The sequence below is a fragment of the Pleurodeles waltl genome, chromosome 3_1, assembly GCF_031143425.1.
Source record: "Pleurodeles waltl isolate 20211129_DDA chromosome 3_1, aPleWal1.hap1.20221129, whole genome shotgun sequence".
NCBI classification, from domain to species: domain Eukaryota; kingdom Metazoa; phylum Chordata; class Amphibia; order Caudata; family Salamandridae; genus Pleurodeles; species Pleurodeles waltl.
Window position 1 is genome coordinate 862,115 of NC_090440.1, and position 144,179 is coordinate 1,006,293.

Genomic DNA, 144,179 nt, shown 5'->3' on the forward strand with positions numbered 1-144,179 from the left:
GCTATTTAGGGTCTCTTCTCTGGGTGTTTTCTCAGATTCAGCTTGCAAGACTCCTCAAGGCATCCTCTGCTTCAGCTTCAGACTGTCGGATCAACCGCAGACTGCTCCAGGAACCGCTATAACTTCAACAAAGTATCCAGGACGACTCCTGTGACCTGCAACTTCAGCTCCAGCCAGCATTTGCAACAGTTTCCAAGGTGTGCACGCTCTGAGGACTTCCTGTCTTCACCCTGCACCAAAAGAACCGAAGGAACCTTCCGTGGAGTGACAGAGTCACTTCCCTGCTCGTGCAGGCACCCTTATGCGAAGATAACTGGTTCTCTGGGACTCCTCTCCTGACGATGAGCGTGCTCCCTGGAACACTGGTGGTGGACCAACGTGACCCACACTGACCTAAGGTCCAGCTGTCCAACTTTGGTGGAGGTAAGAGCTTGCCTTCCTGTGTTGCGACATTACCCCGGTGAACTGCGTCATCTCCAGCTCCTTGGGCTTCTGTGCACTTCTTCCAAGAATCCTTTGTGCACAGTGTATCCCAGGTCTCTGGCACTCCATCCTGTGATGCCCAACTCGCTGAGTTGTCCTCCATCGGCATGGGACCTTCTTTTGTAGTGCTGCAGCAACCGCATTCTGCATCCTGTTTGTTCCCATGGCCTGGGACTCCCGTGGGTGCTACCTGGTTAGGTGGCCAATCCTCCTCTTAGGGCTATTTAGGGTCTCTCCTTTGTGTTTCACGTCAGATAACGAATGCAAGAGCTCACTGAGCGTTCCTCTGCATCTCCCTCTTTGAGTTCTGCCAAGGATCAACCGCTGACTGCTCCAGGACGCCTGCAAGACGACTACCAGCAACATTGTAGCGCCTAATCCTGCCAGCTTTCTTGACTGTTTCCTGGTGTTGCATGCTCTGAGGGCTGTCTGCCTTCACCCTGCACTGGAAGCTAAGAAGAAATCTCCCCTGGGTCGACGGAATCTTCCCCCTACAAACGCAGGCACCAAACATCTGCTTCACTGGTCTTCTGGGTCTCCCCTCATCTCGACGAGCATGGTCCCTGGAACACAGGAGCTGGATCCAAGTGACTCTGATAGTTCAGTGGTCCTTCTGTCCAAATTTGGTGGAGGTAAGTCCTTGCCTCCCCACGCCAGACAGTAATCCTCTGTACTGCATGAACTGCAGCTGCTAGGGCTTCTGTGCACTTTTGCAAGGACTCCTTCATGCACAGCATAGCCCAGGTCCCCAGCACTCCATCCTGCATTGCTCAATGCGCTGAGTGGACCACTGACTTCATGGGACCCTCTTTTGTAGTGTTGAGACGACCGCTATGCTCAGATTTCTTGAACGCGTGGTCAAGTGCTTCTGTGGGTGCTGTCTGCTTCTGCATGGGCTCTCTGTACTGCTGAGTACCCCCTCTGCCTCCTCCTCCAAGGGGCGACCCCCTGATACTTCCTGGGCCCGGGCAGCATCCATTTTCTTCAACCGCAACTCTTGCAGCTAGCAAGGCTTGTTTGTGGTCTTTCTGCATGGAAATAACTCTGCATCCTCCAGCACACCGTCTGTGCAAAGGAGAAGTTCCTGGCATCTTTCGTTGTTGCATAATCTTCAGCTTCTTCCACCCGGAGGCAGCCCTTTTGCACCTTAATCCGGGATTTAGTGGGCTCCTGCCCCCCGGACACTTGCGTGACTCTTGGACTTGGTCCTCTACCTTTACAGGTCCTCAGGTCCAGGAATCCGTCTTCAGTGCTTTGCAGTCAGTTGTTGCATTTTCAGAACTTTAGTGTGTTTCTGGGAAAGTAGGGTAACTTTACTCCTACTTTTCAGGGTCTTGGGTGGGGTATCTTGGACACCCTTAGTGTTTTCTTACACTCCCAGCGACCCTCTACACACTACATTAGGCCTGGGGTCCATTCGTGGTTCGCATTCCACTTTTAGAGTATATGGTTTATGTTGCCCCTAGGCCTACTACATCCTATTGTGTTCTACAGGGTTTGCACTCATTTTCTAACTGTTTACTTACCTGATTTTGGTTCGTGTTTATATTTTGTGTATTTTACTTACCTCTTAAGGGAGTATATCCTCTGAGATATTTTTGGCACATTGCCACTAAAATAAAGTACTTTTATTTTTAGTAACACTGAGTATTGGGATTCTTATGACATAGTGCTATATGATATAAGTGGTATAGTAGGAGCTTTGCATGTCTCCTAGTTCAGCCTAAGCGGCTCTGCTATAGCAACCTCTATCAACCTAAGCTGCTAGAACACTACTAATCTACTAATAAGGGATAACTGGACCTGGCACAAGGTGTAAGTACCATCAGGTACCCACTGTAAGCCAGGCCAGCCTCCTACACTCACTGGACAACTCTACTGTATGCTGTTATTTCATCTCTTTGTTTGGATTTAGTGTGGATCCGGTCAAGCGTCAAAGCCATCAGTGCAGGAGGGTGTCTCTACTTTGTAATTCTCCTAAGACCCCTTTAAAGACATCATACCTAGATTACTTAAAGAGGGTGGCTGATGGTGAACCTGGCACATGTGATGATCATTCCATGAAGAGTGAGTGGCCCTACCTTCCGTCTTCACGCATGGTCAGACAATGTCAAAGGAGGAGTGAGGGAGTACTATGCAAGCCACAAAGCACATCATGAAATAACTATGTAAACAAGAACAACATCTGAAGTTAGAGAGAGCACAGCTACACAACCACACCTTTCACACTCAGGGACTCCGTGCTTCTAAAAACACTGAACATCAAGGACTCAGGGAGTCGAATGAGCATTTTAAAACCTCCATGTTTGAAGTTATTGTCATGAGTATAGTTTGCATGTAAAACTGTATAACAATATCCTGGTTCATGGCTTACCAGATTTATAGTCCCAGTGCAAGAATTTAGGCAAATGGAAACAGGACTTACCACAACAGGAGCACCAGCCTATGAGTGACGTAGAAGAGAGAAAGAAAAAGAAAAATGGGTAAGTCTATGACAAGTGTACTTTAAAGTTCATTGATTTCTAACCAGAAACACCAGGTCTGACAAGCTGTTTAACTACTCCCCAGGATGTCTGCACAATAGACGCTTCACTGCATGATTCTACTACCAGATGGATGGGGGCCCGGTGGACGCTTCACCCCATGACTTTACTACCAGATCGACGGGTGCCCGGTGTATGCTGCGCTGCATGACTGCACTAACAGATGGATGGGTGCCCGGTGTATGCTTCACTGCATGACTGCAAGATGGACAGGTGCCCGGTGGATGCTTCGCTGCATGACTCTACTACCAGATGGATGGGTGCCCGGTGGATGCTTCGCTGCATGACTGTACTACCAGATGGACAGGTGCCCGGTGGATGCTTCGCTGCATGACTGTACTACAAGATGGACGGGTGCCCAGTGGATGCTTCATTGCATGACTGTACTACCAGATGGACGGGTTCCCGGTGGATGCTTCGCTGCATAACTGTACTACCAGATGGACGGGTTCCCGGTGTATGCTTCGCTGCATGACTGCACTACCAGATGGATGGGTGCCCGGTGTATGCTTCACTGCATGACTGCACTACCAGATCGATGGGTGCCCGGTGGATGCTTCGCTGCATGACTGCACTACCAGATGGATGGGTGCCCAGTGTGTGCTTCACTGCATGATTATACTACCAGATGGACGGGTGCCCAGTGGATGCTTCACTGCATGATTATACTACCAGATGGATGGGTGCCCGGTGGATGCTTCGATGCAAGACTGTACTACCAGATGGATGGGTGCCCGGTGGATGCGTCACTACATGACTCTACTACCAGATGGATGGGTGCCCGTGGATGCTTCGCTGCATAACTGCACTACCAGATGGATTGGTGTCCGGTGGATGCTTCGATGCATGACTGTACTACCAGATGGATGGGTGCCCGGTAGATGCTTCGCTCCATGACTCTACTACCAGATAGACAGGTGCCCAGTGTGTGCTTCGCTGCATGCTGCACTACCAGACGGATGGGTGCCCGGTAGATGTTTCACTGCATGACTGCACTACCAGATGGATGGGTGCCCGGTGTATGCTTCGCTGCATGACTGCACTACCAGATGGACGGGTGCCCGGTGTATGCTTCACTGCATGACTGCACTAACAGATCGATGGGTGCCTGGTGTACGCTTCGCTGCATGACTGCACTACCAGATGGATGGGTGCCCGGTGGATGCTTCACTGCATGACTGTACTATCAGATGGATGGGTGCCCGGTGGATGCTTCGATGCATGACTGTACTACCAGATGGACGGGTGCCCCGTGGATGCTTCGCTCCGTGACTGCACTACCAGATGGATGGGTGTCCGGTGGGTGCTTCGCTGCATGACTGTACTAACAGATGGACGGGTGCCCGGTGGATGCTTCGCTGCATGACTGTATTAACAGATCGATGGGTGCCCGGTGGATGCTTCGCTCCATGACTGTACTACCAGATGGATGGGTGCCCGGTGGATGCTTCGCTGCATGACTGCACTACCAGATGGATGGGTGCCCGGTGTATGCTTCACTGCATGACTCTACTACCAGATGGACGGGTGCCCAGTGGATGCTTCATTGCATGACTGTACTACCAGATGGACGGGTTCCCGGTGGATGCTTCGCTGCATAACTGTACTACCAGATGGACGGGTTCCCGGTGTATGCTTCGCTGCATGACTGCACTACCAGATGGATGGGTGCCCAGTGTATGCTTCACTGCATGACTGCACTACCAGATCGATGGGTGCCCGGTGGATGCTTCGCTGCATGACTGCACTACCAGATGGATGGGTGCCCAGTGTGTGCTTTACTGCATGATTATACTACCAGATGGACGGGTGCCCAGTGGATGCTTCACTGCATGATTATACTACCAGATGGATGGGTGCCCGGTGGATGCTTCGATGCAAGACTGTACTACCAGATGGATGGGTGCCCGGTGGATGCGTCACTACATGACTCTACTACCAGATGGATGGGTGCCCGTGGATGCTTCGCTGCATAACTGCACTACCAGATGGATTGGTGTCCGGTGGATGCTTCGATGCATGACTGTACTACCAGATGGATGGGTGCCCGGTAGATGCTTCGCTCCATGACTGTACTACCTGATAGACAGGTGCCCAGTGTGTGCTTCGCTGCATGCTGCACTACCAGACGGATGGGTGCCCGGTAGATGTTTCACTGCATGACTGCACTACCAGATGGATGGGTGCCCGGTGTATGCTTCGCTGCATGACTGCACTACCAGATGGACGGGTGCCCGGTGTATGCTTCACTGCATGACTGCACTAACAGATCGATGGGTGCCTGGTGTACGCTTCGCTGCATGACTGCACTACCAGATGGATGGGTGCCCGGTGGATGCTTCACTGCATGACTGTACTATCAGATGGATGGGTGCCCGGTGGATGCTTCGATGCATGACTGTACTACCAGATGGACGGGTGCCCCGTGGATGCGTCACTGCATGACTGCACTACCAGATGGATGGGTGCCCGCGGATGCTTCGCTGCATAACTGTACTACCAGATGGATTGGTGTCCGGTGGATGCTTCGTTGCATGACTGTACTACCAGATGGATGGGGGCCCGGTGGATGCTTCGCTCCATGACTGTACTACCAGATGGACGGGTGCCCGGGGGATGCTTCACTGCATGACTGCACTACCAGATGGACGGGTGCCCGGTGTATGCTTCGCTGCATGACTGCACTACCAGATGGACGGGTGCCCGGTGTATGCTTCACTGCATGACTGCACTAACAGATCGATGGGTGCCCGGTGGATGCTTCGCTGCATGACTGCACTACCAGATGGACGGGTGCCCGGTGTATGCTTCGTTGCATGACTGTACTACCAGATGGATGGGTGCCCGGTAAATGCTTCACTGCATGACTGCACGACCAGATAGACGGGTGCCCAGTGTGTGCTTCACTGCATGACTGTACTACCAGATGGATGGCAGCACGATGGATTCTTCACTGCATGACTGCACTACCAGATGGAGGGGTGCCCAGTGTGTGCTTCACTGCATGACTGCACTACCAGATGGACGGGTGCCCGGTGGATGCTTCGCTCCATGGCTGTACTACCAGATGGACGGGTGCCCGGTGTATGCTTCGCTCCATGGCTGTACTACCAGATGGATGGGTGCCCAGTGTGTGCTTCACTGCATGATTATACTACCAGATGGACAGGTGCCCGGTGGATGCTTCGATGCATGACTGTACTACCAGATGGACGGGTGCCCAGTGGATGCTTTGTTGCATGACTGTACTACCAGATGGACGGGTTCCCGGTGGATGCTTCGCTCCATGACTGTACTACCAGATGGATGGGTGCCCGGTGGATGCTTCGCTCCATGACTGTACTACCAGATGGACGGGTGCCCAGTGGATGCTTTGCTGCATGACTGTACTACCAGATGATTGGGTGCCCGGTGGATGCGTCACTGCATGACTCTATTACCAGATGGATGGGCAAGCTCCTACTATACCACTTATATCATATAGCACTGTATCATACGAATCACAATACTCAGTTACTAAAAATAAATATCTCAGAGGATATACTCCCCTAGGAGGTAAGTAAAATACACAAAATATACACACAAACCAAAATCAGGTAAGTAAACAGTTAGAAAAATAGTGCAAACACTGTAGAATACAATAGGATGCAATAGGACACAATAGGCCTAGGGGCAACACAAACCATATACTCCAAAAGTGGAATTGCAGGAGGCTGGCCTGGCTTTTAGTGTGTACCAAGGGGTACTTATACTCTGTGCCAGGTCCAGTTATCCCTTATTAGTGTAGAAGAGGTGTTTCTAGCAGCTTAGGCTGATAGGAGGTAGCTATAGCAGAGCAGCTTAGGCTGAACTAGGAGACATGCAAAGCTCCTATTATACCACTGGTGTCATATGCACAATAGCATAAGAAACCACAATACACAGATATACTAAAAATAAAGGTACTTTATTTTTATGACAATATGCCAAAAGTATCTCAGTGAGTACCCTCAGTATGAGGATGCCAAATATACACAAGATATATGTACACAATACCAAAAATATGCAGTAATAGCAAAAGGAAGTAATGCAAGCAATGTAAAGATACAGTAGATTGCAATAGGAGCACATAGGTATAGGGGCAACACAACCCATATACTCCAAAAGTGAAATGCGAACCACGAATGGACCCCAAACCTATGTGAGCTTGAAGAGGGTCGCTGGGACTGTAAGAAAACAGTGAGGGTTAGAAAACTAGCCCACCCCAAGACCCTGAACAGTAGGTGTAAAGTGCACCTATAACCCCCAGAGAACACAGAAGTCATGATAGGGGGTTTCTGCAAGGAAGACCAACACCAGCAAAGCAACAACAGTGGATTTCCAGACCTGAGTACCTGGGAAGCAAGGGGACCAAGTCCAAGAGTCGCGACAATGTCGAGAGTGGGCAGATGCCCAGGAAATGACAGCTGAGGGTGCAAAGAAGCTGCCACCGGATGGACGAAGCTTTGGTTTCTGCAAGAACGAAGAGGACTAGGAACTTCCCCTTTGGAGGATGGATGTCCCACGTCGTGAAGAAGCTTGCAGAGGTCTTCCCACACAGAAAGACCGCAAACAAGCCTTGCTAGCTGCAAGGGTCGCGGTTAGGGTTTTTGGATGCTGCTGTGGCCCTGGAGGGACCAGGATGTCGCCACTTGGATAAGGAGACAGAGGGAGTGCCCAGCAAGTCTAGGAGCCCTCACAGAAGCAGGCAACACCCGCAGAAGTACCGGAACAGGCACTTTGAAGAAGAGTGAACTGGAGTCCACCCGAAGTCAGAAAAGGGAGTCCCACGACGCTGGAGGACAACTCAGGAGGTCGTGCTCTGCAGGTTAGAGTGTCGGGGACCCAGGCTTGGCTGTGCACGAAGGAAATCCTGGAAGAGTGCACAGGAGCCGGAGCAGCTGCAAATCACGCAGTACCCAGCAATGGAGTCTAGCGTGGGGAAGCAAGGACTTACCTCCACCAAACTTGGACTGAAAAGTCACTGGACTGTGGGAGTCACTTGGACAGAGTTGCTGAGTTCCAGGGACCACGCTCGTCGTGCTGAGAGGGGACCCAGAGGACCGGTGATGCAGTCTTTTGGTGCCTGCGGTTGCAGGGGGACGATTCAGTCGACCCACAGGAGATTTCTTTGGAGCTTCTAGTGCAGAGAGGAGGCAGACTACCCCCACAGCATGCACCACCAGGAAAACAGTCAAGAAGGCCCCAGGATCAGCGATACAAGGTTGCAGTAGTCGTCTTTGCTACTTTGTTGCGGTTTTGCAGGCGTCCAGAGCAGTCAGCGGTCGATTCCTTGGCAGAAGGTGAAGAGAGAGATGCAGAGGAACTCTGATGAGCTCTTGCATTCGTTATCTCAAGAATTCCCCAAAGCAGGGACCCTAAATAGCCAGAAAAGGTGGTTTGGCTACCTAGGAAGGAGGATAGGCTAGCAACACAGGTAAGAGCCTATCAGAAGGAGTCTCTGACGTCACCTGCTGGCCCTGGCCACTCAGAGCAGTCCAGTGTGCCAGCAGCACCTCTGTTTCCAAGATGGCAGAGGTCTGGAGCACACTGGAGGAGCTCTGGGCACCTCCCAGGGGAGGTGCAGGTCAGGGGAGTGGTCACTCCCCTTTCCTTTGTCCAGTTTCACGCCAGAGCAGGTCTGGGGGATCCCTGAACTGGTGTAGACTGGCTTATGCAGAATTGGGCACATCTGTGCCCAACAAAGCATTTCCAGAGGCTGGGGGAGGCTACTCCTCCCAAGCCCTGACACCTTTTTCCAAAGGGAGAGGGTGTAACACCCTCTCTCTGAGGAAGTCCTTTGTTCTGCCTTCCTGGGCCAAGCCTGGCTGGACCCCAGAAGGGGTTGGCAGCAGCAGCTGCAGTGAAACCCTGGGAAAGGTAGTTTGGCAGTACCAAGGTCTGTGCTAGAGACTCGGAGGATCATGGAATTGTCTCCCCAATGCCAGAATGGCATTGGGATGACAATTCCATGATCTTAGACATGTTACATGGCCATGTTCGGAGTTACCATTGTGACACTATACATAGGTACTGACCTATGTATAGTGCACGCGTGTAATGGTGTCCCCGCACTCACAAAGTCCAGGGAATTTGTCCTGAACGATGTGGGGGCACCTTGGCTAGTGCCAGGGTGCCCACACACTAAGTAACTTAGCACCCAACCTTTACCAGGTAAAGGTTAGACATATAGGTGACTTATAAGTTACTTAAGTGCAGTGGTAAAGTCTGCAGTGGCAGGCCTGTGTAAGAATTGTCAGAGCTCCCTATGGGTGGAAAAAGAAATGCTGCAGCCCATAGGGATCTCCTGGAACCCCAATACCCTGGGTACCTCAGTACCATATACTAGGGAATTTTAAGGGTGTTCCAGTATGCCAATGTAAATTGGTGAAATTGGTCACTAGCCTGTTAGTGACAATTTGGAAAGCAAAGAGAGAGCATAACCACTGAGGTTCTGGTTAGCAGAGCCTCAGTGAGACAGTTAGTCATCACACAGGGAACACATACAGGGCACACTTATGAGCACTGAGGCCCTGGCTGGCAGGGTCCCAGTGACACATACAACTAAAACAACATATATACAGTGAAATATGGGGGTAACATGCCAGGCAAGATGGTACTTTCCTACAACAGGTTTGAGAATATATATGCATGTATATTCATTAAAAACCCAAAGATTACAGGAAAGTTATAGTTACGTTCAGATTTTACTCGCACAAAACCAGAAATAGAAATTCAACAGTTATAGATATACTTTGCTCAAGAAACTAAAACTCTTACCCTAAGAAAGCTATATCTCGTACTATAGCTATAACTGTTGAATTTCTATGATTTTGTGTGTGTATCATTCCTGTAACTTTTGTTTTTTTTTAGTGAATTTCTAGTTTTTTTTAAACATTAAGTTATAATTAATTATCTTTGTTAATCCAACCCTCACTGTGCACAGCCTTCGGCCGGGCATGTCAGGAGGTTGGCCGCAGGGCCTATTCTTTTGCCAGACCCTGCAGCCAACCCCAGTAGGCACCCAAACCCACACCATGCATGACCTTTAGCCATGTGCAACAGGGGGTCAACTGCAGGGCTGCTACAGCCAGGCTCTGCAGCCAAACCACCGTAAGCACCCAACCCTTCAGCTGTGCGCGGTGGGGGTTGGTCACAGGCACCCAACCAAGTGCCTGAAATAGCCTTTGGGCATACTCTGGTGGGGGGCGGCCTGCAACCCAGCCCTGTGGCCCACCCACCACATGCAGGCAACCTGGCAGGGAAGCATGGAGCCCCCCGTTCCCAGGTCAATTACTTCCCCAGGGACCCCATCCCCCCGGGCACATCCATATAGCAAATTGAGAGGGAGGCATACTCCCTCATTCCCGGTCTGATTGTGGCCCTGGGGAACCCCTCTACCTGGGCCCAGCCATAAAAAATGAAAAGGAGGGGGACATGTGGTCTCCCCTCCCCAGGCCAATGTGCACCCAGGGACCCCATTACCCCTGGGGCTTTTTTAAATTCATCATTCATCCTAAAATGGTTAGCACCACTTCCTGGTTCAGGTGGTGGCAGCCAATCATGTCTCAGATTGAGATCTGTCGAGATCTGCGGAAGCTCTGTGTCCCTAGATATACAAGGTTTTTGAGCATTATTAAAAAGACATGAGGGGACAGGGTTGCAATACCTTGACCTCTAGGCCTGGTGGGGTCAAAAATGTTTTTGCTCCCACGTTTGTTTTTCAAAAACGTCCACAGAGTGGGCCACATTCCAGGGGGAGAAATCATTTATTTTTAGTGGGAGGGTGGATGTGTGCCCCCCCAGGCGGATTTCTGCCCTAGTGGCCTCACCCCCTACTTGGCCTGGCAAGTGGAGAGGGTCACACAGCCCCCTTACCAGGGCTGATTTGTGACTCCATCCCCCCAGCCCAGTGCATTTTTCAAGGGGAGGAGGCATGCAGCCACCCTATTTGGGCCATTTGTGCCCCGGGGACTCCATCCCCTGGGGTCTGTTGAGTTTTGGAGGGTTAGGGGGCATGCAGTGTCCTTCCATGAGCCACCGTTGGCCCCATCCCCAGGGGTCTGGTGTATTTCTTAAGGGGAGTTCCCCCTCCCTGAGCATGTAAAGGTCCCAGGGGCCACGAGAATACAGTGAAAGAGAGGGGGTGACGCAGCCCATTATTTGCCCTAGGTACCCCATTCCCAGGTGCCAGGTCACATATAGAAAGACGAAAACACCTCTTGTGATTGCTTTTGTGCAGGAATGTTTTGCTGCCTGCACCATGGTGCACGGATGCCTGCGTTGGCACCAAGCAGCGGTGTGGGCGCTAGGGCAGGGGGAGAGGGCATGAATGTGCTGTACCTTGTAGATATGGCACATTTCTGCCCTTCCCCAGTGGCGCAGGGTGCGCAACGAGCCACTTGAGGCGCCGTCCTGTGCCAAGGTCTTGTAAACGAGGCCGTTATTGTTTTTACCCCACTCCCTCCTCAGGTACGTCTTAGTTTGTGCCTTGCATTTGCATCCTGCCAGAAAGTTCCTGCTGTCCGGACCCAGCTGGAGACATCCTCTGCTTCCTTGTTTGAATCTTGCCGGAACGCGAGAGGTGAGGGCGTTCCCTGGATGTGGCTAAGAACTCTACAATGTCACATGACCAGTGCCTTAATTTTCTGTCCTCTTACCTCTTTATTCCTCTCCTCTTGCGGTGGCCATGTAGCAACCGAAAGTACGGCCCGTGGGCGCTTGCGGCTCTCCTGGCCTATAGTACGGCCCGTGGGCGCTTGCGGCTCTCCTGGCCTATAGTACGGCCCGGGGGGCGCTTGCGGCTTTCCTGACCTATAGTACGGCCCGGGGGGCGCTTGCGGCTTTCCTGACCTATAGTACGGCCCGGGGGGCGCTTGCGGCTCTCCTGGCCTATAGTACGGCCCGGGGGGGCGCTTGCGGCTCTCCTGACCTATAGTACGGCCCGGGGGCGCTTGCGGCTTTCCTGACCTAGAGTACGGCCCGTGGGCGCTTGCGGCTCTCCTGGCCTATAGTACGGCCCGGGGGGCGCTTGCGGCTCTCCTGGCCTATAGTACGGCCCGTGGGCGCTTGCGGCTCTCCTGACCTATAGTACGGCCCGTGGGCGCTTGCGGCTCTCCTGGCCTATAGTACGGCCCGGGGGGCGCTTGCGGCTCTCCTGGCCTATAGTACGGCCCGCGGGCGCTTGCGGCTCTCCTGGCCTATAGTACGGCCCGGGGGCGCTTGCGGCTCTCCTGACCTATAGTACGGCCCGTGGGCGCTTGCGGCTCTCCTGGCCTATAGTACGGCCCGGGGGGCGCTTGCGGCTCTCCTGGCCTATAGTACGGCCCGTGGGCGCTTGCGGCTCTCCTGGCCTATAGTACGGCCCGGGGGCGCTTGCGGCTCTCCTGGCCTATAGTACGGCCCGGGGGCGCTTGCGGTTCTCCTGACCTATAGTACGGCCCGGGGGGCGCTTGCGGCTCTCCTGACCTATAGTACGGCCCGGGGCGCTTGCGGCTCTCCTGGCCTATAGTACGGCCCGGGGGGCGCTTGCGGCTCTCCTGGCCTATAGTACGGCCCGGGGGGCGCTTGCGGCTCTCCTGGCCTATAGTACGGCCCGGGGGCGCTTGCGGCTCTCCTGACCTATAGTACGGCCCGGGGGGCGCTTGCGGCTCTCCTGACCTATAGTACGGCCCGGGGGCGCTTGCAGCTTTCCTGAACTATATGTGCGGCCCCTGGTCAGCAGCAGCACTGGGCTGCTTGTTACTCGACTCAGTGTTAAATACATGCACAAGCATTTATTTAAAGTTACTTGCAGTTAAAGAAAGGAAGTAACTAGGGTATCCGGCACCACCTAACTTCAGGAGCTCTTTCATTTACAAAGAAACCTTGCAGCAAACCTGTAAAATGAAGATAGTCTCTTCACAATTCAAAAGTGTATTTCATTAAAATGCAGAAACCTTTCACCTTAGTAAATCAGATTATATCAGTGCATTGAAAAGTATATTTTTTTAAAGAGACAGTTTTCACACACGAATTTAGAAACATTCATGGTCATGCCCCCCGCCCATGCCCCCCGCCCTGACAACACTGCCGATAGTGAACTAAGAGGCAAGTCCATTGTTATGTGCACCCTCTGGGGGCCGGGGTTGCTATTACACACAAACATTATAGTTTTTTTAAATGAAACACAAGAGAAGGTTTTCTAAAGTTCAAGTCCTGAAGTCACGTATTTACAGGTCCTCGTGTTTGATAATGAAGAAAAAGAAGGGAAAGTGAATTAAACAATTGCCGAGGATCGTACAATTTGACCAAGTGGGGAAGCCAGGAATTATTCCAGATTTTCTGGTTCCACATTGTTTAGTTCATTTCAGCCACTAGATACACAAGCTTTCCTTCCCCTACACCTGCTGTACCCCTCCACCCCCTGGTCTCCCCCATCCCTTCGAGGCCCCCCTCCCACTGGCATGAGGTCGCCCCTCGCTCACACTACAACGCAGACATCTTAGCCCCTTGGAACATGACTGTGAGTACCCATGCTCTACAAAGTCCCTTGTTTCATTCCGCTGTTCCCACAGAGTCCATGACACCCCGTATTGTCCATAACAGACCCAGGACGGAGGAAAACTGGAGGCAGAGGTGAGGTCAGTGCCTGTCCGCTCTCTCAGACCGAACTAAACCCAGCCCGTTTAAACTCAGAAAGCTTCTTAAAACTTGGTTGTTCTTTCATTAGTTTCTGTCTTACCTCAGAAGTCTCTGCAGCCTGTCTAAGGTTCGTTCTGCTGTTTATCTTTGTAACTTTCTAGTTTATGTGAGGTCCTCCCTGCAAAGCCAGGGGACTCTAAAATATGTGTAACAGTTGCTTTATAAGGAATCTAAATATATAAATAGCTAAGTCTTTCAGAAATTAGACTCATTGGCTTTGTCAATGCTTTGTTTTTTGGTTTTATGTCTTTTTTTCCTGACAGGCTTTTCTCTTCATGCTCCATCTCTGTGAGATGTGTCTGAAATCCATGGACTATGCCTCGGCGGGCCAGGAGTTGACTCAAGAGGTCCTTGTGATGAAGATTTCTTCCAGGATGTTACATACATGAATATGAGTTTGTGAAGGGAATCCCAACACAGCCACCTTCATTTTGTGAGCCCAGATTTTTCCCTGTGCCCTAATACAGCCCAGCGATCAAAGATTCCTAGGAGGGAGACCTAGGTAAGGAGCCCCAGACTTTTCTGGGAAATCTTATTATTTGTTTAAATGTGTTTTCTACTGCTACCCGTGCCTGTTTACTGTAGACTCTCTGTGTTTCAGGCAACTTGGCCTTTTTAAAGTGCTGTTTTTAAGCCGGGACTGTTTGAATTTTCCCTCCTAGTCTGTGGCAAAAGACTGCATAAAGCGCCCCACCTCCCCCTTTTTTAAGTAAAAAGGCTACATACACCCCAGTGGCTCAGGAGACTGCTTAATCTGTTTCTGTGATTTAAATTGTGTTTAGAAACTGTCTGCATGACCTGTTTTTGCCTTGAAAAAGCCAAATTCATGAATGGCAACAGGCAGTATTTCAGGACCTGGAAAGTAGACCCTGCTAGCTCGGAAGAGTGGATTCAGCCTGTTTGTATCCAAGGAGATTCAGAATAGAGCAGCAGCTCCCTCCTCTCCTCCCACAGGGGCCTGCTGATTGGCTCTCTGTGATGCAGGCAACCTGAGCCCTCCTCCCACACCTGCTCTGGCCCTTTAAAGTTTGTGGAGAGAACCCAAACACAGCCACCTCCATTTTGTTAGCCCAGCTTTTTCCCTGTGCCCCAATATAGCCCAGTGATCAATGATTCCTAGGAGACCTCAGACTTTTCTGGGAAATCTTATTATTTGTTTAAGTGTTTTCTGCTGCTACTCGTGCCTATTTACTGTAGACTCTGTGTCTTAGTCTCTCAGCCACCAAGTCCACCACCGACACACAAACACCCAACAAAATGCCCCCTAAGCCTGCTAGAAGTGGAACACTATATGGAAAAACAGAACTATTGTGACCCTCATACACAGTTATCACAACTAACAACACACCTGCTACAAGCTCAACATATACTGCTCACCCTTCTAAACAAAACAACACCGCCACTAACACACTTTTTCTAAAATGCCAGCTCATAAATGCTTGATCACTCTAAAAAAAACAAGCACCACATCTACGGCCTGCTCACACACACACAACCTGACTTACTATTCATAACAGAATCATGGTTGGAAGATGTCATGGCCCCACTGTTGCATGAAGCCGTTCCTCTGGGCTATCAAACCATCACACAAAGCCGGGCAATAGGCAAGAGAGGAGGAGGACTAGCTATTATATTCAAACAAGCAATAAATCTCAGTAAAACAGACAACATTTTTATACAAGATTCTGAAGTCCTCCTCACCAGATGCCTCCCTACTCCAGCTTCCTCCTGTAACTTTCTCCTCCTTTACAGACCTCCACCCAACAACTCAGCACTCCCAGATGCTTTTCTAGATACAGTCTCAAACCTTATTACATTATACTCAAACCTATGCATTCTTGGGGCCTAAATATTTGGTTTGACAGCCCCAATATGCCCCATCCAAAAGCTATCACCACTGGCCTAGTCGCATTGAACATCCATCAGATTGTACACAATCCCACACACATTGCTGGACACATCATATATGTCATTTTTGCTAAGCCTGAACTAGTTACCATTCATAGCATCATGCCAATCACATGGTTAGACCACCATTGATACCTTTCTGGCATAAAACACCACAAATCAACACACCCCACTGCTACTTACATATATGCACCTATCGACCATTGAGCAAACTCAATTTTGATGACTTAGAAACACAACTAACAGCCATCACAAATCTAGATACAATTAATTGTATTCCAAAACTTTATGAGTGGCTACAGGAAGCTTTTGATACATAAAACTAAACAAGACAGAAGAAAACCAACGCCTTGGAGAAACACAGAACTTAAAAAGATAAAGCAACAAATCAGAAGGTTGCAGCGGACCGGGCCCAAAACAAACAACATTCAAAACAAACTGCAGCTACACAAACTTAACAGAATATACAAATCATCATTCAAAAAAGCTAAAAAAAAAAGGTACTACTCAGACAGAATTCAAAATGCCAAATCTGCAACCAAAGAATATTATAAAATTCTCAATGAATTTCAAACACCTGAATACATGATGGAAGTCATCCCACTACTCAAGATTTCACAAACAAACTGGCAACTCATTACACAACCAAGGCAGACACATTGGACTCCTTTTTAAAACAGAAGAAAACCATCAGCACCAACCCCTTTCCTACCATCCCCTCTAAGAATAAACTAACCCAGCTTCTACAGTCCTTCAAACAAATATCACAAAGTGAATTTATGGATTTGGTCAAAGCAAGCAGGCTTCCGGTTGCCTTTTTGACCCTCGTCCACCACACATCTTCAAGAACATTCTTTTATCTACTTCTGCTGTCATACCTGTAAGAAGAATCATCAACAACTCTTTAACTACAGAAACTTTTCCTGTAGACCAAAAAAAGGCATACATACGACTGTTATTAAAGAAAACAAACCTAGACCCGCAGGACCCCAACAACTACAGACCAATCACAAATGGACCTCTCCTGGGCAAACTGATACAAAGAGCAGCATTCGCCCAAATGTCACATTTCATTGAAGACAATTCCATACTTTCAGACTTCCAAACTGGATTCCGCCCAGGAAGAGGCACTGAATCGGCACTGATAGCAATCTGGGATGATCTTAAAAAGACAGTCGACCGCAATGGAGTTGCTGCACTAATTCTCTTGGACCTCTCAGCTGCCTTTAATACAGTTGACCATGGCACCCTAATTCAAAGACTCCATTTAGCTGGCATTGAAGGGACTGCTCTTGACTAGATTACATCCTACCTTCAAAACAGAACTAACATTATCTATTCTCCCCCCTTCTCGTCCAAACCGTACCTCACAAAAGCAGCGGTCCCCCAAGGATCAATCATCTCACCTTTGCTTTTCAACATCTACATGATATCATTACCAGAACTGATCAATGACTTTCAACTCACATGCTACAACTATGCAGATGACACACAAATATAACTTAAATTGGAATGCCCCAAAGACATTGAAAAGTCACAAATCTTCAGTTGCCTCAGAGCCATTCATCAGTGGATGACTTGGAGCCATCTCAAACAAAATGCTCCCAAAAGGGAAATACTCATATGTGGTGACTGGAAAAATAATGACCCACTGTGCACCTGGCCTGATGATCTCAGACCACCTCCTCAACTATCCAAGGAAGTTAAAAACCTTGGAATTACCACAGACTCCAAGTTAACAATGAATGCCCAAGTGGACAAATTAGCACAATCAAGTTTTAACACCTTGAAGACTCTGCAATGCATCTTCCCCCACCTCAGATTTCTACACAAGGTACAGACTACTAACTCTCTTGTACTATCCAAACTGGATTATGCCAATAGCCTCTGCCATGGATCATCTCTTATGAAAAAACTACAACGCATTCAGAACTCTGCCAGGATACTATTACAGGTAAAGCCCACATCTCCCCTGCCTTGAGAGCACTACACTGGTTACCCGTTGCCAGAAGATCCACCTTCAAGCTGCTTTGTATCACCCACAAAGCTATACATGGAACAGGACCACGTTTTATCAGAAACAAAATAACCAAATACATTCAACAAAGAAACCTCCGCTCAAGATTGGCACCCTGCCTTAAGACACTAGGTGGTACATCCTTCCCTGTGCAAGCAGCCAAACTATGAAATTCATTATCCACAAATATAAGTTCATAACCACCATATTTAAACAGCAATGATCTGCATATGCCTGTGTTGATAAATATTTATAATCTAATTATGTGTTTATTCTAGATATGTATAGTTCTTTAGGAAAGATGTATTGTTATTATACACATATACTTTAAACCTGTTTAACATATGTATATTTACTCACGGATAGATAGATATATATATATATATATTTATGTGTGTGTATATGTGTGTGTATGCATGTGTGTGTGTGTGTGTGTATTTACATATATATGTGTATGTTATTCTGTGCTTAACATGTTCATAGGTCATTGCATAGCTCATAGATAAGTTGTAATATTAGATACTTATGAATCCCGGCTCTCGTTTTATATCACAATGATCAAATGTTTTATTATCATAAGCATTTCCCTATTCATAAATTGAGGAAAGATAAATAAATATTAGAAAAGTGCACTTATTAATTAACTTCAATCTTGAAAGTCTGTGTTTATACAATACTCTTTTTCTTCTCATATCATAATACCCGTTATTATATTCCTTGAACATATATTCCCTTACTATGTCTTTACATATCTATTTATTTATTACTCTAGTCCTACTGTACTAGAGAATCAATTTAATAAAAATAAATAAAATAAAACCTATAAATAAAATTCAAATTATAAATAAGTAAATTCAAGTAAAAAAAATAATAATGAATAAATACATTAAAGAAAAAGAAAAATAATGATTACAAAATGTATACATATATATATATATATATATATATATATATATATATATATATATATATATATAAAACAAAAATTAAAAATAATTTAAAAAATAATATAAATGTACTCTCTTGTAAGCTTTACTTTGTCTACCCATCACCATGTGTCATGTATGTATCAATCTATCCTCCATCCCCACTCTGACTCATCCCAAACCCATTCTACTATTTTCATCTCCACAATAACCCTGCCGAAGCTGAGGGACCACCTGCCAGCAAGAGTGGGCTATGAGTTGTGTTTCCTCCCAGACTCATCCCAGAGTGACCATCTGACACCCCAAGAGTGGGCCATGAGTTGTGTCTCCTGCTAGGCTTATCCCAGAGTGACCATCTGACATCAGGTCTAGAATAAAGTCCAAGAGGACACTACAGAACACAGTGACCACTTCATGATGACTCAAGGTAACATATAAATGAGATGGAAGCAAAGAGGATTGTACTGAGGAGACACCACCTGGAGCTCCCTGCAAGATCTCACCGGGGCACCCTCATGTGACATGAAATGTGACTGCACATGTGAAGACCACAGGTTTTTTTTAGTTATCTGGGTCAATTCACTGTTAATGATACATAATCAGGGATACTTTAATATTCCTTCCTTCAGTCTATTCATTTATATTTTGACTGGATTGTAAATTGATTGATATATTTATCAAGATGGCAGTCCTTTGTCTATGGTATGTCTATTTATCTGTAATTTTCCTAATTTGTTTAGATTACTTTCAGTCTCTTGAATGGTGTAGTACTCAAAACCTCAATAAACATCATGAAGTTAAACGTGCAGTCAGAGCGGCTGGTGCTGTCCTCAGGGTCTCAGTGCTCACGTCTTGTACTTACCCCACCAAGCAGAGGAAGCGTTGCCGCCAGAGCTGGATGGGAAGAGAGGAAACAGAAGGTCGGTTAGGAAAATGCACAAGCAAACCTGCTCAACCTCAACTTGCCCCTTAAATCTTAACATTCAACTGAATTGTGACATACATGTAATAGCTGTAACTTGTGGTCCTAACAACATACCTGCCCAGAGAGGGCTGCCCTACATATGGTGATGGTGCTTTATAAGTACACAAAGCATAACAATCTGTGAAGTACAGACCTCTGGAGACTACCATGGACACCCGGACCGCCTTGAAGGCAATAGGCTGTTTGCAAAGCCCAGGTTCTTCCACCATCCTTCGGCTGCAGTTACAGGGGGTGGGAGGGGCAGTGGTGCCAGTGGCGTAAAGAAACTTGAGGATCCCCCCTGAAAATTATATGGAAGTGGTCTCCACCTCCCAGAGCCAGTCAGTGTACTGTGCCTGGGGAGGCACCTGGAGCTCACCTCAGCCTGCAACACGGGCTGGGGGCCAATTTTATGCCACTGGCTGGTGCCAATTTGAAGCTACCATATATCCCACTCCCCCCCATTGTCCTTGTGTGGGGGCCATCGACACACTGACCTCCTTGAAAAAAAAATGGAAAAAAAGGGAAGAGACTGTTTGCAAAGCCCATTATGATCCACCCTCCCTCGGGTGAAGTTACAGGTGTGGGAGAAGCGGGGTGCCAATGTGGAGAAGCCACCATGGAAGCAGCTCTTCCCACCCTCTTCTCCTTATGTGCGGACCATCAACAAGGCCAACCCTATATACCATCGAAGAGAGGAATTTCAGGGGACCCGAGGCACTCTTTACTGACTGGAAAAACAGTTGTGGCAACAGTGATGCCCTCCAGCTGAAAGGTCTTGTACCAAAGACTCATGCCAATCCAAAAACAGAGTGAGCAATGAGGAGACGCCATCCTTCCCACCCTGGGGGCCTGATTCACAAAAAGTCTCCGCACTCATGGCAGAATCTCTGCAATCAGACTTCTCATGCAGCACACATTGAACGATGAAGTAACAAGCAGAAATATAGATATTTCTCCTTGTTACACCTCACCTGAAAAAGCATAGCCATTGACCATCCCCAGGTCTACCACATTTGGTAAATCTGGGAATGCGCCAAAATCCATGGGTGTTGCGTGGGTACAACCACGCAACAACCATGGAACCCCTCCCTGGGGTAGAGTAACGCAACATAGCAATTTCTGCTGCATTGCATTATTGTGGGTTTGTCAAGCCACTCAGGTCTGTGCAAGGGGGCCTTGCATGGCTTGATAAATCACATTTTGACCTTGCGTCGGGCACACATCACACTGCGTGGAGCAGGAGCAAGGCAACCCCTCTCAGAAATATGCCCCTTAGTATTGTAGGCAGCCTTGAGCTATTAGAAAGAATCTTCTCAGCATGACAATTTCTACTTACTGAGTGTGCCAGGTACCAACCTAAGTACTTGTGCTTGCTTTGCTTCAAGAGATAGGCTGTCTGTAAAGTTTTCACCACAGTCGAAAGGCTGCAGGTAGTATGAGCTTTAGCACCTTCAGATCTTGGTTATTTTGAATGAATAGTCGCTCTTTGGACAAGTTATGCACAAAGTGTAAACTGTTCTTAGTTGATACTTTTTAATACTCTGTAGTTTATTTGTCATGAGAGTTTCACTGTCTGCAAATAGGTACAAATTAAACTCCATCCCTAAAGTACACACTGTCAGCAAAACCAACTTTTCTACTCATATCAACTTCTTTACTCAATATGGGTTTGGGACTGTCAGGAGATTATTCTGAGCTATTTTAAACTTACTTTTAGAGCTCTAATGCTGTAGCTCTTTATGGAGAAATCTGTACAAAAGAATCTTGGATGATGTCATCAGTGATTTCAGTGGAGATGGCATCAGTGTTTTCATAAATTATGTCATAGAACATGTCACGAGGGATGTAATTTGTGAGGTCATAAGCAGTGCATGGCAGGGGCACAAGTTATAGTTAGCTGTGCTACTTAACTGGCAAATTTCTGTGTTTTTTTTGTTAAAAAAGTAATGTTGTCACTGATATATTCACCGAATTATAATGTTATTTTAACCTATGTTTTTTTCAGTGAATTTTTAAGGTTTTGTAACATAAAGTAATATTTTATTACCATACTTAAAACTAATCCCCCGCGAGAGGGCTGACCATAGGACCTTCTGTTTTTTAAAGAGGAAGATACCCATGTGTCCCTCTCCCTGGGCCTTATTAGGCTCTGGGGAACCCATCACCCAGGTCCCTACTTATTTTAAAGGAGATGGGAGAGCCTAGTGGACAACCTTCCCAAGCCTTATTAGGCCCCCAGGTCCTTTTTTTAGGAAAGAGGATGGGGGCGTGTGGCCCCCTCCCTAAGCCTTGTTAGACCTTGGGGACCCCATCCCCAGGGCCATTATTTCTAAATTAAATGGGAGGGAGGCCGTGTGGACCCCTCCCCAAGCCCTATTAAGTCCTGGGGGCTCCTAGCCCCAGGTTCCTTTTTTATGAAAGGGGAGAGGGCCTGCCTCGCCCCTCCCTGAGTCCTATTAGGCCCTGCGGAACCCATTGCCCAAGGCCACCACTTAAATTAAAGGGGAGGGGTTCCAGGTGGAGCTGCTCCTCAAGCCGTGTTAGGCCTTGGGGACCCCATCCCCCATGGCCAGTACCTTAATTAAAGGGGGGGCACTTGATCCACCCTCTTCCTGGAACTTTTTCGGCCCTGGGGACCTCATCTCTCAGGACCAGACTGTCAAAGGTGGGTGCTCAGGTACCCACCCAGGGCACTCACCATATACTCGTTGGTGGCCGCTGAGGTAGCCTCAATGTCCCTGCTGCCCCAACCGGCTCCGCAAATACAGGGTGAGACAGCATTGCTCATACAAAAGGTCCTCAGGGCCATTAGTGGCTCAGGGAGGGGGCTGTTTGCACCCTCACCCCATTTTTAAAAATTTCAGTCCCGGGGGTGGGCTCCTCTGTGACTTTAGAGGCTCAGGGAAGAGGCTGCATGGCCATCTCCCCATATACACTCATTTAGTCTCTAGAGGTAGACTCCCCGGGGCCTCTGGGGGCTCAGGCAAGAGGGCTGCATGGCCCCCTCCCTCTATACACTAATTTCAGCTCTGGGGGTGGGCTCTAGGATGGGGGCTGTGTGACCCCTGCCCCTTACATGCAAATTTCAGCCTCAGTGGTGGCCTCCCAGGGCCCTTAATGGCTCTGTTGTGGGGTCATATAGTCCCCTTCCAGGGTGGGCTCCCTGTGGCATACACTTAATGAATGTGGCCCAGACCCCATTTGTTTTTTTTACCCTCTGGAGTCCCTCAGGATCACAGCAATGTTTGTAGATTTTTTAAAGTTTTTGGCTCCGGGTGTCCCTCTGGGTCCCCCCTCTCCATGGGGCCTAGGGGGTCAGGGTATCTTTACCTGTCTCATTATAGTGCTTTTATTTTTTCTTCAAGACAGGAGACTACGGGGGTCATTACGACCCCGGCGGTCGGCGATAAAGTGGCGGTATGTACCGCCGACAGGCTGGCGGTACTTACCGCCATATTATGACATTGGCGGGTTGGCTGAAGCCAACCCGCTAATGTACCACTCCGACCGCCACAGCAGTAACAGCCGCCGGGCCGCATGTGGGATTATGACCCCAGCTACCACCATGATTTTCGTGGCGTTCGTAACACCACGAAAACCATGGCAGTAGGCCATATCAGTGACAGGGAATTCATTCCCTGTCACTGATAGGGGTCTTCCCCCCTTCCTCTCCAGTTACCCTTACCCCAATCTCCCCACCCCCCTACATTCACGCCCCCTTCACACACACGCATACACATACCCATTTGCACATGCTTACACGCATGCATACCTCCAATCACACACACATCCGCACACACTTCCAAACATACACGCAGACACGCATTCACATTTCACAACATACACGCACTTACACGTCCGTACATGCACACATGCATTCAACACTCAACACACACCCGCATTCACTCACATACATATATTCACCCCCCACCCCTCTCCCCTGTCGGAGACCCAACTTACCTAGATCCAGGGGGTCCTCCGGCAGGAGACAGGACGGGGCGCTGCTACCGCCAGCAGAACACCGCCAGGCTGTATTATTGGTCATAATACAGCTGGCGGCGGTCTACTAGCATGGCACTGCTGGTGGTAGCAGCGCCACCTTACCGCCATCTGCTGGCATGGCCATAGCTGGATTGCCACCATTATTGTGGTGGAAATACAGCTGTGGTCATAATATAGCGGACAGCTGGTAGCTGCGGCGACGGTCTTTTGGTAGCTGTCACCACAGCAGTAGGCAGTTTTTACCGCCAAAGTTGAAATGAGGGCCTAAGTCCCCATGTCCTGTAATTGCTGTCTGCAACATTTTTCTCATGTTGCTGATAGCCAATCAGAGTGCTTGCTCCCAGGAAGTCTGACTACCAGGGGAGCAAGATGGCCCAGGGAAAATAAAGCTCCCTGGGCCAATCAGAATGCTATATTTCAAATTGGTGCTTTCACAAGAGTCTCTAACAACCGTTGAGATATACATTTTTTTTAACCTCAATTTCTCAAAAACTAATGAGCAGATTAATACTTAAATCACAAAATGCACACTCTACAGACCAAGATCGAGACTCCTGCCAAATTTGGTGTAGTTCCGTTCAGAAGTTTTTGCCATAGCCCATCTCAAAGATGTTCATGGAAAATGAATGGGAATTTTGCATTTTGGGACCAAGTTTTTTCGAAGACCCCGTTGACGAATCATGCTGAAATTTCCATGCACAAACTCGTCAAAAAGTAGCACATTTTTGAAAAGTTTCATGAAGCTTTGTCTAACAGTGCTAAAGTTATTAGCACCTTTTCCTGCAATTTTTAGGTCAGCGTTTCCTATGGAAGAGCTGGCCTAACATTAGCTGCCTAGTAGCGACAGACGTATATTATTGTTATTGTAAGATTGGATAGGGTGGGATCTTATACTGTAATTCAGGCCTTGAGATGTCAGAGTAAACACCATTATTGTGTTTTTGTCCAGCACCCCATCCAGGTCACTTGCACCTAGAGAGGGATCACTACATTGGTAATGAGTCAGCGGGGTTGAGGCGAAGTCATCAGTGTTGGTAAGGAGTCAGCAGGGTTGGTAAGGAGTCAGTGGGGTTAAATGGGAGTCAGCAGGGTTGGTAAGGAGTCAGCGGGTTGAGGCGGAGTCTGCGGTGTTGGTAAGGAGTCAGCAGGGTGTGTAAGGAGTCAGCGGGGATGAGGTGAAGTCAGCTGGGTTGGTAAGGAGTCAGCGAGTTGAGGCGTGGTCAGCAGTGTTGGTATGGAGTCAGAGTGGTTGAGGCAGGGTCAGTGGGGATGAGGCATAGTCAGCTGGGTTGGTAAGTAGTCAGCGGGGGTGGGACAGAGTCAGCGGGGTTGGTAAGGGGTCAGCAGTGTTGGTAAGGAATCATCCAGCTTGGTAAGGAGTCAACAGGGTTGGGGCAGAGTCAGTGGGGATGAGGCAGAGTCAGTGGGGTTGGTATTGAGTCATCCGGGTTGGTAAGGAGATAGAAGGGTTGGGGCAAAGTCAGCAGGGATGAGGCAGAATCAGCAGGGTTTGTTAGGAGTCAGCAGGGATGAGGCAGAGTCAGCGGGGTTCGTAAGGAGTCACTGGTGTTGGTAAGGAGTCAGCGGGGATGAGGTGGAGTCACCGGTGTTGATAAGGAGGGATGAGGCGGGTCAGCAGGGTTGGGGAGGAGTCAGCGAGTTTGGGGCAGAGCCAGTGGTTTTGGTAAGGAGTCAGTGGGGTTGGGGCGGAGTCAGTGAGGTTGGTAAGGAGTCAGCGGGGTTGGTAAAGGAGACAGCGGGGTTGGGATGGAATCAGCAGTGTTGGTAAGAGGTCAGTGTGGTAAGGCAGTCAGCAGGGCTGGGGAGGAGTCAGTGGTGTTGGTAAGGAGTCAGCAGGGCTGGTAAGGAGTAAGGGAGTTGAGGCAGAGTCAGCAGTGTTGGTAAGAAGTCAACGGTGTTGGGGCAGAGTCAGTGGGGTTGATAAGGAGTCAGCAGTGTTGGTAATGAGTCAGCCAGGTTTGTAAGGAGTCAGTAGGGTTGGGGCAGAGTCAGCATGGTTGGTAAGGAGTCAGCAGTGTTGATAAGGAGTCAGTCGGGTTTGTACGAAGTCAGTGGGGTTAGGGCGGAGTCAGTGAGGTTGGTAATGAGTCAGAGGGGTTGGTAAAGGAGTCAGCAGGGTTGCGAAGGAGCATTGTAGGAATGTTGTGTCCTACATAAGCACATCATGAGTTCACATCCAATCCGATGAACCCATCAGACCCACTTTGGAAGGTGCAATGATCCCCTCTCCTTTCATAGAAATGTCCCCCATGGGATGCTGGGGGGCGCATATCTACCACCTATGAAAGGGAGTGTGTGGCTTATCCAGTTTCTAAAAATTACCCCTTTAGTAGTTCTTAAAACCTGAAAGATTTGCATGTCCTTCAATGACTATATTGTTAGCTTCAACCCCCATTCCAGGAGAAACTCTGCATAACTTCTCTCCAGAATCACCCCACTTTTCCCCCCATATTGAATATGCACCAAGTCACTTACAGTACTTTTGTAGAAAAACATTCACCTGTTCATGATGGCACCTATCATGGGATCCCTCAGGAGAGGTCAATATTTTCTGTTTTTAAAATTTACTTTGGAAGATGGTTAATTCTAAGTTACATGAGGAACTGCAGTTCACGCTCGGCTTTGTGCATCTGTCATTGGTCCAGACAGACTTCAAGACTGTTGGTGCTGGTCCAAAGCTCATAGATAGGGGATGCAGCCAGCCTCTCTGTTCAACAGTGAGATAAGTGGTTACATTACATTTTAGGTGACTGGTTCTGCAGTGACCAGAGTGTCTGCTGCTATTATTCACTATATTGACCTTACTCCTTCTCAGGCCCACACTGCTCCTTACATTTCAAGTGATAAAGTCAACCAGAGAGCCAGGGGTCCAGATCTGACCAAACGTAACTGTTCCCACGAGACCCAACTGATGATGTATGTGTGATGTCTGAACCCCATATTTTCCAAGAGTGTGGGGCCCACATGAATTTATGTTGTGTGTTTTATCCATGTGTGTGTCTGCACTGATGCTGAATGTAGTCAGCGTTGTGTTTGTGGCACTGCTTTTCCATGTTTATTACTGCACAGATGGCCTCAAGTATATGGTTCAATTCCCATCCAGTTGTGTGTCACCTTCGGTGCTCAGTAGAGTTCTGCTTTGCTTTGTCTTTACTATTCCTTTTCAGTAAATCCTTTGAAAATGTGTCATCTTTGCCTAAACAGACATCCAGGAGTCTGCATATCAGCCTCACATATTTTCTTTTGTATCCTGTGGAATATACAACCCAAGAAGCAACAAACTCTAGGTGGCAACTCCATTTTAATGAAGTTATTTGTCTCATGAGGCAAGATTAACCTCTTCACTGCTGATGCTTTTCCACCCCAGTGAGAAGCCCTTTTTGGTTCTTTGGGGTACTTCACGCTTAGGCATCCATCACGTTTTCTTTACACATCCACACCAAGTTTGTGTCCTTTTTTTCCCTCAACATCCTGGTGATTCTAAAGATACCCAGGGTTTGTAGATTCCTTTTGAGAGGACCGACAAAACAGCAAAGCTAAATGTAAATTTGGGGGCATATTTGCAAACCCCCAGCATCACCAGAGCATCCGTTGCGCTGCGCCCTTCTCCATATTCTGCAGCGCACATCTATACCATTAGTGATTGTTTATGTGCAGGAAGGGAGACCAATCATTCCCTGCAGGGCAGGCATGCTGCAAGAGGGCCTGCGTTGGCACTAGGCAGCTAAATTCAACACTAGCGCTAGGTGGAAGACAGCGCAGACCTGCGTTTCAAACGTGACAGAGTGCAGATCTGCCAATTTTACCACAGCGCCACGTTTCACCACTTTCATGTAAATTTGGCCCTTAGTTTTTTAGGAAAAATTGGAAAAAAGTGCTGCCCAAGGACTAGTTTTATTCGTACTGGTCGATAAAATCACAATTTTCAGAGGTTTTAGAAACATACAGAACTGAATACAAAAAATGCTTTAACCAAAAGTTTGACAGTTTTCAAAGAGTAACCCATTTCCCCTCATTTTTGTGCTGTCAATCTACTTCCAGTTTGTGGTGAAAACAAGTGTGAAACCCCTGGGTGTTATAGAAAAGCTATACATTCGAAAAATACACAACATTCACATATCAGCCAAAGGGTCATTTGTGTAGATCCCACAAGGTTTTCCCAAAGAAAATGAGGGGAAGATCTACTAAGACGTCTTGCAACAAAATGCAGCAAGACAACTCGCTGCAGTATGTGGGTGACAGGGAGAGAGCAGAAATGTGCCGTGTCTACTAAGCTGAGACTCATTCCTGCTACCACCCAGTGCGGTGCACTGTGTGCTCCCTCCCGCCAATGCAGGGACCCTAGTGCCATGGTGCAAAGGTGCTTGCATTACAGGCAGGATGGTTTTTGTGCAGATCGGAACACCTTCCTACACAAAAACAATCTTTAAATGCATTTTCCTTTTTAGGTCTGGTGTTAGCCAAGACCTTTAGCTGTTTTTTACCTTTGTGTTTAGAGTCTACTGAGATAGCAGGATGCTTTCTACCAGCTCTCCATGTTAAGCAGAGAGCACAGTCCAGCGTCATAAGTTCCTGTCTCCTGCTGATGCTGTTGCAAATTCCTTTTAGAGTGGCCTTTTTAATATCTATCTGACCGCTGCTAATTCACAACATACCATTTGAAAATGTTCTTGATGACATTGTCATGTTTTTTAAGTATGCATGCAGTGAAGTGCACTCCTAACTGCACCCTTGGGTATCATGCTTGCATTAATGGGGGACTGCAGTTATATATGTAACCCAATTAAGTCTGTATGTCCTGCTTTTATGACTTTCTAGGTTGCTTTCAATGCTCTTGTGTGTTGTACTTATATAGACATTCAAATTCTATACTACTGTTTTAGCTCTGCTGTTTATTCCAAGTTCATGTGCAATCAATCTATCTATCTACCTATCTATCTATCTATCTATCTATCTATCTATCTATCTATCTATCTATCTATCTATCTATCTATCTATCTATCTATCTATCTATCTATCTGTCTATCTATCTATCTATCTATCTATCTATCTATCTATCTATCTATCTGTCTATCTGGTTCCTGTACTATCTATCTATCTATCTATCCATCTATGCTACCCTACCTGTCTGTCTGTCCATCTAACTGCCTAACTATTTAACTGACTGTCTGAATAAATATCCCCCTGTCTCTTTTTCTGCTTGTCTCTCTAGCTACTTCTGTTTATCTACCTGTTTGCTATCTACCTGCTTAGCTATCAACCTGCCTAGCTTCCTGCCTTTTTACCTGTCTGTCTGTCTATCTATCTATCTATCCATCTATCTATCTATCTATCTATCTATCTATCTATCTATCTATCTATCTATCTATCTATCTATCTATCTATCTATCTATCTATCCGTCTGTCTGTCTGTCTGTCTGTCTGTCTGTCTGTCTGTCTGTCTGTCTGTCTGTCTGTCTGTCTGTCTGTCTATATATCTATCTATCTAGCTATCTGTCTGTCTGTCTGTCTGTCTGTCTGTCTGTCTGTCTGTCTGTCTGTCTGTCTGTCTGTCTATCTATCTATCTATCTGTCTGTCTTTCTGTCTATCTATCTATCTGTCTATCTATCTGTCTATCTATCGATCTATCTGGATGTCCATCTTTATGCTATGTTATGTTAACATTACGTAAAATGGATTTGTGAAGCTCTGCTTATCCCTCCATAGGGTATCCAGGCACTGGAACAGATTTAAAGGTGTGGGTCTGTGGGGTCAATCAGTGAGTCAGCCTTGGGTAATTAGTTGAAGAACCACATCATCGGCTTCTTGCAGAATTCCAGAAGGGGAGGCCCTGACGTGTGGAGGGAGGTTATTCCAGGTTTTAGGTGCAATGTGGGAGAAAGCCAGACCTCCTATTCTGCTTTGAGGAGATGGGATATGTGTCTAAGTGGGACTGTGGCTGAGGCTTAGCGCAGGTGTCTGGTGGGTTGGTGGAAGTGAAGGTGGTTGTTAAGATATGCTGGTCCTATGTTGTGCAGTGCCTTCAGTGCATGTGTGAGAAGTTTGAATTGGCAGCCTTTGTGTCTAGGGAGCCAGTGGACCTCTATGAAGTGTGGTGTGATGTAGGTGCATCTTGAGGGGTCTAGGATGAGTCTTGCTGCAGTATTCGAGATGGTCTGAAGTCAGTGGAAGAGGTGGTGGGAGATTCCAGCTTAGAATGACAGTACGTCTGGAGTTCCAGGGCATACATTAAAAGATTTTTCAAAGCATGCATAATTAATGGAAGCAGGAGGAGCTGACTGGGTTACTTGTGCTGCCATGTTGAATTTGTTGTCTAAGATGACTCCCAGATTTCTTGCACATTTGGTTGATGTGGGTGTGGGACCAAGCTCTGAAGGCCACCAAGTGGAGTCCCAGGGGGAGTTCCTGTTCCCGAAGATCAACACTTCCATCTTGTTGGAGTTGATTTTCAAGTATTTGACTTTCATCCGCTCTGCTACATTGACCATGTATTTGGTGAAATCAGATCTGGTGGTTGTAGGCTTGATAGGATGAGTTGTGTGTCATCGGCATAGGAGATGATGGAGACACCATGTGCTCTGATGATGTCGGTGAGCAAAGTCATGTAAATGTTGGACAGAGTTGGGCTGAGTGATGAACCCTGAGGGACTCTGCAGATGCAGTTCTTGGGTTCTGATATGTAGGGTGGGAGCTTGAATCTGTGTTCTTCCTGTGAGGAAGGAACATATCCAGTTGATGGCTGGTCATCGGATGCCTTTGTTGTGCAGACTTCTGGGGAGCCCGGATCGTGATACTGTATGGAAAGAAGTTGAAGGATTAAGAAGGATAAAGATGGCGATTTCTCTCCAATCCTGTATGGTGCAGATCTCATCTGTGGCAGCAATGAGTGCTGTTTCAATGCTATAGTTGCTTTGAAAACCGGATTGGGTGTGGTCCAGTTTTTTGGAGAGTTCAAGGCGGTTGGTGAGTGTAGGAAAGTACCATCTTGCCTGGCATGTTACCCCAATTTTCACTGTATGTATGTTTGTTTTTGCCCTTGTGTCACTGGGATCCTGCTAGGCAGGACCCCAGTGCTCATAGTGCATGCCCTGTATGTGTTCCCTGTGTGGTGCCTAACTGTATCACTGAGGCTCTGCTAACCAGAATCTCAGTGCTTATGCTCTCTCTGCTTTCTAAATTTGTCACTCCAGGCTAGTGACTAATTTGACCAATTCTCATTGGCACACTGGTACACCCATATAATTCCCTAGTATATGGTACTTAGGTACCCAGGGTATTGGGGTTCCAGGAGATCCCTATGGGCTGCAGCATTTCTTTTGCCACCCATAGGGAGCTCAGACAATTCTTACACAGGCCTGCCACTGCAGCCTGAGTGAAATAACGTCCACGTTATTTCACAGCCATTTTTCACTGCACATGAATAACTTATAAGTCACCTATATGTCTAACCCTCACTTGGTGAAGGTTAGGTGCAAAGTTACTAAGTGTGAGGGCACCCTGGCACTAGCCAAGGTGCCCCCACATAATTCAGGACAATTTCCCCAGACTTTGTGAGTGTGGGGACACCATTACACGGGTGCAATGCACATAGGTCACTACGCTCCTTGGCTGCTTACCGCGCCTCTCCGGCCTGCCTCTACAAGGTTTTGTCTCATGGCTTATCAGGGCCTGCTTATACCTGAACTTACCTACGTACCCAACACCTACTAACCCTGCTGCTCCTCGGGCAGCCATACTACTTTGAATTTACTAAACTATCAAGATCAATATCACCTATTCTAGCCCACATACCTAATTAACATTGAGCGTTCTAGCCTTACGGCCCAGCCTTGATGAAGTCACTTGTGTGACGAAACACGTGTTGGCTGTCTATCTATGATGTTACTAAGGCTGTCTATCTATGATGTTGCTATGTTCTACAACACTCACGAATAAAGACATCATCTACCAATGAGAGCCAGGACTTTTCTTCAACCTCATACTTACTCTGATTTTCATTACACTATCAGGGATCCTTATCCTTGCAACACTATTGGACACTATGGCCCTCATTCTGACCTTGGCGGTCTTTTCGCAAGACCGCCGAGTTACCGCCGCGGTAAAGACCGCCGACCGCGGCGGTATGCCGCTGCGCGTATTCCGACCGCTGGGAGCGTTCCGCCGGAATACCGCCAGCAGCCACACTGGCGGTCGGCGGGAAAGTGGAGACTGGTCAACCTCCACCGCCACGCCAGCAGAACACCGCCCCCAGAATTACGACCCACATTTCTGTGTGGCGGTCTTCTGTTGGCGGTCTTCTGTTGGCGGTCACGTCCCTATGGCTCCCGTCGCCTCCCGGAGGACCAACGCACAAGGTAAGTTGATCGTCCGTGAGGGGAGGGGGTGGGGGGGTGTTGTGTGATGTGTGCGTGCATGGGGGTGTGCGTGTGAGTGTGTAGAGGGGGTGTGTGAGTGCGTGCATGCGGGCGGGGAGTGCTGCTGTGCCTATGGGCAATGTGTTTAGTTCGGCGGGTGTGCATGTCGGCATGTATGTGTGCGGGTATGTGTCCCCGTTGTGTATGTGTGTGTAGGGGGTGTGTATATGTGCATGTTGGGGGTGTGTGCATGTCGGGGTGCATGTATGTGCATGTCGGGGTGGGGGTGGGGAGGGGGTTCGTACCACCTCTGGGGGGTAGCAGGGGGGTGGAGGGTGTGGGGGGAGGACTCGGGTGGGTAGTGGGGGGTGGGGGAGACCCCTATCAGTGCCAGGGAAGGAATTCCTTGGCCCCGATAGTGCTTACCGCCATGGTTCGCACGGCGGTTCCCGCCCGCAAGAAACCGCGGCGGTAGGCAGGGTCATAATACCCTTGGCGGTCTTGGGACGACCGCCGGGCCGGAGTGCGCAAACTCCAGCCCCGCGGTCATGACCGCCGCGGCGGTCGGAGTGGAGAAGTGGCGGTCGGTCGCGGCGGGGACCGCCGCGGTCAGAATGCCATTTTTAATACCGCCGGTCTGTTCGCGGTCCGACCGCCGTCTCTCCGCCGACCGCCAGGGTCAGAATGAGGGCCTATATTCTGTGTGCTTTGGCCAATTCGTTCCACTACTAATCTACTAATAAGGGATAACTGGACCTGGTAGACGGTGTAAGTACCATGAGGTACCCACTATCAGCCAGTCCAGCCTCCTACATTGGTGGTGCAGCGCTGGGATAAGTACTTGTAACTGCTTTACCACTTTGTCATTGGTGCTTTTCATCAGAAAACATATACCAAATACTTAAAAATATACACAGTTAACCTTAACAGTTTAACTTTCTTTCTACAAACTTTCTACAGAGTTTATAAAAGGTTTTGAAAAGTTTGAAAAGTTTTTTTCTTTTCCTTAAAAGTTCTAAAAACGTTTTTCTCTCTGTCCTAAACCCTTTCTTACAACTATGTCTGCAGTAGAACTTACTCCCACAGTTGTCCAGGCAACCTATGGTAGTTTAAACTTTAAAAGTTTGATGGATCTCTGGGTAAAAAGAGGTATAGCATTGGTAAGAAGCCTACCAAAGATCTTCTCCTTAGCCTTCTCCCAGAAAGTGACCAGAACCAGTCTGAGCCATCCCAGGATCAGGAGGTAGAGGAGGGGGGTAGCCAGCAAGAATCAGGGGAGGGCCCTGAGGACTCTGGGGAGGGTTCATCCAAAGACCTGTCAGCTAACAGGCCATCTATTGAAACTGGTAGTGGGAGGGGGGTCACACAGTAGTAGGGCACCTTTCACTCCTAAATGCCAGATACCTAGAGTCCAGCCAGTTAGAGACAGGTGCACTTCTGCCAATTCCCACATTTCCTCTTTGTCTCAGAATTCCCAAGCCTCCCACCCTGAGGATAACACCCTAGACAGGGAACTCAGAAAGCTGAGGTTGGAAGAGACCACACTGAAGCTACAGTTGGCCTTAGACAGGGAATCCCTAGATGTAGAGAGGGAAAAGGCTGAGGTTGGGTTTAGTACCCCATGGTGGCAGCAGCAGTGTTTTTGATAGTAATCCTGTAAGACAACAAGATTCTAGAAACCTGCATAAGATAGTCCCCCCTTACAAAGAGGGGGATGTCATTAAAAAGTGGTTTGCTAAACTTGAGAGGGCCTGTATGATACAGTTGGTCCCTCAAAGGCAGCGGGCTCCTATCTTGTGGCTATCTTTTACTGGTAAGGGTAGGGATAGGCTCCTTACTGTCAGAGAAACTGATGCTAATAATTACAAAGTTTTGAAGGATGCACTCTTAGAGGGATTCGGCTTAACCACTGAACAATACAGGATAAAGTTAAGAGATACCAGAAAAGAGTCCTCTCAAGACTGGACAGACTTTGTAGACTGTTCAGTGAAGGCCTTGGAGGGATGGTTACATGGTAGTAAGGTGGCTGACTATGAAAGCCTGTCTAATCTAATCCTAAAAGAGCATATTTTGAATAATTGTGTGTCTGACTTGTTGCACCAGTACTTGGTAGACTCAGATCTGACCTCTCCCAAAGAATTGGGAAAGAAGGCAGACAAATGGGTCAGAACAAGAGTGAAAAGGAAAGTTCATACAGGTGGTGACAAGGATGGCAAGAAGAAGGATGGTAAGTCTTCTGACAAGGGTGGGGACAAAGATAAAAAACATTCTGAGTCTTCATCAGGCCCACAAACATCCTCTGGGGGTGGTGGGTCCAACTCCTCTTCCCACAATCAAAATAAGCCATGGTGTTATTTATGTAAGAGTAAAGGCCATTGGGCAAGTGATTCCACTTGCCCAAAGAAAAACACCAAGGCTCCCACTACTACAACCCCAACTGCGTCCTCTAGTGCCCCTAGTAATAGCAGTGGTGGTGGGAAATCTACTACAAATAGCCAATCCAAGGGTGTAGCTGGGCTCACCATTGGTAATTTAGTTGGGGTTGGTCTTGTTAGGGAGACCACAGAGGCTGTTTTAGTCTCTGATGGTGATATTGACTTTGCCACCTTGGTTGCATGTCCCCTTAATATGGGTAAGTACAAGCAACTTCTCCTAATAAATGGTGTTGAGGTTCAGGCCTACGGGGATATAGGAGCCAGTGTCAATATGGTGATTGGGAAACTGGTTCACCCTGATCAACACCTACTTGGTCAGCAGTACCAAGTGACTGATGCTCATAACAACACTCTTAGCCACCCCATGGCTGTTGTGAATCTCAACTGCGGGGGGCGGGGGGGTTACTGGTCCAAAGAAAGTTGTGGAAGCCACTGATGTACCTGTAGACTGCTTACTAGGCAATGATTTGGAGACATCAGCTTGGGCTGAAGTGGAGCTGGAGGCTCATGCAGCAATGCTGGGCATTCCAGGGCATATCTTTGCTCTCACAAGGGCTCAGGCCCAGAAGCAAAGAGGACATGGAAGCTTGGATCCTGGAACAATGGACCAAGTGCTCCCAAAAGCTAGGGGTAGAAAGGGTAAATCCTTGGCCACTACCACCCCCCTCTCCAGAAGATTCCCCTTTTGAGGAAGAGGAATCCTATCCCTGTGCAGAACCTACACCAGATGAGCTGGCAGCAGACACTGCTGAGCTTTTGGGTGCAGTGAGGCCTGCTAGGGAAGATCTGAGTGTGGCACAGCAGACCTGTCCCACACTAGAGGGTTTATGACAGCAAGCTGTCAAACAGCAGAATGGGGATGTCACTGATAGCCATAAGGTCTATTGGGAAGACAATCTCCTTTATACTGAGTCAAGGGACCCTAAACCTGGAGCTGCCAGGAGATTGGTTATCCCTTTGCAGAATAGGGAGTTTCTTCTTACCTTGGCACATGACATTCCTTTGGCTGGGCATTTGGGCCAGAGTAAAACTTGGTACAGACTTGTTCCATTGTTTCACTGGCCTCATATGTCAGAGGACACTAAGGAGTTTTGTCGCTCCTGTGTGAAATGCCAAGCCAGTGGCAAGACTGGTGGCACACCTAAGGCCCCCTTAATTCCACTCCGAGTGGTTGGGGTGCCCTTTGAAAGGGTAGGGGTTGACATAGTTGGCCCCCTTGACCCTTCAACAGCTTCAAGCAATAGATTCATCCTTGTGGTAGTGGACCATGCCACTAGGTATCCTGAAGCAATTCCCTTAAGGACCTCTACAGCTCCTGCAGTGGCAAAGGCCCTCCTGGGAATCTTTTCCAGAGTGGGCTTCCCTAAGGAACTGGTGTCAATCAAGGACTCAATCAAGTAACCAAAACTGATGCTCACCCTATACCCAGGGCAGATGAGCTAATAGATACACTGGCTTCTGCCAAGTATCTAAGCACCTTTGATTTAAATGTAGGGTATTGGCAGGCCTTTGCTGTGGTCTGGGCACTGAAAAAGTTGAGACCATACCTGTTTGGTACTCACTATATTGTTCAGACAGACCACAAACCACTATTATGGCATAAACAAATGAAAGGTGAAAACCCTAAATTGTTGAGGTGGTCCATCTCCCTACAGGGAATGGACTATACAGTGAAACATAGACCTGGGAGTACCCACTCCAATCCAGATGGACTCCAGATATTTCCACTTCGATAATGAAGACTCATGTGGGCAAGGTTAGCCTTTATTGTTCTTCATTTTGGGGGGGGGTTGTGTAGGAAAGTACCATCTTGCCTGGCATCTTACCCCCATTTTTTACTTGTGTGTCAGTTTGTTTTTGCCTGTCCCACTGGGATCCTGCTAGCCAAGACCAGTGCTCATAGTTGTGGCCTGAATGTGTTCCTTGTGTGGTGCCTAACTGTGTCACCGAGGCTCTGCTAATCAGAACCTCAGTGCTTATGCTCTCTCTGCCTTTCAAATTGTTACTGCAGGCTAGTGACCATTTTTTCAAATGCTCATTGGCACACTGGAACACCCTTATAATTCCCTTGTAGATGGTACTTAGGTACCCAGGGTATTGGGGTTCCAGGAGATCCCTATGGGCTGCAGCATTTCTTTTGTCACCCATAGGGAGCTCTTACATAGGACTGCCACTGCAGCCTGAGTGAGATAATGTTATTTCACAGCCATTTTACAATGCACTTAAGTAACTTATAAGTCACCTATATGTCTAACCCTCACCTAGTGAAGGTTAGGTGCAAAGTTACTGAGTGTGAGGGCACCCTGGCACTAGCCAAGGTGCCCCCACATAGTTCAGGACAAATTCCCCAGACTTTGTGAGTGCGGGGACACCATTACACACGTGCACTACATATAGGTCAATACCTTTATGTAGCTTCACAATGGTAACTCCAAATATGGCCATGTAACATGTCTAAGATCATGGAATTGTCCCCTCAAGCCAACTCTGGTATTGGGGTGCCAATTCTATGAATCCATGGGGCTCCAGCATGGACCCCGGGTATTGCCAAACCAGCTCTCTGGGGTTTTCACTGCAGCTACCGCTGCTGCCAACCCATAGACATGCTTCTGCCTCCTGGGGTCTGGGCAGCCCAGTCCCAGGAAGGCAGAACAAAGGATTTCTTCTGAGAGACGGTGTTACACCCTCTCCCTTTGGAAATAGGTGTTAAGGGCGTGAGAGGAGTAGCCTCTCCTGGCCTCTAGGAATGCTTTGAAGGGCACAGATGGTGACCTCTGTCCATAAACTAGTCTACACTGGTTCAGGGATCCCCCAGCCCCTGCTATGGCATGAAACTGGACAAAGGAAAGGGGGGTGAACACTCCCCTGTCCATCATCACCCCAGGGGTGGTGCCCAGAGCTCCTCCAGAGTGTCCTAGACCTCTGCCATCTTGAATGCAGATGTGTGAGGGCACAATGGAGGCCTCTGGGTGGCCAGTGCCAGCAGGTGACATCAGAGACCCCTCCTGATAGGTGCTTACCAGACTAGGTGGCCAATCCTCCGCTGAGGGCTATTTAGGGTCTCTCCTGTGGGCTTCTCTTCAGATAATGAATGCAAGAGCTCACCAGAGTTCCTCTGCATCTCCCTCTTCGACGTCTGCCAGGGATCGACCGCTGACTGCTCCAGGACACCTGCAAAACTGCAACAAAGTAGCAAGAAGACTACCAGCGACATTGTAGCGCCTAATCTTGCCGGCTTTCTTGACTGTTTCCTGGTGGTGCCTGCTCTGGGGGCTGCCTGCCTTCACCCTGCACTGGAAGCCAAGAAGAAATCTCCAGTGGGTAGACGGAATCTTCCCCCTGCAAACGCAGGCACCAAACCTCTGCTTCACCGGTCCTCTGGGTCCCCTCTCATCGTGACGAGCGTGGTCCCTGGAACACAGGAGCTAGATCCAAGTGACCCGACAGTCCAGTGGTCCATCTGTCCAAATTTGGTGGAGGTAAGTCCTTGTCTCCCCACGCCAGACAGTAATCCTGTGTCCTACGTGAACTGCAGCTGCTTGGGCTTCTGTGCACTTTTTCAAAGAATCCATTGTGCACAGCACAGCCCAGGTCCCCAGCACTCCGTCCTGCATTGCTCAGCTCACTGAGCTGAACGCCGGCTCGTGGACCCTCCTTTGTAGTGTTGAGATGACTGCCATGCTCAGTTTTCTTGAACCCATGTTCAAGTACTTTTGCGGGTGCTGCCTGCCTCTGTGTGGGCTCTCTGTGTTGCTGGGTGCCCCCTCTGGCTCCCCTTCCAAGTGGCGACCTCCTGGTCCTTCCTGGGCCCGGGCAGCACCCTTTTTCTTCAACTGCAAACTTTGCAGCTAGCAAGGCTTGTTTGCGGTCTTTCTGCATAGAAACAACTCTGCATCTTCCAGCACGCCGTGGGACATCTTCTGTGGAAAGGAGAAGTTCCTGGCAGCTTCCGTTGCTGCAGAATCTTCAGCTTCTTCCACGTGGAGGCAGCCATTTTGCACCTTCTTTCGGGGTTTAGTGGGCTCCTGCCCCTACTGGACACTTTCGTGACTCTTGAACTTGGTCTCCTTCCTTTGCAGGTCCAGGAATCCATCTTCAGTCCTTCCAGAATGTCTTATTGTGAGAAAGTAGCCTCTTTCTAGCATCGTTACCCCCACTTTTGGCCTGTTTGTGAGTATATGTCAGGGTGTTTTCACTGTCTCACTGGGATCCTGCTAGCCAGGGCCCAGTGCTCATAGTGAAAACCCTATGTTGTCAGTATGTTTGTTATGTGTCACTGGGACCCTTCTAGCCAGGACCCTAGTGCTCATAAGTTTGTGGCCTATATGTATGTGTTCCCTGTGATGACTAACTGTCTCACTGAGGCCCTGCTAACCAGAACCTCAGTGGTTATGCTCTCTCTGCTTTCCAAATTGTCACTAACAGGCTAGTGACCAATTTCACCAATTCACATTGGCATACTGGAACACCCTTATAATTCCCTAGTATATGGTACTGAGGTACCCAGGGTATTGGGGTTCCAGGAGATCCCTATGGGCTGCAGCATTTCTTTTGCCACCCATAGGGAGCTCTGACATTTCTTACACAGGCCTGCCACTGCAGCCTGAGTGAAATAACGTCCACGTTATTTCACAGCCATTTACCACTGCACTTAAGTAACTTATAAGTCACCTATATGTCTAACCTTCACCTGGTGAAGGTTGGGTGCAAAGTTACTTAGTGTGTGGGCACCATGGCACTAGCCAAGGTACCCCCACATCGTTCAGGGCAAATTCCCCGGACTTTGTGAGTGCGGGGACACCATTTCACGTGTGCACTATACATAGGTCCCTACCTATGTATAGCGTCACAATGGTAACTCCTAACATGGCCATGTAACATGTCTAAGGTCATGGAATTGTCACCCCAATGCCATTCTGACATTGGGGAGACAATTCCACAATACCCCGAGTCTCTAGCACAGACCCGGTGTAGGAAAGTACCATCTTGCCTGGCATGTTACCCCCATTTTTCACTGTATATATGTTGTTTTAGTTGTATGTGTCACTGGGACCCTGGTAACCCAGGGCCCCAGTGCTCATAAGTGTGCCTGAATGTGTTACCTGTGTAGTGACTAACTGTCTCACTGAGGCTCTGCTAATCAGAACCTCAGTGGTTATGCTCTCTCATTTCTTTCCAAATTGTCACTGACAGGCTAGTGACCATTTTTACCAATTTACATTGGCTTACTGGAACACCCTTATAATTCCCTAGTATATGGTACTGAGGTACCCAGGGTATTGGGGTTCCAGGAGATCCCTATGGGCTGCAGCATTTCTTTTGCCACCCATAGGGAGCTCTGACAATTCTTACACAGGCCTGCCACTGCAGCCTGAGTGAAATAACGTCCACGTTATTTCACAGCCATTTTACACTGCACTTAAGTAATTTATAAGTCACCTATATGTCTAACCTTTACCTGGTAAAGGTTAGGTGCAAAGTTACTTAGTGTGAGGGCACCCTGGCACTAGCCAAGGTGCCCCCACATTGTTCAGAGCCAATTCCCTGAACTTTGTGAGTGCGGGGACACCATTACACGCGTGCACTACATATAGGTCACTACCTATATGTAGCTTCACCATGGTAACTCCGAATATGGCCATGTAACATGTCTATGATCATGGAATTGCCCCCTCTATGCCATCCTGGCATTGTTGGTACAATTCCAAGATCCCAGTGGTCTGTAGCACAGACCCTGGTACTGCCAGACTGCCCTTCCTGGGGTTTCACTGCAGCTGCTGCTGCTGCCAACCCCTCAGACAGGCAGCTGCCCTCCTGGGGTCCAGCCAGGCCTGGCCCAGGATGGCAGAACAAAGAACTTCCTCTGAGAGAGGGTGTGACACCCTCTCCCTTTGGAAAATGGTGTGAAGGCAGGGGAGGAGTAGCCTCCCCCAGCCTCTGGAAATGCTTTGTTGGGCACAGATGTGCCCAATTCTGCATAAGCCAGTCTACACCGGTTCAGGGACCCCTTAGCCCCTGCTCTGGCGCGAAACTGGACAAAGGAAAGGGGAGTGACCACTCCCCTGACCTGCACCTCCCCTGGGAGGTGTCCAGAGCTCCTCCAGTGTGCTCCAGACCTCTGCCATCTTGGAAACAGAAGTGCTGCTGGCACACTGGACTGCTCTGAGTGGCCAGTGCCACCAGGTGACGTCAGAGACTCCTGCTGATAGGCTCCTTCAGGTGTTAGTAGCCTTTCCTCTCTCCTAGGTAGCCAAACCCTCTTTTCTGGCTATTTAGGGTCTCTGTCTCTGGGGAAACTTTAGATAACGAATGCATGAGCTCAGCCGAGTTCCTCTGCATCTCTCTCTTCACCTTCTGATAAGGAAACGACCGCTGACCGCGCTGGAAGCCTGCAAACCTGCAACATAGTAGCAAAGACGACTACTGCAACTCTGTAACGCTGATCCTGCCGCCTTCTCGACTGTTTTCCTGCTTGTGCATGCTGTGGGGGTAGCCTGCCTCCTCTCTGCACCAGAAGCTCCGAAGAAATCTCCCGTGGGTCGACGGAATCTTCCCCCTGCAACCGCAGGCACCAAAAAGCTGCATTACCGGTCCCTTGGGTCTCCTCTCAGCACGACGAGCGAGGTCCCTCGAATCCAGCGATGCTGTCCAAGTGACCCCCACAGTCCAGTGACTCTTCAGCCCAAGTTTGGTGGAGGTAAGTCCTTGCCTCACCTCGCTGGGCTGCATTGCTGGGAACCGCGACTTTGCAGCTACTCCGGCCCCTGTGCACTTCCGGCGGAAATCCTTTGTGCACAGCCAAGCCTGGGTCCACGGCACTCTAACCTGCATTGCACGACTTTCTAAGTTGGTCTCCGGCGACGTGGGACTCCTTTGTGCAACTTCGGCGAGCACCGTTTCACGCATCCTCGTAGTGCCTGTTTCTGGCACTTCTCCGGGTGCTACCTGCTTCAGTGAGGGCTCTTTGTCTTGCTCGACGTCCCCTCTCTCTTCAGGTCCAATTTGCGACCTCCTGGTCCCTCCTGGGCCCCAGCAGCGTCCAAAAACGCCAAACGCACGATTTGCGTGTAGCAAGGCTTGTTGGCGTCCTTCCGGCGGAAAAACACTTCTGCACGACTCTCCAAGGCGAGAGGGATCCGTCCACCAAAGGGGAAGTCTCTAGCCCTTTTCGTTCTTGCAGAAACCTCAGCTTCTTCTGTCCAGTCGAAGCTTCTTTGCACCCGCAGCTGGCATTTCCTGGGCATCTGCCCATCTACGACTTGCTTGTGACTTTTGGACTTGGTCCCCTTGTTCCACAGGTACCCTAGATTGGAAATCCACAGTTGTTGCATTGCTGGTTTGTGTCTTTCCTGCATTATTCCTCTAACACGACTCTTTTGTCCTTAGGGGAACTTTAGTGCACTTTGCACTCACTTTTCAGAGTCTTGGGGAGGGTTATTTTTCTAACTCTCACTATTTTCTAATAGTCCCAGCGACCCTCTACAAGGTCACATAGGTTTGGGGTCCATTCGTGGTTCGCATTCCACTTTTGGAGTATATGGTTTGTGTTGCCCCTATCCCTATGTTTCCCCATTGCATCCTATTGTAACTATACATTGTTTGCACTGTTTTCTAAGACTATACTGCATATTTTTTTCTATTGTGTATATATATCTTGTGTATATTTCCTATCCTCTCACTGAGGGTACACTCTAAGATACTTTGGCATATTGTCATAAAAATAAAGTACCTTTATTTTTAGTATAACTGTGTATTGTGTTTTCTTATGATATTGTGCATATGACACTAGGTGGTACTGTAGTAGCTTCACACGTCTCCTAGTTCAGCCTAAGCTGCTCTGCTAAGCTACCATTATCTATCAGCCTAAGCTGCTAGACACCCTATACACTAATAAGGGATAACTGGGCCTGGTGCAAGGTGCAAGTACCCCTTGGTACTCACTACAAGCCAGTCCAGCCTCCTACATTGGTTGTGCAGTGGTGGGATAAGTGCTTGAGACTACTTACCACTCTTGTCATTGTACTTTTCATAAGAGAAAAATATACAAAACAAGGTCAGTGTATATACACATAGCCAAAAAGTTTTGCATTTCCTCTTTTCACTCTTTTCTAAGTGCTGAAAAGTACTTCTAAACTTTCAAAAAGTTCTTAAAAAGTTTAAAAAGTTTTTTTCTGTCTTTCCAAAAAGTTCTAAAAACTTTTGTCTCTTTCTCTATCACTTTAACTCTCTCTAAAAAATGTCTGGCACAGGCCAAAGTGTTGATCTGTCCAAACTTGCATATGACAACCTTAGCTGGAAAAGAGCAAGGAGTCTCTGTATAGAGAGAGGTTTGAGTGTAGGGAAGAATCCTGCCTTGGAACTGTTAATTAACATGCTTAGAGAACAGGATAAGGCCAGAGGTGGCCCATCTGTTGAAAAGGTACCTAATAGTTCCCAATCTGATTCAGGGACTTGTAGGAGGCTGGACTGGCTTGTAGTGAGTACCAAGGGGTACTTGCACCTTGCACCAGGCCCAGTTATCCCTTATTAGTGTATAGGGTGTCTAGCAGCTTAGGCTGATAGATAATGGTAGCTTAGCAGAGCAGCTCAGGCTGAACTAGGAGACGTGTGAAGCTACTACAGTACCACTTAGTGTCATATGCACAATATCATAAGAAAACACAATACACAGTTATACTAAAAATAAAGGTACTTTATTTTTATGACAATATGCCAAAGTATCTTAGAGTGTACCCTCAGTGAGAGGATAGGAAATATACACAAGATATATATACACAATAGCAAAAATATGCAGTATAGTCTTAGAAAACAGTGCAAACAATGTATAGTTACAATAGGATGCAATGGGGAAACATAGGGATAGGGGCAACACAAACCATATACTCCAGAAGTGGAATGCGAACCACGAATGGACCCCAAACCTATGTGACCTTGTAGAGGGTCGCTGGGACTATTAGAAAATAGTGAGAGTTAGAAAAATAACCCTCCCCAAGACCCTGAAAAGTGAGTGCAAAGTGCACTAAAGTTCCCCTAAGGACAAAGAAGTCGTGTTAGAGGAATAATGCAGGAAAGACACAAACCAGCAATGCAACAACTGTGGATTTCCAATCTAGGGTACCTGTGGAACAAGGGGACCAAGTCCAAAAGTCACAAGCAAGTCGGAGATGGGCAGATGCCCAGGAAATGCCAGCTGCGGGTGCAAAGAAGCTTCGACTGGACAGAAGAAGCTGAGGTTTCTGCAGGAACGAAAAAGGCTAGAGACTTCCCCTTTGGTGGACGGATTCCTCTCGCCTAGGAGAGTCGTGCAGAAGTGTTTTCCCGCCGGAAGGACGCCAACAAGCCTTGCTACACGCAAATCGTGCGTTTGGCGTTTTTGGACGCTGCTGGGGCCCAGGAGGGACCAGGAGGTCGCAAATTGGACCTGCAGAGAGAGGGGACGTCGAGCAAGACAAAGAGCCCTCACTGAAGCAGGTAGCACCCGGAGAAGTGCCAGAAACAGGCACTACGAGGATGCGTGAAACGGTGCTCGCCGAAGTTGCACAAAGGAGTCCCACGTCGCCGGAGACCAACTTAGAAAGTCGTGCAATGCAGGTTAGAGTGCCGTGGACCCAGGCTTGGCTGTGCACAAAGGATTTCCGCCGAAAGTGCACAGGGGCCGGAGTAGCTGCAAAGTCGCGGTTCCCAGCAATGCAGCCCAGCGAGGTGAGGCAAGGACTTACCTCCACCAAACTTGGGCTGAAGAGTCACTGGACTGTGGGGGTCACTTGGACAGCGTCGCTGGATTCGAGGGACCTCGCTCGTCGTGCTGAGAGGAGACCCAAGGGACCGGTAATGCAGCTTTTTGGTGCCTGCGGTTGCAGGGGGAAGATTCCGTCGACCCACAGGAGATTTCTTCGGAGCTTCTGGTGCAGAGAGGAGGCAGACTACCCCCACAGCATGCACAAGCAGGAAAACAGTCGAGAAGGCGGCAGGATCAGCGTTACAGAGTTGCAGTAGTCGTCTTTGCTACTATGTTGCAGGTTTGCAGGCTTCCAGCGCGGTCAGCGATCGATTCCTTATCAGAAGGTGAAGAGGGAGATGCAGAGGAACTCGGCTGAGCTCATGCATTCGTTATCTAAAGTTTCCCCAGAGACAGAGACCCTAAATAGCCAGAAAAGAGGGTTTGGCTACCTAGGAGAGAGGAAAGGCTACTAACACCTGAAGGAGCCTATCAGCAGGAGTCTCTGACGTCACCTGGTGGCACTGGCCACTCAGAGCAGTCCAGTGTGCCAGCAGCACCTCTGTTTCCAAGATGGCAGAGGTCTGGAGCACACTGGAGGAGCTCTGGACACCTCCCAGGGGAGGTGCAGGTCAGGGGAGTGGTCACTCCCCTTTCCTTTGTCCAGTTTCGCGCCAGAGCAGGGGCTAAGGGGTCCCTGAACCGGTGTAGACTGGCTTATGCAGAATTGGGCACATCTGTGCCCAACAAAGCATTTCCAGAGGCTGGGGGAGGCTACTCCTCCCCTGCCTTCACACCATTTTCCAAAGGGAGAGGGTGTCACACCCTCTCTCAGAGGAAGTTCTTTGTTCTGCCATCCTGGGCCAGGCCTGGCTGGACCCCAGGAGGGCAGCTGCCTGTCTGAGGGGTTGGCAGCAGCAGCAGCTGCAGTGAAACCCCAGGAAGGGCAGTCTGGCAGTACCAGGGTCTGTGCTACAGACCACTGGGATCATGGAATTGTACCAACAATGCCAGGATGGCATAGAGGGGGCAATTCCATGATCATAGACATGTTACATGGCCATATTCGGAGTTACCATGGTGAAGCTACATATAGGTAGTGACCTATATGTAGTGCACGCGTGTAATGGTGTCCCCGCACTCACAAAGTTCAGTGAATTGGCTCTGAACAATGTGGGGGCACCTTGGCTAGTGCCAGGGTGCCCTCACACTAAGTAACTTTGCACCTAACCTTTACCAGGTAAAGGTTAGACATATAGGTGACTTATAAGTTACTTAAGTGCAGTGTAAAATGGCTGTGAAATAACGTGGACGTTATTTCACTCAGGCTGCAGTGGCAGGCCTGTGTAAGAATTGTCAGAGCTCCCTATGGGTGGCAAAAGAAATGCTGCAGCCCATAGGGATCTCCTGGAACCCCAATACCCTGGGTACCTCAGTACCATATACTAGGGAATTATAAGGGTGTTCCAGTAAGCCAATGTAAATTGGTAAAAATGGTCACTAGCCTGTCAGTGACAATTTGGAAAGAAATGAGAGAGCATAACCACTGAGGTTCTGATTAGCAGAGCCTCAGTGAGACAGTTAGTCACTACACAGGTAACACATTCAGGCACACTTATGAGCACTGGGGCCCTGGGTTACCAGGGTCCCAGTGACACATACAACTAAAACAACATATATACAGTGAAAAATGGGGGTAACATGCCAGGCAAGATGGTACTTTCCTACACAACCCCCCCCCAAACGAAGGACAATAAGACTAGCCATTACCTGATGAGTCTTCATTGTCTAAGTGGAAATATCTGGAGAGTCCATCTGCATTGGAGTGGCTACTCCCAGGTCTATGTTCCACTGTATAGTCCATTCCCTGTAGGGATATGGACCACCTCAACAATTTAGGATTTTCACCTTTCATTTGTTTTAGCCAAAGTAGAGGTTTGTGGTCTGTCTGAACAATGAAGTGAGTGCCAAACAGGTATGGCCTCAACTTCTTCAGAGCCCAGACCACAGCAAAGGCCTCCCTCTCAATGGCAGACCAACGCTTTTCTCTAGGGGTCAACCTTCTACTAATAAAAGCAACAGGTTGATCCTGGCCCTCAGAATTAAGTTGTGATAGGACTGCCCCTACTCCTAATTCAGATGCATCAGTTTGGACATAGAATTTTTAGAGTAACAAGGGCTTTTCAGGACAGGTGCAGAGCACATGGCCTGCTTCAGCTCCTCAAAAGCTTTCTGACAGCTTGCTGTCCATAATACCTTTTTAGGCATTTTCTTGGAAGTGAGGTCATTAAGAGGGGCTGCAATGGAGCCATAGTTCTTAATGAACCTCCTGTAATACCCAGTGAGGCCTAGGAAGGCTCTCACCTGAGTCTGAGTGGTAGGGGGAACCAAATCAATAATTGTTTGGATTTTCCCCTGAAGTGGTGCAATCTGTTCCCCACCAACAAGGTGTCCCAGATAAACCACTTTACCCTGCCCTATCTGGCACTTTGAAGCCTTGATAGTGAGGCCTGCCTTTTGCAGGGCCTCCAAAACTTTCCATAGGTGGACCAGGTGATCATCCCAGCTGGAGCTAAAGACAGCTATATCGTCCAAATATGCTGCACTGAAAGCTTCCAGCCCTTGCAGGACTGTGTTCACCAACCTCTGAAAAGTGGCAGGTGCATTTTTCAAACCAAAAGGCATTACAGTAAACTGGTAATGTCCTCCAATGGTAGAAAATGCAGTCTTAGGTTTAGCATCTTCTGACAATTTGATCTGCCAATACCCTGCAGTCAAATCAAAAGTGCTTAGATACTTGGCAGATGCCAGTGTATCTATGAGCTCATCTGCCCTGGGTATAGGGTGAGCATCAGTTTTGGTTACCAAGTTGAGACCTCTATAGTCTACACAAAACCGCATTTCTTTCTTTCCATCTTTAGAATTGGGTTTTGGTACCAGTACCACAGGAGAAGCCCATGGACTGTCAGAGTGCTCAACCACTCCTAGTTCCAACATTTTCTGAACTTCTTGCTTTATGCAGTCCCTGACATGGTCAGGCTGCTTATAGATCTTACTTTTGACAGGTAAACTGTCTCCAGTATCTATAGTGTGCTCACACCAAGAAGTGGTGCCTGGCACAATAGAGAAGAGTTCTGAAAATTGTCCTAGGAGATTTATGCAATTGTCTTTCTGCTCAGCAGTAAGACAATCAGCCAAAACTACACCTTCCACAAGAGCATCTTGATCTGTGGAAGAGAAGAGATCAGGTAGAGGATCACTGTCTTCTTCCTGTCCCTCATCTGTTGCCATGAGCAGGGTGAGATCAGCCCTGTCATAGTAGGGTTTCAGGCGGTTGACATGGAGCACCCTAAGGGGACTCCTTGCAGTGCCTAAGTCAACCAAGTAGGTGACTTCACCCTTCTTTTCAACAATTGTGTGGGGTCCACTCCATTTATTTTGGAGTGCTCTTGGGGCCACAGGCTCCAAGACCCACACTTTCTGCCCTGGTTGGTACTGAACCAAAACAGCCTTCTGATCATGCCATTGCTTCTGGAGCTCTTGGCTGGCCTGAAGGTTTTTACTGGCCTTTTTCATGTACTCAGCCATCCTTGATCTGAGGCCAAGTACATAATCCACAATATCCTGCTTAGGAGCTTTTAAAGGTTGTTCCCAACCCTCCTTTACAAGTGTGAGTGGACCCCTAAGAGGGTGACCAAAAAGAAGTTCAAAGGGGCTGAAGCCCACTCCTTTCTGGGGTACCTCCCTGTAGGCAAAAAGGAGGCATGGTAGAAGGATATCCCATCTCCTGCGGAGTTTTTCAGGGAGACCCATAATCATGCCTTTGAGAGTTTTATTAAATCTCTCCACCAGTCCATTTGTTTGTGGATGATAGGGTGTTGTGAACTTGTACGTTACACCACACTCCTTCCACATGGCCTTTAAGTATGCAGACATGAAATTGCTTCCTCTGTCTGATACTACTTCCTTTGGGAAGCCCACCCTGGAAAATATTCCCAGGAGGGCCTTTGCCACTGCAGGAGCTGTAGTGGTCCTTAAAGGAATAGCTTCAGGATATCTTGTGGCATGGTCCACTACCACTAAGATAAACCTATTGCCTGAAGCAGTAGGAGGGTCAAGGGGGCCAACTATGTCAACCCCTACCCTTTCAAAGGGAACCCCAAACACAGGCAGTGGGATAAGGGGTGCCTTTGGAGTGCCACCTGTCTTGCCACTGGCTTGACAGGTTTCACAGGACTTACAAAATTCCTTTGTGTCCTCAGACATCCTAGGCCAATGAAACAATGGTACCAATCTGTCCCAAGTTTTCATTTGACCCAGGTGCCCAGCTAAGGGAATGTCATGTGCCAGTGTTAGGAGGAACTTTCTGTACTCCTGAGGAATCACTAATCTCCTGGCAGCTCCAGGTTTAGGATCCCTATGCTCAGTGTACAAGAGGTTGTCCTCCCAGTAAACTCTGTGAGAGTCACTGACATCCCCATTAGCCTGTTTGACAGCTTGCTTTTCTGAGACCCTCTAATGTGGGACAGGTTTGCTGTGCCACACTCAGCTCCTCTCTGGCAGGACCCCTTCACCCAAAAGCTCAGCAGTGTCTGCTTCCAGCTCCTCTGGTGTAGGTTCTGCACAGGGAGGGAATTCTTCTTCCTCAGAAGTAGAATCCACTGTAGAGGGAGGGATAGTAGGAAGTGGTTTGCTTCTACTAGCCCTAGCTTTAGGGAGCACTTGGTCCATTGTTCCAGGATCCAAGCTTCCCTGTCCTTTTTGCTTTTTGGCCTGAGCCCTTGTCAAAGCAAAAATATGCCCTGGGATGCCCAGCATTGCTGCATGGGCCTCCAACTCCACATCTGACCAAGCTGATGTCTCCAAATCATTCCCTAATAGACAGTCTACAGGTAAATCTGAAGCTACCACAACTTTCTTTGGACCAGTTACCCCCCCCCAGTTGAGATTTACAACAGCCATGGGGTGGCTTTGTGTTATGTTGTGAGCATCGGTTACTTGGTACTGGTGTCCAAGTATGTGTTGTTCAGGGTGCACCAGTTTCTCAATCACCATTGTGACACTGGCACCTGTGTCCCTGTAGGCCTGGACCTCAACACCATTTATTAGGGTTAGTTGCTTGTACTTCTCCAAGTTATGGGGGCAAGCAACCAAAGTGGCTAAGTCAATAGCCCCTTCAGAGACTAAAGCAGCCTCTGTGGTCTCCCTAATTAGACCAACCCCAACTAAATTACCAAAAGTGAGCCCAGCTACTCCCTTGGATTGGCTATTAGTAGGTTTGCTCCCACCACCACTGCTATTAGTAGGGACACTAGGTGTAGCAGTAGGGGTTGTAGTGGTAGGAGCTGTGGTGCCTTTCTTTGGACAACTGGGATCTGTTGTCCAATGGCCTTTTATTTTACATAAATAGCACCATGGTTTCTTTTCCTTGTTCTGATTAAAGGAGGATTTGGGCCCACCACCCCCACCAGAGTGTTTTTGTGGGCCTGATGAAGACTCATTTTTAGATTTGTCCCCACCCTTGTCAGAAGACTTACCATCCTTCTTTTTGTTGCCATCTTTGTCACCCCCTGTATGAACTTTTCTGTTCACTCTTGTTCTGACCCATTTGTCTGCCTTCTTTCCCAATTCTTGGGGAGAGGTCAGATCAGAGTCCACCAAGTACTGGTGCAACAAATCAGACACACAATTATTAAGAATATGCTCTCTCAGGATTAAGTTATACAGGCTGTCATAATCAGTAACTTTACTGCCATGTAACCACCCCTCCAAGGCCTTCACTGAATGGTCAATGAAATCAACCCAGTCTTGTGAAGACTCCTTTTTGGTCTCTCTGAACTTTATCCTGTACTGTTCAGTGGTTAAGCCATAACCATCCAGGAGTGCATTCTTAAGAACTTGGAAATTATTGGCATCATTTTCTTTCACTGTAAGGAGCCTATCCCTACCTTTTCCACTAAATGATAGCCATAGGATAGCAGCCCACTGCTTTTGAGGGACATCCTGTACAGCACAGGCCCTCTCAAGTGCAGCAAACCACTTGTTAATGTCATCCCCCTCCTTATAAGGGGGAACTATCTTGTGCAGATTCCTGGAATCATGCTCTTTTGCAGGATGACTATGGGGAATACTGCTGCTGCCACCATGGGTATCTAAACCCAACTTCTGTCTTTCCTTCTCTAATTCTAAAGACTGTCTATCCAAATCCAGCTGTTGCTTCTTGAGCTTCAGTCTGGTTTGTTCCACTCTCAATCTATTGAGCTCCCTTTCTAACAATCTGTCATCAGGGTGGGTGGGAGGGACATTTCTAGATACAGAGGTATGATGGGAATGAACAGAAGGAGACCTGTCCCTTACAGAGGGCACCCTAACAGCTTGGCTACCAGCATAATGTGAGAGCACACCATCAGTATGGTGTGATTCAATTTCTGTACCAACTATGCTAGACTGTCTAGTAATGGGCAGGCTGAGAAGTTTCTTTCCTGAACCTTTTCCTGGGGGAGTCCCTGGATCAGATTGAGAACCATTAGCTACTTTTTCACCAGATTGGGCACTTATGGCCTTATCCTGTACTCTAAGCATATTAATTAACAGTTCTAAGGAAGGATTCTTCCCTACACTCAAACCTCTCTCTAAGCAGAGACTCCTTGCTCCTTTCCAGCTAAGGTGATCATATGCAATTTTGGACAGTTCAACATTTTGGCCTGTACCAGACATTTTTTAGAGAGAGTTAAAGTGATAGAAAAAGAGAAAAAAGTTTTCAGAACTTTTTGGAAAGACAGAAAAAAAACTTTTTAAACTTTTAAGAACTTTTTGAAAGTTTAGGAGTACTTTTCAGCACTTAGAAAAGAGTGAAAAGAGAAAATGCAAAACTTTTTGGCTGTGTGTATATACACTGACCTTGTTTTGTATATTTTTCTCTTATGAAAAGTACAATGACAAGAGTGGTAAGTAGTCTCAAGCACTTATCCCACCACTGCACAACCAATGTAGGAGGCTGGACTGGCTTGTAGTGAGTACCAAGGGGTACTTGCACCTTGCACCAGGCCCAGTTATCCCTTATTAGTGTATAGGGTGTCTAGCAGCTTAGGCTGATAGATAATGGTAGCTTAGCAGAGCAGCTCAGGCTGAACTAGGAGACGTGTGAAGCTACTACAGTACCACTTAGTGTCATATGCACAATATCATAAGAAAACACAATACACAGTTATACTAAAAATAAAGGTACTTTATTTTTATGACAATATGCCAAAGTATCTTAGAGTGTACCCTCAGTGAGAGGATAGGAAATATACACAAGATATATATACACAATAGCAAAAATATGCAGTATAGTCTTAGAAAACAGTGCAAACAATGTATAGTTACAATAGGATGCAATGGGGAAACATAGGGATAGGGGCAACACAAACCATATACTCCAGAAGTGGAATGCGAACCACGAATGGACCCCAAACCTATGTGACCTTGTAGAGGGTCGCTGGGACTATTAGAAAATAGTGAGAGTTAGAAAAATAACCCTCCCCAAGACCCTGAAAAGTGAGTGCAAAGTGCACTAAAGTTCCCCTAAGGACAAAGAAGTCGTGTTAGAGGAATAATGCAGGAAAGACACAAACCAGCAATGCAACAACTGTGGATTTCCAATCTAGGGTACCTGTGGAACAAGGGGACCAAGTCCAAAAGTCACAAGCAAGTCGGAGATGGGCAGATGCCCAGGAAATGCCAGCTGCGGGTGCAAAGAAGCTTCGACTGGACAGAAGAAGCTGAGGTTTCTGCAGGAACGAAAAGGGCTAGAGACTTCCCCTTTGGTGGACGGATCCCTCTCGCCTTGGAGAGTCGTGCAGAAGTGTTTTCCCGCCGGAAGGACGCCAACAAGCCTTGCTACACGCAAATCGTGCGTTTGGCGTTTTTGGACGCTGCTGGGGCCCAGGAGGGACCAGGAGGTCGCAAATTGGACCTGAAGAGAGAGGGGACATCGAGCAAGACAAAGAGCTCTCACTGAAGCAGGTAGCACCCGGAGAAGTGCCAGAAACAGGCACTACGAGGATGCGTGAAACGGTGCTTGCCGAAGTTGCACAAAGGAGTCCCACGTCGCCGGAGACCAACTTAGAAAGTCGTGCAATGCAGGTTAGAATGCCGTGGACCCAGGCTTGGCTGTGCACAAAGGATTTCCGCCGGAAGTGCACAGGGGCCGGAGTAGCTGCAAAGTCGCGGTTCCCAGCAATGCAGCCCAGCGAGGTGAGGCAAGGACTTACCTCCACCAAACTTGGGCTGAAGAGTCACTGGACTGTGGGGGTCACTTGGACAGCGTCGCTGGATTCCAGGGACCTCGCTCGTCGTGCTGAGAGGAGACCCAAGGGACCGGTAATGCAGCTTTTTGGTTCCTGCGGTTGCAGGGGGAAGATTCCGTCGACCCACGGGAGATTTCTTCGGAGCTTCTGGTGCAGAGAGGAGGCAGACTACCCCCACAGCATGCACAAGCAGGAAAACAGTCGAGAAGGCGGCAGGATCAGCGTTACAGAGTTGCAGTAGTCGTCTTTGCTACTATGTTGCAGGTTTTCAGGCTTCCAGCGCGGTCAGCGGTCGATTCCTTATCAGAAGGTGAAGAGGGAGATGCAGAGGAACTCGGCTGAGCTCATGCATTCGTTATCTAAAGTTTCCCCAGAGACAGAGACCCTAAATAGCCAGAAAAGAGGGTTTGGCTACCTAGGAGAGAGGAAAGGCTACTAACACCTGAAGGAGCCTATCAGCAGGAGTCTCTGACGTCACCTGGTGGCACTGGCCACTCAGAGCAGTCCAGTGTGCCAGCAGCACCTCTGTTTCCAAGATGGCAGAGGTCTGGAGCACACTGGAGGAGCTCTGGACACCTCCCAGGGGAGGTGCAGGTCAGGGGAGTGGTCACTCCCCTTTCCTTTGTCCAGTTTCGCGCCAGAGCAGGGGCTAAGGGGTCCCTGAACCGGTGTAGACTGGCTTATGCAGAATTGGGCACATCTGTGCCCAACAAAGCATTTCCAGGGGCTGGGGGAGGCTACTCCTCCCCTGCCTTCACACCATTTTCCAAAGGGAGAGGGTGTCACACCCTCTCTCAGAGGAAGTTCTTTGTTCTGCCATCCTGGGCCAGGCCTGGCTGGACCCCAGGAGGGCAGCTGCCTGTCTGAGGGGTTGGCAGCAGCAGCAGCTGCAGTGAAACCCCAGGAAGGGCAGTCTGGCAGTACCAGGGTCTGTGCTACAGACCACTGGGATCATGGAATTGTACCAACAATGCCAGGATGGCATAGAGGGGGCAATTCCATGATCATAGACATGTTACATGGCCATATTCGGAGTTACCATGGTGAAGCTACATATAGGTAGTGACCTATATGTAGTGCACGCGTGTAATGGTGTCCCCGCACTCACAAAGTTCAGTGAATTGGCTCTGAACAATGTGGGGGCACCTTGGCTAGTGCCAGGGTGCCCTCACACTAAGTAACTTTGCACCTAACCTTTACCAGGTAAAGGTTAGACATATAGGTGACTTATAAGTTACTTAAGTGCAGTGTAAAATGGCTGTGAAATAACGTGGACGTTATTTCACTCAGGCTGCAGTGGCAGGCCTGTGTAAGAATTGTCAGAGCTCCCTATGGGTGGCAAAAGAAATGCTGCAGCCCATAGGGATCTCCTGGAACCCCAATACCCTGGGTACCTCAGTACCATATACTAGGGAATTATAAGGGTGTTCCAGTAAGCCAATGTAAATTGGTAAAAATGGTCACTAGCCTGTCAGTGACAATTTGGAAAGAAATGAGAGAGCATAACCACTGAGGTTCTGATTAGCAGAGCCTCAGTGAGACAGTTAGTCACTACACAGGTAACACATTCAGGCACACTTATGAGCACTGGGGCCCTGGGTTACCAGGGTCCCAGTGACACATACAACTAAAACAACATATATACAGTGAAAAATGGGGGTAACATGCCAGGCAAGATGGTACTTTCCTACAGGACTCCCCCAGGAAAAGATTCAGGAAAGAAACTTTCTAGCCTGCCCATTACTAGACAATCTAGCATAGATGGTAATGATGATGAGCCACACCAAACAAATAGTGTTGTCTCACATCATAGCAAAAGCATTTACTCTCACCATACTGGTAGTAATGTTTCTGTAAACCAAGCTGTTAAGTTGGCTTCTGTAAGGGACAGGTCTCCTTCTGTTCATTCCCATCATAGCTCTGTTTCTAGAAATGTCCCTCCCACCAACCCTGATGACAGAATGTTAGAGAGGGAACTCAATAAGTTGAGGGTGGAACAAACTAGACTGAAGCTTAAAAAGCAACAGCTGGATTTGGATAGACAGTCTTTTGAATTAGAGAAGGAAAGACAGAAGTTGGGTTTAGATACCCATGGTGGCAGCAGCAGTATTCCCCATAGTCATCCTGCAAAAGAGCATGATTCCAGGAATCTGCACAAGATAGTTCCCCCTTATAAGGAGGGGGATGACATTAACAAGTGGTTTGCTGCACTTGAGAGGGCCTGTGTTGTACAGGATGTCCCTCAAAGGCAGTGGGCTGCTATCCTATGGCTATCATTTAGTGGAAAAGGTAGGGATAGGCTCCTTACAGTGAAAGAAAATGATGCCAATAATTTCCAAGTTCTTAAGAATGCACTCCTGGATGGTTATGGCTTAACCACTGAACAGTACAGGATAAAGTTCAGAGAGACCAAAAAGGAGTCTTCACAAGACTGGGTTGATTTCATTGACCATTCAGTGAAGGCCTTGGAGGGGTGGTTACATGGCAGTAAAGTTACTGATTATGACAGCCTGTATAACTTAATCCTGAGAGAGCATATTCTTAACAATTGTGTGTCTGATTTGTTGCACCAGTACTTGGTGGACTCTGATCTGACCTCTCCTCAAGAATTGGGAAAGAAGGCAGACAAATGGGTCAGAACAAGAGTGAACAGAAAAGTTCATACAGGGGGTGACAAAGATGGCAACAAAAAGAAGGATGGTAAGTCTTCAGACAAGGGTGGGGACAAATCTAAAAATGAGTCTTCATCAGGCCCACAAAAACACTCTGGTGGGGGTGGTGGGTCCAAATCCTCCTTTAATCAGAACAAGGAAAAGAAACCATGGTGCTATTTATGTAAAATAAAAGGCCATTGGACAACAGATCCCAGTTGTCCAAAGAAAGGCACCACAGCTCCTACCACTACAACCCCTACTGCTACACCTAGTGTCCCTACAAATAGCAGTGGTGGTGGGAGCAAACCTACTAATAGCCAATCCAAGGGAGTAGCTGGGCTCACTTTTGGTAATTTAGTTGGGGTTGGTCTAATTAGGGAGACCACAGAGGCTACTTTAGTCTCTGAAGGGGCTATTGACTTAGCCACTTTGGTTGCTTGCCCCCATAACTTGGAGAAGTACAAGCAACTAACCCTAATAAATGGTGTTGAGGTCCAGGCCTACAGGGACACAGGTGCCAGTGTCACAATGGTGATTGAGAAACTGGTGCACCCTGAACAACACATACTTGGACACCAGTACCAAGTAACCGATGCTCACAACATAACACAAAGCCACCCCATGGCTGTTGTAAATCTCAACTGGGGGGGGTAACTGGTCCAAAGAAAGTTGTGGTAGCTTCAGATTTACCTGTAGACTGTCTATTAGGGAATGATTTGGAGACATCAGCTTGGTCAGATGTGGAGTTGGAGGCCCATGCAGCAATGCTGGGCATCCCAGGGCATATTTTTGCTTTGACAAGGGCTCAGGCCAAAAAGCAAAAAGGACAGGGAAGCTTGGATCCTGGAACAATGGACCAAGTGCTCCCTAAAGCTAGGGCTAGTAGAAGCAAACCACTTCCTACTATCCCTCCCTCTACAGTGGATTCTACTTCTGAGGAAGAAGAATTCCCTCCCTGTGCAGAACCTACACCAGAGGAGCTGGAAGCAGACACTGCTGAGCTTTTGGGTGAAGGGGGGCCTGCCAGAGAGGAGCTGAGTGTGGCACAGCAAACCTGTCCCACATTAGAGGGTCTCAGACAGCAAGCTGTCAAACAGGCTAATGGGGATGTCAGTGACTCTCACAGAGTTTACTGGGAGGACAACCTCTTGTACACTGAGCATAGGGATCCTAAACCTGGAGCTGCCAGGAGATTAGTGATTCCTCAGGAGTACAGAAAGTTCCTCCTAACACTGGCACATGACATTCCCCTAGCTGGGCACCTGGGTCAAATGAAAACTTGGGACAGATTGGTTCCATTGTTTCATTGGCCTAGGATGTCTGAGGACACAAAAGAATTTTGCAAGTCCTGTGAAACCTGTCAAGCCAGTGGCAAGACAGGTGGCACCCCAAAGGCACCTCTTATCCCACTGCCTGTGGTTGGGGTTCCCTTTGAAAGGGTAGGGGTGGACATAGTTGGCCCCCTTGACCCTCCTACTGCTTCAGGCAATAGGTTTATCTTGGTGGTAGTGGACCATGCCACAATATACCCTGAAGCAATTCCTTTAAGGACCACTACAGCTCCTGCAGTGGCAAAGGCCCTCCTGGGAATATTTTCCAGGGTGGGCTTCCCAAAGGAAGTAGTATCAGACAGAGGAAGCAATTTTATGTCTGCATACTTAAAGGCCATGTGGAAGGAGTGTGGTGTAACGTACAAGTTAACAACACCCTATCATCCACAAACAAATGGACTGGTGGAGAGATTTAATAAAACTCTCAAAGGCATGATTATGGGACTCCCTGAAAAACTCCGCAGGAGATGGGATATCCTTCTACCATGCCTCCTTTTTGCCTACAGGGAGGTACCCCAGAAAGGAGTGGGCTTCAGCCCCTTTGAACTTCTTTTTGGACACCCTGTTAGGGGTCCACTCACACTTGTAAAGGAGGGTTGGGAATAACCTTTAAAAGCTCCTAAGCAGGATATTGTGGATTATGTACTTGGCCTCAGATCAAGGATGGCTGAGTACATGAAAAAGGCCAGCAAAAACCTTCAGGCCAGCCAAGAGCTCCAGAAGCAATGGCATGATCAGAAGGCTGTTTTGGTTCAGTACCAACCAGGGCAGAAAGTGTGGGTCTTGGAGCCTGTGGCCCCAAGAGCACTCCAAGATAAATGGAGTGGTCCCCACACAATTGTTGAAAAGAAGGGTGAAGTCACCTACTTGGTTGACTTAGGCACTGCCAGGAGTCCCCTTAGGGTGCTCCATGTCAACCGCCTGAAACCCTACTATGACAGGGCTGATCTCACCCTGCTCATGGCAACAGATGAGGGACAGGAAGAAGATAGTGATCCTCTACCTGATCTCTTCTCCTCCACAGAACAAGATGCTCTTGTGGAAGGTGTAGTTTTGGCTGATTGTCTTACTGCTGAGCAGAAAGATAATTGCATAAATCTCCTAGGACAATTTTCAGAACTCTTCTCTACTGTGCCAGGCACCACTTCTTGGTGTGAGCACACTATAGATACTGGAGACAGTTTACCTGTCAAAAGTAAGATCTATAGGCAGCCTGACCATGTCAGGGACTGCATAAAGCAAGAAGTTCAGAAAATGTTGGAACTAGGAGTGGTTGAGCACTCTGACAGTCCATGGGCTTCTCCTGTGGTACTGGTACCAAAACCCAATTCTAAAGATGGAAAGAAGGAAATGAGGTTTTGTGTAGACTATAGAGGTCTCAACTTGGTAACCAAAACTGATGCTCACCCTATACCCAGGGCAGATGAGCTCATAGATACACTGGCATCTGCCAAGTATCTAAGCACTTTTGATTTGACTGCAGGGTATTGGCAGATCAAATTGTCAGAAGATGCTAAACCTAAGACTGCATTTTCTACCATTGGAGGACATTACCAGTTTACTGTAATGCCTTTTGGTTTGAAAAATGCACCTGCCACTTTTCAGAGGTTGGTGAACACAGTCCTGCAAGGGCTGGAAGCTTTTAGTGCAGCATATTTGGACGATATAGCTGTCTTTAGCTCCAGCTGGGATGATCACCTGGTCCACCTATGGAAAGTTTTGGAGGCCCTGCAAAAGGCAGGCCTCACTATCAAGGCTTCAAAGTGCCAGATAGGGAAGGGTAAGGTGGTTTATCTGGGACACCTTGTTGGTGGGGAACAGATTGCACCACTTCAGGGGAAAATCCAAACAATTATTGATTGGGTTCCCCCTACCACTCAGACTCAGGTGAGAGCCTTCCTAGGCCTCACTGGGTATTACAGGAGGTTCATTAAGAACTATGGCTCCATTGCAGCCCCTCTTAATGACCTCACTTCCAAAAAAATGCCTAAAAAGGTATTATGGACAGCAAGCTGTCAGAAAGCTTTTGAGGAGCTGAAGCAGGCCATGTGCTCTGCACCTGTCCTGAAAAGCCCTTGTTACTCTAAAAAATGATATGTCCAAACTGATGCATCTGAATTAGGAGTAGGGGCAGTCCTATCACAACTTAATTCTGAGGGCCAGGATCAACCTGTTGCTTTTATTAGTAGAAGGTTGACCCCTAGAGAAAAGCGTTGGTCTGCCATTGAGAGGGAGGCCTTTGCTGTGGTCTGGGCTCTGAAGAAGTTGAGGCCATACCTGTTTGGCACTCACTTCATTGTTCAGACAGACCACAAATCTCTACTTTGGCTAAAACAAATGAAAGGTGAACATCCTAAATTGTTGAGGTGGTCCATATCCCTACAGGGAATGGACTATACAGTGGAACATAGACCTGGGAGTAGCCACTCCAATGCAGATGGACTCTCCAGATATTTCCACTTAGACAATGAAGACTCATCAGGTAATGGCTAGTCTTATTGTCCTTCGTTTGGGGGGGGGGGTTGTGTAGGAAAGTACCATCTTGCCTGGCATGTTACCCCCATTTTTCACTGTATATATGTTGTTTTAGTTGTATGTGTCACTGGGACCCTGGTAACCCAGGGCCCCAGTGCTCATAAGTGTGCCTGAATGTGTTACCTGTGTAGTGACTAACTGTCTCACTGAGGCTCTGCTAATCAGAACCTCAGTGGTTATGCTCTCTCATTTCTTTCCAAATTGTCACTGACAGGCTAGTGACCATTTTTACCAATTTACATTGGCTTACTGGAACACCCTTATAATTCCCTAGTATATGGTACTGAGGTACCCAGGGTATTGGGGTTCCAGGAGATCCCTATGGGCTGCAGCATTTCTTTTGCCACCCATAGGGAGCTCTGACAATTCTTACACAGGCCTGCCACTGCAGCCTGAGTGAAATAACGTCCATGTTATTTCACAGCCATTTTACACTGCACTTAAGTAACTTATAAGTCACCTATATGTCTAACCTTTACCTGGTAAAGGTTAGGTGCAAAGTTACTTAGTGTGAGGGCACCCTGGCACTAGCCAAGGTGCCCCCACATTGTTCAGAGCCAATTCCCTGAACTTTGTGAGTGCGGGGACACCATTACACGCGTGCACTACATATAGGTCACTACCTATATGTAGCTTCACCATGGTAACTCCGAATATGGCCATGTAACATGTCTATGATCATGGAATTGCCCCCTCTATGCCATCCTGGCATTGTTGGTACAATTCCATGATCCCAGTGGTCTGTAGCACAGACCCTGGTACTGCCAGACTGCCCTTCCTGGGGTTTCACTGCAGCTGCTGCTGCTGCCAACCCCTCAGACAGGCAGCTGCCCTCCTGGGGTCCAGCCAGGCCTGGCCCAGGATGGCAGAACAAAGAACTTCCTCTGAGAGAGGGTGTGACACCCTCTCCCTTTGGAAAATGGTGTGAAGGCAGGGGAGGAGTAGCCTCCCCCAGCCTCTGGAAATGCTTTGTTGGGCACAGATGTGCCCAATTCTGCATAAGCCAGTCTACACCGGTTCAGGGACCCCTTAGCCCCTGCTCTGGCGCGAAACTGGACAAAGGAAAGGGGAGTGACCACTCCCCTGACCTGCACCTCCCCTGGGAGGTGTCCAGAGCTCCTCCAGTGTGCTCCAGACCTCTGCCATCTTGGAAACAGAGGTGCTGCTGGCACACTGGACTGCTCTGAGTGGCCAGTGCCACCAGGTGACGTCAGAGACTCCTGCTGATAGGCTCCTTCAGGTGTTAGTAGCCTTTCCTCTCTCCTAGGTAGCCAAACCCTCTTTTCTGGCTATTTAGGGTCTCTGTCTCTGGGGAAACTTTAGATAACGAATGCATGAGCTCAGCCGAGTTCCTCTGCATCTCTCTCTTCACCTTCTGATAAGGAAACGACCGCTGACCGCGCTGGAAGCCTGCAAACCTGCAACATAGTAGCAAAGACGACTACTGCAACTCTGTAACGCTGATCCTGCCGCCTTCTCGACTGTTTTCCTGCTTGTGCATGCTGTGGGGGTAGTCTGCCTCCTCTCTGCACCAGAAGCTCCGAAGAAATCTCCCGTGGGTCGACGGAATCTTCCCCCTGCAACCGCAGGCACCAAAAAGCTGCATTACCGGTCCCTTGGGTCTCCTCTCAGCACGACGAGCGAGGTCCCTGGAATCCAGCGACGCTGTCCAAGTGACCCCCACAGTCCAGTGACTCTTCAGCCCAAGTTTGGTGGAGGTAAGTCCTTGCCTCACCTCGCTGGGCTGCATTGCTGGGAACCGCGACTTTACAGCTACTCCGGCCCCTGTGCACTTCCGGCGGAAATCCTTCGTGCACAGCCAAGCCTGGGTCCACGGCACTCTAACCTGCATTGCACGACTTTCTAAGTTGGTCTCCGGCGACGTGGGACTCCTTTGTGCAACTTCGGCGAGCACCGTTTCACGCATCCTCGTAGTGCCTGTTTCTGGCACTTCTCCGGGTGCTACCTGCTTTAGTGAGAGCTCTTTGTCTTGCTCGATGTCCCCTCTCTCTTCAGGTCCAATTTGCGACCTCTTGGTCCCTCCTGGGCCCCAGCAGCGTCCAAAAACGCCAAACGCACGATTTGCGTGTAGCAAGGCTTGTTGGCGTCCTTCTGGCGGGAAAACACTTCTGCACAACTCTCCAAGGCGAGAGGGATCCGTCCACCAAAGGGGAAGTCTCTATCCCTTTTCGGTCCTGCAGAAACCTCAGCTTCTTCTGTCCAGTCGAAGCTTCTTTGCACCCGCAGCTGGCATTTCCTGGGCATCTGCCCATCTACGACTTGCTTGTGACTTTTGGACTTGGTCCCCTTGTTCCACAGGTACCCTAGATTGGAAATCCACCGTTGTTGCATTGCTGGTTTGTGTCTTTCCTGCATTATTCCTCTAACACAACTCTTTTGTCCTTAGGGGAACTTTAGTGCACTTTGCACTCACTTTTCAGGGTCTTGGGGAGGGTTATTTTTCTAACTCTTACTATTTTCTAATAGTCCCAGCGACCCTCTACAAGGTCACATAGGTTTGGGGTCCATTCGTGGTTCGCATTCCACTTTTGGAGTATATGGTTTGTGTTGCCCCTATCCCTATCTTTCCCCATTGCATCCTATTGTAACTATACATTGTTTGCACTGTTTTCTAAGACTATACTGCATATTTTTTTCTATTGTGTATATATATCTTGTGTATATTTCCTATCCTCTCACTGAGGGTACACTCTAAGATACTTTGGCATATTGTCATAAAAATAAAGTACCTTTATTTTTAGTATAACTGTGTATTGTGTTTTCTTATGATATTGTGCATATGACACTAGGTGGTACTGTAGTAGCTTCACACGTCTCCTAGTTCAGCCTAAGCTGCTCTGCTAAGCTACCATTATCTATCAGCCTAAGCTGCTAGACACCCTATACACTAATAAGGGATAACTGGGCCTGGTGCAAGGTGCAAGTACCCCTTGGTACTCACTACAAGCCAGTCCAGCCTCCTACACCCGGGTACCGCCAAACTACCTTTCCCGGGGTTTTACTGCAGCTGCTGCTGCTGCCAACCCCTCAGGCAGGTTTCTGTCCTCCTGGGGTCCAACCAGGCCTGGCCCAGGAAGGCAGAACAAAGGACTTCCTCAGAGAGAGGGTGTTACACCCTCTCCCTTTGGAAAAAGGTGTCAGGGCTGGGGAGGAGTACCCTCCCCCAGCCTCTGGAAATGCTTTGATGGGCACAGATGGTGCCCATCTCTGCATAAGCCAGTCTACACCGGTTCAGGGATCCCCCAGCCCTGCTCTGGCGCGAAACTGGACAAAGGAAAGGGGAGTGACCACTCCCCTGACCTGCACCTCCCAAGGGAGGTGCCCAGAGCTCCTCCAGCGTGCCCCAGACCTCTGCCATCTTGGATTCAGAGGTGTGCTGGCACACTGGACTGCTCTGAGGGGCCAGGGCCAGCAGGTGACGTCAAAGACTCCTTCTGATAGGCTCTTACCTTTCTTACTAGCCTATCCTCCTTCCTAGGTAGCCAAACCTTCTTTTCTGGCTATTTAGGGTCTCTGCTTTTGGGAATTCTTCAGATACCGAATGCAAGAGCTCACCAGAGTTCCTCTGCATCTCCCTCTTCACCTTCTGCCAAAGGATCGACACCTGACTGCTCAGGACGCCTGCAAAACCGCAACAAAGTAGCAAAGACAACTACTGCAACCTTGTATCACTTCATCCTTCCGGCTTTCTTGCCTGTTTCCTGGTGGTGAATGCTCTGGGAGAAGCCTGCCTCCTTCTTGCACCAGGAGCTCTGAAGAAATCTCCTGTGGGTCGACAGAATCTTCCCCCTGCAACCGCAGGCAACAAAAGACTGCATCACCGTTCCTCTGGGTCCCCTTTCAGCACGGCGAGCGTGGTCCCTGGAACTCAGCAACTCTGTCCAAGTGACTCCCACAGTCCAGTGACTCTTCAGTCCAAGTTTGGTGGAGGTAACTCCTTGCCTCCGCACGCTAGACTGCATTGCTGGGTACCGCATGATTTGCTGCTGCTCCGGCTTCTGTGCACTCTTCCAGGATTTCCTTCGTGCACAGCCAAGCCTGGGTCCCCGACACTCTAACCTACAGTGCACAACCTTCTGAGTTGTCCTACGGCGTCGTGGGACTCCCTTTTCTGACTTCGGGTGGACTCCGGTTCACTCCTCTTCTAAATGCTTGTTCCGGTACTTCTGCGGGTGCTGCCTGCTTCTGTGAGGGCTCCCTGACTTGCTGGGCGCCCCCTCTATCTCCTCATCCAAGTGGCGACATTCTGGTCCCTCCTGGGCCACAGCAGCATCCGAAAACCTTAACCGCAACCCTTGCAGCTAGCAAGGCTTGTTTGCAGTCTTTCTGCGTGGGAACACCGCTGCAAGCTTCTTCACGACGTGGGACATCCATCTTCCAAAGGGGAAGTTCCTAGTCCTCTTCGTTCTTGCAGAACACAAAGCTTCTTCCATCCATTGCAGCTTCTTTGCACCCTGAGCTGGCATTTCCGGGGCATCTGCCCACTCTCGACACTGTCGCGACTCTTGGACTTGGTCCCCTTGTCTTACAGGTACTCAGGTCCGGAAATCCGCTGTTGTTGCATTGCTGGTGTTGGTCTTCCTTGCAGAATCCCCCATCACGACTTCTGTGCTCTCTGGGGGTTGTAGGTGCACTTTACACCTACCTTTACAGGGTCTTGGGGTGGGCTATGTTTCTAACCCTCACTGTTTTCTTACAGTCCCAGCGACCCTCTACAAACTCACATAGGTTTGGGGTCCATTCGTGGTTCGCATTTCACTTTTGGAGTATATGGTTTGTGTTGCCCCTATACCTATGTGCTCCTATTGCAATCTACTGTATCTTTACATTGCTTGCATTACTTCCTTTTGCTATTACTGCATATTTTTGGTATTGTGTACATATATCTTGTGTATATTTGCATCCTCATACTGAGGGTACTCACTGAGATACTTTTGGCATATTGTCATAAAAATAAAGTACCTTTATTTTTTGTATATCAGTGTATTGTGTTTTCTTATGATATTGTGCATATGACACCAGTGGTATAGTAGGAGCTTTGCATGTCTCCTAGTTCAGCCTAAGCTGCTCTGCTATAGCTACCTTCTATCAGCCTAAGCTGCTAGAAACACCTACACTAATAAGGGATAACTGGACCTGGCACAAGGTGTGAGTACCTCTGGTACCCACTACAAGCCAGGCCAGCCTCCTACACTTATCACAACTTTATTGTGTTTCTGGGGAAGTAGGGTAACTTTACTCCTACTTTTCAGGGTCTTGGGGTGGGGTATCTTGGACAACCTTAGTGTTTTCTTACACTCCCAGCGACCCTCTACAAACTACACTAGGCTTGGGGTCCCTAAGTGGTTCGCATTCCACTTTCTTAGTATATGGTTTGTGTTGCCCCTAGGCCTATTGCATCCTATTGTATTCTACAGTGTTTGCTCTACTTTTCTAACTGTTTACTTACCTGATTTTGGTTTGTGTGTATATTTTGTGTATTTTACTTACCTCCTAAGGGAGAATATCCTCTGAGATATTTTTGGCACATTGTCACTAAAATAAAGTACCTTTATTTTTAGTAACTCTGAGTATTGTGATTCTTGTGATATAGTGCTATATGACATAAGTGGTATAGTAGGAGCTTTGCATCTATCCTAGTTCAGCCTAAGCTGCTCTGCTATAGCTACCTCTATCAGCCTAAGCTGCTAGAACACTACTAATCTACTAATAAGGGAGAACTGGACCTGGCACACTGGCACCCCTCTAGGAACAGGCAGGGGTCCACACTGGGGGGAGGGCAGCGCAGATTTGCGTGAATGGAAGGGAGCTCAAGACCTACTAAGATATGGCGCTGGTTACCTCTCCCCCAGCGCCGGTGCACTGTGTGCTGCTTAGCACCAGCGCAGGCACCCTTGCACCATACGCCTCCAGAAGCCCTTCTAGGTACAGGCAGGGGTGGACACTGGGGGGCAGCACAGCTTTACTTGAATAAGAGAGAGCTGAAAACCTACTAAGGTATGGCGCTGTTTACCTCTCCCCCAGCGCCGGCGAACTGTGTGGTGCTTAGAGCCAGCGCAGGCACTCTTGCACCATACTCCTCCAGAAGCCCCTCTAGGAAGAGGGAGGGGTGGACACTGGGGGGAAGCGCAGCTTTACATCAATGGGAGAGAGCTGAAAACCTACTAAGATATGGCGCTGGTTACCTCTCCCCCTGTGCCGGTGCAGTGTCTGCTGCTCAGCGCCAGCGCAGGCACCGTAGCACCAAAAGCCTCCAGAAGCTCGTCTAGGAACAGGCAGGGGTGGACACTGGGGAGCAGCGCAGCTTTGCGTGAACAGGAGAGAGCTGAAAACGTATTAAGATATGGCGCTGCTTACCTCTCCCCCTGCGCCGCAGCACTGTGTGCTGCCTAGCACCAGCGCAGGCACCCTTGCACCGTTCACCTCCAGAAGCTCCTGTAGGAACAGGCAGGCATGGACAAGGCGGGCAGTGCATCTTTGCGTGTATGGGAGAGAGCTGAAAAACTACTAAAATATGGACTGTTTACCTCTCCCCCAGCGCCGGCGCAGTATCTGCTGTTTAGCACCAGCACAGGCATCCTTGCACCGTAAGCCTCCAGAAGCCCCTCTAGGAACAGGCACGGGTGGACACTGGGGGGCAGCGTAGCTTTGCGTGAATGAGAGAGAGCTGAAAACTTACTAAGATATGGCGCTGTTTACCTCTTCCCCTGCACCGGTGCAGTGTCTGCTGCTGAGCGCCAGCACAGGCACCGTAGCACCAAATGCCTCCAGAAGCTCTCTAGCAACGGGGAGGGTTGGACACTGGGGGCAGCCAGCTTTGCGTGAATGGGAGAGACCTGAAAACCTTCTAAGATATGGCCCTGTTTACCTCTTCCCCTGCGTTGGCCCACTGTGTGCTGCTTAGCACCACGCAGACCCTCTTGCACCATACGCCTCCAGAAGCCCCTCTAGGAACAGGCAGGGGTGGACAATGGGGGGCAGCGCAGCTTTGCATGAATAGGAGAGAGCTGAAAACCTACTAAGATATGGTGTGCTTTACATCTCCCCCTGCACCAGCGCACCCTGTGGTTCCTAGCACCAGCGCAGGCACCCTTGCACCATAGGTCTCCAGAAGCCCCTCTAGGAACAAGCAGGGGTGGACACTGGGAGGCAGCGCAGCTTTCTGTGAATGGGAGAGAGCTGAAAGCCAACTAAGATATGGCGCTGTTTACCACTCCCCCTGCGCTGGTGCACTGTGTGCTGCTCAGCGCCAGCGCAGGCACCCTTGCACCATACGCCTCCAGAAGCCCTTCTAGGGACAGGCAGGGGTGGACACTGGGAAGCAACCAGCTTTGTGTGAATGGGAGAGAGCTGAAAACCTACTAAGATGGCGCTGTTTACCTCTCCCCCTGCGCCGGCGCACTGTGTGCTGCTTAGCACTAGCACAGACACCCTTGTACCATACGCCTCCAGAAGCCCCTCTAGGTAGAGGCAGGGGTGGACACTGGGAAGCAGCCAGCTTTGTGTGAATGGGAGAGAGCTGAAAACCTACTAAGATGGGGCTGTTTACCTCTCCCTCTGCGCCCGTGCACTGTTTGCTGCTTAGCACCAGCGCAGGCATCCTTGCACCATACACCTCCAGAAGCCCCTCTAGGAGCAGGCAGGGGTGGACAGGGCAGCGCAGCTTTGCGTGAATGGGAGAGAGCTGAAAACCTACAACGATATGGAGCTGTTTACATCTTCCCCTGTGCTGGTGCACTCTGTGCTGCTTAGCACCAGCGCAGGCTTTCTTGCACCATATGCCTCCAGAAGCCCCTCTAGGAACAGGCAGGGGTGGACACTGGGGGGCAGCCAGCTTTGTGTGAATGGGAGAGGTCTGAAAACCTATTAAGATGGCGCTTTTAACCTCTCCCCCTGAGCCGGTGCACCGTGTGCTGCTTAGAACCAGCGCAGGCACCCTTGCACCATACGCCTCCAGAAGCACCTCTAGGAACAGGCAGGGGTGGACACTGGGGGGCATATTTATACTCTGTTTGCGCCGGATTTGCGTCTTTTTTTTTACGCAAATCCGACGCAAAGCTAACTCCATATTTATACTTTGGCGTTAGAAGCGTCTAGCGCCAAAGTTCTTGGAGTTTGCGTCATTTTTTAGCGTGGACACCTACCTTGCGTTAATTATATGCAAGGTAGGCGTTCCCTTCTACAAAATGACTCTAAGGCATGTGCGCCTTATTTAAACTCCCGTGCAAAAATGACGCACAGGAGTGGGCGGGCCTTAAAAAATGACGTCCAGCCGATTTTGCGTCATTTTTTAACGCCTGCTCAGGGCAGGCGTTAAGGGACCTGTGGGCTCGGAAGGAGCCCAGAGGTGCCCTCCCATGCCCCCAGGGACACCCCCTTCCACCCTTGCCCACCCCAGGAGGACGCCCAAGGATGGAGGGACCCACCCCAGGGAACTTAAGGTAAGTTCAGGTAAGTATTTTTTTCGGGTTTTTTTTTGTGGCATAGCGGGGCCTGATTTGGGCCCCCCTACATGCCACTATGCCCAATGACCATGCCCAGGGGACATAAGTCCCCTGGGCATGGCCATTGGGCAAGGGGGCATGACTCCTGTCTTTGCTAAGACAGGAGTCATGTCAATGGCGTTTGGGCGTAAAAAAAAAATGGCGCAAATCGGGTTGAGGCAAGAATTTTGCCTCAGACCTGACTTGGCCCATGCGTTGGCGCAGTTGTGCGTCAAAAAGTATAAATATGGCCCTGGGGGTCAGCGCAGCTTTGCGTGAATGGGAGAGAGCTGAAAACCTAATAAGATATGGCGCTGTTTACCTCTACCCCAGCGCCGGCGCACTGTGTGCTGCTGCTTAGCACCAGCACAGGCACCCTTGCACTATACGCCTCCATAAGCCCCTCTAGGAACAGGCAGGGGTGGACACTGGGGGGCAGCGCAGCTTTGCGTGAATGGGAGAGAGCTGAAAACCTACTAATATATGGAGCTGTTTACATCTCCCCCTGTGCTGGTGCACTGTGTGCTGCCTAGCACCAGCGCAGGCTTTCTTGCACCATACGCTTCCAGAAGCCCTTCTAGGAACAGGCAGGGGTGGACACTGGGGGGCAGCACAGCTTTGCGTGAATGAGAGAGATCTAAAAACCTACTAAGATATGGTGCTGTTTACCTCTCCCCCAGCGCCGGCGCAGTGTGTGCTGCTTAGCACCAGCACAGGCATCCTTGCACCATATGCCTCCAGAAGCCCCTCTAGGAGCAGGCAGGGGTGGATACTGGGGGCAGCGCAGCTTTGCATGAATGGGAGAGAGCTGAAAACCTAATAAGATATGGCGCTTTTTACCCCTCCCCCTGTGCCAGCGCAGTGTGTGCTGCTTAGCGCCAGCGCAGGCACCCTTGCACCATACGCCTCCGGAAGCCCGTCTAGGCTCGGCTGAGCTTTGCGGCTCACCCCCTGTGTCACAGCGTATCTGGAACCGGAGCCAACATTGGCATCTTTTTTTGTTGAGAGTGAAAGCCTATTCTTTTGAAATGAATGTTGCCCTTTCATTCTTTTTTTGTTACCTAGTGGAGTGTTTGCGTATGCGGGTGTGTATGTGCATGGTATTTCTATAGCATGAACCTGGCCCGGAGGCAGGGAGCGTGAAGCCACCGAGGGGCAGCAGAGGGGGCTGGTTTGTGCCCTGTTAATGCACTGTGATGCAGTGTCCTTGAAGAGTTGCCTCTTCTAGTGATGCCTTCAGGTTGTGTAATAGTGCTCAAACATTACTTCAAACAATGTGGCTGTGTTCAGCCTGTCTTCACAATATTCAGTCCAGGAACCAGAAAATGCTTCAAATACAATGTCAGGCACCTCAGAACTTCCAAGTGTTTACCCAGAAACTATAAAGCACTACATAGACCTGGTTCCCACCTCAAGGCTCTTTATTGCGCCTTTGGTCACGTGGTATTTTTGAAGTGGTGTTTGCAACGGGCACCTTACAAATACCAGTCCTTAGATTTTAGGGGACAAGGTGTCTCATATTTGAGGTTGAATAAAGGACACATAGGCCCATATTTAAGAAAAAGGGGTGCATCAGAGCTCATGCGTCACTTTTTCTGTGTCCACCTACAGGCACCTTACAATACAGCGCACCATGGGGGTGGCTAGCACAATAGCGCCACCATTTTTTATGCTATTTTGGCGCTTTGCTACATTAGTGTCTAAAATGTTGACGTTAGTTCAGCAAAGTGTAAGGAGGCCCAGAGGTTTCTATGGGTGCATCATGTTTACGCCTGCTCTGAGCAGGCATTAAAAGTGACACCAAAAATGGCGCAGTGAAATCTGTTAAATTTCACTGCACCACTTGTGCTAGCCTCCTAGTGCTGGAACGCCCCCTCGGTGCCTGGTGCAGGCACAATGTGGAGCAAGAGATTACAAAGCGGTGCAACGCATGCATAGTGCCACTTTGTAAATGTAACACGTGGGGAAAGCCACTTTAGCTCCGCCGTAGCATAAAAAACATTGTGCTATGGCGGCGGTATGGCAGCTCTAGGGGCTCTTAAATGTGCCCCCTAGTTTTGAAGTTCCGAGCTCTCTGGAGCAGGCGGGCTGGCCACCTCTGCCATCGAGCACTTCTCTGTGGGTTGGAGCCTTGAAGGGCACTTTGAAGCCTCAGAGGCACTGGGTGAGTGTGGGGGAGGGCCTACATATGCTGTGCAGGGGGGCCCTCGGCACAGTGCCCTGGCCTGAGAGCTCCTGAGTGAGTCTGGAGGAGGACCCTCCATGGACTGTGCAGGGGGGCCCTCAGTACAGTACCCTGGCCTGAGAGTTCTTGAGTGAGTCTGGAGAGGGCCCCTCCATGTACTGTGCAGGGAGGCCCTCAGCACAGTGCCCTGGCCTGTGAGCTCCTGGGTGAGTCTGGGGGAGGGCCTCCATATGCTGTGCAGGGGGGCCCTCAGCACAGTACCCTAGTCTGAGAGCTCCTGAATGAGTCCAGAGGAGGGGCCCTCCATGTACTTTGCAAGGGGGACCCTCAGCACATTACCCTGGCCTGAGGGCTCCTGTGTGAGGTGGAAGGAGCCCCCTTCATATATTGTGCAGGGGGGGCCCTCAGCACAGTATCCTGGCCTGAGAACTTCTGAGTGACTCTGGGGGGGCCCTCCATGTACTGTGGAGAGGAGCCCGTAGCACATTGCCCTGGCCTGAGAGCTCCTCAGTGAGTGTGGAGGGGGCCCCTCCATGTACTGTGTAGGGGGGGGGCTCAGTACAGTACCCTGGCCTGAGAGCTCTTGAGTGAGTCTAGAGGGGGGCCCCTCCATGTACTGTGCAGGGGGGCTCTCAGGACAGTACCCTGGCCAGAGGGCTCCTGAGTGAGTTTGAAGGACCCCCTCCATTTATTATGCAGGGGGCCCCTCAGCACAGTACTCTGGCCTGAAAGCTCCTGTGTGAGGTCTATGGGGGGCCCCTCCATATACTATGCAGGGGGGCTCTCATCACAGTACCCCGGCCTGAGAACTACTGAGTGAGCCCGGACCGGAGCCACTCTATGTCCTGTGCATGTTGGGACCTCAGCACAGTAGCCTGGCCTGAGAGCTTCTGTGAGTGGTCGAAGAGGGCCCCTCCATGTACTGTGCAGGGGGACCCTCAGCACAGTACCCTGGCCTGAGGGCTCCTGTGTCAGGTGGAAGGGGCTGCCTCCATGTATTGTGCATGGGGGACCCTCAGCACAGTACCCTGGCATGAGAGCTCCTGAGTGAGTCCAGAGGGGGGGCCCCCTCCATGTATTGTGCAGGGGGGCCCTCAACACAGTACCCTGGCCTGAGAACTCCTGAGTGACTCTGGAGTGGGACCCCTTCCATGTACCCTGGCCTGAGAGCTCCTGAGTGAGTCTGGAGGGGACCCCTCCAGGTACTGTGCAGGGGGACCCTCAGCACAGTACCCTGGCCTGAGAGTGAGTCTGAAGGGGGTCCCCTCATGTACTGTGGAGGAGGGCCCTCAGCATAGTACCCCAGGACTAACAGTTCCTGAGTGTGTCTTGAGGTGGGCCCCTCCATATTCTACACAGGGGGGGGCCTTAGCACAGTACCCTGGCCTGAGAGCTCCTGAGTAAGTCCAGAAGGGGGTCCCCTCATGTATTATTCAGGGGCGCCCTCTCAAGTTTCACTGCGTTGCTGCCAGCCTCCCCTCCTTATATATCCATGGTCTTCACTGGCCCGCCAATGCAGGTCCACAGCCTTATTTTCTCTGATACAGACCTCCCTTTGTCCCTGTCCTGCCTCCATCGCAGAGTGCTTTACGCCGGATTTACCTTCTGCCCTTGTCTTAGGTGCACCATATGTAAAGAACATGGGCCCCCCCAGGACTCACTTGGCCCTGGTGCTGTGCTAAGGGTGTCCCCCGTGGGTGCTTTTGTTACACCACTGTCTGGACTGGATATATACGTTCAGACCATGTCTTCAGTGTGGGACATGCAAAGAGTATGGAGGGGGCCCCCTCCGGATTCACTTCAGCCTGGTGCTGTGCAGAGGGGGGCCTTTGTTACACCAGTGTTTGGACTGGATATACTTTCTGCCCATGTCTTTGGTGTGGGACATGCAAAGAGCATGAAGGGGGCCCCCTCCGGACTCACTCAGGCCTGGTGATGTGTTGAGGGGGGCCTCCCGCACAACGGGGGCCTTTATTACACCGGTGTCTGGACTGGATATACCTTCTGCAAATGTCTTTACTGCGGGACATGCAAAGAACAGGGGGGGGGACCCTCCGGACTCAATGGTGTTGTGCTGAGGGGGCACCTTGGGCTGTTAGGGCCTTTGCTACACCACTGTCTGGACCGGATATACCTTCGGTCCATCTCTTTGGCGCGGGATATGTAAAGAACATGGAGGGGGCCTGTAGGAAAGTACCATCCTTCTTGGCATGTTACCCCCAATATCTGCCTGTTTGTCGATGTGTTTTTACTGTCTCACTGCGATCCTGCTAGCTAGGACCCCAGTGCTCATAGTTTGTGGCCTATATGTGTTGTCTGTATGCTTGACTGTGTCACTGGAGTTCTGCTAACTAGAACTCCAGTGCTTATGCTCTCTCTGTTTACCAAATTTGTCACCATAGTTTAGTGGCTCCATATTCCAATCCTGATTGGCACACTGCCCCCCCTTATAAGTCCCTAGTATATGGTACCTAGGTACCCAGGGCATTGAGATTCCAGGAGATCCTTATGGGCTACAGCATTACTTTTGCCACCCATAAGGAGCTCATACAAACCTTTCTTCAGGACTGCCACTGCAACCTGAGAGAAATAGTGCACACACTATTTCACAGCCATTTTTCACTGCACCAGGTAACTTATAAGTCACCGATATGTGTAACTTTCGTTTACTGAAGGCTAGGTGCAAAGTTACTGTGTGTGAGGGCACCCTTGCACTAGCAAAGATGCTCCTGTGTTGTCCAAGGCCAGTTCCCCGGACTTCGTGAGTACGGGGACACCATTATAAGCGTGCACTACATAAATGTCAAAACATATATCTAGCTTCACAATGGTAACTCTGAATATGGCCATGTGAGTGTCTAATCCAGGTCTGGTATTGGGGGACCAATTCCATGCACCCTGGGGGCTCCATCATTGACCCCCAGCACTGTCAAACCAGCTCTCTGAGGTTTCCACTGCATCCCAGCTGCTGCCACCTCACACACAGGTTTCTGCCCTCCTGGGGATTGAGCAGCTCAATCCCAGGAAGGCAGAACAGTGCATTTCCGTTAGGAGAGGGGTGTTACACCGTCTCCCATCAGAAATAGGTGTTACAGGCATGGGAGGGGTGTCCTCCCAGAGCCTCTGGAAATGCTTTGAAGGGCACAAACAATGCCCTCCTTGCATAATCCAATCCATTTTACACTGGTTCAGGGACCCCCAGTCCCTGCTCTGGCGTGAAACTGGACAAAGGAAAGGGGAGTGACCATTCCCCTGTCTATCACCATCCCAGGGGTGGTGCCCAGAGCTCCTCCAAAGTGTCCCTGACATTAGCTATCTTGGATTCCAAGGTGTGGGGACCCCGGTGGGAGCATCTGAGTGCCCAGTGCCAGCAGGTGACGTCAGAGACCCCTCCTGATAGGTGCATACCTGGGTAGGTAGCCAATCCCCCTCTCAGGGCTATTTAGGGTCTCTCCTCTGGGTGTTTCCTCAGATTCGGTTTGCAAGACTCATCCAGGACTGCTATGCATCCTCTACTTCAGCTTCTGACCATCATATCAACCACAGACTGCTCCAGGAACCGCTGGAACTGCAACAAAGTATCCAGGAAGACTCATGTGACCTGCAACTTCAGCTCCAGTCAGCAATTGTAACTGTTTCCAAGGTGTGCACGATCTGAGGACTGCCTGTCTTCACCCTGCACCAGAAGAACTGAAGGAATCTCCTGTGGAGTGATGGAGTCACTTCCCTGCTTCAGCAAGCACCTCTCTGCGACAACAACCAGTACTCTTGGACTCCTCTCCTGTCAACGAGCGTGATCCCTGGAACACAGGTGGTAGACTGAAGTGACCCAGACTCTCCAAAGGTCCAGCTGTCCAAAGTTGGTGGAGGTGAGAGCTTGCCTCCCCGTGAAGCGACAGAACCCCTGTGCACCCCGTCTTCTGCATCTCCTTGGGCTTCTGTGCACTTCTTCCAAAAGCTCTTTGTGCACAGCATAGCCCAGATCCCCAGCACTCCATCCTGCAATGCACAGCTTTCTGATTTGGACTCCGGCAGCGTGGGATCCTCCATTGTAGTGCTGCAATGACTGCACTTTGCAACTCCTTTGCCCCCGTGTTCGGGGACTCCCGTGGGGGCTGCCTGGTCTTCTGAAGGCTCTCTAAAGTGCTGAGAGCCCCCTCTGTCTCCTCAGTCTGAGTTGAGACCCCCAGGTCCCTCCTGGGTCCAGGCAGCTCCTCTTTGATGCAAACTGCATATTTGCGTGAACCAAGGCTTGTTGGCAGAACCCAGTGACGCAAACAGCCTGCATCCACCAACTCAATGTGTGACATCTCTTGCACCAAGCAGGAACCCACAGTTATCTTCTTCCGTGCATTTCTGTACTTTTCTTCCGACTGCACAATCCACTTTTGCACCTTCTTCCAGGTGGGCAGGGGTCCTGTCCTTCCTAGACTCTTCATCGACTTCTGGACTTGGTCTCCTCTCTCCACAGGTTTTCAGTTCCAGGAATCCATCATTGGTTGCTTGCAATCTTGCTTGGTTTTTGCATAATTCTTCATCACGACTTGTGTTCTGAGGAAACTTGCTGTACTTTACTCCTACTTTCCTGGGCTCTGGGATGGATACTTTACTTACCTTTGGCGGTTTCCTACACTCCCAGCGCCCCTCTGCACACTACACTTGCCTAGGGGGGGATTTAACATTCGCTTTCGACTATTTTAGTATATGGTTTGTGTTGCACCTAGGCCTATTGCAATCTATTGCATTTTCTAATGTTTGTACTATTCTATGACTGTTTACTTACCTGATTTTGGTTAGTAGTATATATATTGTGTATAATACTTACCTCCAGAAGGAATATTGCCTCTAAGATATTTTTGGCCTTGTGTCACTAAAATAAAGTACCTCTGTTTTTGGTAACACTGAGTATTGTCTTTTATTGTGTATAAGTACTGAGAAACTATAGTGGTATTGCAAGACCTCTGCATGTCTCCTAGTTCAGCCTCGGCTGCTCTGCCACAGCTACCTCTAGACAGCCTAAGCTGCTAGACACTGCCTACATTTCACTAATAAGGGATAACTGGACATGGTATAAGATGTAAGTACCATAGGTATCCACTACAAATCAGGCCAGCCTCCTACAGGCCTCTTGTTATTCTGGTGCCCGGGCTGAGTTTGTGCTGCCGTTCCACCCTGTCCCTGAGATCTGTGTATTTCATCAGCCCCCCTCATCTGCCCAGCACCTCAGGACCTTTACTATAATAGAACCAAGCCCGGCATATTACTCTACACTTCCATACACTCACAGGTCCGCCCTGGACTCTGCAGTGCCTTGAATCCTGCTGAGCACCAGTTCTGCCCCCAAGACATGGGCAGAAGGTATATCCAGTCCAGACAGTGGTGAAACAAAGACCTGCACCTCCAGGTGCCCCCTCAGCACAGTACCCTGGCCTGAGTGAGTCGGGTTTTGGGTTGGGGCTCCTGCCCTTCCTGGACTCTCCTGTGCTTCTTGGTCTTGGTCCCCTCTTTCCACAGGTCCTTTGCTCCAGGAATCCACCGCTGGTGTCTTGCAGTCTCTTCTGGAGTTTGCAATATTATTCTGTTCTTCTTTCTGTGTATTCTAGGAAACGTAATGTGATTTACTCCTGCTTTCCTGGTCACTGGGGTGGGTTCTGGTACTTACCTTTGGGGTTCTAAGTACTCCCAGCTGCCCTCTACACACTACACTTGCATAGGTTAGGAGACCGACTTTTGCATTCCACTTTTTTAGTATATGGTTTGTGCCCCCCCTAGGGCTATTTCTCTCTATTGTGATTTTCACAAATGCCACTGTTTTCTGTTTCTATGTCTATTTCTGCATACTAGTGTATATAATTGGTGTATTACTTACCTCCTAAGGGAGTATAGCCTCAATTATATTTTTGGTATTTGTGTCACCAAAGTAAAGTACCTTTATTTTTGTAACAATGAGTGTTTTCTTTCATGTATGTGAGTATTATGTGACGGCAGTGGTATTACATGAGTTTTGCAGGTCTCCTAGATAAGCCTTGGCTGCTCATCCACAGCTACCTCTAGAGAGCCTGGCTTCTAGACACTGACTACATTTCATTAATAAGGGATAACTGTACCTGGTATAGGTACCTACCACACACCAGGCCAGCCTCCAACATTGGTGGTGCAGCTGTGGGATAAGTACTTGTACTTGCACTTGCCTTATCATTCTGCCACTGGTGCTTTCCACAGGAAAGACCCCTCCATACCTAGAGGTATACATAGTACCTAGTGCAGGAATCTAGTATCTAAAGTTTAGGCAAGCTAGGGTATAGGCATAGTCCTTGCTCTAAATGTCTTTCAGAGAGACTAGGGGTTAGGTAGGTTAGGTACACCCTACACTATCCTAGCACACACCATGTCTGCAGATGGACATAGCCTTTATAAGAACCTGACCTTCAAGGACTGAGGGGGTCATTATGACCCTGGCGGAAGGCGGAGAACCGGTGGTAAGACCGCCAACAGGCTGGCGGTCTTACTTTGTGTAATTCTGACCTTGGCGGTTACCACCATGGTCATCCGCTGGTTCTCCGTTCCAACCGCCGGGCTGGAGACCTGGGTCTCCAGCCCGGCGGCCGTCACTATACCGCCCGCGGTATTTGGACCCGGCTTACCGCCGTGGATTTCTAGCGGTTTGAACCGCCATGAAATCCATGGCGGTAAGCACTATCAGGACCAGGGAATTCCTTCCCTGGCACTGATAGGGGTCTCCCCCACCCCCACCCACACCCTGACTCCCTCCCCTACCCCCCCACCACCCCTGCCACCCACCAAAGGTGGCAGGGCCCGTCTCCCCACCCGACCCTGAACATCACTTCACCCATACCCACACGACACGCACGCAGGCACCACCTACATACTTACACGCACACACGCCGACATACATGCCTACATCCACACACACAGTCATACACGCACACCCACATTCAAACGTAGACGCACACATCCATACAGACATACCCGCAGACATACACGCACTCATTCCCATACACTCAACACCCCCGCAAGCATACACGCACTCACACACCCCATCTACATACACACATGCACACCCCCATGCACCCACACAACACCCCCCAACCCCCTCCCCTCACGGACGATCGACTTACCTGGTCCGACGATCCTCCGGGAGGGGACGGGAGCCATGGGGGCAGCTCCGCCGACACCACACCGCCAACAGAACACCGCCACAGCGAATCACAGGACGTGTTTCGCTGGGCGGTGTTCTGTTGGCGTGGCGGTGGAGGTGGAGCAACCTCCACTTCCCCGCCTCCAGCCAGTATGGCTGTTGCCGGCTCTCCGTCCGTAAAAGGACGGAGAGCTGCCAACGGTCATAATAGGCCAAGCGGCAAACCGCCACCACTGGCGGTCTTCCGCACGGCGGTCCCTCGTGGTCTTTAAAAAAGACCGCCGAGGTCAAAATGACCCCCTGAGTGTTTTCTTTTAGGTGTGTAAGTACTGTGTGACTACAGTGGTATTGCATGAGCTTTGCATGTCTCCTAGTTAGGCCTTGGCTGCTCAGCTACAGCTACCTCTAGACAGCCTGGCTTCTAGACACTGATTGCACTACACGAAGAAGGGATAACTGGACCTGGTATGAGGTGTAAGTACTAAAGGTACCCACTGCACACCAGGCCAGCCTCCTACAGTCAGTGTCCGATGGGCTAGTGACCGGTCACTATCTGGGCTGGTGGCCGGTCAGTGTCTGGGGTGGTGACCGGTCAGTGTCTCGGCTGGGGACAGGTCAGTGCCCAATGGGCTGTTGACCGGTCAGTGTCTGGGCTGGTGGCCGGTCAGTGTCTGGGTTTGTGACAGGTCAGTGCCCGATGGGCTGGTGGCTGGTCAGTGTCTGGGCTGGTGGCCGGTCAGTGTCTGGGCTGGTGACTGGTCAGTTTCTGGGATGGTGACCGCTCAGTGTCTGGGCTGGTGACAGGTCAGTGCCCGATGGGCTGGTGACCGGTCACTATCTGGGCTGGTGACTGGTCAGTGTCTGGGCTGGTGAGCGGTCAGTAGGCTGGGCTACTGACAAGTCAGTGTGTGTGCTGGTGACAGGTGGTCGGTCAGTGGGCTGGGCTAATGACAGGTCACTGTGTGGTCTGTTAACAGATCAGTGTCTGGGATGGTGACAGCTCAGTATCTGGGCTCGTGGCAGGTCAGTGTCTGGGAGAGTGACAGGTCAGTGTGTGGACTGGTGGCCGGTCAGTGTCTGGTGACAATGTGGAATCGCATTTCCCTGGGATCCATTTTGGGCCTGTTGTCTGGGCTGGTGGCCGGTCAGGTTGTGGTCTGCTGACAGGTCAGTGTGGGGCTGGTGACAGGTCAATGCCCAATGGGCTGGTGACAGGTCAGTGTCTGGGCTGTTGACAGGTCAATGTCTGGTCTAGTGGCGGTCAGTGTGTGGGCTGGTGGGTGGTCAGTGTGTGGGCTGATGACAGGTCAGTGTGTGGGCTGGGGACAGGTCAGTGTCTGACGGGCTGGTGACAGGTCAGTGCCCGATGGGCTAGTGACCTGTCAGTGTCTGGGCTGGTAGCCAGTCAGTGTGTGGGCCGGTCAGCGTCTGGACTGGTGACAGGTCAGTGTGTGGGCTGTTGGCCGGTCTCTGTGTGGGCTGAGGAAAGGTTAATGTCTAGGCTGATGACCGGTCATTGTCTGGGCTTGTGGCCGGTCAGTGTCTGGGCTGGTGACAGGTCAGTGTCTGGGCTGGTGACCATTCTGTGTGTAGGCTGGTATTAGGTCACTGTCTGGGTTGGTGGCCGGTCAGTGTGCAGGCTGGGGGCCGGTCAGTGTCTGGGCTGGTGACAGGTCAGTGCCCAATGGGCTGGTGACCGGTCAGTGTGTGGGCTGGTGGCCAGTCAGTGTCTGGGCTAGTGACAGGTCAGTGTGTGGGCTGTTGGCCGGTCAGTGTGTGGGCTGGTGACAGGTCAGTGTCTGGATTGGTGACAGATCAGTTTGTGGGCTGCTGGCTGGTCAGTGTGTGGGCTGGTGACAAGTCAGTGTCTGGGCTGGTGACAGATCAGTTTGTGGGCTGCTGGCTGGTCAATGTCTGGGCTGGTGACCGGTCAGTGTCTGGGCTGGTGGGCGGTCAGGTTGTGGGCTGATGACAGGTCAGTGTGTGGGCTGGTGACCAGTCAGTGCCCGATGGCCTGGTGACAGGTCAGTGCCTGATGGGCTGGTGACAGGTCAGTCTCTGGGCTGGTAGTGTGCAGGCTGGTGGCCGGTCAGTGTATGGGCTGGTGACAGGTCAGTGCCCAATGGGCTGGTGACCGGTCAGTGTGTGGGCTGGTGGCCGGTCAGCATCTGGGCTAGTGACAGGTCACTGTGTGGGGTTTTGGCCGGTCAGTGTGTGGGCTGGTGGCCGGTCAGTGTCTGGGCTGGTGGCCGGTCAGTGTCCAGGCTAGAGACAGGTCAGTGTGTAGGCCTGGAGACCGGTCAGTGCCCGATGGGCTGGTGACTGGTCACTGTCTCGGCTGATAGCCGGTCAGTGTGTGGGCTGGTGGCCGGTCAGTGTCTGGGCTAGTGACTGGTCAGTGCGTGGGCTGTTGGCCAGTCAGTGTGTGGGCTGGTGGCCGGTCAGTGTCTGGGCTGGTGACAAGTCAGTGTGTGTGCTGGTGACCGGTCTCTGTGTGGGCCGGGGAAAGGTCAGTGTCTGGGCTGCTGACCGGTCAGTGTCTGGGCTGGTGGCCGGTCAGTGTCCAGGCTAGTGACAGCTCAGTGTGTGGTCCTGGGGACCGGTCAGTGCCCGATGGGCTAGTGACTGGTCACTGTCTGGGCTGGTAGCCGGTCAGTGTATGGGCTGGTGGCCGGTCAGTGTCTGAGTTGGTGACTGGTCAGTGTCTGGGCTGGTGACAGTCAGTGTCTGCGCTGGTACCCGGTCAGTGTGTCGGCTGGTGGCCGGTCAGGGTCTGGGCTGGTGACAGGTCAGTGCCCAATGGGCTGGTGACCAGTCAGTGTGTGGCTATTGGCCGGTCAGTGTGTGGGCTGGTGTCCGGTCAGTGTCTGGGCTGGTGACAGTCAGTGTGTGGGCTAGTGACAGGTCAGTGTTGAGGCTAGTGATAGGTCAGTGCCTGGGCTGGTGACCAGTCAGTGTGTGGGTTGGCGGCTGGTCAGTGTCTGGGCTGGTGGCAGGTCAGTGTCTGGGATGGTGACTGGTCAGTGTCTGGGCTGGTGGCTGGTCAGTGTCTGGGCTGGTGACAGGTTAGTTTGTGGGCCTGGGGATGGGTATGGGTCAGTGCCCGATGGGCTGGTGGCCGGTCAGTGTCTGGGATGGTGACTGGTCAGTGTCTGGGCTGGTGAAAGGGCCCCCAGTACTGCACACATGGCACACACCGTACAAAGGGCATGCCACCAGTACTGTACACGGACCCAGTACCGTACACCCAGTACTGTACAGACTTCACGCTCCTACACCCTGGTGGACACGTGCTCTTGTGTAGGGAGCGCTGAACACGGACCCAGTGTACACACAGTAGTGTACACCCAGTACTTTACACACAGCACTGTATACACTGCACTGTACACACAGTAGTGTACACACAGCACTGCACACACAGCACTGTAAAAACAGCAGTGTGCAACCAATAGTGTACACGCAGCACTGTACACCCAGTACTGTACACACAGCACTGTACACACAGTAGCGCACACACAGCACTGCACACACAACACTGCACACACAGCACTGTACAGTCAGTACCATAGGCACAGCACTGTACACTGTGTACTGTACACACAGCACTGCACACACAGCAATGTACATACAGAACTGTACACACAGCACTGCACACAGCGCTGCTCACTCAGCACTGCACGCACAGCGCTGCACACACTGCAATGAACACCCAGGGCTGAACACTCAGTACTGTATACACACCGCTGCACACACAGCACTGCACACACTGCAGTGTACAGATAGCAATGCACACACAGTACTGTACACACAGCAGCGCACACCCAGTACTGTACACACAGCACCGCACACCCAGTACTCTACACCCAGCACCGCACAAACAGTAGTGTCCACACAGCACCGCACACACAGCAATGCACACACAGCACCACACACACAGCACTCTACACACATCACTGTGCACACAGCACTGCACACACAACAGTGTACACATATCACTGCACACACAGCACTGAACACACAGCAGTGTGCACACAACACTGCACACACAGCACTGCACACCCAGCACTGCACCCAGAGCACTGTGCACACAGCAATGTACACACAGCACTGCACCCCCAGTATTGTACACACAGCACTGAACACAAAGTACTGTACACATAGCACTGCACACACAGTAGTGTACACAGAGCACTGTGCACACAGCAATGCACACACAGTAGTGTACACACAGCACTGCACATACAGCACTCTACACACAGCACTGCACACACAGCACTGTACACACAGCACTCTACACAAAGCACTGCCCACACAGCACTGCAAACACAGCACTCTACACACAGCACTCTACATAAAGCACTGCAAACACAGCACTGCACACACAGCACTCTACACACAGCACTGCACACACAGTATTGTACACACAGCACTCTACACCCAGCACTCTACACACAGCACTGCACACACAACACTGCACACACAGCACCACACACACAGCACTCTACACACAGCACTGCACACACAGCACTCTACACACAGCACTGCACTCACAGCACTGCACACACAGCACTCTACACACAGCACTACACATAGCACTGCACACACAGCACTGCACACACAGCACTGCACACACCGCACTCTACACACAGCACCTCACATACAGCACTCTACACACAGCACTGCACTCACAGCACTGCACACACAGCACTGCACACACAGCACTCTACACACAGCACTGCACACACAGCACTTTACACACAGCACTGCACTCACAGCACTGCACACACACAGCACTGCACACCCAGTACTATACACACAGCACTGCACACAAAGTACTGTACACATAGCACTGCACACACAGTAGTGTACACACAGCACTGCACACACAGCACTGTACACACAGCACTCTACACACAGCACTCTACAAAAAGCACTGCAGACACAGCACTCTACACAAAGCACTGCAAACACAGCACTGCACACACAGCACTCTACACACAGCACTGCACACACAGTATTGTACACACAGCACTCTACACACAGCACTGCACACACAGCACTGCCCATACATCCCTCTACACACAGCACTGCACACACAGCACTCTACACACAACACTGCACTCACAGCACTGCACACACAGCACTCTACACACAGCACTGCACTCACAGCACTGCACTCACAGCACTGCACACACAGCACTGCACACACAGCACTCTACACACAGCACTGCACACACAGAATGCTCCTACACCCTGACCTGAACAGATGTGTTACTTAATCCACACTACATGGCAAGCCTGGGAGAGGTGTGACTGTGCAATGTCCTTTACTGCTGCCCGTCACCGCATGCACCACCTACCACCAGCTGCCTTCTAGGCACCATAATAATGCATGAGTGCCCGTGTGTACGTTTTTCCTCACCAGTGGCACATTTAGGGCTCCACATTTAAAGCTCCTTCTCTCTGAAGTGCTGAACTCATGTGAAGAGGAGCTTTATGCAGAAACCTTTGTGCTCTCAACGTGCGGCACATCCAAGTTAAACATCACCAGACCCAAAGTGCTGGCACTTCCATTAACCCCAGCAGCCCCGAGCAGCCTCTGAGCATCCACCAGCTCCTCATACGATAAGGACCGGGTGCAGGGATGTTTTTTGTGTCAGCCTCAGATTCCTCCCCTCCCTCCTTCCCTAGACCAGGGTGACCGTGGGAGCCACATCCTGAGGTCCCTCACACACCCCAGGGCAGAAATCCGACCAATACACAGCACAGAGTGATCACCAGTAACTGTTGTTAAATCCATTACTTACTGAAGGCGCCGAAGAGGGTCAGAGCTCCCAGTGGGGTGGTACAGATGCTGAACATGGCTCTGCTGACTGCTGTTGAGGATGCACAGACTGCTGCTGAGGATGCACAGACTGCTGCTGAGGATGCACTTGGGGCTGCTGAGCAGTCACTCTGCTGCTCAGGAAGGACAGTGGCAGTGAGGTGCATGTGTGTCTATATATGTACCCACTGGAGCTGACTCCGCCCACCTCCTGCAGGAGGAGGATGAGAGCCAGAACCCAGAGTTGAGAAGAGATTAAGATCTCGTGGGTGCGGTAAATACAAGCCCTTGATGAAGCTGATTGTGAGTGAAAGATTAAAGCGCCTTCTAGAACCGAGAAACTGCAAGCATGTGTGTGAGCTACAGGGAGACCTCTTAGCCAGAGGCGGCCACACCTGGGAGGAAGGCTTGTTACATACCCACACCTGGGAGGGGGGCTTCTTACATACCCACACCTGAGAGGGATGCTTGGTATATGCCCACACCTGAGAGGGAGGCTTGTTACATACCCACACCTAAGAGGGAGGCTTCTTACATACCCACACCTGAGAGGGAGGCTTCTTACATACCCACACCTGAGAGGGAGGCTTCATACATACCCACACCTGAGAGGGAGGCTTGTTACATACCCACACCTGGGAGGGAGGCTTCTTACATACCTACACCTGAGAGGGAGGCTTCCTACATACCCACACCTGAGAGGGAGGCTTGTGACATACCCACTCCTGACAGGGAGGCTTCTTACATACCCACACCTGAGAGGGATGCTTGCTAAATACCCACACCTGGGAGGGAGGCTTCTTACATACCCACACCTGAGAGGGAGGCTTCTTTCATACCCACACGTGAGAGGGATGCTTGCTACATACCCACACCTGGGAGGGAGGCTTCTTACATACCCACACCTGAGAGGGATGCTTGTTACATACCCACACCTGGGAGGGAAGCTTCTTACATACCCACACCTGAGAGGGAGGCTTGGTACATACCCACACCAGAGAGGGATGCTTGGTATATGCCCACACCTGGGAGGGAGGCTTCTTACATACCCACACCTGAAAGGGAGGCTTCGTACATACCCACACCTGAGAAGGAGGCTTGTTACATACCCGCACCTGGGAGGGAGGCTTCTAACATACCCACACCTGAGAGGGATGCTTGGTATATGCCCACACCTGAGAGGGAGGCTTCTTACATACCCCCACCTGGGAGGGAAGCTTCTTACATCCCCACACCTGGGAGGGAGGCTTCTTACATACCCACACCAGAGAGGGAGGCTTGGTACATACCCACACCTGAGAGGGAGGCTTGTTACATACCCACACCTGAGAGGGAGGCTTGTTACAGACCCACACCTGGGAGGGAGGCTTCTTACATACCCACACCTGGAAGGAGGCTTGTTACATACCCACACCTGAGAGGGAGGCTCCTTACAAACCCACACCTGAGAGGTAGGCTTCTAACATACCCACACTTGGGATGAAGGCTTCTTAAATACTCACACCTGGGAGGGATGCTTGGTACATATCCACAGCTGAGAGGGAGGCTTGATACATACCCACACCTGAGAGGGAGGTTTCATATATTCCCACACCTTAGAGGGAGGCTTCTTAAATACCCACACCTGAGAGGGACGCTTTTACATACCCACACCTGAGAGGGAGGCTTCTTACATACTCACACCTGAGAGGGATGCTTGTTTCAAACCCACACCTGAGAGGGAGGCTTCTTACATACCCACACCTGAGAGGGAGGCTTCTCACATACCCACACCTGAGAGGGATGCTTGTCACATACCCACACTTGGAAGGGAGGCTTCTTACATACCTGAGAGGGATGATTGTTACATGCCCACACCTGATAGGGAGACTTGCTACATACCTACACTTGGGAGGGAGGCTTCCTACATACCCACATCTGAGAGGACAGCTTGGTACACACCCACACCTGAGAGGAAGGCTTCTTACATATCCATACCTGAGACGGAGGCTTGTTACATACCAACACCTGAGAGGGAGGCTTCTTACAAACCCACACCTGAGAGGGAGGCTTGTAACATACCCACACTTGGGATGAAGGCTTCTTAAATACTGACACCTGAGAGGGATGCTTGGTACATATCCACACCTGAGAGGGAGGCTTGAGACATACCCACACCTGAGAGGGAGGTTTCATATATTCCCACACCTTAGAGGGAGGCTTCTTAAATACCCACACCTCAGAGGGACGCTTGTTACATACCCACACCTGAGAGGGAGGCTTCTTACATACCCACACCTGAGAGGGATGCTTGCTTCATACCCACACCTGAGAATGAGGCTTCTGACATACCCACACCTGAGAAGGAGGCTTGGTACATACCCACACCTGAGAGGGATGCTTGGTATATGCCCACACCTGGGAGGGAGGCTTCTTACATACCCACACCTGAGAGGGAGGCTTCGTACATACCCACACCTGAGAAGGAGGCTTCTTACATACCCACACCTGGGAGGGAGGCTTCTAACATACCCACACCTGAGAGGGATGCTTGGTATATGCCCACACCTGAGAGGGAGGCTTCTTACATACCCCCACCTGGGAGGGAAGCTTCTTACATCCCCACACCTGGGAGGGAGGCTTCTTAGATACCCACACCTGAGAGGGAGGCTTGATACATACCCACTCCTGAGAGGGAGGCTTGTTACATACCCACACCTGGGAGGGAGGCTTCTTACATACCCACACCTGGAGAGAGGCTTGTTACATACCCACACCTGAGAGGGAGGCTTCTTACAAACCCACACCTGAGAGGGAGGCTTCTAACATACCCACACTTGGGATGAAGGCTTCTTAAATACTCACAACTGAGAGGGATGCTTGGTACATATCCACACCTGAGAGGGAGGCTTGATACATACCCACACCTGAGAGGGAAGCTTCATATATTCCCACACCTTAGAGGGAGGCTTCTTAAATACCCACACCTGAGAGGGACGCTTGTTACATACCCACACCTGAGAGGGAGGCTTCTTACATACCCATACCTGCGAGGGAGGCTTCATACATACTCACACCTTGGAGGGAGGCTTCTTACATACCCACACCTGCGAGGGAGGCTTCTTACATACTTACACCTGGGAGGGAGGCTTCTTACATACCTACACCTGAGAGGGTGGCTTCTTACATACTTACACCTGGGAGGGAGGCTTCTTCCATACCTACACCTGAGAGGGAGGCTTCGTACATACCCACACCTGAGAGGGATGCTTGCTACATACCCACACCTGGGAGGGAGGCTTCTTACATACCCACACCTGAGAGGGATGCTTGGTATATGCCCACACCTGAGAGGGAGGCTTGTTACATACCCATACCTGAGAGGGAGGCTTCTTACATACCCACACCTGAGAGGGAGGCTTTGTACATACCTACACCTGAGAGGGAGGCTTCATACATACCCACACCTGAGAGGGATGCTTGCTACATACCCACACCTGAGAGGGAGGCTTCTTACATACCCACACCTGAGAGGGATGCTTGGTATATGCCCACACCTGAGAGGGAGGCTTGTTACATACCCACACCTAAGAGGGAGGCTTCTTACATACCCACACCTGAGAGGGAGGCTTCGTACATACCTACACCTGAGAGGGAGGCTTGTTACATACCCAGACCTGAGAGGGAGGCTTCTCACATACCTACACCTGAGAGGGAGGCTTCGTACATACCCACACCTGAGAGGGAGGCTTGTGACATATCCACTCCTGAGAGGGAGGCTTCTTACATACCCACACCTGAGAGGGATGCTTGCTAAATACCCACACTTGGGAGGGAGGCTTTTTACATACCCACACCTGAGAGGGATGTTTGGTATATGCCCACACCTGAGAGGGAGGCTTGTTACATACCCACACCTGAGAGGGAGGCTTCTTTCATACCCACACCTGAGAGGGATGCTTGCTACATACCAACACCTGGGAGGGAGGCTTCTTAAATACCCACACCTGAGAGGGAGGCTTGGTACATACCCACACCTGAGAGGGATGCTTGGTATATACCCACACCTGGGAGGGAGGCTTGTTACATACCCACACCTGGGAGGGAGGCCTCTTACATACCAACACCTGGAGGGAGGCTTGTTACATACCCACACCTGAGAGGGAGGCTTCTTACAAACCCACACCTGACAGTGAAGCTTCTAACATACCCACACTTGGGATGAAGGTTTCTTAAATACTCACACCTGAGAGGGATGCTTGGTACATATCCACACCTGAGAGGGAGGCTTGATACATACCCACACCTGAGAGGGAGGCTTCATATATTCCCACACCTTAGAGGGAGGCTTCTTAAATACCCACACGTGAGAGGGACGCTTGTTACGTACCCACACCTCAGAGGGAGACTTCTTACATACCCACACCTGAGAGGGATGCTTGTTTCATACCCACACCTGAGAGGGAGGCTTCTTACATACCCACACCTGAGCGGGAGGCTTCTTACATACTTACACCTGGGAGGGAGGCTTCTTACATACCTACACCTGAGAGGGTGGCTTCGTACATACCCACACCTGCGAGGGAGGCTTCTTTCATACTTACACCTGGGAGGGAGGCTTCTTACATACCCACACCTGAGAGGGAGGCTTCGTACATACCCACACCTGAGAGGGATGCTTGCTACATACCCACACCTGGGAGGGAGGCTTCTTACATACCCACACCTGAGAGGGATGCTTGGTATATCCCCACACCTGAGAGGGAGGTTTGTTACATACCCACACCTGAGAGGGATGCTTCTTACATACCCACACCTGAGAGGGAGGCTTCGTACATACCTACACCTGAGAGGGAGGCTTCGTACATACCCACACATGAGAGGGGTGCTTGCTACATACCCACACCTGAGAGGGAGGCTGTTAGGGTTTGTGCACAGCAAAGAGCATGTCCCCTCTCACTGCACTAGTGGGTTCTGTAATAGCTCCCTTTTAAACTTACTATTCAAACCCTTTCTTATTATCTCACCTTCCCCCCCCCTTAGGCTTCTGTGTATGTTGTTTAATGTGCTGTTTTGTTTACACATTGGGCCTTGCTTTTACCAAGGCTTCTTTAAAACACTCCTCCCTAGGCCATGTGTTAATTCAACTCATTTGCATAATAACTGAAACTCTGCACACCTTTCAAGAACATGTGCAGCATGTGACGACCACACCCAGCCCTTCAAACCACACCCAGCTCTGCTCACCTTTCAAGAACATGTGCAGCATGTGAGGACCACACCCAGCCCTTCAAACCACACCCAGCTCTTCGAACCACACCCAGCCCTGTCTATAAAAGGCAGCCCCCGAGCCTCACCCAGTGCTTGTGCTCGTCTACCTCCCGCTTACCTGAGAACAGATCCCTCGGCGCTGGCACTCCTGCTCTCTACAGACTTTCATTGGCTTCAATGGGCGCAGCTGCTGGCTCTTCCTTCTTCTGTTTTCCGGTTCCTCCTTGCCTCAGCCTCTCTCCTACAAACAACCTGCAAAAGAGAAAGAAGACAAGGTTAGACTGATCAGTATCTCTTGCCAGCAACAAGTAAGTGCAAAACTTTTTATTACCTGAAGGAACTTTGACAACAATTTCTGGATTCGTGTGTGGACGGTTTGAAGCAAGATACCTTCCACGAACATTGTGATTCAGGCTCTTTGTTGCAAGAATACCTTGCGGAGCTTTGTGAAACAAACATTGTTTTTTTTTTATGGAACTTTTAAGAATCGAACAGTGGAAACCATTAACAGCAAGGCAAACAGTAAATCAAGGACTTGCACAAATTACATGCTGTATTTTGATGTAAAAGTACAGTATTTATTTTCCAAAAGATTCTGGAGATATGGGAAAAGTGAGTCTGCTATTGGGAATTTAGGCTTTAGTTATATTAAGATGAATGTTTGATATTGGTAATTCTGATAACGGTATTTGTTTAATGTTTTAGAAGCTTTACAGTAATAGAAAGCACATCCCAGAGCAGTAACACATTCCAAACCTGGAAACTCGAGACCAGGATCCAAGAGGTACTTTTAGAAGAGAATTTCTAATAAATAAAGGGATAGTCAGGAACCCATTTAGGAATAGGTTGCACTTATCTGTTCTTTGTTTATGTTTCATTAGGCACCAGTTTCTACAGAAGTCAGAAAGGGCCGCAGATTTGTGCAGCACTTCAACAGTGGAAACGCAAGAACGTGTTGTCTCTCTTTTTTATTTTATCCACTTCCCCCCTACCCTTGAGCTTCTGTTCTTAGTGCACTGTGTTAAAAACTAGTGTGCTGGAACAAGCAGTTTCAGGGTGGGGTCGGATTGTCTTCAACCTCCATCAGAACTGAACAAGAACTCAGGTGAGCTGGGCTTTGACAGAAGCACAAGCACTAAAAAATTTCAGTTCTGGTGGACGATGAATACCGGGGAAGAAATAGAGGGCATTGATGTCACGGATATGGCGCAGGCCCTAAATGAGGACTTGGCTCATAATGAATCAGTGTCTGGCATCTTACAACATATGCAAGAGGAAATAGAGAGATTAAAGATGGAGAATACCTCTTTAAAACAGGATTTAAGCAGGTATAAATTTAGGGGATCTCAGTGGAACACAGCTTTTACGCCTTTGTTTAAAACCACCTCAGAGACAGGGGCGCCATCAAAACATACAACTTTGCCTCCCCCAGTTGAGGTTACTGTTAATGTTCCTAATGCTGTGCCCTTAGCAGCACCTGAACGTTTTCATGGAGATAGTAACAAATTCCATGTTTTTATCCATCAATGTCAATTACACTTCGTTTGTAAGCCACAACAGTTCCCTACTGATGCTACGAAAGTGGCATTCGTCTTGTCTTATTTGGGTGGCACAGCAGCCAATTGGTCAATTCCTTTCGTGGATAGAGATGATCCCATCCTCCATAATTGGAATCAATTTAAACGTACCATGACCAGCCTTTTTGCAAAACACACTTTCATGCAGGCAAGTGATAATGAGCTTTTAAATCTTAAACAAGGTAACAAGGATTTATTGACCTATCTCACTAGTTTTAATCGTTTACTCACCGAGACACAGTGGCCAGAAGGAAAGCGTGTCTCCCTTTTTTATAAAGGTTTGAGAGACGAGTTAAAAGACGCGCTGGCTCATATCGTTGATTTGCCAGAAGACTATTCGGACTTTGTAGATTTAGTTGTGAAATTAGAACATAGACTAGGAGAAAGAAAGGGAGATAAATACAAACTGGAATCACGGTTAACTTTTATTAAACACGAGAAGAAAGACACAGATAATAAACTCCCTGAACCTGAGCCTATGCAAATAGGGACACTCAGAGGTCCACTCACATCAGAGGAAAAAGAAAGAAGGAGAAAACTTCAATTATGTTTATATTGTGGCAGGGCAGGTCACTTTGCCAGAGAATGTCCAGTAAAGCCTAAAACTCCACAAAAGGGTGCTGTTTCCTCCACCTCCTCAACTGAATCGGGAAACGATTAAGCTCGACAAGGGGAGAGGTTACTTGTTCGAGAAAACATCTTAATCAAACCTCTAATGCTGCAGCCTTCATGGTACCGCACATACCTAGACATTTCATAATTCAGGTCGTTTTAATTGTTACTACCCAAGTGAGGCATTCTCTCCCTGTCCTACTGGACTCAGGCGCGACAGGAAATTTTGTGGATAATAAGTTAGCTGAAAACTTAGGACTTCCTATGTGCCTAAAGCCTTGTCCAGAAGCAGTATGTGCAGTGGATGGGTCAGAATTGACCTCTGGATTAATCACAAAACAAACAAGTCCACTTGTTATGGTCTGTCAGAACGGGCACACAGAGGTGATTAGCTTTGATCTGATAGATACTCCTAATTTTGGTTTGATTCTCGGGGTACCCTGGTTAACAACTCATAACCCAAAAATTGACTGGGTGAATAGAACTGTTACTTTGGATTCCTCTTTCTGTAGAACCAATTGCTATCAAGAAGCAGGTACAGAACAGAGCACAGTATTACACTGTGCTAGTGTTACACAAGATGAACCAAGTCTCCCTCCTGAATATTCTGACTTTAAAGACGTCTTTGATCCAGTAAAGGCTAGTGTGCTGCCCCCACATCGGTCTTATGACTGCCGTATAGATCTTATCCCAGGGGCCCCTTTACCTAATAACAGAGTATATGCTTTGACTGACGAAGAAACCAAATACTTAAGAACCTACCTAGATGACCTACTACAGTCTGGGTTCATCCGTCATTCCACATCTCCGGTATCATCTCCACTCTTTTTTATCCCGAAGCCGGATAAATCCCTGCGCGCGTGTATCGATTATAGAGGACTAAATAAGGCTACAATAAAGAATAAATATCCTCTTCCTCTAATACCTGTGTTGTTGGATCAATTAAGACATTCTACTGTATACACTAAACTAGATCTGCGGGGAGCTTACCACCTGGTCCGAGTAAAAGAGGGGGATGAGTGGAAGACAGCTTTCAAGACAAAGTTTGGTTTATTTGAGTACACAGTAATGCCCTTTGGGTTATGTAATGCCCCTGCGGCCTTTCAGTTCTTTATAAATGAGGTCCTACACGAATTCCTGGACGTTTGTGTCATAGTATACATAGACGACATCCTCATTTACTCTAAGAACTCAGAAGAACATACCCAACATGTTCGTGCAGTATTATCAAAGTTAAAAGAAAATCATCTTTTTGCTAAGTTAGAAAAGTGTACTTTTAATGTCAGCAAGGTGGACTTTTTAGGATACTGCCTGTCACCTCAAGGAATAACTATGGATGTAAAGAAAATCAGTGCTATTGCTGATTGGCCAGAACCATCCTCTGTAAAAGATATTCAGAAATTTCTGGGTTTCGCCAATTTTTATAGGAGGTTTATTGCACATTTTGCAGACATTGCGGCCCCAATAACTACCTTGTTGCGGAAAGGGCAACGATTTCTTTGGACTGATGAGGCGGCACACGCCTTTCAACTCCTAAAACAAAAGTTCACTTCAGCCCCAATTCTGAAACATCCTGATCCTGACTTGCCCTTTTTTGTTGAAGCGGATGCTTCACAAGTAGCTTTAGGAGGAGTTCTCTCTCAACGAGATATAGTAGATGGCCAGTTACATCCAATAGCCTTCTATTCCAAAAAGTTATTACCAGCTGAACAAAATTACACTGTGGCTGAAAGGGAACTACTAGCTATCAAAGTAGCCTTTTCAGAATGGAGGCATCATTTAATGGGAGCCAAGTACCCAGTTACAATCTTTTCTGACCATAAGAACCTACAGTTTTTTGGATCACTTAAAGCACTAACACCACGTCAGATGCGCTGGTTAAATTTTTTTAGCACATTTGACTTTGTTATAACCTATAGACCAGGTGCACAACAAATTCAATCTGATGTGTTATCTAGATACGGACATACCTCAGACATGAAACAAGATAAAATAGGAGAACCCATTATTCCTCCCCAAAAGTTTTTGGCACCAGTACAACAGAAGGATTTCATCACAGATCTATATAATGCACACATGCAAATAGCACCTCAGGATTGGTTAAAGGATTCCCATAACACAATACAACGAGGTTTATTGTATCACGACAACATGCTGTTAGTGCCCACCTCTGAATTACAAACACAGGTGATAATTTGGCATCACGCCTCACCGTTGGCAGGTCATCCTGGTTGGGTAAAAACCCTGGAAAATGTGCAAAAACACTTTTGGTGGGACACTATAAGAAAGGACATTAAGCAATTTGTCACTACCTGTCCAATTTGTGCAAGACATAAATCTTCTCATAAGGCCCCTGACGGCTTGTTAATACCAATGCCAACACCCAAGCAACCTTGGCACACTGTGAGCGTAGACTTTATTGTAGGCTTACCACCTGTAAAATCCTTCACAACAGTGTTGGTTATAGTAGATTTTTTATCTAAAATGGCACATTTTGTACCATTACGGAAATTACCCACGGCGGCAGAATTTGCCGATATTTTTATAAGGGAAATTGTGCGTTTACATGGTTTGCCAAGCAAAGTGGTGTCAGATCGAGGGAGCCAGTTCAACTCTAGATTTTGGAAAAAATTATGTGAAAAACTGAAAATAGATGTGGCATTATCCACTGCTTTCCACCCAGAGACAGATGGACAGACTGAACGACTGAACCAAACCTTACTTCAAACGCTACGTTGTTTATTGGCTGATTATTCTAGTGAATGGTTGGAAGCTCTCCCTGTAGCGGAGTTTGTTTATAATAATACTGAGCATTCAGCTCTACTTTGCTCACCATTCTATTTCTTGCAGGGGTATCATCCAAGAGCTATACCCATTTTGTTAGAAGAGTCCCTGTTGCCTACAGTAACGGATAGACTAACGAGGTTAGGTGACATACAAGACAAAGCCAGGAAACATTTATTAAAGTACAAGGAAAGCATGAAAAGACAAGCAGACAAACACAGATCTGAGGCCCCAATGTATAAAATTGGTGACAAGGTATGGCTCTCCACAAAGAACCTAAACATAGAGGGATCCCGAAAGCTGCAACCACGTTTCATTGGACCCTTTAGTATAACTGCCATAGTAAACCCGGTAACAGTAAAATTAGATTTACCAAAAGAATATCCAGTACATACTACATTCCATGTGTCCTTGCTTAAGCCGTACAACCCAAAAACCCGACCTGAACCACCACCTCCACCCATACCAATTAAGGGAAATCTAGAATATGAAGTGAAAAGCATAAAAGACTCAAAAAGAATTAGTGGACGTCTGTTTTATTTAGTAGAATGGAAAGGATATGATGAATCTGAGAATTCATGGGAACCAGCATCATATGTACATGCCCCACAGCTGATTAGACGGTTTTATTTAAAAAACCCAGGAAAACCCCGTCCTGTAGGAGGGCCTTTGAGGGGGGCAACTGTTAGGGTTTGTGCACAGCAAAGAGCATGTCCCCTCTCACTGCACTAGTGGGTTCTGTAATAGCTCCCTTTTAAACTTACTATTCAAACCCTTTCTTATTATCTCACCTTCCCCCCCCCTTAGGCTTCTGTGTATGTTGTTTAATGTGCTGTTTTGTTTACACATTGGGCCTTGCTTTTACCAAGGCTTCTTTAAAACACTCCTCCCTAGGCCATGTGTTAATTCAACTCATTTGCATAATAACTGAAACTCTGCACACCTTTCAAGAACATGTGCAGCATGTGACGACCACACCCAGCCCTTCAAACCACACCCAGCTCTGCTCACCTTTCAAGAACATGTGCAGCATGTGAGGACCACACCCAGCCCTTCAAACCACACCCAGCTCTTCGAACCACACCCAGCCCTGTCTATAAAAGGCAGTCCCCGAGCCTCACCCAGTGCTTGTGCTCGTCTACCTCCCGCTTACCTGAGAACAGATCCCTCGGCGCTGGCACTCCTGCTCTCTACAGACTTTCATTGGCTTCAATGGGCGCAGCTGCTGGCTCTTCCTTCTTCTGTTTTCCGGTTCCTCCTTGCCTCAGCCTCTCTCCTACAAACAACCTGCAAAAGAGAAAGAAGACAAGGTTAGACTGATCAGTATCTCTTGCCAGCAACAAGTAAGTGCAAAACTTTTTATTACCTGAAGGAACTTTGACAACAATTTCTGGATTCGTGTGTGGACGGTTTGAAGCAAGATACCTTCCACGAACATTGTGATTCAGGCTCTTTGTTGCAAGAATACCTTGCGGAGCTTTGTGAAACAAACATTGTTTTTTTTTTATGGAACTTTTAAGAATCGAACAGTGGAAACCATTAACAGCAAGGCAAACAGTAAATCAAGGACTTGCACAAATTACATGCTGTATTTTGATGTAAAAGTACAGTATTTATTTTCCAAAAGATTCTGGAGATATGGGAAAAGTGAGTCTGCTATTGGGAATTTAGGCTTTAGTTATATTAAGATGAATGTTTGATATTGGTAATTCTGATAACGGTATTTGTTTAATGTTTTAGAAGCTTTACAGTAATAGAAAGCACATCCCAGAGCAGTAACACATTCCAAACCTGGAAACTCGAGACCAGGATCCAAGAGGTACTTTTAGAAGAGAATTTCTAATAAATAAAGGGATAGTCAGGAACCCATTTAGGAATAGGTTGCACTTATCTGTTCTTTGTTTATGTTTCATTAGGCACCAGTTTCTACAGAAGTCAGAAAGGGCCGCAGATTTGTGCAGCACTTCAACAGTGGAAACGCAAGAACGGTGTTGTCTCTCTTTTTTATTTTATCCACTTCCCCCCTACCCTTGAGCTTCTGTTCTTAGTGCACTGTGTTAAAAACTAGTGTGCTGGAACAAGCAGTTTCAGGGTGGGGTCGGATTGTCTTCAACCTCCATCAGAACTGAACAAGAACTCAGGTGAGCTGGGCTTTGACAGAGGCTTCTTACATACCCACACCTGAGAGGGATGCTTGGTATATGCCCACACCTGAGAGGGAGGCTTGTTACATACCCACACCTAAGAGGGAGGCTTCTTACATACCCACACCTGAGAGGGAGGCTTCATACATACCTACACCTGAGAGGGAGGCTTGTTACATACCCACACCTGAGAGGGAGGCTTCTCACATACCTACACCTGAGAGGGAGGCTTCGTACATACCCACACCTGAGAGGGAGGCTTGTGACATACCCACTCCTGAGAGGGAGGCTTCTTACATACCCACACCTGAGAGGGATGCTTGCTAAATACCCACACCTGGGAGGGAGGCTTCTTACATACCCACACATGAGAGGGATGCTTGGTATATGCCCACACTTGAGAGGGAGGCATGTTACATACCCACACCTGAGAGGGAGGCTTCTTTCATACCCACACCTGAGAGGGATGCTTGCTACATACCCACACCTGGGAGGGAGGCTTCTTAAATACCCACACCTGAGAGGGAGGCTTGGTACATACCCACACCTGAGAGGGATGCTTGGTATATGCCCACACCTGGGAGGGAGGCTTGTTACATACCCACACCTGGGAGGGAGGCTTCTTACATACCAACACCTGGAAGGAGGCTTGTTACATACCCACACCTGAGAGGGAGGCTTCTTACAAACCCACACCTGACAGGGAGGCTTCTAACATACCCACACTTGGGATGAAGGCTTCTTAAATACTCACACCTGAGAGGGATGCTTGGTACATATCCACACCTGAGAGGGAGGCTTGATACATACCCACACCTGAGAGGGAGGCTTCATATATTCCCACACCTTAGAGGGAGGCTTCTTAAATACCCACACCTGAGAGGGACGCTTGTTACATACCCACACTTCAGAGGGAGGCTTCTTACATACCCACACCTGAGAGGGATACTTGTTTCATACCCACACCTGAGAGGGAGCCTTCTTGGATACCCACACCTGAGCGGGAGGCTTCTTACATACTTACACCTGGGAGGGAGGCTGCTTACATACCTACACCTGAGAGGGAGGCTTCGTACATACCCACACCTGCGAGGGAGGCTTCTTACATACTTACACCTGGGAGGGAGGCTTCTTACATACCTACACCTGAGAGGGAGGCTTCGTACATACCCACATCTGAGAGGGATGCTTGCTACATACCCACACCTGGGAGGGAGGCTTCTTACATACCCACACCTGAGAGGGATGCTTGGTATATGCCCACACCTGAGAGGGAGGCTTGTTACATACCCACACCTGAGAGGGAGGCTTGGTATATGCCCACACCTGAGAGGGAGGCTTGTTACATACCCACACCTAAGAGGGAGGCTTCTTACATACCCACACCTGAGAGGGAGGCTTCGTACATACCTACACCTGAGAGGGAGGCTTGTTACATACCCACACCTGAGAGGGAGGCTTCTTACATACCTACACCTGAGAGGGACGCTTCGTACATACCCACACCTGAGAGGGAGGCTTGTGACATACCCACTCCTGAGAGGGAGGCTTCTTACATACCCATACCTGAGAGGGATGCTTGCTAAATACCCACACCTGGGAGGGAGGCTTCTTACATACCCACACCTGAGAGGGATGCTTGTTACATGCCCACACCTGAGAGGGAGGCTTCTTTCATACCCAGACCTGAGAGGGATGCTTGCTACATACCCACACCTGGGAGGGAGGCTTCTTAAATACCCACACCTGAGAGGGAGGCTTCGTACATACCCACACATGAGAGGGGTGCTTGCTACATACCCACATCTGAGAGGGAGGCTTCTTACATACCCACACCTGAGAGGGATGCTTGGTATATGCCCACACCTGAGAGGGAGGCTTGTTACATACCCACACCTAAGAGGGAGGCTTCTTACATACCCACACCTGAGAGGGAGGCTTCATACATACCTACACCTGAGAGGGAGGCTTGTTACATACCCACACCTGAGAGGGAGGCTTCTCACATACCTACACCTGAGAGGGAGGCTTCGTACATACCCACACCTGAGAGGGAGGCCTGTGACATACCCACTCCTGAGAGGGAGGCTTCTTACATACCCACACCTGAGAGGGATGCTTGCTAAATACCCACACCTGGGAGGGAGGCTTCTTACATACCCACACATGAGAGGGATGCTTGGTATATGCCCACACTTGAGAGGGAGGCATGTTACATACCCACACCTGAGAGGGAGGCTTCTTTCATACCCACACCTGAGAGGGATGCTTGCTACATACCCACACCTGGGAGGGAGGCTTCTTAAATACCCACACCTGAGAGGGAGGCTTGGTACATACCCACACCTGAGAGGGATGCTTGGTATATGCCCACACCTGGGAGGGAGGCTTGTTACATACCCACACCTGGGAGGGAGGCTTCTTACATACCAACACCTGGAAGGAGGCTTGTTACATACCCACACCTGAGAGGGAGGCTTCTTACAAACGCACACCTGACAGGGAGGCTTCTAACATACCCACACTTGGGATGAAGGCTTCTTAAATACTCACACCTGAGAGGGATGCTTGGTACATATCCACACCTGAGAGGGAGGCTTGATACATACCCACACCTGAGAGGGAGGCTTCATATATTCCCACACCTTAGAGGGAGGCTTCTTAAATACCCACACCTGAGAGGGACGCTTGTTACATACCCACACTTCAGAGGGAGGCTTCTTACATACCCACACCTGAGAGGGATACTTGTTTCATACCCACACCTGAGAGGGAGCCTTCTTGGATACCCACACCTGAGCGGGAGGCTTCTTACATACTTACACCTGGGAGGGAGGCTGCTTACATACCTACACCTGAGAGGGAGGCTTCGTACATACCCACACCTGCGAGGGAGGCTTCTTACATACTTACACCTGGGAGGGAGGCTTCTTACATACCTACACCTGAGAGGGAGGCTTCGTACATACCCACATCTGAGAGGGATGCTTGCTACATACCCACACCTGGGAGGGAGGCTTCTTACATACCCACACCTTAGAGGGATGCTTGGTATATGCCCACACCTGAGAGGGAGGCTTGTTACATACCCACACCTGAGAGGGAGGCTTGGTATATGCCCACACCTGAGAGGGAGGCTTGTTACATACCCACACCTAAGAGGGAGGCTTCTTACATACCCACACCTGAGAGGGAGGCTTCGTACATACCTACACCTGAGAGGGAGGCTTGTTACATACCCACACCTGAGAGGGAGGCTTCTTACATACCTACACCTGAGAGGGACGCTTCGTACATACCCACACCTGAGAGGGAGGCTTGTGACATACCCACTCCTGAGAGGGAGGCTTCTTACATACCCATACCTGAGAGGGATGCTTGCTAAATACCCACACCTGGGAGGGAGGCTTCTTACATACCCACACCTGAGAGGGATGCTTGTTACATGCCCACACCTGAGAGGGAGGCTTCTTTCATACCCAGACCTGAGAGGGATGCTTGCTACATACCCACACCTGGGAGGGAGGCTTCTTAAATACCCACACCTGAGAGGGAGGCTTGGTACATACCCACACCTGAGAGGGATGCCTGGTATATGCCCACACCTGGGAGGGAGGCTTGTTACATACCCACACCTGGGAGGGAGGCTTCTTACATACCAACACCTGGAGGGAGGCTTGTTACATACCCACACCTGAGAGGGAGGCTTCTTACAAACCCACGCCTGACAGGGAGGCTTCTAACATTCCCACACTTGGGATGAAGGCTTCTTAAATACTCACACCTGAGAGGGATGCTTGGTACATATCCACACCTGAGAGGGAGGCTTGATACATACCCACACCTGAGAGGGAGGCTTGATATATTCCCACACCTTAGAGGGAGGCTTCTTAAATACCCACACCTGAGAGGGACGCTTGTTACATACCCACACCTCAGAGGGCGGCTTCTTACATACCCACACCTGAGAGGGATGCTTGTTTCATACCCACACCTGAGAGGGAGGCTTCTTACATACCCACACCTGAGCGGGAGGCTTCTCACATACCCACACCTGAGAGGGATGCTTGTCACATACCCACACTTGGAAGGGAGGCTTCTTACATACCTGAGAGGGATGATTGTTACATACACACACCTGATAGGGAGACTTGTACATACCTACACTTGGGAGGGAGGCTTCCTAAGTACCCAAATCTGAGAGGAATGCTTGGTACACATCCACACCTGAGAGGAAGGCTTCTTACATATCCATACCTGAGACGGAGGCTTGTTACATACCAACACCTGAGAGGAAGGCTTCTTACAAACCCACACCTGAGAGGGAGGCTTCTGACATACCCACACTTGGGATGAAGGCTTCTTAAATACTCACACCTGAGAGGAATGCTTGGTACATATCCACACCTGAGAGGGAGGCTTGATACATACCCACACCTGAGAGGGAGGCTTCATATATTCCCACACCTTAGAGGGAGGCTTCTTAAATACCCACACCTGAGAGGGACGCTAGTTACATACCCACACCTCAGAGGGAGGCTTCTTACATACCCACACCTGAGAGGGATGCTTGTTTCATACCCACACCTGAGAGGGAGGCTTGGTACATACCCACACCTGAGAGGGATGCTTGGTATATGCCCACACCTGGTAGGGACGCTTCTTACATACCCACACCTGAGAGGGAGGCTTCGTACATACCCACACCTGGGAAGGAGGCTTGTTACATACCCACACCTGGGAGGGACGCTTCTAACAGACCCACACCTGAGAGGGATGCTTGGTATATGCCCACACCTGAGAGGGAGGCACCTTACATACCCCCAGCAGGGAGAGAAGCTTCTTACATCCCCACACCTGGGACGGAGGCTTCTTACATACCCACACCTGAGAGGGAGGCTTGATACATACCCACACCTGAGAGGGAGGCTTGATACATACCCACTCCTGAGAGAGAGGCTTGTTACATACCCACACCTGAGAGGGAGGCTTGATACATACCCACTCCTGAGAGGGAGGCTTGTTACATACCCACACCTGGGAGGGAGGCTTCTTACATACCAACACCTGGAGGGAGGCTTGTTACATACCCACACCTGAGAGGGAGGCTTCTTACAAACCCAGACCTGAGAGGGAGGCTTCTAACATACACACACCTGAGAGGGAGGCTTCTTACATACCCACACCTGAGAGGGAGGCTTGGTACATACCCACACCTGAGAGGGATGCTTTGTATATGCCCACACCTGATAGGGAGACTTGCTACATACCCACACCTGAGAGGGAGGCTTCTTACATACCCACACCCGAGAGGAATGCTTGTTTCATACCCACACCTGAGAGGGAGGCTTCTTACATACCCACACCTGAGAGGGAGGCTTGGTACATACCCACACCTGAGAGGGATGCTTTGTATATGCCCACACCTGGGAGAGAGGCTTCTTACATACCCACACCTGAGAGGGAGGCTTCGTACATACCCACTCCTGAGAAGGAGGCTTGTTACATACCCACACCTGGGAGGGAGGCTTCTAACATACCCACACCTGAGAGGGATGCTTGGTATATGCCCACACCTGAGAGGGAGGCTTCTTACATACCCCCACCTGGGAGGGAATCTTCTTACGTCCCCACGCCTGGGAGGGAGGCTTCTTACATACCCACACCTGAGAGGAAGGCTTGGTACATACCCACACCTGAGAGGGAGGCTTGATACATACCCACTCCTGAGAGGGAGGCTTGTTACATACCCACACCTGGGAGGGAGGCTTCTTACATACCCACACCTGGAGGGAGGATTGATACATACCCACACCTGAGAGGAAGGCTTCTTACAAACCCACACCTGAGAGGGAGGCTTCTAACATACCCACACTTCGGATGAAGGTTTCTTAAATACTCACACCTGAGAGTGATGCTTGGTACATATCCACACCTGAGAGGGAGGCTTGATACATACCCACAGCTGAGAGGGAGGCTTCATATATTCCCACACCTTAGAGGGAGGCTTCTTAAATACCCACACCTGAGAGGGATGCTTGTTACATACCCACACTTGAGAGGGAGGCTTCTTACATACCCACACCTGAGAGGGATGCTTGTTTTATACCCACACCTGAGAGGGAGGCTTCTTACATACCCACACCTGAGCGGGAGGCTTCTCACATACCCACACCTGAGAGGGATGCTTGTCACATACCCACACTTGGAAGGGAGGCTTCTTACATACCTGAGAGGGATGATTGTTACATACCCACACCTGATAGGGAGACTTGCTACATACCTACACTTGGGAGGGAGGCTTCCTACATACCCACATCTGAGAGGAATGCTTGGTACACACCCACACCTTAGAGGAAGGCTTCTTACATATCCATACCTTAGACGGAGGCTTGTTACATACCAACACCTGAGAGGGAGGCTTCTTACAAACCCACACCTGAGAGGGAGGCTTCTAACATACCCACACTTGGGATGAAGGCTTGTTAAATACTCACACCTGAGAGGGATGCTTGGTACATATCGACACCTGAGAGGGAGGCTTGATACATACCCACACCTGAGAGGGAGGCTTCATATATTCCCACACCTTAGAGGGAGGCGTCTTAAATACCCACACCTGAGAGGGACGCTTGTTGCATACCTACACATGAGAGCGAGGCTTCTTACACACCTACAATTGAGAGGGATGCTTGTTTCATACCCACACCTGAGAGGGAGGCTTCTTACATACCCACACCTGAGCGGGAGGCTTCTCACATACCCACACCTGAGAGGGATGCTTGTCACATACCCACACTTGGAAGGGAGGCTTCTTAAATACCTGAGAGGGATGATTGTTGCATACCCACACCTGAGAGGGAGACTTGCTACATACCTACACTTGGCAGGGAGGCTTCCTAAATACCCACATCTGAGAGGAATGCTTGGTACACACCCACACCTGAGAGGAAGGCTTCTTTCATATCCATACCTGAGACCGAGGTTTGTTACATACCAACACCTGAGAGGGAGGCTTCTCACATACCCACACCTGGGAGGGAGGCTTCTTAAATACCCGCACCTGAGAGGGAGGCTTATTACATACCCACACCTGAGAGGGAGGCTTCTTACATACCTACACCTGGGAGGGAGGCTTCCTACATACCCACACCTGAGAGGGAGGCTTGGTACATACCCACACCTGAGAGGGAGGCTTTATACATACCCACTCCTAAGAAGGAGGCTTGTTACATACCCACACCTGAGAGGGAGGCTTGATACATACCCACTCCTGAGAGGGAGGCTTGTTACATACCCACACCTGAGAGGGAGGCTTGTTACATACCCACACCTGGGAGGGAGGCTTCTTACATACCCACACCTGGAGGGAGGCTTGTTACATACCCACACCTGAGAGGGAGGCTTCTTACAAACCCACACCTGAGAGGGAGGATTCTAAAATACACACACTTGGGATGAAGGCCTCTTAAATACTCACACCTGAGAGGGATGCTTGGTACATATCCACACCTGAGAGGGAGGCTTGATACATACCCACACCTGAGAGGGAAGCTTGTTACATACCCACACCTGGGAGGGAGGCTTCTTACATACCCACACCTGGAGGGAGGCTTGTTACATACCCACACCTGAGAGGGAGGCTTCTTACAAACCCACACCTGAGAGGGAGGCTTCTAACATACCTACACTTGGGATGAAGGCTTCTTAAATACTCACACCTGGAGGGATGCTTGGTACATATCCACACCTGAGAGGGAGGCTTGATACATACCCACACCTGAGAGGGAGGCTTCATATATTCCCACACCTTAGAGGGAGGCTTCTTCAATACCCACACCTGAGAGGGATGCTTGTTACATACCCATACCTGAGAGGGATGCTTGTTTCATACCCACACCTGAGAGGGAGGCTTCTTACATACCCACACCTGAGCGGGAGGCTTCTCACATACCCACACCTGAGAGGGATGCTTGTCACATACCCACACTTGGAAGGGAGGCTTCTTACATACCTGAGAAGGATGATTGTTACATACCCACAACTGATAGGGAGACTTACTACATACCTACACTTGGGAGGGAGGCCTCCTACATACCCACATCTGAGAGGAATGCTTGGTACACACCCACACCTGAAAGGAAGGCTTCTTACATATCCATACCTGAGACGGAGGCTTGTTACATACCAACACCTGAAAGGGAGGCTTCTTACAAACCCACACCTGAGAGGGAGGCTTCGAACATACCAACCCTTGGGATGAAGGCTTCTTAAATACTCACACCTGAGAGGGATGCTTGGTACATATCCACACCTGAGAGGGAGGCTTGATACATACCCACACCTGAGAGGGAGGCTTCATACATTCCCACACCTTAGAGGGAGGCTTCTTAAATACCCACACCTGAGAGGGACGCTTGTTGCATACCCACACATGAGAGGGAGGATTCTTACATACCTACACTTGAGAGGGATGCTTGTTTCATACCCACACCTGAGAGGGAGGCTTCTTACATACCCACACCTGAGCGGGAGGCTTCTCACATACCCACACCTGAGAGGGATGCTTGTCACATACCCACACTTGGAAGGGAGGCTTCTTACATACCTGAGAGGGATGATTGTTACATACCCACACCTGAGAGGGAGACTTGCTACGTACCTACACTTGGCAGGGAGGCTTCTAACATACCCACACCTGAGAGGGATGCTTGGTATATGCCCACACCTGAGAGGGAGGCTTCTTACATACCCCCACCTGGGAGGGAATCTTCTTACGTCCCCACGCCTGGGAGGGAGGCTTCTTACATACCCACACCTGAGAGGAAGGCTTGGTACATACCCACACCTGAGAGGGAGGCTTGATACATACCCACTCCTGAGAGGGAGGCTTGTTACATACCCACACCTGAGAGGGAGGCTTGATACATACCCACTCCTGAGAGGGAGGCTTGTTACATACCCACACCTGGGAGGGAGGCTTCTTACATACCCACACCTGGAGGGAGGATTGATACATACCACACCTGAGAGGAAGGCTTCTTACAAACCCACACCTGAGAGGGAGGCTTCTAACATACCCACACTTCGGATGAAGGTTTCTTAAATACTCACACCTGAGAGTGATGCTTGGTACATATCCACACCTGAGAGGGAGGCTTGATACATACCCACAGCTGAGAGGGAGGCTTCATATATTCCCACACCTTAGAGGGAGGCTTCTTAAATACCCACACCTGAGAGGGATGCTTGTTCCATACCCACACTTGAGAGGGAGGCTTCTTACATACCCACACCTGGAGGGAGGATTGATACATACCCACACCTGAGAGGAAGGCTTCTTACAAACCCACACCTGAGAGGGAGGCTTTATACATACCCACTCCTAAGAAGGAGGCTTGTTACATACCCACACCTGAGAGGGAGGCTTGATACATACCCACTCCTGAGAGGGAGGCTTGTTACATACCCACACCTGAGAGGGAGGCTTGTTACATACCCACACCTGGGAGGGAGGCTTCTTACATACCCACACCTGGAGGGAGGCTTGTTACATACCCACACCTGAGAGGGAGGCTTCTTACAAACCCACACCTGAGAGGGAGGATTCTAAAATACCCACACTTGGGATGAAGGCCTCTTAAATACTCACACCTGAGAGGGATGCTTGGTACATATCCACACCTGAGAGGGAGGCTTGATACATACCCACACCTGAGAGGGAGGCTTCTAACATACCCACACATGGGAGGGAGGCTTCTTACATACCCACACCTGAGAGGGAGGCTTGGTACATACCCACACCTGAGAGGGAGGCTTTATACATACCCACTCCTGAGAAGGAGGCTTCTCACATACCCACACCTGAGAGGGATGATTGTTACATACCCACACCTGAGAGGGAGACTTGCTACATACCTACACTTGGCAGGGAGGCTTCCTAAATACCCACATCTGAGAGGAATGCTTGGTACACACCCACACCTGAGAGGAAGGCTTCTTACATATCCATACCTTAGACGGAGGCTTGCTACATACCAACACCTGAGAGGGAGGCTTCTTACAAACCCACACCTGAGAGGAAGGCTTCTAACATACCCACACTTGGGATGAAGGCTTGTTAAATACTCACACCTGAGAGGGATGCTTGGTACATATCGACACCTGAGAGGGAGGCTTGATACATACCCACACCTGAGAGGGAGGCTTCATATATTCCCACACCTTAGAGGGAGGCGTCTTAAATACCCACACCTGAGAGCGACGCTTGTTGCATACCTACACATGAGAGGGAGGCTTCTTACATACCCACACCTGAGCAGGAGGCTTCTCACATACCCACACCTGAGAGGGATGCTTGTCACATACCCACACTTGGAAGGGAGGCTTCTTACATACCTGAGAGGGATGATTGTTGCATACCCACACCTGAGAGGGAGACTTGCTACATACCTACACTTGGCAGGGAGGCTTCCTAAATACCCACATCTGAGAGGAATGCTTGGTACACACCCACACCTGAGAGGAAGGCTTCTTTCATATCCATACCTGAGACGGAGGTTTGTTACATACCAACACCTGAGAGGGAGGCTTCTCACATACCCACACCTGGGAGGGAGGCTTCTTAAATACCCGCACCTGAGAGGGAGGCTTATTACATACCCACACCTGAGAGGGAGGCATCTTACATACCTACACCTGGGAGGGAGGCTTCCTACATACCCACACCTGAGAGGGAGGCTTGGTACATACCCACACCTGAGAGGGAGGCTTTATACATACCCACTCCTGAGAAGGAGGCTTGTTACATACCCACACCTGAGAGGGAGGCTTGATACATACCCACTCCTGAGAGGGAGGCTTGTTACATACCCACACCTGAGAGGGAGGCTTGTTACATACCTACACCTGGGAGGGAGGCTTCTTACATACCCACACCTGGAGGGAGGCTTGTTACATACCCACACCTGAGAGGGAGGCTTCGTACAAACCCACACCTGAGAAGGAGGCTTCTAAAATACCCACACTTGGGATGAAGGCCTCTTAAATACTCACACCTGAGAGGGATGCTTGGTACATATCCACACCTGAGAGGGAGGCTTGATACATACCCACACCTGAGAGGGAAGCTTGTTACATACCCACACCTGAGAGGGATGCTTGTTTCATACCCACACCTGAGAGGGAGGCTTCTTACATACCCACACCTGAGCGGGAGGCTTCTCACATACCCACACCTGAGAGGGATGCTTGTCACATACCCACACTTGGAAGGGAGGCTTCTTACATACCTGAGAGGGATGATTGTTACATACCCACACCTGATAGGGAGACTTGCTACATACCTACACTTGGGAGGGAGGCTTCCTACATACCCACATCTGAGAGGAATTCTTGGTACACACCTACACCTGAGAGGAAGGCTTCTTACATATCCATACCTTAGACGGAGGCTTGTTACATACCAACACCTGAGAGGGAGGCTTCTTACAAACCCACACCTGAGAGGGAGGCTTCTAACATACCCACACTTGGGATGAAGGCTTGTTAAATACTCACACCTGAGAGGGATGCTTGGTACATATCGACACCTGAGAGGGAGGCTTGATACATACCCACACCTGAGAGGGAGGCTTCATATATTCCCACACCTTAGAGGGAGGCGTCTTAAATACCCACACCTGAGAGGGACGCTTGTTGCATACCTACACATGAGAGGGAGGCTTCTTACACACCTACACTTGAGAGGGATGCTTGTTTCATACCCACACCTGAGAGGGAGGCTTCTTACATACCCACACCTGAGCAGGAGGCTTCTCACATACCCACACCTGAGAGGGATGCTTGTCACATACCCACACTTGGAAGGGAGGCTTCTTACGTACCTGAGAGGGATGATTGTTGCATACCCACACCTGAGAGGGAGACTTGCTACATACCTACACTTGGCAGGGAGGCTTCCTAAATACCCACATCTGAGAGGAATGCTTGGTACACACCTACACCTGAGAGGAAGGCTTCTTTCATATCCATACCTGAGACGGAGGTTTGTTACATACCAACACCTGAGAGGGAGGCTTCTCACATACCCACACCTGGGAGGGAGGCTTCTTGAATACCCGCACCTGAGAGGGAGGCTTATTACATACCCACACCTGAGAGGGAGGCTTCTTACATACCTACACCTGGGAGGGAGGCTTCCTACATACCCACACCTGAGAGGGAGGCTTGGTACATACCCACACCTGAGAGGGAGGCTTTATACATTCCCACTCCTGAGAAGGAGGCTTGTTACATACCCACACCTGAGAGGGAGGCTTGATACATACCCACTCCTGAGAGGGAGGCTTGTTACATACCCACACCTGAGAGAGAGGCTTGTTACATACCCACACCTGGGAGGGAGGCTTCTTACATACCCACACCTGGAGGGAGGCTTGTTACATACCCACACCTGAGAGGGAGGCTTCGTACAAACCCACACCTGAGAAGGAGGCTTCTAAAATACCCACACTTGGGATGAAGGCCTCTTAAATACTCACACCTGAGAGGGATGCTTGGTACATATCCACACCTGAGAGGGAGGCTTGATACATACCCACACCTGAGAGGGAAGCTTGTTACATACCCACACCTGGGAGGGAGGCTTCTTACATACCCACACCTGGAGGGAGGCTTGTTACATACCCACACCTGAGAGGGAGGCTTCTTACAAACCCACACCTGAGAGGGAGGCTTCTAACATACCTACACTTGGGATGAAGGCTTCTTAAATACTCACACCTGAGAGGGATGCTTGGTACATATCCACACCTGAGAGGGAGGCTTGATACATACCCACACCTGAGAGGGAGGCTTCATATATTCCCACACCTTAGAGGGAGGTTTCATCAATACCCACACCTGAGAGGGATGCTTGTTACATACCCATACCTGAGAGGGATGCTTGTTTCATACCCACACCTGAGAGGGAGGCTTCTTACATACCCACACCTGAGCGGGAGGCTTCTCACATACCCACACCTGAGAGGGATGCTTGTCACATACCCACACTTGGAAGGGAGGCTTCTTACATACCTGAGAAGGATGATTGTTACATACCCACAGCTGATAGGGAGACTTGCTACATACCTACACTTGGGAGGGAGGCTTCCTACATACCCACATCTGAGAGGAATGCTTGGTACACACCCACACCTGAAAGGAAGGCTTCTTACATATCCATACCTGAGACGGAGGCTTGTTACATACCAACACCTGAAAGGGAGGCTTCTTACAAACCCACACCTGAGAGGGAGGCTTCTAACATACCAACCCTTGGGATGAAGGCTTCTTAAATACTCACACCTGAGAGGGATGCTTGGTACATATCCACACCTGAGAGGGAGGCTTGATACATACCCACACCTGAGAGGGAGGCTTCATACATTCCCACACCTTAGAGGGAGGCTTCTTAAATACCCACACCTGAGAGGGACGCTTGTTGCATACCCACACATGAGAGGGAGGCTTCTTACATACCTACACTTGAGAGGGATGCTTGTTTCATACCCACACCTGAGAGGGAGGCTTCTTACATACCCACACCTGAGCGGGAGGCTTCTCACATACCCACACCTGAGAGGGATGCTTGTCACATACCCACACTTGGAAGGGAGGCTTCTTACATACCTGAGAGGGATGATTGTTACATACCCACACCTGAGAGGGAGACTTGCTACGTACCTACACTTGGCAGGGAGGCTTCCTAAATACCCACATCTGAGAGGAATGCTTGGTACACACCCACACCTGAGAGGAAGGCTTCTTACATATCCATACCTGAGACGGAGGCTTGTTACATACCAACACCTGAAAGGGAGGCTTCTCACATACCCACACCTGGGAGGGAGGCTTCTTAAATACCCACACCTGAGAGGGAGGCTTATTACATACCCACACCTGAGAGGGAGGCTTCTAACATACCCACACCTGGGAGGGAGGCTTCTTACATACCCACACCTGAGAGGGAGGCTTGGTACATACCCACACCTGAGAGGGAGGCTTTATACATACCCACTCCTGAGAAGGAGGCTTGTTACATGCCCACACCTGGGAGGGAGGCTTGTTACATACCCACACCTGAGAGGGAGGCTTGTTACATGCCCACACCTGGGAGGGAGGCTTGTTACATACCCACACCTGGAGGGAGGCTTGTTACATACCCACACCTGAGAGGGAGGCTTCTTACAAACCCACACCTGAGAGGGAGGCTTCTAACATACCCACACTTGGGATGAAGGCCTCTTAAATACTCACACCTGAGAGGGATGCTTGGTACATATCCACACCTGAGAGGGAGGCTTGATACATACCCACACCTGAGAGGGAAGCTTCATATAGTCCCACACCTTAGAGGGAGGCTTCTTAAATACCCACACCTGAGAGGGACGCTTGTTACATACCCACACCTGAGAGGGAGGCTTCTTACATACCCACACCTGAGAGGGAGGCTTGGTACATACCCACACCTGAGAGGGACGCTTGGTATATGCCCACACCTGGGAGGGAGGCTTGTTACATACCCACACCTGGGAGGGAGGCTTCGTACATACCCACACCTGAGAGGGATGCTTGGTACATACCCACACCTGAGAGGGAGGCTTGATACATACCCACTCCTGAGAGGGAGGCTTGTTACATACCCACACCTGAGAGGGAGGCTTGATACATACCCACTCCTGAGAGGGAGGCTTGTTACATACCCACACCTGAGAGGGAGGCTTGTTACATACCCACACCTGGGAAGGAGGCTTCTTACATACCCACACTTGGGATGAAGGCTTCTTAAATACTCACACCTGAGAGGGATGCTTGGTACATATCCACACCTGAGAGGGAGGCTTGATACATACCCACACCTGAAAGGGAGGCTTCATATATTCCCACACCTTAGAGGGAGGCTTCTTAAATGCCCACACCTGGGAGGGACGCTTGTTACATACCCACACCTGAGAGGGAGGCTTCTTACATACCCACACCTGAAAGGGAGGCTTGGTACATACCCACACCTGAGAGGGATGCTTGGTATATGCCCACACCTGGGAGAGAGGCTTCTTACATACCCACACCTGAGAGGGAGGCTTCGTACATACCCACACCTGAGAAGGAGGCTTGTTACATTCCCACATCTGGGAAGGAGGCTTCTAACATACCCACACCTAAGAGTGATGCTTGAGTTATGCCCTCACCTGAGAGGGAGGCTTCTTACATACCCCCACCTGGGAGGGAAGCTTCTTACATCCCCACACCTGGGATGGAGGCTTCTGACATATCCACAACTGAGAGGGAGGCTTGATACATACCCACTCCTGAAAGGGAGGCTTGTTACATACCCACACCTGAGAGGGAGGCTTGTTACATTCCCACACCTGGGAGGGAGGCTTCTTACATACCCACACCTGGAGGGAGGCTTGTTACATACCCACACCTGAGAGGGAGGCTTCTTACAAACCCACACCTGAGAGGGAGGCTTCTAACATACCCACACTAGGGATGAAGGCTTCTTAAATACTCACACCTGAGAGGGATGCTTGGTACATATCCACACCTGAGAGGGAGGCTTGATACATACCCACACCTGAGAGGGAGGCTTTATATATTCCCACACCTTAGAGGGAGGCTTCTTAAATACCCACACCTGAGAGGGACGCTTTTTACATACCCACACCTGAGAGGGAGGCTTCTTACATACCCACACCTGAGAGGGATGCTTGTTTCATACCCACACCTGAGAGGGAGGCTTCTTAGATACTCACACCTGAGAGGGATGCTTGGTACATATCCACACCTGAGAGGGAGGCTTGATACATACCCACACCTGAGAGGGAGGCTTCATATATTCCCACACCTTAGAGGGAGGCTTCTTAAATACCCACACCTGAGAGGGACGCTTTTTACATACCCACACCTGAGAGGGAGGCTTCTTACATACCCACACCTGAGAGGGATGCTTGTTTCATACCCACACCTGAGAGGGAGGCTTCTTACATACCCACACCTGAGCGGGAGGCTTCTCACATACCTACACCTGAGAGGGATGCTTGTCACATACCCACACTTGGAAGGGAGGCTTCTTACATACCTGAGAGGGATGATTGTTACATACCCACACCTGATAGGGAGACTTGCTACATACCCACACTTGGGAGGGAGGCTTCTTACATACCCACATCTGAGAGGAATGCTTGGTACACACCCACACCTGAGAGGAAGGCTTCTTACATATCCATACCTGAGACGGAGGCTTGTTACATACCAACACCTGAGAGGGAGGCTTCTCACATACCCACACCTGGGAGGGAGGCTTCTTAAATACCCACACCTGAGAGGGAGGCTTATTACATACCCACACCTGAGAAGGAGGCTTCTTACATACCCACACCTGAGAGGGAGGCTTCTTACATACCCACAGTTGGGAGGGAGGCTTCTTACATACCCACACCTGAGAGGAATGCTTGGTACATACCCACACCTGAGAGGCAGATGTGTTACATACCCACACCTGAGAGGGAGGCATGTTACATACCCACACCTGAGAGGGATGCTTCTTACATACCCACACCTGGGAGGGAGGCTTCGTACATACCCACACCTGAGAGGGAGGCTTGTTACATAGTCACATCTGACAGGGAGGCTTCTTACATACCCACACCTGAGAGGGAGGCTTCTTACGTACCCAAACCTGAGAGGGATGCTTCTACAACCCAGGAACTATCTTCACATATGAGAGCTACGACACATCTGGAACTCAGGAAGTATCTTCAAATATGAGAGCTACGACACATTTAGCACCCAGGAACAATTTGCAAATATGCGAGCTATGGAACATCTAGAATCCAGGAACTATAATCACAGATCAGAGCTAGGGTTCCACCTTCAACCCAGGAAATATTGTCATATACATCAGCTAGAACTAAGGGGCTATCACTGCTCACTAGAGCTGCAACTTAATGTGGAACCCAGGAACTATCTTCACATATGAGAGCTACAACACATCTAGAACCCAGGAACTATCTTCAAATATGAGAGCTATGACACATCTAGAACCCAGGAACTATCTTCGCATATGAGAGTAGGGCCTTCACCTAGAACCCAGGAACTATCTTCACATACGAGAGCAGGGGCTTCACCTAGAACCCAGGCACTATCTTCACATATGAGAGCTACGACACACCTAGAACCAAGGAACTATCTTCACATATAAGAGTCTCAACACATCTAGAACCCAGGAACTATCTTCACATTTGTAAGCAGGGGCTTCACCTAGCACCCAGGAACTATCGTCACTTATGAGAGCAGGAGCTTCACCTAGCACCCAGGAACTATCTTCATTTATAAGAGTTATAACTCAACATAGAACCCAAGAACTGTCTCCACATATGAGAGCTACAACATTTCTAGAACCCAAGAACTGTCTTCACATATGAGAGCTATGACACACTTAGAACCCAGGAACTATCTTCACATATAAGAGCTACAACACATCTAGAACCCAGGAACTATCTTCACATATGTGAGCAGGGTCTTCACTTAGCACCCAGGCACTATCTTTACAAACTATCTTCACATATGAGAGCAAGGGCTTCACCTAGCACCCAGGAACTATCTTCACTTATGAGAGCAGGGGCTTCACCTAGCACCCGGGAACTATCTTCAGATATGAGAGCTGGCGCTTCACCTAGCACCCAGGAAATATCTTCACATATGAGAGCAGGGGCTTCACCTAGCACTTGGGAGCTATCTTCACATATGAGAGCAGGGGCTTCACCTAGCACCCCTGTACTGTCTTTGCATATGAGAGCTGGGGCTTCACCTAGAACCCAAGAACTGTCTTCACATATGAGAGCAGTGGCCTCACCTAGAACCCAGAGCTACAACACAGCTAGAACCCAGGAACTATCTTCACATATGAGAGCAGTGGCTTCATCCCGTCACTAATAACTATCTTCACATATGAGAGCAGGGGCCTCATGTAGAACCCAGGAACTATCCTTACAAATGAGAGCAGGGACCTCATGTAGAACCCAGGAACTATCTTCACATGTGAAAGCAGGGGCCTCCCTTAGAAACCAATGGATTCTCATCACATAAAAGACCTACAACACCATCTGGAACCCAGGGATTATAATCACATAAAAGAGTTATGACATGATCTAGAACCTGGGGACTATCATCACATAAAAGAGCTATGACAAAATCTAGAACCCAGGGACTATCATCACATACCAAGGCTTACGATCCATCTTGAACCCAGGGACTATCATCACATACACGTTCTATGACACTATCTAGAACCCAGGGACTATCATCATATACAAGAGCTATGTCACCATCTAGCACCCAGGGATTATCATCACATACAATAGTTATGACACCATCTAGAACCCAAGAACTATCATCACATGTGAGAGTTATGATGCCATCTAGTACCCAGGGACTATCATCATATGTGAGAATGATGACATCATCTAGAACCCAGAGACTATCATCACATACAAAAGCTATGACACCATCTAGAATCAAGGGACTACCACTACGTAGAAACCAGGGCACTGTTATCACATACTAGAGCTCTGACACATCCAGAACCCAGGATATCATCACATACAAGAGCTATGGCACCATCTAGAACCCAGGGACTATCATCACATGCAAGAGCTATGGCACCATCTAGAAGCCAGGAACTATCATCACATGTGAGAGCTATAATGCCATCTAGAACCCAGGGACCATCATCACATATGAGAGCAGTGGCTTTACCTAGAAACCAAATCTCATCAGATACAAGAGTTGAGGCTCCATCTAGAACCCAGCCATTATCATCACATATAAGATCTATGGTACACCTAGAATAAAGAGACTATCATCACATATGAGACCTGAACCTCCACCTAGAACCAGGTACCATCATCAAATACAAAATCTAGGACTCCACCGAGGTCCAAGCGGCTATCACCACAAGTTCTACTCTATGTGGAACCCAGGGAGTATCATCACTTACAACAGCTATGACACCATCTACAACCAGTAGACTATCTTCACATAGAAGGACCAGGGCTCCAGCTAGATCCCAGGTACTATCTTCACACAAAGGGATGATTTTAGGGCTCAGTGTTAAGGTCGGGCTGTTTTTAGGTTAGGGCTGATTTTAAGGCTTAGGGTTAGGGCTGGGACTCTTTTTAGATCTGTGGCTATTTTTAGGGATGGGGCTGATTTTAAGGCTTAGGGTTAGGGCTGGGCTGTTTTTAGGGCTAGGGATGATTTTAGGGCTCATGGTTAGGGCTGGGGCTGTTTTTAGGGCTAGGGCTGATTTTAAGTTTTAGGGTTAGGGTTGGGACTATTTTGGGGAATGCGGCTGATTTTAGGGTTTAGGATTAGGGCTCGGGCAGTTTTTAGGGTTAGAAATGATTTTAGGGCTAAGGGTTAGGCCTGGGGCTGCTCCTAGGGTTAGGGTTGATTTTCAGGCTTAGGGTTAGGGCTGGCAGTCCTTTTAGGGCTGGGGCTATTTTTAGGCATGGGGCTGATTTTAGGGCTTAGAGTTTGGGCTCAGGCGGTTTTTAGGGTTAGGGCTGATTTTAGAGCTCACGGTTAGGGCTGGGGTTGCTTTTAGGGCTAGGGCTGATTTTAAGACTTAGGGTTAGGGCTGGGACTCTCTTGAGGGCTGGGGCTATTTTAAGGGATGGGGCTGATTTTAGGGCTTGGGGTTAGGGGTGGGAGTCTTTCTAGGGCTGGGGCTTATTTTAGGGAATTTAGCTTCTAAATTAAAACATCACTCCCCCAACACTGCCACCAATTCTTCTGAAACATGCATAGACCTGACAGATTGAACAATATTCGCTTAGTTTAGCGCCTCAAAGAATTAAACACTAAGGCCCATATTTATACTTTTTGACGCTAAACTGCGCTAACGCAGTTTTGCGTCAAAAAATTTAGCGCCGTCTAACGCCATTCTGAAGCGCCATGCGGGCGCCGTATTTATGGAATGGCGTTAGCCGGCGCTAGCAGACCGGCGCTGCCTGGTGTGCGTGGAAAAAAACCATGTAGACCAGGCAGCGCCGGCGTAGGGGGAAAATGGCGTTAGGGCGTCTTAAAATGGGGCAAGTCAGGTTGAGGCAAAAAAATCGCCTCAACCCGATTTGCGCCATTTTTTTCGACGCCCAGACGCCATTTAAATGACTCCTGTCTTAGTAAAGACAGGAGTCATGCCCCCTTGCCCAATGGCCATGCCCAGGGGACTTATGTCCCCTGGGCATGGTCATTGGGCATAGTGGCATGTAGGGGGGCACAAATAAGGCCCCCCTATGCCACAAAAAAAAAATCAAAAATATAAAAAATTATACTTACCTGAACTTACCTGAATGTCCCTGGGGTGGGTCCCTCCATCCTTGGGTGTCCTCCTGGGGTGGGCAGGGGTGGCAGGGGGGGTCCCTGGGGGCAGGGGAGGGCACCTGTGGGCTCATTTTGAGCCCACAGGCCCCTTAACGCCTACCCTGACCCAGGCGTTAAAAAGTGGCGCAAATGCGGGGTTTTTTGACCTGCCAACTCCCGGGCGTGATTTTTGCCCGGGAGTATAAATACGACGCATTTGCATCGCCGTCATTTTTTTAGACGGGAACACCTTCCTTGCATCTCATTAACGCAAGGAAGGCGTTCACGCAAAAAAATGACGCTATTTGCCCATACTTTGGCGCTAGACGCGTCTAACGCCAAAGTATAAATATGGCGTTAGTTTTGCGCCGAATTTGCGTTGAAAAAAACGACGCTAATTCGGCGCAAACGGAGTATAAATACGGGCCTAAATATTAAAGGCCCGATTTAGAAAGGGAAACTTAGACCAAAAGTCTAAATGTAGACCAAAAGTATAACTTTACAACAAGTAAAGTTAGACTTTAGGTCTAAACTTAGGGGCATATTTACAAGCCTCTAGCACCAGAGGAGCATCACTTTTTGGACTCTAAGGTGACGCTATGCACTGCGCCATATTTACAAGGCGGTGCTAAGCCCGTTTTTGTCACGTTACGCCACCTTGTAAATATGGGCCCCTCCAACACAGTTTTCTGCAGCAGAGGGGCATGCAATGGGTGTTGCTGTGGGTGTTCCACCACAATACTCATTGCTATTGCCTCTCCTCCAGACTTACAAGAATTCATAAATCTGTTGCAGCGCCAAAAACTAATGCCTCCCCCAGGGGTGGGGTTAGCATGACGCATGAAGGAAAAATACTTTTATTTATCCTCGTTTTTGCCTTTTCCATGTGTGCTCATTCTGCAGCACACATAGAAGAAGCAAAACGCCATGATTGATTGTTTATGTGCAGGAAGGTGTTCTTCCTGCATACAAACAATCATTCAATGATGACAATTCGCTACTTCTATCAGCACACATAGAAGTGCCAAATCGCCATTATTGATTGTTTATGTGCAGGACGTTCATGATTAGAATCTATCACTTCTAAGAATTGGCAGTTCAACACAACAGTATAGTTTATTATAGCAAACTGAACTGCATTGCAACAGTCACATTATAAGAAATGCGTTCTTCTGAATTTTGAAGAGTCTTTATTATAAAAGCACTGGACTCTTTGAGCCAAGCAGATCCCTCACGCCACCTCCACCTTTCCCCACCTTAGCCCCAAAGATCAGCAATTCTTGCAGCACACCTGCAGCAACCAGGAACCGACCACATGCAAAAATAAATGAATGGGTTTGGACATGGCACTTATTAGGGGATTTTCCTAAAACATTTTGCTTTTTCCTCCTGTGTTTTTGCTGACTCTATTCGTGTGGCCTGGGTTCTAGATGAGGTCATAGGTCTTCTATATGATGATGGCCCCTGGGTTCTAGATGGTGTTGTTTCTAGAACCCAGGGACCATCATCACATAGAAGAGCTATGATCTCATCTAGAACCCATGGACCATGATCACATAAAAGAGCTATGACCTCATCTAGAACCCAAGAACTATCATCGTATATGAGAGTTACAACACCATCTAGAACCGAGGGACTATCATCACATGTGAGAGCTATGACGCCATCTAGAAACCCAGGGACCATCAACTCATAGAAGAGCTATGACCTCAAAAGAACCCAGGGACCCTCATCACATAGAAGAGCTATGACCTCATCTAGAACCCAAGAACTATCATCACATATGAGAGATACGACAGCTATACACATTGGGCATGTCACTGAAACGACAGACCTCTGCCATCTGAGGGCCTGGCTGGATAGACTGGAGGGAGAGATTTTGACACTTTGCCGCTGGAAGCCACATCATGGCCCCACTAAAGATTAAGGGGGTCATTACAACATTGGCAGTAAAAGCCGCTTACCGCCATGCAGAAGACCGCCAACACACCGCCGCGGAATTCCGCCACAGCTATTATGACCCACATCTCGGAATCCGACAAAATTCAGACACCCACACAAGTCTGCCACACCAAAGGTCAGTGATAAACTGGCGAAAACAAAACCGACACCGTCACGCCAACAGGAATACCCCCACACTATCACGACACAGGAATCCACGCGGAGGTCTTTCAACAGCGGTATTCCATTGGCGGTACACACCGCTGCGCTCAAAATACACACACATCTCCAAAACACCACCACATTGGACAATTCGAAATACACACATCTGATACACATACACACACCACTCCCACACACCCAATACAATGTAAAACACACACCCACATCACCCACAAACCCCTACGACCACTATTACAGAGAGAAGGCCAGAGAGAGACACCACCCTCAACAAACTAGCAGCCACAGGCACACAACACCATCACCCACACAACTTCCACGCACAAAACACCACACACCACTACATATCACAACACTTATCACCACACACACACCACCCCACACATCACCTACACCACCCCATGGCATGGTAAAGACACCCCAGGTTCTCGGAGGAGGAGCTCAGGGTCATGGTGGAGGAAATCGTCCGGGTAGAGCCACAGCTATTTGGAGCACAGGTGCAGCACACCTCAATTGCAAGGCAGATGGAGCTATGGCAAAGAATAGTCGACAGGGTCAACCCAGTGGGACAACACCCAAAAAATCGGGAGGACATCAGGAAGAGGTGGAACGACCTACGGGGGAAGGTGCGTTCCGTGGTCTCAAGACACCACCAGGCGGTTCAGCGGACTGGCGACGGACCCCCATCTACTCCCCCACAACTAACAACATGGGAGGAGCAGGACTTGGCAATTCTGCATCCTGAGGGCCTCGCAGTAGTCGGTGGAGGAATGGACTCTGGTAAGTCAAACCTTTAACTATCATATCCCCCACCCTACCTGCATGCTAGCACATACCCCCACTCTCGCCCCTATCACTCTAACTCCTCACAAATGTACCAATATCACAAACCACACATCCCAACACCAAGCCCTGCATGCAACACCAACGCATGGACACCCATCACTAAAGCATGCCCACTGCACATACCCATACACCCCCCTAAACCATTATCACACAAGCCACCACATAGGAATTCCAGCACTGGGGTACACGGTCACCCACCCATTGCACACCATGACACACACAGATGCAATAATCATGCCTTTACACCCCTGCAGGACCACTACCCAGACTACAGACAGGAGGGTCCAGACATCTCCACTCCACCCACAGAAGAGGCCCACAGTGATGACAGCAGCTCTGTCCTCCTGGATGTAGATGACCAGCCCGGACCATCGTGGGTCTCGGGACAGTCGGTTCCCCTCACACAGGCTCAGGCCAGCACAGACCTTCCCCCCTCTGGAAACACCAGCACAGCACCCACCCAGCGGGCCCATACCTCCGTCCCCAGGACACGTCAATCAGCTGTGTGTCCACCACTACAGGGAACCCAGGATAACCCACCACCCCAACAACAGCAGGGACCTGGGGGCAGTGGCAGTGGGCACACGGTCCAGGGGACGGAGGCCCAGGAACACAGGGGAACTGGGAGGGCTGCTGTGCGACAGGGGGTGGACAGGCCAAGGGAGCCCACTCTCCATGAGGCCCTCTCCTCCATCATGGGAACATACCACCACTCCCAGGAGACGATGGCAACAGTACTGGCCAAGTTTCAGGACACCAAACGCATGCAGGAGGAACAGTATTTGGGGTTCAGGGAAGAACTCAGAACCATCAGCTCTGCCCTGGGCACCATCGTAGGGGTGCTGAAGGAAGTACTGAACACCAGGAGGGACACTGTGGCACTACAAGGGGACCCTGACACTAGCATGGACGATGAACTGCCCACCACCTCTGCCGGCGCTAGTGGACAGGAGGCACCGCCACAGGACCACCACACCAGCACCCCACCCCCTGCAGACGGAGAACCACCCCGCAAACGGTCCCTGAGATCCAGGAACAAGACATAGCACAATGCCAAGACCCCCGCCAAGAAATGAGACCACCCTGATTGTCATCCCACTGTCCCACTTTGTCACCCTGTCCATATTGAAACTGCCCCAGCTCCACTTCCTATGCCCATATGGGCAATGCACCTGTGAGACTAACAGACTGGACTCTGCCGTGGACACTCATTCGCCATCACCCCTCACCATTTCACTACCCCTCCAATATTGAGCATTTAAATAAACACACCTAAAGCACCAAAAGATCTTGAGTCTGTCTGTGATTTCGAAATAGTGTATTTGCAATTACAGTGACAAAATGTTCCTGAAATAGTAATGTCAACATACCTATGTCACACAGCTCTAGTCCATTAGAAATGTAAGCAGATGACACACGTTGGGACCCACACCTGTGAGACCGTAAGGAAAAGTGACAACTCAGCGACCATACACTGGGTGAAATCGACAGACAGGATAGAGGTAGAAGTGTAAAAGTACATGTAGTAGGCAGGAATGTATTCTCACCTGTGTTTCACTGGAATTATTGCTGGATGACTGAGTCCCTGTTCTGCATGTCTTCTTCCTCTGCTTCCTCCTCATCACTGTCCACAGGCTCCACAGCTGCCACAACACCGCCATCTGGATCATCCTCCTGCAGAAAAGGCACCAGTCATCGCAAAGCCAAGTTGTGAAGCATACAGCAGGCCACGATGATCTGGCACACCTTCTTTGGTGAGTAGAATAGGGATCCACCTGTCATATGGAGGCACCAGAACCTGGCCTTCAGGAGGCCGAAGGTCCGCTCGATCACCCTCCTAGTTCGCCCATGGGCCTCATTGTAGCGTCCCTCTGCCCTTGTCCTGGGATTCCTCACTGGGGTCAGTAGCCATGACAGGTTGGGGTAACCAGAGTCACCTAATAGCCACACACGGTGCCTCTGGAGTTGACCCATCACATAAGGGATCCTGCTATTCCACATGATGTAGGCGTCATGCACTGAGCCAGGGAACATGGCATTCACATGGGAGATGTACTGGTCTGCCAAACCTACCATCTGTACATTCATGGAATGATAACTCTTCCGGTTCCTGTACACCTGTTCACTCTTGTGGGGGGGGGGAACCAAAGCCACATGGTTCCATCAATGGCACCTATGAGGTTGGGGATATGTCCAAGGGCATAGAAGTCACCTTTCACTGTAGGAAAATCCTCCACCTGAGGGAAAACGGTGTAGCTCCGCATGTGTTTCAGCAGGGTAGACAACACTCTGGACAATATGTTGGAAAACATAGGCTGTGACATCCCTGATGCCATGGCCACAGTTGTTTGAAAAGACCCACTTGCAAGGAAATGGAGCACTGATAGCACCTGCACTTGAGGGGGGATTCCTGTGGGATGGCGGATTGGTGACAACAGGTCAGGCTCCAACTGTGTGCACAGTTCCTGGATTGTGGCACGGTCAAACCTGTAGGTGATAATCAAATTTCTTTCCTCCATTTTCGACAGGTCCACCAGCAGTCGGTACACCGGAGGATTCCGCCATCTCCTCACATGTCCCAGCGGACGGTGCCTATGAAGGACAACAGCGACCACAGAGTCAAACAACTCAGAGGTATGTACCCACAGTCTACACAGAACACCATTCATACACAAAATGTGGCCTGTCTGTGTGTTGAGACTAGGCCTAGGTATGTGTGACGCAGTTGGTAATTAGGCCATGTGGGCCCCTGAAATGGCGGCTGCCTGACCTGTAAAGTGAGACAATGGGATGTGAGGTAACTGCGCTGGCGTTGTACACCATCGTGGTTGGCGGTCGAATACCGCGGCGCAATGCTGCATTGGTTAACATTGGACTCTATGGGTCCCAGGAGCTAATGACGATGTACGTCGGCAGTGATGGTACGCACCGCCGCGGACGTGACCGCCATTTTCTATCTGTTGAATCACTCGATACCTGATCTTTGACAGAAGAGGACCTACACTGCAAGTGCTGCTGTGACCTCGGTCTGGAAGAGAGAATGGCTCGTGCGTCTGGGGAAAGGGCCCCTGCCTTCACATCGGTAAGTACACAGGGAGCATGTTGTATGGGCTATGCCTGTGTGGAGAGGGCTGGTTGTAGGGATGGGGGCCACTCACTTTGACGGTGCTGTTGTTAATGACTTCTCTTCTTCCCCTGTACATTTCATGTAGGTCAGCGCCCACCAGAAGAAGGATATTTGGCGTCCCATCGCCAAGGACGTCCGGACCCTGGGGGTCCACCACAGACGGAGCACCCACTGCCGGAAAAGATGGGAGGACATTCGCAGCTGGAGCAAGAAGACGGCGGAGGCTCAGCTGGGGATGGCATCCCAACGTGGGAGGGGTGCCCGTCGAACCATGACCCCCCTGATGTTCAGGATCCTGGCGGTGGCCTACCCGGAGTTGGATGGGCGCTTGAGGGCATCACAGCAGACACAAGGTGGTGAGTACACTCTCATTCAGCTGACTTTGCGCGCAGTGGAGGGGTCTGGGTGGGGAAGGAGGGCTGTGGGTTTCCCTAGGCCAGGGCGAGATCCGTAGGCTAGGCCCCTTCATAAGGCATGGCCCTGTGCCCCCCCCCCACCTTTGTAGAGTGCTAAGTACAGCTATTCATCCACCTGTGTCATCTATGTGTGCATATGTCGTCCGTCCATAGCCTTGTAGGCCATTTCCCAGGAATTGCACTGTAGAGGCCAACAGCGCGATGTAGTGCAGGGGGCTTCTGTGTCCGTCATGTCCGCCAACAGTAGCGGTAAGCCATGCACTCAACATGTCTTTCTTCTGTCCCCCCCCCCCTTTTTTGCGGTCTCCCTGTTCTTGTGTGCATTAGCATCATCAGGCGGAGGAGCAGTGACACCGGAGCACGAGGGAGCTGCATCCCACATGGCCATGGAGGGCCACACCTCCTCAGGTCACTCTCTGTTGGGCAGTCTACCATTTTGAATGCCATCCAGTGTGTAGAAAGGGAGTTGCAACAAACCAATGCATTCCTGGAGGGCATTCATTCTGGTCAGGTGGCCCTTCACCAATCCTTTTAAACTCTGGCCTCAGCACTGATGGAAGCCATTGTCCCTGTGTCTAGCCTCCCCCCTCCAACTCCCTCCACCCAGACCCAATCCCCTGTACCTCTGCCTATCCCAAGCACACCATCACACCAGCCTGCACACACCTCACCACACAAGGGAAGCTCAGGCAAACATAAGCACCACACATGCCACAGGCACTCACGCAAGCATCACACACATACAGACCAACATCCACTGCCTCCACTGTGTCCCCCTCCTCATCGTCTCCCTCCTCCCTCCCAGTCTTGTCTACACTCACACCTGCATGCACTACCTCTACAGCCACTACGTCCCGCACCAGCACACCCACCACCACACCCCGCTCACGTGCAGTCACCACCCCCACTACCATTCACACGTCCCCTTTGTCCTCTCCCAGTGTGTCTGTGACGCCCCCTCTGAAGATACACAAACGCAGGCACACACCCATCCAACATACATCCACCTCACAACAGCCTCCAGCGCATGCACCTGCACCCAAAGCCACAAAACGTATACCTCCTACAACCACCACCTATTCCTCCACTCCCAAACCCCCTCCAGCTACCCGTCCCAGTGTCTCCAAACAACTTTTCCTGTCCACCCTTAACCTATTCCCCCCCCCGTCCAACTCATAGGTCCCGAACTAGCACCTCAGCCACAAAATCTCCGGGACCAGTGGTGCCTGTTGTCACAGGCATGTGGAGTGCACCAGCCACCAGGACAGCCAGTGTGTCACGGAGCCACAGCACAGCCAGTCCCCCCCCCGTGAAGCACCAGAAGTTGGCCAGTGCCCGGCGGGAGAGGGGGAAGACTCCAGCCACCCAAGCTGCTCCCAGGGGTCCCAGTGGGAGTGTGGACTCAGCTGTGACTCCTCCCGAGGTGGGGAAGGGCCAGAAGAAACCCGGAAAGTCTGGGAGGAGCAGCACGGCGGAGAAGACCGCCATCATCCCCGCTGGCCAGGAGGGCCCCACCAGCCCCATTGTCGCTGGCCAGGAGGGCCCCGCCAGCCCCATCGTCGCTGCCCAGGAGGCCACCGCCAGCCCCATCGTCGCTGCCCAGGAGGACCCCGCCAACCACAGCCCAGCTGCCTAGGAGGGCCCCGCAGCCACAGCCCAGCTGCCCAGGAGGGCCCCGCCAGCCACAGCCCAGCTGCCCAGAAGGGCACGCCAGCCGCAGCCCAGCTGCCCAGGAGGGCCCTGCCAGCCACAGCCCAGCTGCCCAGGAGGGCCCCGCCAGCCACAGCCCAGCTGCCCAATGAAGGACCGCCAGCCCCAGCCCAGCTGGGCAATGAAGGACTGCCAAGTCAAGCACCGCTGAACAGGGCAAGGACCGCCAAGTCAAGTACCACTGTACAGGGCAAGCACCGCTGAACAAGGCAAGCACCGCTAACTCAAGCACCGCTGAACAGGGCAAGCACCGTTGAACAGGGCAAGGACTGCCAAGTCAAGCACCGCTGAACAGGGCAAGCACCGCTGAACAGGGCAAGGACCACCAAGTCAAGCAACGCTGAACAGGGCAAGCACCCCTGAACAGGGCAAGGACCGCCAAGTCAAGCACGCTGAACAGGGCAAGTACCGCCAACTCAAGCACCGCTGAACAGGGCAAGCACCGCTGAACAGGGCAAGGATCGCCAAGTCTAGCACCGCTTAACAGGGCAAGCACCGCTGAACAGGGCAAGGACCGCCAAGTCTAGCACCGCTGAGCAGGGCACGCACCGCTGAACATGGCAAGGACCGCCAACTCAAGCACCGCTGAACAGGGCAAGGACCGCTAACTCAAGCACCGCTGAACAGGGCAAGGACCGCCAAGTCTAGCACCGCTGAACAGGGCAAGCACCGCTGAACAGAGCAAGGACCGCCAAGTCTAGCACCGCTGAACAGGGCAAGCACCGCTGAACAGGGTAAGGACCGCCAACTCAAGCACCGCTAAACAGGGCAAGGACCGCCAACTCATCACCGCTGAACAGGGCAAGCACCGCTGAACAGGGCAAGGACCGCCAAGTCAAGCACCGCTGAACAGAGCAAGCACTGCTGAACAGGTCAAGGACCGCCAAGTCTATCACCGCTGAAAAGGGCAAGCACCGCTGAACAGGGCAAGGACCGCCAACTCAAGCACCGCTGAACAGGGCAAGCACCGCTGAACAGGGCAAGGACCACCAAGTCTAGCACCGCTGAACAGGGCAAGCCCCGCTGAACAGGGCAAGGACCGCCAACTCAAGCACCGCTGAACAGGGCAAGCACCGCTGAACAGGGCAAGGACCGCCAAGTCTAGCACCGCTGAACAGGGCAAGCACCGATGAACAGGGCAAGGACCGCCAACTCAAGCACCGCTGAACAGGGCAAGGACCGCCAACTCAAGCACCGCTGAACAGGGCAAGCACCGCTGAACAGGGCAAGGACCGCCAAGTCTAGCACCGCTGAACAGGGCAAGCACCGATGAACAGGGCAAGGACCGCCAACTCAAGCACCGCTGAACAGGGCAAGGACCGCCAACTCAAGCACCGCTGAACAGGGCAAGCACCGCTGAACTGGGCAAGGACCGCCAAGTCTAGCACCGCTGAACAGGGCAAGCACCGATGAACAGGGCAAGGACCGCCAACTCAAGCACCGCTGAACAGGGCAAGGACCGCCAACTCAAGCACCGCTGAACAGGGCAAGCACCGCTGAACAGGGCAAGGACCGCCAAGTCTAGCACCGCTGAACAGGGCAAGCACCGCTGAACAGGGCAAGGACCGCCAAGTCAAGCACCGCTGAACAGGGAAAGGACCGCCAACTCAAGCACCGCTGAACAGGGCAAGCACCGCTGAACAGGGAAAGGACCGCCAAGTCCAGCACCACTGAACAGGGCAAGCACCGCTGAACAGGGCAAGGACCGCCAAGTCAAGCACCGCTAGCCCATGAGCGCCAGGGGCACTGACGCAACAGGGACCATCACGGGGTAAGTGATGCACTCTGGGCACCAGTCCCCCTCCAGAACCAGTGGGGACATGCATCCACTACGTCTGTCCTTGGCAGGATGAAGCACTCTGGGCACCAAGCCCCCTCCAGAACCAGTGGAGTAAGACATCCACTACCTCTGTCCTTGGCAGGATGAAGCACTCTGGGCACAAAGCCCCCTCCAGAACCAGTGGAAAAAGACATCCACTACCTCTGTCCTTGGCAGGATGAAGCACTCTGGGCACCAGTCCACCTCCAGAACCAGTGGAGAAAGACATCCACTTGAGAGACTGTGGCTTTGCACTCCCCAGGATGCAGCAGTGGGCAACCCACCCACTGTAGAGACTTGAGAGACTGTGGATTTGCACTCCCCAGGATTGAACAGTGGGCAAACCACCCACTTGGGAGACTTGAGAGACTGTGGCTTTGCACTCCCCAGGATTGAACAGTGGGCAACCCACCCACTTGGGAGACTTGAGAGACTGTGGCTTTGCACTCCCCAGGATTGAACAGTGGGCAAACCACCCACTTGGGAGACTTGAGAGACTGTGGCTTTGCACTCCCCAGGATTGAACAGTGGGCAAACCACCCACTTGGGAGACGTGAGAGACTGTGGCTTTGCACTCCCCAGGATTGAACAGTGGGCAAACCACCCACTGTGGAGACTTGAGAGACTGTGGCTTTACACACCCCAGGATTGAACAGTGGGCAAACCACCCACTGTGGAGACTTGAGAGACTGTGGCTTTGCACTCCCCAGGATTGAACAGTGGGCAAACCACCCACTGTAGAGACTTGAGAGACTGTGGCTTTGCACTCCCCAGGTTACATCAATGGGAATGGAGGCCCCTCGTGGATCTGGTGTTGTGCACTCATCCGGGTGAGGTGCCCCCCCTTCCGTTCCCCCTGAGGTGCCTGTTGTATTTCTATCTGACGCCCCTGCAGTGTTCTCTCTGTTTTGATCTGGTATCGTGTGTGGGCCTCGTCCATGCATTTTGGGCCCAGTGGTCCACGGACTATAAATGGTGCAATACCTAGACTAATAATCTTGGTGTATATTTTGTTAATAGTGTATATATGTATATTTTTGTGTACTGATTTTTGATATATTACAATGGTTACACTCATTTCCTTTTTTCTTTGCATTCTTCCGTGGGGGTTGGGGTGTGACTGTAATGTATAGATATGCATTGGTGTGTGTGTTGTAGTGGGTGAGGGTGGGGGTGGGGTGGGGGCGTTACGTGTGTGTGTCCCTGTTTTTTGCCTCCCCTGTGTCGTAGTTGCAGTACTCACCGTGGTCTTCGCCACCGGCGTTGGTGCTCCTGGTATAGGAGCAGGAAGACTATCGCAGGGAGAATATGGAGTTCCGGCTCCATGGTGTCCTCCTTTCTCGTGGAGTGTGTATAGGTGAGCGTTTTCCCTTCGAAATTCCTGTTTCTGCCGTGTTTTTATCCGCAGTGTATCCGCCCCGGAAAAGGTGGCGGCTTGGCCTGTCATAATAGTGTGGGCGGTACATTGTCCTCCGCCTGTCTGTTGGCGGTGTCCACCGAGCTGTTTGTTTGTACCACTGTGGCGGTCGGAGTGTTAAAGTGGCTGTCTTTGTTCGCGGTTTCCGCCACGGTCGTAATTCAAAAAATGTTACCACCGGCCTGTTGGCGGTCTTACCGCTGCTTTAACACCGTCCGCTAGGGTTGTAATGACCACCTAAGATCTGCATACCACGGCCCCATGGCAGACATGACTGAAATTTAGGGGAGACATCTGTTGTTCAAAGGGGAACCCTCTAAACCTCCCCCAACTCCAAAGGCACACTACAGTATAACTACTGGTGCCATACTTCAGCACAACAGAGATACACTTGTGGGGACGTGGGACTGGAGAACCTGGTTTGTGCGGTGCACACTGCCAGAGGAATCTCTTGTGCACAAGGAGGATTACTTCTAGAATAGTGGCTGGCCTGGGTTAACTACCTATGCTGTGTGGGATCCAGAAGTGTGCTCTCCAAGGGCTTGGTGGTTTGCCTCCTTTTGTGACCCTTTCTGCAGGGTTATCCCCAAACTGTTTCTCCTTCTAGTTTTGTGACCCTCTTTTTGTTGGCGTTAGGACTCTGGGCACTTTACCACTGCTAATCTGAGCTAAAGTGTATATGCTCTCACCCCTAAAACTTGGTATAATTGGCTTACACCTATTTGGCTTATTTAATTTACCTTTAAGTCCCTTGTAAAGTGGTATTCCATATACCCAGGGCCTGTAAATTAAATGCTACGAGTGGGCCTGCAATGCTGATTGCGCCACCCACAGAAGTAGCCTTCGAAACCTGTCTCAGGCCTGCTAGCTTAGGGCCTGCATGTGTAGTTTACTGCCACACTGACTTGGCAAGTCAAACTACTTGCCAAGGTCTAATTCCCTTTCTACTACACCTACCTACCCCTAAGGTAGGCCCTGGATAGCCCTATGGGGAGGGTGCTGTATATGTAAAAAGTAGGACATATATATGTTACATGTCCTAGCAGTGACAAACAGCCTATTTCATGTTTCACTACAGTGAGGGCTGCTCCTCTTATAGGCTTGCATTGGGAATTTTCTTACATATGTCTACGTAATTTATGATCTGTGAGGTGTAGTGTGGGCATGTTTCGTATGTTTGGAATGGTAGTGAGAAATCCTGCTTACTGGTGTGAGTGGATTTTACATTCCTATTTTAGAAATGCCACTTTTAGAAAGTGGCCATTTCTCTGTGCTTATAACTCTGGTGCTTTGGAGCCTGAATCCAATCCACTTTTGGGGAGAGTGACAGCTCCACTTTGTGTGTACTACCCAAACAGCCATCCATCAGGGAGGCTTAGGTGTAACAGAGTTACACCTGCATTCATCTACATACTGATGGTCTTCCTGGGCTGGGAGAGGGAGGGAGGGTGCATGTTACACTTGTATAGTCTGTCTGCTGCTTACATACAAAGGGCTCATTTACCCTCTACTGATGTCTGGAGCCAAGGTAGAGGAGAAGGGAAATTTTTAGAAAGCGTCAGATCTTTCTGGAACCTTCTCCCACCTTCTAGAAGATGGCCATGAAGTACATGGGCTCTCGCCGCATGATTTTTAGAGCACTTTTGGAACTGGGACTGAACCCTTGTTGGCAGGGCTGCTGGACTGCACTAAGGACTCATCTGGACTGCTCTTTTGTGGTTGCCCTACTACCTGCTGCTGTTGGGTGACATAAAGAACTCCCTGGACTGCTTTTCTGCTCGTTGCCCTGCCGCCAGCTGCTCCTTGACTCTGGGTCACCAGCTCCCGGAGGACTACCAGGAGGAACTGCCATCATTTGCCCTGTTGTGCTGGTCTGCCTGCCCCCCTTTAGTGTCCCCCTTTATGCGTTCTCTTCTGAGACCAGCGTATGGAGAGCCTGGATTGCCACCCTAGAATCATGGGGCCCATTGAGCTCCTCAATTTCACTGTTTTTGGTGGTTCCTCTTAAGGCATAGTGAGTGCTTCCTTCCACAGTCAGCACTACGGTAGCATCAGATTCTGCGTGTGGCACACGCTGCTTTCCAGGATCAGAAAGTCCCTCTAAGCCCCATTTTACACTCTGCTTAGGAGCTATATGTGGACGCTACACTGTGGGAAACAAGCGCATGGTGAGTGCTTCATTCCTACTTCTCTTGCCCTTCACTGCTGCAGTGCCACCGGGGACGTGCACAGCCTTGTGAGGAGCACCAAGGGGGAGTGGAAGCCAGCAAGAGAAGGAGCACTAAAGTAAACTGCTGCACCCCGTGGTCCAACCCCCCCAAGGTATTCTCCAGCGGCTGCCTTGTGATGCAGCATGGAGGGAATCTCTTCACCGGGACATTCCTCCAACCACTTGTCCTGGCAGCATCTGCGCAGCATGCATGTGGGCAGCCGCTCCTGGATTGATGCTGAGCTCAGGGCCCCGAGGAGGGCTCCCCGCAAACCGCTGTCGTGTGCGTGCCACCCGCCACCTCTCTCCTTTACCTTGGGTGGTTGTGGCACCATGGAGGGAGGAAAACCCTCAACATAGGCTCCTGCCCAGCTACATTCAGTAACTAATGAAACCAACCATATTCTGGGTAGTAGGCGTGCCATGTCTCTAATTTTATGTCAGGACCAGAGGCTTCGGACTATGCTTCTCTTATCTTTACTGATAAAAACACATCAGCCCATTAGAATTTTTTAACATTATCCAAATGAAAAACATGCCACATATTACTCCAAATGACTTCACACTATCTGTCCAATAATGACCCTTTGCAGCTTATATAACCTGCTGTCGCCATCTTTATTCCTCTTTCTTTGCTGCTCAGCAGCCGAGAGATGAATACTTTGATATTCTTTACATGAGTTTATGTTATAACATTGTGAATTTGCGTAGCACTCACCCGCGCTCCTCACCTCATATGCTCCCTGTAGTTAGCGACCGTCCGGTAAGAGATGCGCGGTGTGCATTGTGTGTGCTTGTTTTTTTCCCTTAGCGCAGCGCTAAGGAGTGACCATGAGGGGGGATCTCTGCATATGGCAACCGCTGTCTTCATTTGGAGTCTCTAGCAGGTTCAAGGGCCTGACCTTGTACAAGGCCGCCTGGGGGGAGAAAGGAGCGGGATGCGCGTGAACCACTTAGTCCTCTTTTTATTGGGGTGCCCGTCTGCACATACGCGAGGCGCCCATGAGTTTGAGCGCTCGTTAAATCGGGAAGTCAAGGGTGAAAGACTACTGCTTGACGAGAGCTTCCTCTACTCCTTCCTACGCCTGAGGAGGATTCACAATACTTGATCAGAGCACTGCTCGAGGGGTCAGGCACCTCCGCCCCAGGAAACTGAAAAGGAATAGAACTGTTGTCTCATATTGTGCACAGGCTTGAATCTCAGGTTGCCGGCAGGTACCTGTGTGTGCAACCCCCCGCCCCACTTTGATCCTCACCACAAGAACTGCCAAAAAATATACATATTTCAGAGATTCCATTAAAAAAATGGCAGGATGATTCCCAAGAGGAGAATTCTAACGAGGGCTATACCGATGGCTACCATGAATATGACGACCCTTCAGAAATTCAATTTGAAGACCGATTGGTGAAGGCAATTGATTATTCTGTACAGGATTCACTCAATAGAGCTTTGGCGGCCTCTCTGAGGCTCTTTTGGCGCCCACTTACAAATGTTGCCATCAGAGATAGAGCAACTGGTGGAAACTCTGGGGTGGACCAAGCTTGGCCACATACCGCCACTCTGCAGTCCATGGCAAAAGAAGCCTTGGTTGACCACGCCTATGGGTTTGTAGGAAATCTGGGCCCCTTTACTTCATCACAACCCTCAGACGTGACACAAGATGATGCAGAGTCACTGGCTTTGTCCAGGGAGGAATTCCCTCTGCCTCTGGTGAAATGCAGTTGCAAAACTCATACAGAAACCCTTCAGCCCTCCAGATTCCATTACACACAACACATCCACTGAATGGTGCCTGTCAACAGAGGTGGCAGACTATGTACAGTTGAGACTCCACAAAAGTTTTGAAAAAGATGAGCGTCAAAACTCCGCACGTAATGTCCTTGCCCTTCGTTACAAGGCAAAATAGTGTATACTCCGAAACTTGACCAAAGTATGGTGGTATTCCTATGCAAATATGCCATGGACCCTTAAAAAGGTATACATAGGACCTGGAGAGGATGCCAGGACAAAGTATTGGACTTGGAGGGCCTCCTCACCAAAATCCCAGAAAAGACAACCCATGCGAAGGAATCGGGGACCCCAGTGGATCTGAATATTTTACTAGGCTGGGCCCAATGCTCCATTTGCATGCTGGTGAATGCGAATTGCGCCATTTCTATAGAGAGAAAAGACCTAAAGTTAGCAGAGCTGGCACCAGCAGACACTGTTGCGCTGGTAAAGGTCAACTATCTGACAATCACTTTGTCAGTGATTTAAGTAAATACATGGCCACATTCTCTAAACTGGACAAAGCTCAATCTTGGTTGAAAACGTTTTGGTGAGGCCAGATGCCATAGGGACTCAGTGTCAGGCCCAGGAAATAATCAGCCCTCTACCAAAGGATTCCAACCTAGAGGAAGGGGTGGTTACAACAACACCCATGGTCAAAGAACCTTCTATCCTTCCAGACACAAACAACCCAGAGGTAATTACCACAGAAACAACTTCAGAGGCAGCTATTTCGGACCTGTAGATTCCACAAGTAAATTTTATTTCACCCCTTCACGTAATTGTGGCGGGGGGGATCCGTCATTTTCTACCTCAATGGCAAAAAAATTAAAAAGACTCATGGGTCCTACAAACTTCACAGGGTTTCAAGATAGAGTTTTACAATGACACCATTCAGAAAACACCTCCCATTCCCCTTCCTTTTTCCCGACAAGAGATGTCTTTCATCAATGACGAAAATCAAAGTCTTCTGCAGAAGGGAGCCAAAGTTCATAGAGTTCCTCACCCAGGAGATTAGTCAGCACTATCTTTCTGATGTGAAAAAAGGAGGTGATTCTTGGCTAGTTCTCAATCTGAAAGCCTTCAATGCTTGGGTGGTTTATCACCACTTCAAAATGGAAGGGATCCACCTTCTCAGGGACCTCTGCAGGTCAACGATTGGTTAGTGCACCTGGATCTGAAAGACACCCACCTTTCAGTCCTGATGTTCCTAGCACACAAGCGCTTCCTCCAGTTCTGCTGGAGAGACCAGTGGTATGAATGTACCCCCCTTCCGTTCGGGCTGTCTTCAGCCCCTGGGTGCTTCACTAAGTTGATGAAGCCGGTGGTAGAAATGTGTAAATCTTATTATTTATCTGGATGACACGCTCATCAAGGCCCAAAGTCAGGATGAGGTTATTCGCCATTTACATTAGGCGATCAACTTGATTCAGGAACTAGGATTCATAATGAACATTCCAAAATCAGGACTGTGTCCATCTCAGACGACAGAGTTTATGGGTTTCAGAGTAGATTCTTGTTAAGCAACATTACAACTCCACTCCCCGAAAATCCTCTCAATCAAGAGGGAGTTGAGAGGATCAGTGTCATCTATGACAGTATCTTTGAGGTCCCTGGCTTGACTGGTTGGACTCATAGCCTCATCCATCCAAACAATGTTCCTGGGCCCACTTCATTACCGAGTCCTTCAAAGTCTCAAAATCCTTCATCTGTGGAAAGGATTCTCATATTCGGAACAAATCACCCTGTCCACAGAGGCCCAAACAGAGATCTTTTGGTGGTTAGATTACATGGAGGCCTGGAATGGCAAGGCTATCTTTGGATGCACTCCAGATGAAGGGATCGAATCTGACGTGAGTCGATGGGGTTGCTCCCTAACCTAACCTACAGGGAGACGCTGGTCCCCAGTAGAGCTTCAACTACACATAAATTGCTTGTAACTTCTGGCGGGATCCTTTGCAATCTGAACCTTGTCCCCTCTCAAATCGCAATGTTGTACTCTTCTGCGGATGGATAATATTGCCACTGTATATTATATCAACAATCTGGGTGACACCAAATCCCTTCCACTAGCAGAGATTGCCAAAGATTTCTGGCATTTTTGTCTCAGTGATTGCAGAATATCTCTCAGGAAAAGTTAATGTAGTAGCGGATTGGCACTCAAGGTACTTGAGAGATTCCAGGGACTGGAAGCTCCATCCCTCGATTTCTTTTCAGGTCAATAATCTGTGGGACCCTTGCAATGATAGATCTGTTTGTGTCCCATCTGAATACCCAGCTTCCCATGTTCTTCAGTTGGAGGCCGGACCTCATGGCAAAAGATTTGGCTGTGTTCCTCCAGAATTGGTTCTGGAATCTTCAGTATGGCTTTCCACCTTTTCCCATGATTCCACAGGTCATCTCCCAGGTGAGACTACAATTGGCCGAAATGATCCTAGTAACTCCTTGGTGGCCAATTCAGCCATGGTTTCTATTGATGCTGGTGGTGTCGTGTCAGAATCCAATTCGGATTTCAATGTTCTTGGACCTTCTTGCAAATCCCTTGGGACAACCACTCCCATCAATTCTGTCAAACCACCTCAGCCTGATGGCCTGGAGGGTTTTGGGAGAGATGGCAAATGCCAGGTCTTTGGGATAGATCTTCCTTTTACCTTAAACAGTCCTGGGCCCCTGGTATCCACAAACGATATGCCTCAGCCTGGCGGCAATGGCTTTGTTGGTGCAACAAGAGACTTGTGGATCCCCTGGTTGCAGATCTGCCTTTTATAGTGAACTTCTTTTCTTCACTAACGGATCAGGGCCTAGCCTACAGATCTAATAATAATTTCAGATCAGCCATTGATATCACTACATAGATGGTAAACCAGTGGGTGAACATCCTCTTGTCTGCAAATTGTTTGATCCTACCTCCCAAACCAAAATATTCTGAATTTTTGGACATTGATGTACTTCTTCATTTCCTTTGATCCTGGTTGGATAATGAAGATCTCTCAAGGAAACAACTTTCCACAAAACTTACTGTCCTTTTATGTCTCATATCATGCAAAAGGGTCTCTGGCGTATGAGCATTAGAGTAACAGGCAGAGTATTTTCCCCCACAAGGTTCCTTTTTGTGTCTCTACTAGAACTAAAATTCACACTTGTTGTGTCTCTTATCCTGCATATCCAGGCCATCATGAACCTAGGATGGTTAAATGCTTAAAGGCATATGAAGATCGCACTAGAGAGTTTCACCAAACTCCAGGGGTCAGCTACTGATTTCATTGCAAACACCTTTTAAACCTGTCACCTCCGCCACCCTAGCAAGGTGGGTTAAATAGTTGGAGACTGAGGTGGGCATTGACACTTCCCTTTTTAGTGCTCACTCTTTAAGAGGGACGATGGCGTCCAAATCATTTGCATTAGGTTCTAGATTAGAAGACATCATGGCAGCAGCTGACTGGTCTGAGGATTCCACTTTCAAACTTTTTTTTATCACAAACCTATTGTGGCTGTGGCATCTGTTGTGAGACAGCTTTAAACAAGCATAATCCAATGTCGCCAGTCGTGGCATAGAATACAACATTTTCTAGCTATAGCAACAAAGAATTTTCAGTTCTAATAAGGAGGCGAGGATTATCCCACCCAAATGTATGTTACGACAATGATGAAAGTACATTGTATATGCAAATTATTTGTTTTATTATTATTGAAATCAATATTGTATCCGAAGAAATTGATACCCCGCCCCTATTCCTGGCCTAGTCTTGGTGGTAGTCTGGTGATAAGTGGTGATTTTGTTGTTCTGGGTTCGGAGAACAAACAAGGATGAAGCATGAGGTTTGGATTGCTTCGGAGTTGGTGTTCTTTCGGATGAAAAGTGTTTCTGGAAGAGGCCTCAGCTCTGAGGGCTCCAGTTGGGTTATCAAGTGGATTAGAATTGTTGGATGATGTGAGGTCATTTGGAGTAATGTGTAGTATGTTTTTCATTTCGATAATGTGAAAATGTTCTAATTGGTTGCTGTGTTTGTAGCTGTAAAGGTAGGAGAAGCATAATCCTCGCCTCTGTGTCCTTAAAAGAATTGAACATTCTTTGTTGCTATAGCTAGATTATTTTTTTACTACCCCTGTTTCATCGAGGCTCCACAAGTACTTACAGCATTCCTAGCATTCTGAGACCGATGTGCTCCCTGTGCATACCGGGAACTGTTCTTATGGCATTTCTTATGTTCTGACCTTTTGTGGGCCAAATGCTGATCTGGAAATGTTCTGAGTAGATTCCTAGGGTCGTGATCCTAGGACATGTCCTGAAAAGGACTGCTTGGTGATTACCCCTAGAAAGTTGTCATCTCATGACTCACTCATAGAATTATTGCCATTTAATGTTGTTTTCATCAGGATAATGAGTATCCACCCAGTAGCTGCACTTCCTACATGGAAATTATGATTTATGATGCTTTTGGTCTGAGATCTGCTTACTGTTACACATTCATGCCCCTGATTGAGGATTGTGTGATATGTTGTCTTGTAATGCTCGAATACCGAATCAGACTGCAAAAAAGACAAGCCATGTCCACAATGTATGACATATGTTTCTTTTGGTCCAAGATATAAATATTTACAATATGAATACATATTTTTTCATACTTCTGTGTGGAGTTTCTTAGTGTGGTGTATTGTATCGCTGGTGAGTGTGTTGCACAAACACTTTAACCATGACCTCTGGGGACAAGCCTGACTGCTCTGTGCCAAGCTACCGGGGTGAGTGCATGCTATCCTTGGTGTGTAACTTGCTCACGCTAACTAGAGTGGTGCTTTTTTCTGGCTGAGGTGCATATCCTAGCCAACCAGAAACCCCATTTCCAACACCCCTGTGCTCATGTGAAGACCTCAGGGACACCAATGATCTCCCACGAGGGACCCACACCAACTACTTGTGACACCTGGAGAGCGATGCCCTCATAAGTGCCCACATTGTCTGCTGAATCCCACCTGGTAGCTCAGTGTGAGCGTTGAACTAAGAATTGTGCCTGGAGACCGGACTGCATGGTGCAGAGCCTCAGGACCCCTGCATCGTGAGGCCTCATCAAGCATAACCATTTTGTTGGTGGTGAGAGGGTTCATCAGTTGCGGGACCCTGCATGGCCCGCCTCGTCGAACACACTGCATCTCTCTCATGTGACACGTCGACCGTGCACTCATTGCGTTCACTGTCCAATTCACTGGGGGTGACCCTCAGACGGGAGGGTGCACCCATGTTAGTGCCACATTCTACCTCATGTGGCACTGCTGAAATTGCGCCTGTGCATGTGACCGGAACTGTCTGTTGTGATCCTTATCAACCAGCACCATGGGTTGTTCCTCATTTCCAGGGAGGCACAGAATTTGCATCTCTTTGTTGTGTTACCGGAACTGTATCAACACGCCCCAGGCATTGTGCCTCATTTCCAGGGAGCAATGGAAATTATAACTCTTCGTTAAATGTGACCGGAACTCTCTGGTGGGACCCGGATCAATGCGCACCAGGGATTGTGCCCGGACTGCCTGGGTGAGACTCTGATAAACGTATACCTGGCTGGGTTTCTCTCTCTTCCTAGAAGCTCCCCTGGTACATTACCCTTCATTGTTAGTTCATTTTGGGCCCTGCTTGAAGCAAACTACCTACCCTCTCCTTACCCGGCCCCCGCTGACATTGTGTTGCCAGGCAGTATTGCCCAGACTGGACCTGGGTGATGAGAGTAATTGACTTGGCTGAAGGAACGCTTCCGAGAGTGAACAGAAGCAGGTCAAGAGACTGTGCGACCTCCTCCCTGGTGCTTCGCAGAACTGGGCTGGTGCCAGAAGGCACATTACAGAATCCTTGGGTCGAATAAACTATTGCCCTCAGCTACTTCTGCTCCGCATCCTGGGAGTGAACTTCCTGAGTGGTGTCCAAAACCACAATTTGCCAACTGCCTCCTAATCAGTCCTGCTACCTGCACCCCACCTTCTCCCCCTGGGATCCTGACTAAGTGGAACTCTGGGCACGATCAGCCTAGTATAAGGGGGGGGAGGTGATTTCTCTCCAGCACCCTGGTGTAGTCAGGGTGAGCTGCAGGTTCGGCATTGTGCAAATAGTTGACGTGCCAGATATCAGTTGCACCTCATTACAGTGCTGCGTGTGTGTGCGAGTGTATTCCATACTAACCTGCCTGATATCTGGGGCACAACGTACTGGTGCTGAGTGAGTATATGCGTGTGGGAGTGACTGCCTGAGGACCACCTGTTAGCGATTACATCAGCTGGCAGTGTTGTTTTACACAATGATTTCTTGCCAGCAGAATACTACTCTTGACATTGGGTTACCTGTACGGCCCTGGCCCACGGTGCTGCTTAAACATTTTGTCATTATCTGTGTTTATACATTTCTGATGTAATTGCGATCTGGGGTGCACCCTAAACTGTGTGGTGTTGCATTATAATAATTGCCAGTATGGGCCTAGGGGTGCATAAGGGTGTTAGGGGTGTAAAGAAGGATCTCTCCCCCGTGTGCAGACTGCTGATGTCATTGTAACCCAGTTTGGGCCTAGTACTGCTAGTAATATTTCTGTGATATCTGCCCAGAAGTTCACGATGTTCATATTGTGTTAATAATGTGTGTGTTGAATACGATCTTTATTTACATACCCCATGTGCGAAGTCTCTTTTGTGAAGCTTAGTGTATTTATTGTGTAAGGGTGCTGTGCCAATGCTTTAGACATTGAACCTGTGATAAGACTGACTTCTCTGTGCCAAGCAACCCAAGGGTGAGCACTGGTTATACAGTGAGTGTAATTACCCACCCCTGATGTGAGTGGTACATTCTGCCTGGCTGGGGCACTGCCACAGCCACCCAGAATGGGCCGCTTCCAACAAATGATCTGCCTGGGCACACTTTAAAACCATTTGTTTAGCACACACACCTGTCTCCTTTGTTTTTAACAAATTTGGCCCCATGGGATGGATCTCAGGGGTTATTAAGGCTGTGGGAGGGGGATTGCATGCCTCTCCCCTTAAATGTACAATTTGGCCCCAGGGTATGGGGTCCTCAAGTCTAGCAAGCCTCGGGATGTAGGGCCTCATGGTCTTCCTCCCCTTTTTATTGAATGTACCCCAAGGGATGGTGTCCTCAGGCCTAATAAGGGTTGTGAAGGGGGGCCACATGACCCCTCCACTTAATAATAGAATTTGACCCAGCGATAGGGTCCCTGGGGCCTGTTAAGGATCAGGGAAGGGTCCACACAGCCCTTCCTTTTTTTTATGGCATTCGGCTGCAGGGGATGTTGTCCCCGGGGCCTATTAAGCATCAATGTCAAGAATCCATCCTGTGCCCTATGGGCTGTGGGTTTTACTTGTTGGGCCCATGTTACCATTCCCTTGTGGTGCCTTCCTGTCCCAAGCACTTCAAGTCATCCTTCCCTTATGGCACCTGCCTGTCCCGAGCACCCCAAGTCATCCTTCCCGTGTGGCACCTTCCTGTCCCGAGCACTCCAAGTCATCCTTCCCTTGTGGCACCTTCCTGTCCCGAGCACTCCAAGTCATCCTTCCCTTGTGGCACCTTCCTGTCCCGAGCACTCCAAGTCATCTTTCCCTTGTGGTGCCTTCCTGTCCTGAGCACTCCAAGTCATCCTTCCCATCTGTGTTCTTCATCTGTGTTCTTCTTTCTCCTCTGCACCCCGACCTGCGTGTTCTTTTCTTCTTTCTTCATCTGTGTTCTTCATTTCTCCTCTTCCTCACCGCGTTCTCTTCCTGCTTTGCTCTTCATCTGTGTTCTTCTTTCTCCTCTGCACCCCGACCTGCGTGTTCTTTCTTTTTTCTTCATCTGTGTTCTTTATCTGTGTTCTTCTTTCTCCTCTGCACCCCGACCTGCGTGTTCTTTTCTTCTTTCTTCATCTGTGTTCTTCATTTCTCCTCTTCCTCACCGCATTCTCTTCCTGCTTTGCTCTTCATCTGTGTTCTTCTTTCTCCTATGCACCCCGACCTGCGTGTTCTTTCTTTTTCTTCATCTGTGTTCTTCTTTCTCCTCTGCACCCCGACCTGCGTGTTCTTTTCTTCTTTCTTCATCTGTGTTCTTCATCTGTGTTCTTCTTTCTCCGCTGCACACCGACCTGCGTGTTCTTTTCTTCTTTCTTCATCTGTGTTCTTCATCTGTGTTCTTCTTTCTCCTCTGCACCCCGACCTGCGTGTTCTTTCTTTTTTCTTCATCTGTGTTCTTCTTCTGTGTTCTTCTTTCTCCTCTGCACACCGACCTGCGTGTTCCTTTCTTCTTTCTTCATCTGTGTTCTTCTCCTCTTCTGTATTTTTTCTCTGCGTGTTCCTTTTCTTCCTCTGTGGCCTCTCCTCATCTTCTGGACGCTTCCCTCTGCTTCTCAGGTCTCTCCTCTTCTGCCTGACTCTTCTTCTTGACTCTTCTCTCTTGACTCTTCTCTCCTCTTCTTCTTTACTCTTCTTCTTCTGGACTCTTCTCCTCTTCTTCTTGACTCTTCTCTCTTGACTCTTCTTCTTGACTCTTCTCTCTTCTGTTCTTCCTGACTCCCCTCACCCTCTGTAATCCCCCCTCCCCTATCTTTTCTCCCCTCCCCTCTACCTGACCCCCCCACCCTCCGCTTTCCAGCCGACACCTCCTGCTCGGCCCGCCCCCCCTGCTCCCATTCGTCGCCCCCCCTCCCGCCCCCGCCCCCAGCTGACCCTTCCTCCCTCTTATGCCAGCCGCTGCACTGCAGAGTCAGCGACCCTTGATCCGAGGGTAGGTCGCTCCCCCTGCCGCTGCAGCTCCACCAGCCCAGGCTCCTGACACCTCCCAGCAAGACCTGCTAAAACAGTAAGTACTCCCCCCGCCCAGCCCCTCGCCCAGCCCCGCGCTACTCACCTCTCCTTTTTCCTGTACTTCTGTCTTCTGCCTTCCGCTCTCTCCTCCAACCTCTCTCCGCACCTCTGCTGTCCATTTCCCTTCGCTCTCTGCTCCTCTTCTGCAGCCCACTTGCTGCGTGTTCTCTCTTCTTTCTTCATCTGTGTTCTTCATCTGTGTTCTTCATTCTCCTCTGCACCCCGACCTGTGTGTTCTTTTCTTCTTTCTTCATCTGTGTTCTTCTTCTGTGTTCTTCATTTCTCCTCTTCCTCACCGCGTTCTCTTCCTGCTTTGCTCTTCATCTGTGTTCTTCTTTCTCCTGTGCACCCCGACCTGGTGTTCTTTCTTTTTTCTTCATCTGTGTTCTTCATCTGTGTTCTTCTTTCTCCTCTGCACACCGACCTGCGTGTTCTTTTCTTCTTTCTTCATCTGTGTTCTTCATCTGTGTTCTTCTTTCTCCTCTGCACACCGACCTGCGTGTTCTTTTCTTCTTTCTTCATCTGTGTTCTTCTTTCTCCTCTGCACCCCGACCTGCGTGTTCTTTCTTTTTTTCTTCATCTGTGTTCTTCTTTCTCCTCTGCACACCGACCTGCGTGTTCTTTCTTTTTTCTTCATCTGTGTTCTTCATCTGTGTTCTTCTTTCTCCTCTGCACACCGACCTGCGTGTTCTTTCTTCTTTCTTCATCTGTGTTCTTCTCCTCTTCTGTATTTTTTCTCTGCGTGTTCCTTTTCTTCCTCTGTGGCCTCTCCCCATCTTCTGGACGCTTCCCCTCTGCTTCTCAGGTCTCTCCTCTTCTTCTTGACTCTTCTCCTCTTCTTCTTGACTCTTCTCTCTTGACTCTTCTCTCCTCTTCTTCTTTACTCTTCTTCTTGACTCTTCTCTCTTCTGTTCTTCCTGACTCCCCTCCCCCTCTATAATCCCCCCTCCCCTATCTTTTCTCCCCTCCCCTCTACCTGACCCCCCCACCCTCCGCTTTCCCGCCGCCACCTCCTGCTCGGCCCCGCCCCCCTGCTCCCATTTGTCGCCCCCCCTCCCGCCCCCAGCTGACCCCTCCTCCCCCCCTCCTCCCTCTTATGGTGGCCGTGCGCAGCAGGCGCGCCGCTGGTGCACGAAGGCGCGCCGAAGGCAAGCCCGTCTGCGCCCGTCCGCGCCTGGACCGCGCCCAGCGCCACGACCCCTGGCCCCCAGCACTACCAAACCCCTCAGCACCGCTACGACCCCAACATCCTCCACGCCCTCAACCCGGGGAGCTCCCGTACCTGCTTCCAAGCCAACCCTAAACGCACCCATGGACCCTTCGCACGCCTCTCCTGCAAACTCACCCTCCACCGCGTAACCACCCCTCCCGCCAGCCCACGCGCCAACAACCACCTCAAATGCATCCTGATCAACGCACGATCCGTCCACAAGCACGCCATTGAACTATGGGACCTCCTGGACTCCACCGCACCGGACGTCGCCTTCATCACTGAGACCTGGATGAAAGCCTCTTCGGCCCCCGACATCGCCATAGCCATCCCCGACGGCTACAAGATCTCCAGGAGAGACCGCACCAACCAGGTCGGTGGAGGAATCGCCATCGTCTTCAAGGACTCCATCAACGTCACCACCTCCACCGAAGACACCCGGCTCGCCGCTGAACACCTGCACTTCCAGATCCACACCGACCCCAGGACCATCCTCAGAGGAACTCTCATCTACAGACCCCCTGGACCAAGCGCCCTCTTCAGCGACTCTATCACTGACTTCATCTCCCCGCACGCCCTTGCCTCGCTGGACTACATCTTCCTCTGTGACCTCAACTTCCACCTGGAACAGAACAACGACCCCAACACCACCGCCCTGCTCGACAACCTCGCCAACCTCGGTCTCAAGCAACTGGTGAACACCCCCACCCACATCGCCGGACAAACGCTCAACCCCATCTTCTCCGCCAGCAACCACGTATCCTTCAGCCACTCCTCCATAATACACTGGACCGACCACAGATGTGTCCACTTCACCTTCCGACGCGAGACTCGCCACCTCCGCACACAATCCATCCCACGCAGACATTGGAACAAAATCCCAGCGGAACAGCTTTTCTCCACTCTCAGGGACAACCAACCCATCTTCTCCACCGACCCAACGACGCAGCCCTCCGCCTCACGCATTGGATCACCAACTGCGCAGACAACCTCGCACCCCTCAGACGCCTCCCAAGACAGACCAACACCAGGAAACCTCTTTGGTTCACAGACACCCTCAAGGAATCTAAAAAAAACTGCTGCCCCCTCAGACCCCTGCCCACACTTCATCTTCAACAAAGCCGACGACACCATCGCCCCGCATCTCCAGACCGTCATCAACAGCTCGTTTGCTTCTGCCACCTTCCCCGAGAGCTGGAAACACGCAGAAGTCAACGCCCTACTGAAGAAACCTACGGCAGACCCCAGCGACCTGAAGAACTTCCGCCCCATCTCGCTCCTCCCCTTCCCTGCCAAAGTCATAGAGAAGACCATCAACAAGCAACTTACCAACTTCCTTGAAGACAACAACCTACTCGACCCCTCTCAGTCCGGATTCCGAGCCAATCACAGCACAGAAACCGCCCTCATCTCAGTCACAGATGACATCAGAACTCTGATGGACAACGGAGAAACAGTCGCCCTCATCCTCCTCGACCTCTCGGCTGCCTTCGACACCGTCTGCCACCGAACCCTCATATCCCGCCTCCGCTTCACCGGTATCCAAGGACAGGCCCTGGACTGGATCTCCTCCTTCCTCTCCAACCACTCCCAAAGAGTCTACCTCCCACCGTTCCGCTCAGACCCCACCGAGATCATCTGCGGCGTCCCTCAAGGATCCTCGCTCAGCCCGACTCTCTTCAATGTCTACAAGAGCCCCCTCGCCGACATCGTACGCAAATACAACATCACCTCCTACGCCGACGACACTCAACTGATACTTTCCCTCACCAAGGACCCCACCAGTGCCAAGACCAACCTGCAAGATGGAATGAAAGACGTCGCAGAACGGATGAAACTCAGCCGTCTGAAACTGAACTCAGACAAAACTGAAGTCCTCATCCTCGGAAACACCCTGTCCGCCTGGGACGACTCCTGGTGGCCCACGGCCCTTGGCACCGCACCAACCCCCTCAGACCACACATGCAACCTCGGATTCATCCTGGACCCTCTTCTCACCATGACCAAACAAGTCAACGCCATATCATCCTCCTGCTTCCTCACCCTCCGCATGCTCCGAAAGATCTTCCGTTGGATCCCCACCAACACCAGAGAGACTGTGACCCACGCCCTCGTCACGAGCCGCCTGGACTACGGTAACACCCTATACGCAGGAACCACCGCTAAACTCCAGAAACGTCTGCAGCGAATACAAAACGCCTCCGCCCGCCTCGTCCTCGACATACCCCGCAACAGCCACATCTCCGCCCACCTGAGACACCTGCACTGGCTTCCCGTCAACAAAAGGATCACCTTCCGGCTCCTCACCCACGCACACAAAGCCCTCCACAACAAGGGACCTGAATACCTCAACCGTCGCCTCAGCTTCTACACGCCCACCCGTCAACTTCGCTCCGCCAACCTCGCACTCGCCGCCATCCCTCGCATCCGCAGCACCACAGCAGGTGGGAAATCCTTCTCCTACCTGGCGGCCAAGACATGGAATTCCCTCCCCACCAACCTCAGGACCACCCAGGACCACCTCGCATTCCGGAGGCATCTCAAGACCTGGCTCTTCGAGCAGCAGTAACCCCCTCCCCCTAGCGCCTTGAGACCCTCACGGGTGAGTAGCGCGCTTTATAAATGTTTTTGATTTGATTTGATTTGATTGTGGTGCCTGCCTGTGCCAAGCACTCCAAATCATCCTTCCCTTATGGCACCTGCCTGTCCCGAGCACCCCAAGTCATCCTTCCCTTGTGGCACCTTCCTGTCCCGAGCACTCCAAGTCATCCTTCCCTTGTGGCGCCTTCCTGTCCCGAGCACTCCAAGTCATCCTTCCCTTGTGGCGTCTTCCTGTCCCGAGCACTCCAAGTCATCCTTCCCTTGTGGCACCTTCCTGTCCCGAGCACTCCAAGTGATCCCTCCCTTGTGGCGCCTTCCTGTCCTGAGCACTCCAAGTCATCCTTCCCTTGTGGCGCCTTCCTGTCCCGAGCACTCCAAGTCATCCTTCCCTTGTGGCACCTTCCTGTGCCGAGCACTCCAAGTCATCCCTCCCTTGTGGCGAATCCTGTCCCGAGCACTCCAAGTCATCTTTCTCTTGTGGCACCTTCCTGTCCCGAGCACTCCAAGTCATCCCTCCCTTGTGGCGCCTTCCTGTCCCAAGCACTCCAAGTCATCCTTCCCTTGTGGCGTCTTCCTGTCCCAAGCACTCCAAGTCATCCTTCCCTTGTGGTGCCTTCCTGTCCCAAGCACTCCAAGTCATCCTGCCCTTGTGGCACCTTCCTGACCCGAGCACTCCAAGTCATCCCTCCCTTGTGGCGCCTTCCTGTCCCAAGCACTCCAAGTCATCCTTCCTTTGTGGCGTCTTCCTGTCCCAAGCACTCCAAGTCATCCTTCCCT

At 49.9% G+C, this 144,179-nt stretch overlaps 1 long non-coding RNA gene across 1 annotated transcript; it reads right to left on the reverse strand.

Moving 5' to 3' along the window:
• Positions 1-2,850: 2,850 nt before the first annotated feature.
• Positions 2,851-82,687, reverse strand: LOC138285951 (uncharacterized). The gene is made up of 3 exons (XR_011201664.1): positions 82,543-82,687; positions 19,441-19,472; positions 2,851-2,926 (listed from the first exon to the last, which is right to left on the reverse strand). It is a non-coding gene; the product is annotated as an uncharacterized lncRNA (long non-coding RNA).
• Between the last annotated feature and the right edge of the window lie 61,492 nt (positions 82,688-144,179).